Source organism: Acomys minous (assembly GCF_964271855.1).
Source record: "Acomys minous genome assembly, chromosome: 5".
NCBI classification, from domain to species: domain Eukaryota; kingdom Metazoa; phylum Chordata; class Mammalia; order Rodentia; family Muridae; genus Acomys; species Acomys minous.
Genome location: NC_140494.1, coordinates 57643773 through 57775650, shown reverse-complemented (window position 1 = coordinate 57775650; position 131878 = coordinate 57643773). Strand labels below are relative to the sequence as shown.

The 131878-nt window shown below is 44.9% G+C and overlaps 1 protein-coding gene and 1 long non-coding RNA gene across 5 annotated transcripts; one reads left to right on the top strand and one right to left on the bottom strand.

Annotated features, from left to right (window-relative positions):
• Nucleotides 1-19774: 19774 nt before the first annotated feature.
• Nucleotides 19775-33589, top strand: LOC311598559. Its single transcript, XR_014779569.1, has 2 exons — nt 19775-20059; nt 27064-33589. It is a non-coding gene; the product is annotated as an uncharacterized lncRNA (long non-coding RNA).
• NPR3 (natriuretic peptide receptor 3) lies at nt 32665-94712 on the bottom strand. Of its 4 annotated transcripts, none has more exons than XM_084783704.1 (8): nt 94534-94712; nt 84020-84142; nt 74115-74281; nt 46322-46457; nt 38544-38638; nt 36319-36454; nt 34482-34569; nt 32665-33586 (listed from the first exon to the last, which is right to left on the bottom strand). In XM_084783704.1, the coding sequence occupies exons 2-8, from the start codon at nt 84132-84134 to the stop codon at nt 33475-33477; spliced, it is 849 nt and encodes a 282-aa protein (XP_084639830.1). In that variant the 5' UTR covers nt 84135-84142; nt 94534-94712; the 3' UTR covers nt 32665-33474. The 4 variants fall into 4 exon arrangements, with proteins under 4 accessions (XP_084639830.1, XP_084639829.1, XP_084639827.1 ...); XM_084783703.1 differs by lacking the exon at nt 94534-94712 and adding an exon at nt 94082-94518; XM_084783701.1 differs by lacking the exon at nt 94534-94712 and adding an exon at nt 92339-93651.
• Nucleotides 94713-131878: the final 37166 nt, after the last annotated feature.

Below are 131878 nucleotides of genomic sequence, written 5' to 3'. Positions count from 1 at the left end.
GGCCATATTTAGCAAACAAAAATATAAGACACGCGGTTAAAAATGAGCAGTGAGTAATTTTTCTAGTATATAAGACATACTTACACTAAAGATTGCCCATTATTTACTTAAATTCTAATTTAACTGTCCTCTATTTTATCTGGCAATCTGAGGTTTACCATCTCTCAGTAATACAGTGTCTGGAATGATAGCGATGTGCTTTTGTAAGAAAACGAAAGTAATTGTGGGTTGAAGCAGGCATTAGACATAAGGACAGAGACTGTCTCATAGATAAAATCCCCACTAACCAGCAGTGTGCAGGTGGGTAAAGGCCGACTGCAGGTCTCCTCACCCAGGTTCCACAAAACTTTACCAGTATTTGTAAAATGAAACTTTCTGACCTTCAGAAAAAAGAACAATACAAAGAATCAATGAAACAAAGAATTAGTTTCTTTTTAAATTATATATATATATATATATATATATATATATATATATATATTTGACAAACCCTATCCAAACATCCTGATCAATGGAATTTAAAACCCTGGCATAAACCCACACACCTTTGGACATTTGGTGTTTTTTTTTTTTATAAAGAATCCAAAAACACACAGTGGGAAAAATAATATCTTCAAAAAATGGTTATGGTCAAACTACACGGCTTTGTGTAGAATATCCAAATAGATCCACACATATCACCCTGAGTAAAACTCAACTCCAAATGGATCAAAGACCTCAGCATAAAATTAGATAAACATTGAGCCTGACAGAAGATAAAGTGAGGGATATCCTTGAATGCACTGGCACAGGAAAAGGCTTTCTGAACAAAACACTATTAATATAGGCTCTAAGATCAACAAGTAATAAACAGGACCTCACAAAACTGAGAATCTCTGTACCGCAAAGGGCACCGTCATTCAGACAAAGCAGCAGCCTAGAAAATGGAAGGAGGGTTTTACCTTGGTATCCTCCATCCCTCTGTACTCAGACTTAGTCTCTTTGCTATTAAAGTCAACAAATGCAGACAGGCATGGATGCTCAGGATACTGAGAATAAGTGACAGTCAAGGACTCAGGAGGACCTTCATGCCACCCCCTCTAAGGCTCCAGGAACAGTGAGGAAGAGGGAATGGAAAGAATGAATGAGGCTGCAGATAGAAAAAAAAAGAGCTGTGAAATGCTATCCTTTGGCACAACGTAGCCAGTCATGGTAGCACAGCAATGCTGGCTGCTAGCAGGACCTGTATAAGACTGGTCCTGTTGACTGTCAATCATAGATCAAAAAGCAACCCAATTGCCTCTACTTCCCACCACTGAAATATAACCCACTGATGGATCCTGTGGGAGGGGCAGGTAGCCTTAGAAGTTACTGATGAACTCACCATGCTCTAACAGAGAGTAGCAAACCCATGGTCAAAAGACAGCCCTGGCTAAGCACAGCGCATCACAAAACAAAGCAAAGAGGCTTGAACATGGGAAACGTACTTGTGAGAGGATGAAGGTATTAATGATCAGTGTGTGTGTGTGTGTGTGTGTGTGTGTGTGTGTGTGTCTGTCTGTCTGTCTGTCTGTCTGTCTGTCTGTCTGTCAAAGAACATATTTAATTTTCTTTAAAAAGAAAAGAAAAGCTTACCTGAGTGTCAACTAAACCAGGTAGACAATATGATTCTCCCCTTCTGTCCTGCAAGAGGTTTTTGCCAGATTTCAGGATGAATGAAGTGACAAGTGCTGTGTAGTTGGTTGCCTATGGTACTCTCTGACTGACTTTCTTGAAGGTCAAAGGTAAACACAGAGTAGTCCTCATCCCACCTGCAGGCCCCACCTTACTTGACGTGTTTTACTGATACAAGCTCTGCTAACGACAGCCCAGCTTTCCCTGTGAGCCCCCAGGTTTACTAGCCCCCTTTGGGAGCTAACAATGGCAGACATAGTCTTTGGTCTTTGAAATTGCACATCTTTGTAAAGCAGCGTAATGGTGTAGAAAGATGTGCAGATGTTGGTTAACATGTCCATAGGAAATTCAGAAGGAAACCTGTAAAAGTTCATGTAATCATTCTCAGAAAGTGCAGGTAATAACAAAAGATTCTTTTTTTGTTGTTGGTTTTTTGTTTGTTTGGGTTTTTTTTTGGTTTTTTTTGTTTTGTTTTGTTTTGTTTTGTTTTTTGTTTTGTTTTGGTTTTTTTTTTTTTTTTTTTTTTTTTTTTTTTTTTTGGTCCTCTACATATCCTCACTCTACTAAACTCAAGTTTTTTGTTTTTTGGTTTGTTTTTTTTGTTTGTTTGTTTTGTTTTTTTTTTTGTAATCAAGAAAAAAAAGGTGCTAGTGTTGCTGTCTATAGGCTTTTGGGCTAAAAATCTTATGAAGTTGAAAGGCAGAACTGGCAGATTCAAAAGAAAACTTCAGCTCCCTGCCCTCCTCTCCCACCAATAGCTTTCCTGTCCTCTGAGGAGGCTTCACGCCCCAGCCGACTTTCACCATGTAGAAGCCAATGGCCTCACAGCACTGCAAATTCTCCTGATGCTCACGATGTCATGAATAGACACCATAGGTATCATAGATGTCATGACTAGTCCTCTACCAGAGGGCTCACATTGTTCTCCCAGACCTCTCTACACATATGGGCCAGGCTCTCTATCCAGGAAGTGGGACACTTTGGTTACCCACCAATAGCAGGATAAACAAGGTCCGTTCATCTGCCCCAGCTAATAGAGATGAAAAAAGAAAGTAGATAGTCCCAACACGATATCATATAGGAGAGGCCAACGTTGAACTTGAAGCTGCCTTCTGCCTCAGCCTTGAGGGCATTAATAAAAGACTATTTTTAATTTATGCATTTATATTTTATCTGTATGAGTATTTGTCTATTTGTGTGTACATGCATCATATGTGTGTGTCTGGTGCCCTCAGAGGCCAGAAAAAAAGGCTTTCAGATATCCTAGACCTGGAGCTACAGATAGCTGTGAGCCTCCGTATGGCACTAGGAACTGACCCTGGATCCTCAGCAAGAAGAGCAAGTGCTCTTAAGAGCTGTTTCATCTCTCCAGCCCCAAGGTCATGTGTGCCTTCTGCCCACATGGTACTGAACATCACTGGAAGCCTACAGTTTAACACTGACATTTTTACTTCAAAGACGCATGACAGCATGCTGTACAATAAAGCCCAGGGTGATGTTTCTTACACAGGCATTCCTGAACATCAGTGCACATTGGAAATATTTGAAGGCCGCGCTAAAGCACATGTAGCCGGCCTAGTAAGTTTGCACTGCCTAGTGGAGATGTGTATCTCTCACAAGTTTCTCAGATGGTGCTGATGATACAGGAACCATGATTTGAAAACCGACATCAAAGGGATGCATGGAGGCTAGTTAAATAATATAAAGAGCAACTACTAGTAACTTGAGCATCAGTTCAGCCAGAGTGCTAACTTTACTTCATGGAGGGGCCTAGTCAATTTCTACACTGTAGTCAATGATATTTCTAAGTATGAGCTACCCTAACGTCTATGATGAGATCTTAGTAATTAGGAAGGGTTTGTCATTCAGAGAGGCTTAGCCAATGGCCCACCAGGAGCTCAGTAAGGTTCAGCATCAAACGCTGTTTTCTAGGTAAAGCAGAAGCCAGAAGCAAGTGGCTCATCCTGACCTGGCCTTACTGCTCTCCCATCTCATGCAAAACAGTGAATGCGGAGGCCAAGTCAAGTGCACCAGGAGGAAGAAGCCAGCAGAGCAGGCCGGAAAGACAGCAGAAACTTTAACCTGGCTACACTTTCATCTCCCAAACAACATGTGCTTTTTCTTTGGTTCATTCAGTCCTTCTAACGGAAGTGAAATTCTTCTCTGGCGTGCAAGAAAGATTTATGACTGAAACAGAGCCAACTTTGCCAGGCAGTGGGTGCAAGCAGCACTTACTTCTCTCATACCAGACCTAGTTGCTCTTTATTTTGCAGATACTAATATTAGCCCCAGTCAATCATCACACATTCCTTTTATTAGGTGAGGAGCTACATTCCTGAAACCACTCTCGGCAAAAACAATCCTTCCTTTCCAGACCACCCTGTGCTGTAGACTTTGGGGTTTCGGCAGTGGTAACATTGCTGGGCCATGTGGCAGACATTTGGGCAGCCTGAAGGCATCAGCCTCAACCCCTTGGAAGTGGTTGGGGAGCTTCCTCTTTTCTTGTTCACTTGGCCCAAGGTCGTTTCTTCTACAAACACCAGGAAGGTGTTAGTACCACCAAAGTACCAGACTTTATTGCTTCTCTCCCTATGGGCAGAGCCACCTGGGAGGAGGGCAGAGATGCCAAAATAGGATGTATTCAATAGATTTTTTTTTTGCCATCTGAGTTTTGTACAAAATACTAAATTGTTAGATTGGGCTCAATTTCATTCATAATGTATCTCATTCTAATTGGTCTTTTATGGGCTAGTTGCTAGCAAGTTAATAACCAATTTGACATAGAAACATTGTGGTCATGTTGTGAGCCAATCCCCAGAAGCCTTCTCAACTCCTCTTGTGCAGGAAGGATAGTAACAGGACGGGCAGACCATGAAATCCCTAGTCCTCAACTTTGCTTTTGGAATAAACCCGCCTGAGGTTACAGATTAGAACTTCAGAGTGTGGGCGTTTGGGCCTCTCTTGGTTCCTTCTAACCCAGACATGGTGGTTGGCAGGGAGACTCCAGGGAAGATGGCAGAAAACTAGGCCTTTGGTGAATGTGGGAAGCAGTGTCAGGTGCCTACAAATTACACATATTACACCGTCCCTGATGGGTGACGATGGGTTGCTAGGAAGTGGGTGAGGAGACAGGAGGAAATAAAGGTGGCTTGTCTCTCAGACATAGTGATGCCAGTGGCAATAAGAAAGCCTCTGAGTTGGCCACTATACCACAAATAAAATAAAATAAAATAAAATAAAATAAAATAAAATAAAACAAAACAAAACAAAATACTTGAGAATCTTAAAATAGCAAGTAGGCATAGGGGTAGTCGGGGTTCTACCTTTTCTCTGAGCTCAGGGCCATGTACTCCCTTGGAAGTGAATTTTTGGTAATAAATTCTCTCTGCTTCTACTGTGGAGTTGGGGAGGAAGGAGAAGGGAGGAGAAACAGAGGAAGGGAGAGAGGGAGGGAGGGAGGGAGGGAGGGGAAAGGAGAGGAGGGGAGAGGGGAGGATAAGAGTCTCCCAGAAGAGTCCTAGAAACCTACAAGAAGAACACCGTGATGGGTGGATCAGGGCTCAAACTATTGCACTAACCAAGGACAATACAAGTCGTAAACATCAAACCCCTACTCTGATCCAGCCAATGGACAGGGCATTCTCCATAGTTACGTGGAGAGTGGAGACTGCCTTTGACATGAACTCTGGTGCTCCATATTTGGCCACCTCCTGTTGGTGGGGAGGCCTGGTGGCACTCAAAGAAAGAATAAGCAGGCTACCAAGATGAGACTTGATAGCCTATTACTATATATAGGGGAGGAGGTCCCCCTCCGTCATAGACCTAGGGGAGGAGAATAGGGTGAAAGCGGGAGGGAGGGAGGAATGGGAGGATACAAGTGACGGGATAATAATTGAGTTGTAAACTGAATAAATTAATTAAATTTTAAAAAAGAAAGAAAATTTCCCCATGCCAAAGCTCTGTCAGCGTCCTCAGTCACAGCATGCTCAATGTCCTGATAATCATGGTGGCTGGCACCCTCAAAAACAGCAGCTACTGGGAGCCTGCACCTTCTTCATAAACCTTTGTTTATTGAACTATAGACAAGCCAGCAGGAATTTCCCATAGCCAAACCTGACATGAGTGCTAGTCACATTTAAGATTCCCAGCCTTCTCCAACTATTCTTTTTCCTTTTTTAATAATTTTTTATTTGTTTGTTGATACTACTTTTATTTGGGGGGGTTATAATATAAGTACACTATTTCTACCTTCTCTTTTCTCCTTCCAAACCTTCTCATGTACCTCTCCGTGCCCCCTTGATCTTTCAAATTCATAGCTTTTTTGTTACATTTGAGTGTGGTGTATGTATGTATGTATGTATGTATATATGTATGTGCGTGCGTGTGTGCGTGCGTGCATGCGTGCGTGTGTGTGTGTGTGTGTGTGTGTGTGTGTGTGTGTGTATCCTGCTCAGGTTATATAATGTTACTTTTATGTGTCTGTTTTCAGGGTTGACCATTTGGTATTCTGGATAACCAATCGCTGTCTCTCTCCTGGAGACGATTAGCTCTCCTGTCCTCATCATGTCTTAGTCACATGTAGTTCTTCGTGTAGAGCTCAGGCCCCTTACACTCTTCCAGTTCATGCAAGCCTGTCTATTGGAGTGAACTTTGGTCAGCTCATGCTTAGTCAGCCATGCTGGTGAGACGCCCATGAGTGTAGCCTCTGACATCTATAAGAGACATAGTCTCACAGCACACCCCATGTTCCCCTAGCTCTTCCTAAGCTTACCGACAAGTGTGTGTGTATGTATGTGTGTGTGTGTGTGTGTGTGCACGCGCGCGTGTGTGTGTGTGTGTGTGTGTGTGTGTGTGTGTGTGTGTGTGTGTGTGTCCAAATTTAGATCCTTATGCTTGCAAGACAACTGCTTTATGCACTATGGCACCTCCCCCCCAGCCTTTACTTTTACTTGGTGCTAAATGAATGTGGAATTTCTGGGGGGAGCACCAAGGATATGTTTCAATGCTCTTGTGTCATAGTATTAAGACATCCACAAACGGCTGTGAGCCTGGCCGCTCTCAGCATCCTCAGGAATTGCTCACTGGCCCACTGCTTCCTAGAGTTTCGCTTTTGAGATGACCAGGGTGTGACCAGGATGCAGCTGGACCGGTAAGAGCACCTAAAACAGGGAGCTTCGCCGTCAGGAAAGGAAGCGGCCAGCTCTCATCTCTTTTGGAATGAGGAGCTACAACAAAGATATACAAAGGCCCTGGAAGCCACAGTCTTTCTCTTAGGCATCGAGCCAAGGCAAAGAACATTCTGTTAATCATTACTCATTGTCAGTTTGGCCAAAGAACGGTTGTGGGCTGGGGGAGGGGGTGTTTTCCGTTTTGTTTGGTTTGTATCTGGGTGGGCACAAGCTCTGGGCAAATTTCATGTCACCAGGGAGCCAGTTTACAATCCTGGGTGGTTTCTCTAGGGCGGAAATTCCCCAGCATGTCCTTACAAACGTCCATTAGAGTCTTTTTTTTTTCCACGTCTAACACAATCAGTCTGGCCTTTTTCACCAGCATCCTGATTGGTTGAAATGGAATTCTCCGTACCTGTCTCCGGAGCCCTTGAGGTGGTTTGCTCTTTCATGCACAGCGGCTTATGCCCAAACTGTAATTGTGGGTGAGCACATCCCCGCGAATTCCTCAGAGCCATCACCTCCTGCCCCTGGACTCGGGCCTCCCACTTCTCTTCCGGAAGATAAGATCTTCAAACAGTAAGCCTGTTTAACATCAACAAGCCCGCTGCCCTCAGCAAAGGGAAAAGTCCACTAGGAAATCTGCATCTGCTGTTGGGGATGGCAGATAGGCACTACCAATGACTCTACTTACAAATCCCGAGCCAAGCTTTTGTCTCCCTGTACCATCACAGTGGGGAGGGGAGTTTAGCGAAATGCATTCCCTTAGGTTAGTAACAAGTGTTAGTATTTCATTTCCTGAGATGGCTTGGAAAATACAGGCAACTTTCACTCCTCAGATACAGATATGGAAAAATGGAAATCGGTCTTCTCAATGCCCAGAAGAAACAAGATGAACCAAAGGTAAATTATTCCATTAAAAACCAAATCATCCTATCATTCTTTCCTAGAAGTTGAATTTAAGATAACACTTTTCAAGTATCTCACTAGCCCCCATCAAAAAAATGCTCACATATAAAACAAAATAAACATATATAATATACACTACACATTACACACATGACCTAAACACATACAGCTATTTACCTGAAATACAGTCTATGAAACTTAATTCACCAGTACTGCATGCCATTAGTTTTGATGTTTATTTGTTCTAGTCTAGTCTATTGAATCGGGGTGTGTGGTTCAGTGAGAGAGAGCTTGTCTGGCAAGTGCAAGGCCCTGGGTTCAATCCCTAGTGCCACCACAACAAAAACTACTAATTGTGACCCACAAAAATGATTTCCTAATCCATTGACCCAACACACAAAGAACACTCTGGAAAGGGAAAAGTGTGTACACACATCACTAATCCTACAAACCTCACACTTCTGAAACACCAAAAACTGTCATTTTTGTCAAAAATATTCTCTCATTAAAATGTTAATAAACTATATTTGTGAAATAAAAGTGCCCTTCCTCGAATACTGTGTTTCATCTGACATGTCCCATATCCCAGTGGAGAAAGGAGAAAGAGATGAAAACAGATGAGGGAGATGCAGGAAGGGATGATGAGCTCCTGACCGCTCTAAGGAGGGGGCTAGGACTTTGGGTGCCTGGAGTGCCTGGGCATCTTAGGCTTTGGTCCCCTTCTCATATGTAAACGTATTACATTCAGGGGAAGGTTTCCTCAGCCCACTCAGGGATCCCCTCGCTGTCCCTTCCATTCCTAATGTCCAGAGCAGGAATGGAAACGTCCCTGGACAATGAAAAGGGCGGAGCCAGAACCTCAGGAGCCCCACTTCCTTCCCTCAGTGACTCTGCTCCACAACTAGAACAGTCCTCGCACATTTCTTCCATGTTCCAGCAGCACTGTCGGCCAGCCCCTCTCTGGGTCCATTCAGAGCACATGCATGGATGTCCTCCAGAGAGCTGCAGGTGGGGAGGGCAGAAGCATTTGGCCATCTGTTACACCCCATATCCTTCGCATCCTCCCCTGCAGACTTCTACCATGTCAGTCATTGATTTAACCATAACGCTGATCACACGCTTATGGATGGGCTTGATGGGTTATTTGCTCAGAAATCTATTCCTTATTATTTGAAATATCTCTTCTGCTACTTGACTAATTACATTTAATTTTTACTTTAAGAACTCCTGTTGTGGTTGGTTGGTTGGTTGGTTGGCTTGACAGTGCGCTCTCTCTCTCTCTCTCTCTCTCTCTCTCTCTCTCTCTCTCTCTCTCTCTCTCTCTCTCTCTCCCCTTCCCCAAAGTTCCTATCAGAATTCTCCCATGAAGCTTTTTGGCTGTATCTGAAATAATCCCTCTCCTGCCAGAAGCAAGCATCAGAAGAGGTGAGATTCAAGCATTTGAGGCGTGTACTCTTGCCCTATGCAGACAGTCTGCAGTGACAGAGATTAAAGGCCCTGAGAGAGAAGGGCCACCCAAGGAGAGGCTAGTGAGACTGGAAATGAAGCAGAGAACCCCCAGGGCTGTTGTGTCCTTTGTCCTATCTATCCCTAAACCTAAGTGGCTTCCCTTCCCTTCCCTTCCCTCAGTCTGGGTGTCCTTACATTCTGAGAGCCAAAAAATTCCCTTTTGTCCTTTTGCCTAACCCCAGCTGGATTTTTGTAATTTGCAACCAAAAAGACTCCTGACTAATACAATCCTTAATTGTTTCTTGCTGGGTTCTGTCATGTTGTTCACCAAAACCAAGTATTCATGTTCTGTATTTACATGCTTTTTTTTTTAAACTCAAAGGCAGGGTCTTACCGCTGTGAGGTAGGTCTTGTTTAACCTGATCCCAGTTCTGGTATGTTTAGTCACAAATTTGCATACACTGTTGTCATCTGTGGTGAGAAAACATGGATTTTGTCAATTTTTGGAAACAGCTAGTTTCTTGGTAGCAAGAAAAAGAATTTCAGTGACAGGATCTCATTCGGAAAAATAGATTTTTATGTTGTAAGAAACTGACTCACATTCCTTTGAATAAATTGTCAGTCCTTTGGAGAACTAACTCTAGGACCAATTCTCCAGAATATTAACTGGCTAAAAGATGGTCTGATTGAGTGGGACCTCAGGAAGAGGACAGGAGGGCTTCATATCCAAGTGACATTGTCTGTTTAATACTGCCCCATTCTTTTGGGGCTACATCTCTGATGTCACTCCTACACGTAGTCACCTCTTCTGAACATGCACACACATCTTCTGAAAGTGGATGAACTGTCATCCACAGCTGAAGTCAGGAACCCAACTATTTACCTCAGTCACAAAAAATCACTATATGTTGTCATGAAAAAAAAAAAAGCCAGGCTTAGTAAATAATCAAAATAGTCTTACAAAATAAGCAAAAAAAAATGCCAATGACCAAATTGCTGGCATCAGACCTCCTGCAAAGTTCAATACTTAGGCCAGGGGTTTTCTCTTGTTGAGAAAAATGAACAAGGCTGAAAAGACCTGGTTCTGTAGAAGCAGGATAGAAGAGTTAGGAGGTAGACCAGATGATCAGCTCATGTTTATCCTATAGTCAGGTGATTTGGCAGAGTAGGGAGTTGGGGGTGAGCTTTTAATGCTGCTTCTGACTCAAGAAGGTCAAATTCAGAAACATAGAACTAGAAAAGAATCCTAAGGAAAGTATAATTAGCAAGTGTCTTGTTCTGATTTATCAGAGAATATGCACAGTTTGGCTAAATGTGGCCAAAGAAAAGGAAGTTGGAAGGCATGTTTGTGACCTTGTCTTGAGTGGAGAGACAGCATCCATGACTCTTAACCTAAGCCATAAGAGGCAGGATGTTCCTTACCGAAGAACAACTTCACAACATATAGGAGGAGCAGACTTCCAAGACAACCTTGTTTTCTGAAATCACAGGCTCAGGTGAGGTTCTCCAAAACTTACTTTTGCCTCCAAAAGCTATCTACATTTGTGTACCCTCCCTGGGTTATATGGGAATTCCTAGGTTTGGAGAGCAGTGAGACACGGGATGGTAAGCATGGTACCTTAAACTGGTCTCTTGATCTGCTTCCCTGTGAGTGATATAACACATTCTAAATTATGTCAGTGCAACCATTTTGAGATTCCTCCATGAGGTTTGATAGTTACTCTCAGCTACATCCAAGGAAACAAGTCCATAAGTCTAAGTATAACCTACCTGGATATTTCTGAGGCCCTAGAAATTTATCTTGAAGGAGGTCCTTAAGAACCCTAATGTCTGACTTTCCACCTCTCCACCACCAGTTTGCATTTAAGGGGTAAGCTGCCCTCCTTGGCACAGGCTTCTGAGCATCACTACTAAGTTCTCTCTTCCTCATAACTTACACTCATCCATAATTAAGAATGGTACTGATAAAAAGGTATTCATATCATCTCCTCTAAGGCTTGGGGAACATTATGGCAGAAGGAATGGAAAGAATGTAAGAGCCAGATGACAGGGAGACAGACTGTGAAACACCATCTTGTATGTGACAAAGCCTCCTCATTCATAAATCCCAAGCAGCCATAGCTGCCTACACTAGGCCTGCAGAAGACCTTCATGTCAGTAGTCAACCACTGACTTGGGAGGGGCTCACAGGGCCTTACCCCTCCCTAGGGAGCCATTGGCTATGGATGCATATTTGGGGAGGGGAATTCATCTTGCACCAAGCTCCAGGGGTTAGGTCCACACCCATGGTCATATCGACTGTGCTGGTTAAACACAATAGAACACACGCACAAAGACATGAGCATGGAAAAGGTAGTTGCAAGAAGGAAGAGAGGTTACAAGGGTGGAAGGAAGAAAAAGGAGGGATGGTTGAGAATAATCAAAATGCATATATGTAATTGTATGAAGTTTTGAAAAAATTTAACATATTTTAATTTTTTATTTTTGAAATCACAATATAATTACATCATTTTCCTATTTCCTTCCCCCCCCAAACCCCCCACCCTTGCTGTCATTGAAATGTATGGTCTTTTTTTCTTTAATTGTTATGTCTATGGTTATGTATATATGTATTCCCAAATACATATATACAACCTGCTAAGTACACATAACATTACTTGTATGTATATGTCTTCAGGGCTGACCATCTAGTATTGGATAACCAATTGGTTTGTCCTTTCCTGGGGAAAACTATTTCTCCAGCATTTCTCAGTGCCTGTAACTCTTTTTCTAGAGTTAAATGCATTAGAAACAAGTAAGCAATCTCTATCTGGCCATCACATGATTGTTATGTATAAACACATTAAGAACAGAAAGAGAGCCTTCCAGAAGTAACAAAGTAAAGTGCAAAACTCAAGACAAATAACCAAAATGCAAAACAAAGAATGGCCCTGGGGGAGGGAGATGAGGAAGCCTGGGGCTCCACTCCAGCACCACATAAGCCAGGTGTGACGGCTCCTGCCTATAATCCCAGCACAGGGGAAGTAGAGGCAGAAATACTATACATTCAACACTAGTCTTTGCTAGAAAAGAGTTCAAGGTCAGCTTGAACTAGAGGAAGGAGGCAGATGAAGGAAGAGAGAGACAGAGTATATAGACACAGAGACAGACAGACAGACAGACAGAATCAGACACAGAGACAGAGAGGAGAAATTTGAGAGCTGAAGAAATTTAGATAATCAATTCTTTTACCAACCTACCTTTTGTAAAATATTGTAAATCTATTAAGACAAAATTTTACATTTGAAATATAAAAGTCAATCACTGCTTTTATATTCTTTACTCCAATAACCCTAATTTCCTCTAAAATAAATGGATCCTTCCTTCTGGCTCAGTTGAGGTTACTTACACACAGAGAAGTTCAAATGCAAAGTCTAAAACATCAAAAATCTGATAATAGTGTGGCCTAATGGTGCCACTCAAATGACTTGCTAATACTCTGGTTACATTTATTCAAAAATCTGAAATATTTGCTTATAGAAGCTTCGTGGGATTGCATGTATAGTCACTAAGCATGAGAGGCAAGGCTCTGAAAGGTGACAGCAGAAATATACTTTCAACTTAACAGTGGTCCACAGTGAAAAGATTACATGCCCAGAACTTACTTCCATTTGAGAAGTCAGTTCTTTGTCTGGGACCCTGTGGACAGGTCCTGAAGTCACTGCCAACAAGCCTCATAGCTTATCCATGTCCTTGCATCATCTTCTCTGCTTGACTTGATGTCACCTAAATCTTGCTTCTGTAGAGTGTTGCTGTGTCTCTCCCATAATTATGTTGGTAGGTAAGACTCCATCTCACTAAGGACGTGCTATCTCTCTGGCTTTGTGGGATGAAGTGGGCATGTTATGAAATACAGACAGCAAAGAAGGGCAGGTGGCCTCTAGTCAACAGCCAGAATGAAGCTAAGGGCACTCAGTTTTACAGCCACAGGGAAATACGTTCTGCCAACAGCATGAGTAAGCCTGTACAAGAGGATCTTCACCCATCAAGCCACAAATGAAAAATAACCCAGCTGCTTCTTTGATTGTTGCACCCTGAATCCAGAGTCTCTAGTCAAGTTTTGGTCAGACTGCTAATCCCCAGAAATTCCTACACACAATCATATGTTGTTTTAAGACACCATGATTTTGACAATTTTGGCTTAGCAATGAATCCTAACTCAGGGGCATACATAGGAAAAAAACAAAGTGTCCAGACATGTCTGTTTGTTTGGACCCCTGTGAAATATTATATTGGCTCCTTTCTCAGCTGGGTCAATACTCAGCAAAGCTGAGGTCCAGGAAAGTCCCATAGAGCACTTTAATGTCCAGTGATGTCCTTCCCATCTCTGAACCTAAGTCCCCTCATTTGTAACATGAGGACTATGTAATTGGGAAATGCCAAGGAATTTGTCAGGTCAAGAAGACTTTTCTTCTATGTTTCAAAAAGAAAACAATGACTTTGAAATCTTATTGATGTGGGAATTAGCATAGAAATGATGGAAGAGAAAAGAGCAGGTATTAAAGACGCACACAGAATTCTATTCTGAGGAGACCCATTTAGTGACAGCTCCTCAGAAATCAGGGAAATGGAGCCGGGCGTGGTGGTGCACACTTTAATCCCAGCACTCTGGAGGCAGAGGCAGGCAGATCGCTGTGAGTTCGAGGACAGCCTGGTCTACAAAGGAAGTCCAGGACAGCCAAGGCTACACAGAGAAATCTTGTCTGGAAAAAAAAAGAGAAAAAAAAAAGAAAAAGAAAAAGAAGAAGAAAAAGAAAAAGAAAAAAATCAGGGAAATATCTTAGTCCAGACTAGCCATAGACCTGACATTTGCCTATCATCCAAGTAGGCAAAGGGGCTATTAGCACTTCCAAGTTTCTTTTTGTAGACAATATTCTGAAGAAATTTTCTGTTGGAGGAGGTGTAAGTCAAGTTCAGGGGTTATTTTTTTCTAGTGAATTTTTTTTAATCTACCCTCAGCCCAATTCTGAGAAAATGAGAGTGGAATAGCACTTCACACATCCACACCTTGCCTAATAACAGACACAGCTTCGTTATTAGACCTGACTTCTGGTTAGGTGGAAGAGCAGCACCAATGTTCTTAGAAGTTAGCAGGAGCAGCACACTCATGTGAAATAGTTTTGTGGGTCTCCTTTTTCTGATGCTACATAAAGAAAGGCTTTCAATGGGGCCATGGTAAGTAGTTTTTAAGATTTCAAAGTCATTGGTGGACATAACTGAAAGTATAAATTCAAAAACCATAGTACGTTGAATGTGGAAAATAGAGAAGTGTTCTTTGCAGTGTGGAAAAAAAAATCCTACTCATTAGGGCCTTCGAATGAATCTACTCTTACAAGCCTAATCCATGAATAAACTAAGAAATAGGACTTTGCTGAAAAATTCCTCATGGATTTACAAGTTGCTATAAGTCCCTGAGGAGCAGGGTTTGACCAATAAAGCTGCCCAGGGTACACAGGTCTGTACAGTGCAGAGAGAATTTGGGAACTGACATCTCTCCACAACAAAGACCCCACTGATACCAAAACCCAGACCAATCTGGCTTTCTGTCCCCTGAGTTAAATAGCACTTAGTGTGGGTTTGAGAGTAACTTGATGGTTTCTGGCTTAAGAAAAGGGAATTTTAAGAGACTGGTGGAAATGCGAAAACAGAAAGGTCAATCTTGAGTTCTTAAAACTCTGGGACTTAAAAATAATTAAATTAAATTTCTCTTGGTCTTAAATTCATAATTATAACTAGTCTAATAATATTCAAATTATTACTTACTTAGAAATATAAATTAAAAATAAAATAAATATATGTGCATATGCCTTTTTCCCCCTTGTCAAATGAAAACACAATGTCCAAGAGGCTGGTCGATAGAAGATTTTAATAGATGTGCGTTTAATGTCATCACCCATCCTCTTCTTTAGTCAAGTGACTCATAGGAAAACTGGGTCAACTCTTTGCTAGCTTTTGGGCTTGTGATTAACTCAGTTAAATGCTGAATGTGTTGTTTCAGTTGAACATACTTAAAACACAACAACAAAAAGGAGCTATACGGCAACTAATCTGATCATTTGCTTCCTTGCATGATAAATCTGTCGTTGAAGTTTGCTTTAGACAATGCAGAATTCCTTCCTCAACTGAGAAAGAAAAGTGATGAGCTTCGGGAGGGTAGGGCATAAGAATGCCTGGTCGAGACAAGAACTGTTTTGCCTTGTGTTTACCGTGATCGTTTGATGGAATGAAAGCTGAGGAGTCTGATCTTACACTATTAACAAGACATCTAGATTCTCACTCTCAGTGGGGAGACCCCTTCAGGGATGTGCTGTGCCCTGGGAGCTGCAGATAGTCCCAAAGTAGGCTTTTAACTCATCGTTGAGTTCAGTCATCTTTTCTACATCATATTTAAGAACTTTACTAAACAACTTTCTGGACATGACAGGGCTCACGGGAACTGTGGTCACCCGCACAAGACTTGCACAAGAACAGGACAGTCAGAGAAGTCAGGTACAGTTTCGCAGCCTGTGGGTTCTAAAGTGGGAGTCTATGAGCTGGCTTCATGGTGTCCAGGACTCTACGTTACCTCTCACTCTCAGGCTTGGGGACTCACCCTCTTATCTCTGCCATAAGATGCTGATGTACTGCAGCCTTGATGGCGGGGCCGTCTACCCACTCCACCTCTATCTTTCATTCTATGATAAAGACATGTGTAACTTGTTGGTAAACACTGGCAGAGTGACAATGGAGGGTGGAAACCAAGAATGAGTACCGTGGATGGTTTTTGTTACTGATCAGAGGACTTCCTTTGTCAAACCGTCATTCCAACTTGAAATTTATTTAAATATTTGTCTTTTCTTCAAGGTTGAACTCAGCTACTGCCATACTATTTTTTTAAAAACCTATCAGCCTAATTGTGAGGTCATGGGTGTGTGTTGAACAATTTTTCTTGCCTGTAAAACCTGAGAAAACAACTTAAAAGGAGGATACTTATTGAGATAGCCTCATATATTCCAGGCTAGCCTCAAACTACATAGCCTGAGATGACCTTTAGCCCTGATTCCCCTGCCTGTCTATCTCTCCTGTAAAGGTGACAGGTATGTGCTATCACACTTGGTTTATGCAGTGGTGGGAACTGAACTCAGGGCCTTATGTATACCAGGCTTTTGGCCTCATGGTTTTAGACTTTTCGTTCCATAGTCATCTGGTTCTATTGCTTCTGTGCACGATGAGGTAAGAAGACATGGGAAAGAGTGTGGCAGAGCAACGTTCTCACCTTCTGTCAGTCAGGAAGCAAAGAAATACTGTGAGAGGTTGGACAGTTTTTTCCTTCCTCTTTTGTACCATCAAGATCCCAGCCTCTCAATGGCTCCACCCAGCCAGGAGCTTTCACTTTTACCTCTGGAAATGCTCTCACAAGACATAACGAAAAGTGTGATTTCTGAACTCTAGACACTTCTGGATCCAATCAAGAATCAAGATTGACTTTCACATTGATGACAAGGAGGCATGGGATTAATGACACCTATTGTTATCTTTCCAAACTAGTCCTCCCTTCTGTCTCCAGATGCAGACACTTCACCAGCTTCTTGGCCTCTCCACTAAGAAATCAAAAAGTCATTTGCAAACAAACATGTTAGATGTACCTCATAATTTCTCCCACCAAACTTGCTCCACTTTCAATTTTCCTCCTGAACCCATCCATAAACTCATGATCCTGTCTTCCCACACTGAAACAAGAGTATCTTTAATTTCACATCTTTCCAAGTCACATTTTTGCTAAAAATCCCTTGGCAGCATTCACTGCTCATTATTGAAAGGCTAAATCCTACATGTGACTGCACTGTTTTAGATGCTCTGGGCTGAAAACAGCAGAATTCCCCTACCCACAGCTCTCAATTAAGTTCAAGCTTAAGTATGTCACTTAACAAGAAATGCCTGAAAATGGAGACTCAGATCATCAACATTTAAGAATCCACTTTCCTTCCACCTTTCCTCTCTACAGTTGAGTTCTCTCTGAAGAATTCTGGACTAGGCTCATTATAGTTTTTAGTCATAATGACAAATATTTTCCTATCAATACCTCATTGAACTGTTATCTAAAGTTTCTTTGCTTTATCCCTTAATTATAGTGGGATTTTTTGCAAGGAATTTTTTAATCTGAATATATAACATTCATGGGGTCAACTGCCTCAGTTGGGTACACAAATTTGAGAATGACTCACCTCCTTACAGAGCCAAAATGTAGCACAATCACATACTATATTTTTAGAAGACAACATTTCGTTGTACTTGACTGAAATGTTTGCTTGTTTTGGTCAAGCGTATGTGGCATACTGCGAAGCCTTTGGGCTATCTCACAATAAAACAAAATATTCATCAATCATGAGTCGTGTGTTCTACATTCACCCTGCGTTTTCTGTGTTGATCAGCAGTTACTGAGGACAGAAAAAGGGAATATTAAAAGTATGATCTCCTTGTTTTAGAGCCACACAGAGGAGGAGGCACACTGGGCTGAATGGAAACACAAGACAACCAAAGGTATGTCCCTCTCTCCTTCCTTAGGAATTTCATGATGCTGGCAGGAGCTGAAAGTTGCCAAGCTAAACATACCACATTCTGATTCGACGTCAACTGCAAATAAAATCAGATAAACAAGGAAGTCTTTAGAGATGAAAATGTTTGTGGTCCTTCCTTAAAAGACACTCAAAATGCCCTCTCTGAGCCCCAAGTGAAGCTAGTCACTTCAGCTTGAGATGAGATGAAGACTTAGGCTCAGGAGGCTATAGCTCTAGACTAACCAGAGCATATGAAAAAAAATGTGATGTAGGGCTCTGCAATAGACTTGAAGATGAAGTGGACTTCCCACTACTGGGACGCTAATGAAAGGCACGTAAGGACAGCTCGACAGCTTACGTAATGAAACCAGGTGAAATCTGGTGGTAAAGCTGATGTAGCTGAGTGGCAACGCTGGATGAAAACCAAGCATGAATGCTCTGCATGCTTTCTGCTCTTGATCAGAAAATTCTTCATTTGTCAAAATGCCTTTGCAACCTGAGTTTGGTTTGAACCTCTTGCTGCCTTTGAGAGTAGAACAGAGCTGCCCACGGGTGATTAATTGGATTACCTGCACACATCCTTAATTCTGAGGATTATATAAAGACATGTAAAAAAAGACGTTACTACCTCATACTCAGTAAGATGCCCACATTCAAAGCAATAATAGTAACAGCAAATGGCAGTGGGGATGTGGAGGAACTAGAGCTCTTGTTTGAGAGACTGGGAAACATTCAACCTTTATAGAACACAGTGGAGTTTCGTAAACATATCTAAAGAAGAATTAGTACATGGCCTGGCAGTCCCATTTTTGAGAAGATATTCCAAAAACCTTGAAGTGAGAGCATCTGAGAGCTGTGAACATACCTGTGTTCACAGCAGGAGCATCCAAAATGATCCCAATATGGAACAACTCAAATGCCAAGCAAAAGATAATCAGTAAACAAAATTTGGCATTTATATGTATATGTGTGTATGACTATTAATCAGCTTTGAAAAGAAGAGAGCTTATCAATTATCACAGCGTAGGTGAATTTTGAGGACAGCATGGTAATTTAAGTCAGGCATAAAAGAACAAGAGCTCTGTGATTCCACTTGCATGGATATCTAAAATGGCAAACATTGGCCACGATGAGGTATTCCCTCCTGGTGGAAAATAGCCCCAGATTCATCTTCCCGTTGGTAGGTGCTAATGAAGAAAATACAATGGAATTACCTCGACATTTCTCCTAGTTAAATTTTCTCTTTTGAAAAGCATAGGTTATTTAAGCAGCAGTGACAGTTACCAAAGTACCCTGGTGCCTTCCAGCTGTGGCAGCAACTCCTCAACTGATCCCGACTCACAATGTTTAAGAGGACATCGTCTGCTCTTCTTGCCCACCCCAAATGATTTTAGATTCTAGAACCTACTATTGCAAGAAAACAGCTCTCTGTCCAAGCTTAGATGTTCTCTCTAAAGCATCACTCACTGCTTCTTTTTAGAAGGAAGGAGTTTGCCTTGTATTGAAGCAAAATATTATTTCTTTCCTTCAAAACATATCAAGAGTGATAGTTTGAGTGGTGATTATGTCAAGTCTGAGACCAGCAAACCAGAAGAATTGTGAAGTCTCAGAAAATGACACCAAACAGTTGAGCCAGGGAACTACTACACACGGGTAACCAGAAAGGGTCATCCTAAGTGCAAGAACAGATTTCCTTATCGGTGCCATTCATTCTCCTCAAAGAAGGAATCCCACATGTCCCTGAGAGAGTCAATATGAGAAGGTCAGTTAGCTCAAGATGACTCACCAAAATGCACCCAGAGTAGCCGTATGCTCACTGGGAGACCCCCGTTGGCATTAGTGGTTGTAAATTATGGTCATTCCTAAGAGGTAACAAGAGAGGTTCTGTCAGCTGTGCAATTACTTTGTTTTGGCAGGACACTTTGGAGTCAAGAAAACATTGGCTGGAGTTCAAGGCCAAGATTTTGGATCAGCTGCCACCATAATTTTTCAGAAATGTGATGACTGTTCCCCCAAGAAATAGTTTCCTACGTAGGCTGCAGGAATGCCCCCCTGTGCATGCTCGAAAGGGATTTAAAGAATGAAGCCCTTAGGGACCTCCAAGCAAAAAGTGAGAGAGGTCCAGCTCATATGAGGAATACTCCTCGTCAAACTTAGTGAATGTGTAGAGAGGGGTTCAATGAGGCAGCACTGGCATACGCTCTTTGTCTTCTAAATGGCATATGAGCACAGCAGTGTAAAAACCTACCTCAGTCATCCGCATAGGTCTCCTCTCAGAAGCAAGTCTGTGCTAACTGTAACGAGGTAAGCTCCCTAGACTGCCCAGTAGATGTTTGTGTGCAAGGCTAGGAGAATCAATTACCGATGCTCCGGATAGCCAGTGAGATCTGCAGTGGATTCTTCTCACTTTCCTGATATTCCTGGTACATGACTATGCATACTTTACAGTTCAGGGTATTGTTGAGATTTGGTGAAATATGGCATGCAGATGAACACCAAAGTCATATTAGGGTTATTGAAAGAAAGATTTAGGATGTGCCTGAGTTCCTCAGGCAGAGAAGAAGATAGGGCTTGAGCAGTAAGAGGTTGGGTTTTAAACGCAGTTTCCCAAGTCAGAAATAACTTTCCTGAGGCCTGTAAAATGCCTGGTGTGCGACTGGTGAGGGGCTGAGAACAACCTCTAGAGAAGGCAATGGGGCAACTGTGGGTTAAACATAATATTACACATGTGTGAAAATGTAGGATAGCACTATTTTGTTCATTGAAAAAGTATGTAAGGACCATTAGCCCACATCTCTTTAACAATACTAACAAAAGCACCCATGTTTTGAGGACAATAGCTAGCCTATGAAATTACATTCTGAAAATACAAGGTAAAGTCATTAATTCATTATCAATTATATTCATTTTATTAATCTTATAGATTAATATACACATAATTTTAAAAAAACCTTTCTGTCCTTTAAGAAATGTTGATAGTAGCTGGTTAATGCATAAAGTTTCCAAAATGGAGGCTAATACTCAGTGTTTTGTTCCTTTAAGGAACTCATTACCCATAATATCAGGGAAGCCTGTAAAAAAAAAGTCTCAGCTCAACAATAATCGTATATTAATGATATATTATAAAAATAATATTAAAATATCCAACAGTATTATTCAAGCTGTATGGGTTGAGACTTGACTTAGAAAGCCAACTATGTCTCAATCATGTTGAACTTTTATTTTCCACCTATATTTTTATCTCATTTACAGCTATACTGTATATATATATGGGGTATTGGCTATAAGACAGGAATCATTAGATCTAGGCAGAGGTAGGAGACCTGAAGGAGTCAGCTCCAACTGTCCCTCCCTTCCCATTGCCCAGGGGCTCTACCAAGACAAAAGTGTGGAACTCCTAACTGAGGCCATAAAAGCATTCTGGTGTTTAAGGATGTCTGCTTTAGTGCCTTGGCAAATGTCTATGGCAGGTCTCTCTCTAGGGCTGTTGTAGAACGGGGGCATCCCTCCTAAATTTGGAGGTTCTTCCCCCAGGTTGGAGAAATCTCTAATTCTTCAGCTCAATGAGCACTAGAAGGGATCTGAAGCTCTGGGTTTGAGGGTGAGGTTGCTGCTCCCCAGCTGAAAGCCTGTGAAAGGACCACTCAACATCAAAGAACATGGGTGCCCTTTCTGTAAAAGAAGGATGTCACTGACCAACTGGGTCAACCTAGTAAGGAAGGGACAATGATGGACACAGTGTGCTAGTTACCCCAGTGACTCGGTGTGAGGGGAAGTGTCATGACTTTTAGCAGTGATTCCTATGGTGTAAATGCTGAGACCATGGCCAGTTTAAAGATGATGTGATCTCACCGGCACGGAGTTCAGAGGGGATGGACGTCACTTAGCTTTCCTACCGTAGTCATGGGTAGAAGGAAATCATGCCATCAATAAATGCAGTTGAAAAATAGATAATTATCAAGCAATGCATTTTAAGTTTTTGTTACTTTTGCTTTTCATAAAATTTATCTAATTATAAGAATAATTTCAATTTTAAGGAATGCTGGTTCACCTACCAGCTCACCGAATTCCTGAAATTATAATCATTTGTACTCATAAGGCAGTGTGATCCAAACCAACTCATTCTCAAATAAACTCTGAAAACAGCTTGGAAACACAGCTTCCTCAGAGGTGAGGACATAGGGCGCTGAGTGGGTAGAAATGAGGAGAAATCACAAAAAGCATCCAGTCTGATATGCAGGGCAATGTAACCAGGGACTTTTCCTTTCGGTTCTTAGGCCAGAGGAGCAGTGTCCAGAGACATATCCATCCATGCCATGCTGTGGAAAGTCTGCTAAGTAGAGATCACTGAAACGTCTTGATGCTGTCATTTATCCTGGTCTATTCTGTTATAGAATCTGCTGGAAAGATGTGGCTAAGTGATCAGTGTTTAGGGCTGGTGAGATGGCTCGACTAATGAAGTGCTTTCTTTGAAAGCATGGGGACCTGTCTTCAAATCCTTAGGACACACATAAAAAGCTTAGCACAGTGACATAGACTTGTAGTCCTAGCCCAGGGAAGACAGTGACAGAAGGATTCCCTGGGGTTCACTGAGCAACTATTATTGCCAAATTGGTGAGCTCTGAGTTCAATAAGAGACTCTGCCTCAAAAAAGAAATAAATAAATAAGGTGGTGAGGAGAGGCTGGTGATATGACTCAGAGGGTGAAGACTCCTGCTGCCAAGCCTGACAACATGAGTTCGATCCATATCCAGGTTCCAAAGAAAGAGAGAACTGATTTCTTCAAGTCATCCTCTGACCTCCACCCATGTGCCACAGCACAGGCGTGCTGATACACTCACCCAAAATAAATAAATAAATAGCGGCCTCCACACTCAGGTAACACACAGGCATGCACACCTTCACAAGTGTCCACATGAATACATAAGCCACACACACAAGCACAGAGGTTCAATGTTTTGAAAATCAACTAAGAAACTTTCCATGAAAGAGCCAGTGGCCCTGAGATGCTTTTATCCATCCATTGTTTGGTGGTGACTTGTTGATCATTTGGCCATAGTCAGAATGGAAAAGATTTCTCAAAAGAGGTCAAAGACAAACCATTAAGACGGATGAAACATAAGTTTTGCATGGCCCTTGAAATAACCAGCTCTGAGTGACTGGCACCTAAGCTCTAAAGTCCTCTCTTCACTGGCATGTCCTGGTTCTCATTTCCCAGTCACGTGACACCCAGTGACATGACACAGATGAGTTGTTCGCTTACTCTGTGTCTTGGAGGTAGCCACAGTTCCTACCTCCCAAGACACAGGTAAGGACTGTGTGATGTGTAGAGCTTAGAGCACCATAAGGTAGAAAAGCTGAACCCATCTGTGGCACCTAGTGTCCCCAGAGCAAGAATGAAAGGAGACACTGGGAAAGAGGCCTCCCTGCTCCAAGGCCATGCACTAACAAGGCTCCAGCCTCCCACTTATAATGCAGTCTTGACTGAGAGCCCAAGAACTTGAGAAACAGTAAGATTTACCTCACAAACATATGAATTGACCCATTCGTTGAGCTTTGGGAATAGTTCTTCCAAACTTCACAGCGCCTTCATAACTGTCTTGATTGTACAAAGGAAGACTGAGGCTCTGAAAGATGCTCTGCCTTGGGAGAGCACAGCCTATCAAACACAGGGATGAGAGGTAGAACTTTCTAGCCCTTCTTGAGGGACTGGCTTCAGAAAGCAGAAATGCTATCACATGAGTGTGTGTGTGTGTGTGTGTGTGTGTGTGTGTGTGTGTGTGTAGTGTGTTGCATGCATGTGAGTGTGTAAAGGACAGAAAAGATATAGAATGTTTTTCTAATTTGTTTTAAATCATTCTCCACCTTGGTGTCATTAAATTGGAAGTTGTCATTTCAGCTAAGCTGGCTTTCTAAAGAGCTCCCAGGATCCACTTGTCTCTGTGCCTCAAACACAGTTAAAGGCAAACACAGCCATGCCTGGCTTTTTTTTTTTAAATGAAAGTACTGGGTATTCCAACTCACTCATGTTTGCATAGTAAGCAGCACTACCCCCTGAGCATCTTTCCAGCTCTATGGGGTAAACATTAGCATTACAAAAACCATACTGGACTTTCTTTGAGTCGTAATTCCCTAAATGTAAGAAATGCTTTATTCTGGAGCCAGTACTTGACAAAGAAGCTGAAGGAAAAAGAAGGAATTCTATAGAGACCAGCAGCCTGGATGTGTGGTGCTCAGAGGGAAATTTAGACAAGAGAAGCCACAAAGGCCTGCATACTTGCCCAATTATCTGTGGACTCAGTTTGCAAGCCCCAAAACCCTAATATTAATAAGTGAGGGAAATGACGGAACATTAGGAGTGCAGAGGTTTTGGCAAACTGGGGAGCACTGGTTCCATCTATAGGAGTAGCTTTCTTTTCCAAGCACTGTCTTCCCCAAACCACAGGCTCTCATTAGAGATTAAGGTAGACAGGAAGGCTTATGGAAGAAACCGGATTTGAACTTCAAAGAAAGGATGAACAAGTAGAAAGTAAAGAGTTGCTAAGCAAGAACAGTGGGAAATAAAATCTGAACAGGCAGTCAGGCATAGTGGTACAGGTCTGCGATAGCAGTACTTGGGATGAGGGACCAGAAGTTCAAGGTCATCTTTGATTGTACAGCAAGTTTAAGGCCAAACAAACTGCATGAGACCATTTCAAAATTTTAAATTAAATTAAAAGTCTGACAAGAAAGTAAAAGGTTGTTTTCTGAGCAAGAAATAAATGAGTTCGTATAATCAAATTCAGCAATCTCTGACTGAACCAGAGAAATAGCAAATAAGTCAGTGCCACAAGAGTCAAAGGTATCAGAGTGACAGAATACGGAATCTGACCTGTGAAGAATGTGAGTCAAGAGGCCCATAGTATCAGATGCATCAAGTATTTTAGGAATGCTGACACAGAAGTCCTATGAGGAACTAGAAGGGAGAGAAGAATGCTTAAAAACAGGGTGAAGAAATAGGCTATTCCCTGCTTACTTGGGATTAGGAGAGGAAGATCTCACATGGAGACCGTGAAGGGGGCGGGGCTGGGATCCGCCTGGATATGAAGGGAGTGAGAAGGAAGAGAGGCCACTCACACAGCAGAAAACGGTGATTGCCTATTAGACTAAACAGACTGGTGCGGCCACCACCCAGAGCAGGGTACCTGATGGTCTCTTAATCACTTTGAGACCCAAACCAGGAGACTTCACCTTTCTGAGCCTCAGTTTACACATCTCTGAGGTGATTAGGAAAACCAAAGTGTCCCCCAACCTTGTTACAAGAGCTGAGGGAATTGAATGAGTGAATGCAGGTGTTGAGCCCATGCCTGACCTGCGGGCAGCCCCATAGACACTTAGCATCATCCAAAAGAAGATGCCATGCACTCTGCACATTTTCCGCTTTCCCTCTGGTGGTGGGGGGTGGGGGTAGGGGACGCTGAGACTAGTCTAAATCATGTCCCTTTATGTCATGAGGTGGCAAGCTCTATTTCAATATGCTCTCTCTTTGCCTGGAAGCATGAAATGCCTTTAAAACCACAGAGGACATTCCTGCTTTAGGGGATCTCCTTTGTGAACAGCTGGCTTTTTTTTTTTTCAAGCCTCCCCCAGGCTAACCTCTGCACCACCAGAGAGTCCTTGGCACTGGCCGCTGAGCTTCACGGCAGAAGGGTTGATAAGGCCTGGATTGCAGCCCTGTTCTGGGCCACTTCTGTAAGAGTGTCATCAGCACCCTGGCCTTGAGGCTGCTGGGAAGAGGAGGACTCTCTGAAGGCCAAGAATCACATGGCCTCCCCTTAGAGTGCTCTCTCCAGGCCTGCAGGCTGCCTCACATCTCTTGGTCCCTTGGAATGTAACAAGCAAAAAGAAAGAAGGGTGGTGGTGGGGGGAGGGAGGGAGAGAGGGAGGGAGGGAGAAAAATAAAAGAAACCCTTTTGTCTACTGACAAATCTACCACTTGGTAACACTCTTTTTTTTTTCTTCATTAAATTTTTAAAATATGTTTTCATTGAAATAGAATAATATCATTTCCCCCTCCCTTTCCTCCCTCTACCCCCCCCCCAGCAACCCGCCATCAAACTTCTCCTATGGTCCCTAACTCAATAGTTTATTTTTCTTTCATTATTATTGTTACATAGATATATGTATATGTATATGCATGAGTGAATGTTAATATAATCTGCTGAGCTCACTTTCATTGGTTGCGTTGTTCGCGTGTGTGCAGTTTCCAGGCTGAGGGTTCTACACAGGACACACCCAGTTAGGGGGCTCATGCCTGACCTTCTTGGTGAGGTGTGACAGTTAGATCTAGAACTCGGCAGCATTGTCATTGTTATTATCTGAGTGTGAAGGGCCACCAGCAGGATCAGGTTTGGGGTTTGATTACCAGGCAGTGGGCTTTTCGAGATCGACTGACCCCTTGGTAGAAACAGAGTGTGCTGATGCTAATGCTGTGGGGTCGGTTTGGGTGAACTAGGTGACTGGGTGTGTGCTTAGGTGGCTGTGGATCACCCTGGCTCCTTCCTGCATTCCTTAGCTCCTGTGAGTATCCTACCTATTCCTCCATATGTGCCCTCTGCCATGATGCCCTGTCTAGCACAAGTCCAGAAACATGGGTCTAAGCAACCAAGAGCTGAGCCAAAATAAATCTTTCTTCCTCCCATTTCTGTCAGATAGCTTGGTCACAACCACACAAAAGCATTACACCCAGAGAAGACCTGAGCCTGAGGGCAGCTAGTAGTAGGAAAGCAATTCCTTGTGGCATCTGAGAGACAAGGGTTCACTCCAGCAAATCATAGCTTCCCGGGAGTGAATGCTGAGGAGCATTCCAAAGGACTGCCTCAGCAATAGAGGGGCGAGGGAACTGGAGGCAGAAAAAAAGTGTGGAGTGGCCCTGCGGTTAAATATTGGCCTCGCTACTCTGATGAGAGAACTCACATTTGGATGGAAGTGTTCCAGCCCTCTGAAAGTGTCAAGCTATCATAGCCCCACCCCCACCTTTTAGTTTTTTCCCACGCCTTCTTCAAAGGTTCACCTCATCCATCAAGACACAGAGGCCGCTTGCCATCAACCAGACTGAAAAGAAAGAAAGAAAACTCATTCTGACTTCTACCAGGGCTCTCTAGGCCTTGGAAGCCCTCCATAGTACTGTAGGTTTGTCTTATTTTGTGAAAACAGAACAATGTAACAGTTCTGTTGAACGTTTTACAGTAATTCAGGCAGGAGTCTACATTTGAAGGTACGGCAATCTGGCGAGGTTGGAACTGGTATTGTTTTCATTTTTCACACAGGATCACAGAGCTCAAGGGCCAGAGCCGGGCTATAAAAGAAGATACACAAGACCCAGAAGCAAACAGCACATCTACTACAAAGCATTAGCACACAGGTCTTTGCTCACTCTCACTTCTGGTCTTTCTTTTCTCTTTTCCTTGACAACTTCTGCCCCTGGTGATTGTGAGGGTTGCACTAAACCTGCAAAAGGGATTTTTTTCTTGGCTCTACTTTGATGCTAATAGATGGTTTGAGAAGAAGCTCTTTTTTTAAAAGGTGTGCAACCTTTGGTACCTGTCACATTAATAGTTGCTTCTTAAAGCAACACTAGCCTCATCCCTAGATCCATGGTATTTATGTCTCCTTAGGACTTCTTGATAAGACATAGGCCCATTGTCCAAATAAGGCATCCTTGGCCTGCCAAACACTGCTGGCTGCATATCATGTTTAGATGGCACTGAATGGTAGGGACAGAGGGAAACGGTCCAAGAATCCATGGCCCCAACGATGGATGGGAAAGCGGCAAGAATTAATTCCTTTTCCTAGAGGACATCTCCAGGCCTGTCCTTCACCCCAACCTTTTCATGCTGCCTCATGCCAGTCAACATTCTGCTACAGCATCACCTCAAACACGCTCCCAACTTAAGTAGGGACCTCACTGACTGTGGCATCAGGACCTAGGAGACACTCTGCACCAGGCATGCCAGTCACTGTGTGTTTCCCAGGTGGAAGAGAATGGCCGACTTCCCAGAGAGTGAGATAGCCTTTTTCAACCCCGATGAAACCAGAGCTGCTGAAGGCTGGTCACTCTGCCTGGTACACAGGAACCTGAGAGCTCTTTGGACAACAGGACCAGAGGTGCCTATGATGTGGGTGACACAATAACATGAGTCAGTGACATCAGCTGAAGTACGTAATGTCTCAAGATGATCAGGCTCAAAAAGAGTGGTTATTCCATACCTCCTTCTCCCTTTACCTGCTGGGTCAGTGTATTCAGGCTTTGGCACCCATCTTGATGATTTGTTATTATCTCTGTAAATTTCCTTCTGAGTCCTTTCCTGGATGTCATTCAAACATTATAACCCAGCATCCCCACTAACTGATCTTTTACGTCAGCTGATCCAAAAGAATAGAAAATGCTCAGAAAACTTGGATATATGCAGTATTTGTTAGTTGAATTATAGACAACAAACTATTTCTGTAGAGTATATTTTTAATGAGAACATATTGTTATATTTGGGGTCTGCGGTATTCTTGCTTAATAGAAATGTTTCCAAGAACACATACACATTAATATCCAAACACCAAATCAAGTAGATTGTTCAAATGACCAGTTTTGTACCAGCAACAAAATGTATTCTACAAAGCAGGGCTATATCCACAGTCATTAATTCTCACTTTCTACACAAAACAACAATAAATTAAGTCACATTATATGCAGATAGTTCTACTTACATTAGAATAGGAAGCTGTAGGTAGCTAGGGCAGCTTTGACTTTTCTACCAGATTCATGGTAGGTTTGGATTGTTTGATGGCCCTATATTTAGATTATCCATCAACAGTATGGCTCAAAAGACACATGGTGTAGGACTGACCCTCCAAGTGCGTAGCTCGTGACCTCCTGGCTTTAGCTATGCACAGAGAACCAAGCACAGACTCTCAGAACCACAGCACTGCTGGCCTGTGTGGGGCACTTTGTTGCTGACTCATATGCTATACCACATTGAACATATTTTCAGACACAGGCATTGAATAATGAATAATGTACTCCATGTCAAAAAAAAAATCTATGTTTTCCTCTTTCATTGCAGAAAGAACTCCTTCTCTACCCAACAATAAGTATATACTATAACAACTTTGTTCTAGAAAATAAAAGTGAATCTGGTTGCCTGTTATTATTCACGCTTGGTAAATGGACCCTTTGTTCCTGTGCATATAAATGTATGTCTTTAAATGTGAATCGAAGAAATGTAACATGTTTTATTAGCTCTGAGATCTACTTGTTCAAATCTCTCCCTAAGGAATCATGCCATACCTGATATACTGAAGCGCTTTTGTGACATACTGACTTTTCCCTCTGAGACTCAGCTCTGAGTGAAACCCTGCTGACTGTGTTTGAAGTGTCGTGGCACCAGCTGATTCAGAATGCTCTGAGTTTGGTATGAATTAACATTAGTGGTCAATGCGAGATTTGAACAACCTCCAACCCAGCGCCTCTTGAGCCTTAGTTTCGTCCTGGAGGCCTGTAGGAGACACCTGAAAAATCTGTATGCTGAGAACCAAAGCCAGGCTCATTCATGTACAGGAAAAATCACAGACTTGAGCTGTCCAAGGACACGCATGGTCAAGCTACTGCCAGGCTCCTGACTAAAATGCAGCTACCTCCTCACAGCCGGTGCTGTTTCACCTCTTTCTCTGAGTAAGTGTGGAGGCCTCCTCACAAGTTCCCACCTTCATGGGAAAGGTGCTACCACATCCACAGAGACATGCTGGGTGGTAGGTGGGGCTCTGGGGGGAAAAAAGCAGTAGAGACAGAATCAGCTGTCAAGTTCTCTCTGTCACCTTGGGAGACATACACTCCTGGTTCTTGTCACTGGTCATGCCCAATGACTCTTGTTGAGACTGACTATGGAAGGAGATCTAAAGTGTCCATTATTCATCCGTTCTAAAGACCAGCTGGTCTTTAGAGCTGCCACTAGCTCACTCTCCCAGTTTCGGTGCTGCCCCGAAAGCATCCTGTGTTTCTAGACAGTTTCCGTTTTTTCCACTGAATGAGAAATTCAGCTCATTACCAGCTTCCTTCTGAAGTCCCGAACCACAGGGTGTAACTAAACAAAACCCATGACATGTAGGTAGAGGGGCCAAATTTCAATTGGCGTTTGCCTTCATAGCTGCCCCACTAGGGATATAAGTTCTTTGTGTCTCAAGAAACATAGGCACTAGTGTTTTTCAATGTATAAACACTATTCTTCCATGCTCTTTTTTCTCTCTCTCTTTGTGTGTGTGTGTGTGTGTGTGTGTGTGTGTGTGTGTGTGTGTGTGCACCTAAAAAAAAAAAAGCCTGCACGAGTAGCTCTGCTTTAAGAAAACAGTGGTGCCACTGGAAATAGCTTCTGAATCTCTTTCCTCTTTCCACTGCCTGTCTTAGACCCCTACAGTCAGTCCCAACCAAAAGAAAAGAGGTAAATTAGGGGCACAAGGGGGTACATGTGCCTTCATTAAAGGGGCAGGACGCCTGCCAGCAGGGGGAGATGACTTGGAACTCCAAAGAGGAAGAAGGGGAGGCCTCTGTGCCTATTCCACAGGCTTCTCCCTCTTCTCCATGAATTCTGACATGTAAGGAATTAGTTTAAGACCTGTGGGACTCTATCTGTGATTCAGGAAAAGATACGCCTATGGTTCCTCAGAATAGCATAATGTTGAGAGGATTCCTTGTAAAACCTCTGCTTGCTTAGAGGACAGATGCGACTAGAAAGAAAGTTTTATTTCTGAGTTCATCTTCTCTCCCAAAGCTAACAATAATGTTGGCTATAAAATGCCTGTTTACTTCCAACACCATAATTATATCCTTATTTTAGCTTGTATATGAACTTACATTTGACTAGATAAGAAAAATACTGATAAAATATTCCCTTTGAAACCTTACTCATTGGATTTAAGAGTAAAACTTTATAGACTGGCTTAGGACCTAAAGTCTCATTTAGTTGATTATATACAAATTCGCTACTGGCAGGTTATGAATGACTAATTGTCAAAGCTGTTGCTTAGCAGTTAGGATTTTAAGGCCTACACTACGCTATCAGGAGTTCTTAACAGAGGGCCACCATGGAACACATACCACACTCTCAGAAAAGGTTTCCCAACTTAATGGTGTTTTCAAAACTTAATGAAGTCAGGCAACTCATATGAAGATTTTTTTTTCCTGAGACAGGGTCTCCCTGTGTAACCACAGCTGACCTAAAACTCACTATGTAGAACATACTGGCCCTAAACTTCTGCCCTGCAAGTACTGGGATTAAGAACATGGGCCACCTTGCCTAGCCATGGGAAGATGTTCAAGGGAAAAAAAAAACTATGTAGCAGACAAGTAAATGAGCAACCAACCTTAGCAGTGGTAGAATTGCTTTAAAATTGTAATGAGCACTCAGGGGACCTCAGGCTCCATCCTGGCTCCCTTCTCCTCTCCAGTATCTAACCTGGGACTACGCTGCTACACTGGGGACAACTCCTCTAGCTGGAGGAGAAATAAAAGGTGTTTGTTGTAACAGCCCTGCCGTTAATGGGCTACTATACAAATTCAAGAAAGGCTAGAAATATTTACACCCAAAGAAGATAGCCAAGTTGAAGACTTTCCCCCTCCCACCACACTCCTGTAATTAATACACAGGTTAAAAAAAAAATAAACATTAGAGAACGAATATCTCTGAAATATAGAGGAAAACATCATTGAAAGGGGGAAAGGGAGAAAGGGAGAAATCAGCTCTCTGGTCCAGATCACTGAGGGTGCTACAACCTGCCCAACTGTTTTCACTATGTGAGTTCCCATCAGCCACTGCTTTCCCAAGTTCTACTTCCCAGACTCTCATCTTGTGTTAGGTTTTTGAGGTTTACCTTTCTTGCCTACTTTTTTCACTCTTCCTTCCCAGCCCGCCCCCCACCCCACGCTATTTTTGAAGTCAGCTCTTTTCCCTTAACATCTTACATGCAGAACCGTGATGTGGGTCCTTCAGTTGTTCAATGGCTAATTCTTTTGAGCATGTGGTTTGCATCCCATTTCCTGAACCATAAAAGAGAAGCAGCCCATTCACCTTGGCAACTGGATGCGATGCATTCCTTCCCAGGGAAGCAAGCATGGGACAGCTTCCAGAACATGCTGTCTGTGCACTGCTTCCTATACAGTCAACCTGAGTGGATATGGCCTCCAAGGAATTATGCGATTTCTCCCCCTTTAAATCATGCTTTGGATGCTCAAAATGTTGCCAAGAAAGGCACAAGGACTAGACAGCATCCTTGTTCTCTTCTAAGGTGATGAAGTGGGAACCCAAATTTAAACCTCAGTGCATAGAATTGGGTGCAAAGCAGATACCCAGCAACAGTTGGCTCAGTCTTGGCTACTCTGCACTTGTCTGTCCTAGCTCGCTGTCAAAGCTATGGGTGATTTGTGGTGCCTGCAAAACTCTGTGTGGTTAAGGGGACATAGAAGATATCAATAATCCCTTTCTTAATCGAAATCATCACCTCAAGTTTTGATAAATTACGTGCATCTTTCACATTTATTTTTACTTTTGTGCCTTACTGTCAAATTCTCACTCTATTCTTGAGGGGAAGGGGCTGCATTTCTTTAGAGACGCTGCTTGACTCAGCTGACATTCTTGGGTTCGAAGGGCATCATTTGGCTGTAAGTGGAAGGGGTCTAGCCCTCCAATAACACCCATTTAAAACAATCAAAAGTGAAAAATGGCTTAACATCAACGTATTCCTTTAGAGTTTGTAAGCTGAACATATTTCTGGACACTTGCAGTCAGAGCAGCAGTTAGAATTTAGCCACAACCAAAGGAAAGAGGTCAGCAGAGAAAAAGAACCACTGCTCCGACACCACAGATTGTCACACACCTCCTCTGTGTGACTACAACAGAAGTGAAATTTAATCTTCAAAATGAAAAAATAGACACATTTCTAATAACAAAATATAAGATTAAAATACTTAAAAATAAAATGTTAGTGTGAAGTAGGGCTTTTCTTTTTTAACATCATAAAAGAAACATTTTAGACTTGCTTTTCCTATATATATCCTCCTAGTTCAGTATTATTTACAATTTTCCAGAGTAGCGTCTATGAGACACTGAGAGAGACAGGGAGGATCCTGTCATGAGATATGAAGTCAGACCTGGATGTGGACATGGGACACAGCCCTCGTCAACCACAGACCTGTCCACCAGTTCCAGTGAGAAGAGCGCTGCATCCCAGCCTTGAGATTTCTCTCATTCCATTGTCCTCTTATCGGGTATTAAATTCTTTCCAGGAATACTCTACTTGTGAAAATTGTTTTACTCTAGCTACAAAACATTTCTTTTCAGAAAAGAAAAAAAAAACCCACATTTTTATATCCTTGTGTGAAATGTCCCCAAAGCAATCAAGATATGGAGATACCAGACTTTCAAAACATAAATCTACTCCTATGCCCTTCCAGAAGTCAGAGCACTTATGAAGGATGACGTTATATCGCTATATTTGTTTGCCATGAGATGAAAGGCCAGGAGGCAGATAGTGATTAATAATCATTCCTGAGCTTCTAATGGAAATTTAAAGTGAAATGACTACTGCTTAAAAGAATGAAGTCTCCAAGAACGCCCTTTCTGTTCCATTGATGTCTTTCCTGCCGTCTATCTCTTTAAGGAATCTCAAGCAGACAAAAAGGGGGTGCATTTCTTTTAAGCCACCGAAAAATGAGATCTGATAGAATCTTCCCGTAACTCTCGATGCTTCCCGGTGTTGCTTTCTTCCTGCTGGTTTCGCCTCTCAATGGTTATTCTGTATTTCTTCCTGGGTAAAAGCAAAACAAATGTAACAATAAAACCTCACTTGACTGTGAAATACTATGGTCCCTCTTACAAAGAATGCCCTCAAGAGACATCTGGGTTAGGTTTGATAAATGAGAAGTGACCCGATACAAAAACCCTGGTCAGAGATTAAAGTTGTGTGCCCCAAGGCACCGTGTCCTTATTCAAGGGGAAAAACTGGAATGCGTTCTGAAATGCCACAGAACAAGCCTTCTCCTTCTTCCCTGGAAGCGTGTGTTCAGCCTTATCTATTCTGCCCCAGAATCTCAGCTTAACTCCCAGGATATGCCCCCAGATAAAGATCAGATTAAGTGTGCTGTGATCGAAGGAACAGGAGCACGATTGTTCCCACAAAGAGCCACATACACCCAGACTTAAATTTCCATGCAAAACTGAGGAAATCTTACAAATAAGCCGTGATGACTTACAATAAGCCATGGACTCAACCACTGAAGATTACAGAAAGGATGGGTCACCATTGCTGAGGCCAAGGACTAAAACCTTGACCACATGGGCATTGAGCCAAGCCTCTCAAGGGAACATGGGCACTTGTTTCTGAACTGAAAAAAGCCTGAGGGGGGGGGAACATTCCTTCTTTGCCCAGATTTCCTCTTCACAAGGAATTCTCATAAACGGCCAGTGATCCAGAGATGCCAGCAACTTCCTATAGCAAGTACTATAGAAATGCATGACTCTCTGAGTGACAAATCTGAGATCACACAGTGTAAAGAAGGGCTTTGATATTTTAACCACCAGTCTTCTTAGTTAAAGGAAGGGCATGGACAAATCATGAGGAACATTATGCAAAGACAGGGGACAAAGGCAAAAAAAAAAAAAAAAACAACAGAGTAAATGTTAACTTCATAAACGGTCCCTACCTGAAAAAGTAGAAGGCCATTAGCAAACCAGCCCCTAGTAGGGCCCCCACAACGATTCCTGTCACTGCTGATTCTTCTAGGCCACCTGCTTGAAAAGAAACCGCAATAATCAGAGTTCATTTTGAGGAATAAGTAAAAATACTTTGAGTCTTGTTCATCTCCCAGTTGAAATAAATTTTCTTTTCTTTGTAAATCATATATATGTGTGTGTGCATGTATGTATGTATGTGTGTGTGTATATATATGATGAGATTATATATTATATAAATTTTTTTTAGAAGTCCTGGATTTTCTTCCTCACTTAGTACAAAGCTTAAGAAAGGGTTTCCAGAAAGCACTATGTAACTGCACTGTCTCGTGACAGTGAATAGAAGAGGGTCAGGAACAAGTTCAAAGTTGGGCCCGGGCCAAACACCAGTCATCCTAGCACGTGGGAAGGTGAGGCAGGAGGATCTCAAGTTTGAGATCAGCCTGAGCTACACAACAAGATCTATACCAGGGAAGGAGGAAGGCAATAAAGAAAGGGAGGGAGAGGGAAAGGAGGGTTAGAAGGAATAATAGACAGAGAAGGAAAGAGATTCGAGGAGGATGTGGGCCGTGGTGGTGGCGCACGCCTTTAATCCCAGCACTCAGGAGGCAGAAGCAGGTGGATCTCTGCAAGTAGAAGGCTAGCCTGATCTACAAAGCGAGTCTGGGACAGCCAGGCCTGTTACACAGAGAACCCTCGTCTCAAAAAAAAAAAAAAAAAAAAAAAAAAACTAAACTAAAAAAAGAAGATGATGAAGAAGAAAGATTTGGCAAAATCTGCAAACTGAAGATTTCAGACACACCCACACTCTTTTTGAGTTTTAAGTCACAGAAGATGCCTGGATGGACCAAGGCACTGACCCAGCATTTCTGTTGCTCACAGGTAGATGGTAACACTTCAAAGTGCTAGAAGGTTTGGGGGAAAAATTGCACTGGGTCAGTATTCTGTTTTTAGATGTTCTCTCACCAAGGCTAGAGTTCCATCTCAAACTGTCCTACATAGCTTTGTGAAAATGTAAACCATTTGAAATAAATCTTTCTCAGTGGGATCTCAGGTCTCAAAACTCAACGGCTATTTTCCTTGCAGACTTTAGAAGAAGCCAGCAGTGCACAGTCTCATCGGCTCCTCAGATCAAAGCTGCGTCAATTCCCTCTACATGTGGGAAAGGTGAGGCTTGGGGAGCTGAAGGAACTCTCCTGGGGGTCCCCAAATTGGCAAGAACCAAAGGGAGATTTGGGGTTGCTATCACTTGTTCTTATTCAAGATTACGGAAGCCCCCCTTGAAAACAATCATCTCCAAAAGTATTCCTATCACTGAGCTATTCATTTAAAGATACACTCGCTGCTCTCACTGCATCCAGAGACTGACCATAAATAATACATCCAATACATGTTTACCACTTTGCAAGTTGTCAAGTGTTTAAGGGCACTATGTGTCCCATCCTGAGGATTTGAAGGTCAATTGTGAACTTTGAAATCAATATTGAGATTTCTTGCAAGAGATGATTACGATACAATTAATAACATTTTTATTTTTCCTAAAAGCAGAAACCTCTAATAACTGAGCTTGTAGTAGGAGGTAAAAATCTAGGCAGAACATCCTACCATTTTGGAGAAAAGAACACAGGGAAGAAATGTAGAAGCTTCTGGTGAGGGAGAGGGGGGGGGGTAGCCATTTGTGAGTTGTTCCCATCATAAAAAGACATGGGAACCTTCAGGACATGAGTCCTTGAGAGAAACATGTGTCAGACTCACACAAACCTGTAACTGAGGAAAAGAAGGAATAGTAAGTTAAGTCTCTGAACTTACATGGTTTGCAGGGAGAGCTGTTGGTATGTTCCACAATTCTGGTTTCATCTATCCTCAGTTTCAAAGGGCCCCAGGGATATTTGACATTGGGTCGCATTTTGAACCGGCCTTCTTTTCCAAAGTAATCAGCGATAACCTACAGAAAGGCAAAAGTCAGGCGTGCAAAAGGAAAGGCCTAAGACACCTGTTCCCTAAGGAAGCACGAAGCTCACAGCCTTGCACGCACTCTCCAAAACATAGCCTGGCCTACACAGGCTGCCTCTGCGCATCACCATCTGCAGGAAATGACAGCAAGAACTACAGAAAAACATGAGAAATGGGAAGGGTGCTCCCACGTCGTACAGGGGACAATGACTGCCTCAGTGGTTCTGCATAGTAGGAAAGAAATCCAGGTCTTGTGGGCTTAGAAAGATATGGACACAGCCAAGTGAGTGCCACTCGAAGTCTCTCCACACTGGAGGCCACACCCTACAAATACCATCCCTAGGTATTCATCAGTTGCTACTGCATAGTGGAAGTGTAGATTTTTCCATTTCCCTATGAAATAATAATCTACAAATGTATGTCTTTTTCTCTTGCTCATCCAATCTGCCACAGAGCAGTCCACACTGTCAGCCATGCGTAAGGCCCGTTTTCCTTAGGGATATGAGGCAGAGCCGATGCCACCGTATACATACTCAAGTTGAGCATGTGACAGGTACACAGCCCCACACTCCTCAGTCAGATTGACATACAATTATAACACTAAAAAACACTATTTAGTGTGACAGCAAGGTGGCTTTAGAGGTAAAGGCCCTTGACACCAAGCCTTAAGACCTAAATTCAATCCCCAGCAACCACGTGTTCGAATGAGGTAACTGACTCCCGCAAATTGTCCTCTGACACCCCTCTCCCCCCCCCCTCCACACACATAAATAAATGTAGTTTTTTTCAGAGCATCTTTGAGGAACTCTCTGGTAGGCCCTCTTTTGGTTAGTGCTATTTCTTTAAAGGTCACAGAGGTCTCTGATGAATTCACTCCTTTATCTCTGACATTATCAGACTGAAGTTCATTTCAGCTGTCACCTTAGAACCCCCTAGAAAATCGTCACTCATTCATGATGGAATTGCAGGGTCACCCTCCGATTAAATGACTATTAGATCAGTCACGTGAGCCGATCTGGCAGTGTCTTCTCACACAGAGTCTAGCGATTCTCTTTTGTCTGGCCACAAACTTGTGGCTTCCGGGTGGCCTGCGACCTTTCTCCTCCTTCCTGACTGAGCCACAGGAGGCTCCCACAGGCTATATCTGGTCATGGTTCAAACAATTCTAGGCCCTCATGACACATGACAGTTAGTGCTGTGCGCTGAGCATATCCCATGTGCACTGCTACTCCACAATGAGACAAGATGGACCTTCTCCTGAGGGGGGGAGGGCTGGACTGCAGACGAGACCCAGAACTGGGGGGACATAAAATCATTTCAGTGAACATAGTGAGAGGGTTCCTGATCCATCACCAAAACTACAGAGAGGAAAACAGCAAGTCTCTTATGCCAGCACCCACAAAGGTAACAAGAGTGATGACCTTGCAAGGAAACAGGAAAATCACCATTCAAATGAAAATACATTTTTCAGTAGAAATACTGAATATTTATTTAATACTTATTCCTTTTCTTTAGATCCCGTGTGTGTGTGTGTGTGTGTGTGTGTGTGTGTGTGTGTGTGTGTACACATTACTTTTCTATATTGCATTTTGTATGGTTCTAATGATGTCATGAGACCAGCAAGGAAAATACTATGATTCCCATATTATAGCCGAAGAAACTGAAGCAGAGAGCCCCTGCCGCCAGTGACTGTCATGGACTGGGTCTCCCATGCAGGACAGACTTCTCTGTCCTGAAACTCCACCATCTTTTGAAATAGTACCACCTGAAAATCCATAACAACGACTAGAAAAAGAAATCTGGAAATGCGAGAGGCAAGAAGGTTGTGCTCCGTCTGTCCACAGACGCCCTTATATTACGTGGGTCTAAGGAGAGGCTCGTGGCCACCTGAAGGGTCGGACTTTGCTGCGGAGAACACGCACGGCAGCACTTGCCGCTTTCTGTCTGACCGCTCGAGCAGCCGTGAGCTCTCACTACGTGGAAAGGTTCGCTTGTATTGGAAGCGTGCTTCGGTCATCAGGACAAGTTCTCTCTCAGAGTCCCCGCTCACAAGAGTGACCAAGGCAATCTCCTTCGCTCACCTCTTGGGCGCCGGCTTCAGTGTCGGTCATGGCAACCACAGAGAAGTCCCCGTAGCGATCCCCGTTGGCGTCTATGGACACCTGTCCTGCGATACCTAGGAGAGGTAACAAACTCTGACTTAGTTACTACCCTACCTCCTCTGCCTGCCAAGAGAATGAACTGACGGGATTTTTTTTTTTTTTTTAAATAAACCCATGCCACAGGGAATTGCATCAGACTGGGAGCATTTTTGTTGGCATTTGGAAAGACATTGTAACTTCATCTGTGTCTGCATTCCTAAATTCTTAACATTTCTCCATTTTAAAAAAGAAAAAGAAATAAATGATCTTTGGGGAATACTTTTTAAAAAAAAAACAGATTAAGGTTAATGCTAAAAGCAGTGTGTTCATTCTAGAGTTTTGATTTTTTTTTCTTCTAAGAAGTAGCAGAGAAACAAAGATGTCTTCTCATACATAGGTTGGTGTGATCACCCCTAAAGAAGATCAGCCTGGCCCGGCATTCGTTGAGTGTGTTTCACACAGGCTGCACTAACACACGGGGAGCAGGAGGCCTGGATGGTGGGTCCTGGGAGCCAGTGGCTAAAGGGCAACTCCTCCCTGCTTATCCAAACACCATCTGGAAGACTCCTGGGTGCTGAGCTAGCACTGCAGCAGAGGATAAATTAGAGCAGCCTAGACTGAGGGTCCAGCCTCTCCCCACCAGAATCAGACTGTTTGGGGCCCATGGAGTAGGTGAAGGTGCTTGCCACCATGAACATAGGTTTGATCTGTGGGACCCACAAGGTGGAAGGAGCAAGCTGACTTCCAAAAGCTGTCCTCCAACTTCTGCAAGCTCACTGTGGCACACCTATAGACATATCCCCCCTCCTCTCTCTCACATACACACACACACACACACACACACACACACACACACACACACACACTCACACACACACTCATACACACACACACACACCACACACACACTCACACACACACACTCACACACTCACACACACACACACCACACACACACACATGCACACTCACACACACACACACACTCACACTCACACACTCACACACACACACTCACACACACACACACTCACATACACACACTCACACACACACACACACCATACACACACACATGCACACTCACACACACACTCACACACACACTCACACACTCACACACACACAAATAAAAAGTAAAATAAACAAAACGTAATTTGGGATTTTTTTTTCTTAAATTATCACAATGACTAGTGACCTGTGGTTTTGTCTTTCCCTGCCTCTGCAGCCTTGGTCTCAGTTAGTCCCCTGAGCATCGGCCTCTACAACAGCACAAGCAAGCAAACCATCACATTCCTACCAAGAGGCTGCAGAGATGATTGCATGAGATAAAACACAGAGGCGTCTCCAATAGATATTTAAGCAAAGCCATCTGTTTTCTTCTCCCAGCGTCACCACCACTGTTGGTCCTAAGGGTTGAGTATCCCTTGGCCAACGTTTAGGGCCAGAAGTGTTTCAGATTTCAGATGTTTTCAACTTTTTGAATATTTGCATGCACATAACGCGACATCTTGGGGCTAGGACACAAGTCTAAACACAAGATTTTTTCATTTCATATTCACTTTCACGCATAACCAGAAGATAATCTTAATACAATATTTTAATTTTTTTGGTTTCCTGAGACAGGGTTTCTCTGTGTAGCGTTGACTGTCCTGGATTGGCTTTGTAGACCAGGCTGGCCTGGAACTCACAGCAATCTGCCTGCTTCTGCCTCCCAAGTGCTGGGATTGAAGGCGTGTGCCACCACCACCCAGCTTAAATAATTTTTTTGAATGAAGAACATGTTCATTGTGGAAAAAGTTTTCATTTGACACTTGAAATGTTTCAGATTTGGTTTTTTGGGTTTTTTGTTTTTGTTTTTTTTTTTATCTTGAGATTTGGAAAGAAAGGAAGGTATTTTAAAGTTACCATCATCGTTACTATGCTTGCAATATCATAGGAAGCGCCTGACCATGCTCAACCCTCAGAGGAAGACTTGGCACATCAAGGGGGACTTCAATAAAATAACAAGAATTATAAAATCTCTGTAAAGGTTCATGGAAGGAAACCTGTGAGTTAAACCACCATCAAGAAGTATAAGTGTAAAGAAAAAAAAATAGTATAAGTAACTGGCCTGGGTTAATTTACAAAGACCCTGAGGCAAAAAAAAAAAAAAAAGCCAGAGAACTGTGACAGCTCTAATAAAGGGACTTTGTGTTTATGAACAGAGCCAATGAGATACAAAGCTGGAGTGCTGCAGCAGCCAGAACACAGAGCTGGACCAAGCACGATGGCTACTCGCAGCAGCTAACCCCCAAACGGCCACCAGAGAACGACGGCTGATATTAAATAGTCTGGTTTTTTTTTTTCATCTTCATTCACTAAGTAGCAGGCTGTGTCCACCAGCCATGTTCTCGTTAACAAGGGCTGTTTATTTTCTTTGTGGGAGAATTATGTGTTGTTCTTAATTGGCACTTCCATCTATTTGGTTCGCTCTAGAAGCAATGGCTGCTCCAGTAAAATGAGTGTCTACTGAGAAGCATCCCAGGGGAAAGTTCCATCCTCTTGTGTGGCTTGGAGAGGGCAGTATTTTGGGCTTACTGTCCTTTGGGTTGTGGTTTGAAGGTCCACCGATTTTTCCAGACATTGGGTTACTTTGCTGGAAACAGAGTGATGGAGGTACCGTTCGTTTTCGTGTTGTGTCTTCTTACTACAGGCAAGGTACAAAGAGTACACCTATCCCAACTTGTGCATCCTTGAGAGCTTCAAATTACATACATATAGTATGTACATACACATGCAGATGTTTATACATATATGCATGTATGTGTGTATATATATTCATTCTCCAAATGATATGACTATCCAGAATCACTTGTCAGCCTTTTCTGAGGTGTTTGGGAAGGTGTGTCCTGCTTACTGTTTCGCAGAGTATTTTATAAGATGAAACGGCCCTAGTAATCTAAGACCTCATTACACCTTTAGGCTACTGCGGTTCTGCTAGGAAATAGGGTGAGAACTCTCCGGGGTGGCTGCTTTGCAAAGTGAGACTTCACCTGAGAGTATCAAGCAGAAGGCGGAGTTGTTATGCTGATGGCAGAACCATGCCTGGGTATCAGCAATGATTCTCTCTACCCCCCTCCCCTTCTGTTTGGCTAGAGTGGTGCTTATGCCCTGAGCCACAGTCCTGTTTACCCTGTCCCTCTGACCTCTCACGCGGAGGAAACACGGCTTCTTCTTGGACCATTTATTGAAAGTCTTGAGAGTTGATCATAGGTTTCATGGCAATAAAATCCAATTTAGTCAAATAACATCCAGGGTATTTTTTATTTATTTTTTTATTTTTTTATTTTTTTATTTTTATTTTTATTTTTTTTTATTTTTTTTATTTTTTTGCCTAACAACTTAATGGTCACTTGGAGCAACCGCTAAAATTAAAATTGTTTTTAATGTTAGGGAGACTTGAGTTTTTCTTCACACATCTACCTTGGAGTTCTTTGAGGCGCTACCTTCAAATGGACTACTGTTTAGCAAATAAAATAGGCTTTCTAGACCATTCAACTCTAAACTTAGTGGGCATCAGTCTTGACATTTGGACACGTAAGGTTCTAATTTTAGACTCAGCTATATAATTCCTTACACTCTCGCTGCATACTGACTGGGTAGACCTGGCCCTAAAATGGAAATATCAAGATGGCATAAGAGAAATTTTAGTGCATGTCCTGGCTCTACGCAAAACTGTATCCCAACCATTGTGGGCACCTGCCCTTCTCTTAACAGCCTCCCTCAGTGGGTGCCTTTCAGCATCCCCAACCCTGGCTCTTGTCCCGCTGTCACAAGACCAAGAACAAATGACCACACCATGCAGTGAGTAATAGCTAAGAATGGGATGTGCCTGACCGAGGTTGTGTCCCCACACACCAGTTTCTCGGTGTATTGTGCACAACTTCTGGGAAATTTGACTTTGTCCTAACATGGCCCCTGAATGACATACCCTCTTTGATTCCTGCCCCTCAGCTGAAGCAGGAAGAGGCAAAGCAAGTTCATCCAGGAAGCTTACTCACCCACAACCACCCACTTGTCTAAAATGAAAGCTCTTACTCTTGTCTAGAGTAAAACATGGTGTTCATTGAAAACACCATATAGAAATGGAACTTAACAGTAGCTGCCATAGCTGCTACAAGGGCAACCCCATCTAGAGCTCCACTCCTCACTACTGCCTTTCCCTTTTAATATCTGAAGACGAGCTGAGGCCAAAGAACATAGAGGGGACCATCCTATACGCCTCTCTCAAATCTAAACTTGGCTTCGTTCTTTGTCATTGACATTTTTTCACTTCTCAATGAAAGTTTCACAAATAAGTATAGGCACACTCTGGCACACTAAAGGCCTCACAGGACGAGCTGGCACACTGCAGAACTGAAAAGATGCTTTTCAGTTAACTTGCTTCTCAGCCTCCTCACAGAGCCAGTACGGTACTAAGGGATACAGGCTCCTGCTTCCTTTTTCACTGGTCTGCACTTGGTGTTAATGGTTCCCAGAAGATGCTCATGAGAAAGCTACAAGGCTATGTGCTACTGAGCAGCCATAAAGCATGCCAACTCCCTGGGAACTAAATGGCTTTCTATTTCAGTGGGGTTTCCACTGCATCTTAAACTTTGAGTCCTATCACACTGTCCCATATATTCAGATGTCAGCCACATGGACCTCCCAGCTCCTCAGGGGACAACCTCCTACCACATTCACTCAGACCACAGTGCCCATGCTGCTCCCTGTGTAGTAGTCTCCTAAACAAAATGGCACCTGCTGTCACCTCCTCACTCAGCTGCCGTGTTCAGAGACCTTTCCTTGATCATGGAAGCCAGCAGTCCCACCCACCACCTTCTATGTCTCCTTACTCTGCTCTATTTTACAGCTCCAGGAACTGGGTGTGTGTTTATTGCCTGTACACACATACACACACACACATACACACACACACACATACACACACACACACACAGACATTTGCATATGAGATAAATGGGTTCTGGGCAACATCTTTAGTTCACTTCACTGCTCCTTGAACAGTGCCTAGTACATCATAGATGCCTGTCAAATGAACTGGGTGAACAAATAGAAAGTTGATGCCTGCTCTAGGAACCAACTCACGCCACTTTGGAGTGTTGGTGAGGTAAGAGGAAACCACCATTCATATATACTACTGACAGAAAATATAGATTAGCATAATTTTCTGTAAGATGTTTGGCAAATAGTCAACCCTAAAATCACCTTTAAAAGTAACCTTATACTGAGAGAACACGTTATATTTAGAAGTATATATGTGTACACACATGTATATAAATACATACATATATGTGCATGCAGATGTATATGCAATAACAACTGGTGGAAAAGGTGGCATGAATGTGAAAGAGAGCAGAGAGAAGCAAGTTAAGGGTTTAGAGGGAGGAAAGAAAACAGAGAAATCTAAGTATAATCTCAAAACTTTAAAAATTTTTAAAAGAAGCCATTTTGTGGTAAATGAATCAACGAAGCCTGTCAACAGAGAAGGAAGTTTGGCACTATTCAATGCACTTTACAAAACACCAACATAGTTTGAGTCCCAAATCCCTCACCTGAGGAATGTTCTCTGTGAAAAATATTCACAAACAAGGGCCTATGGCACCATATTGTAGAGTAACAAAAACCGGCACCACCCGAAGTAGCCACCAAGCAAAGATAGAGTAGAAGCTGGTGGTGGTGGAACCTGTAATCCGAGTACTGGGAGGCAAAGGCAGGAGGGGTGCCTCCTGCTTGAGGCCAGTCTGATCTACGTAAGCAAGTCCCAGGTCAGCCAGGAGTACATAGTGAGACCCCGCCTCAAAACAAGTAAGCAAAAGTAACTAAGGAAGTTATTACATAAACATAAGGCAGAATCACATTTAACTCTCATTTTAAAATGTGTTAGATCTGAATGTTCATATGCATTTTTTTGACATACAAAAATTAAAAGTGTAATATAAATAAAACTAGAATTAAATGTGGTGTTTACGATGAGATCTGCTTTGCAAATGTTTTATGTGGTATATACTGTGTGCTAGCAGAAAGTGCGGCACTCCTCCGGAGTCACCTAGGGAAACCTTGATGGCGATCACACTGAGGAAAGGAGATAGGGTGGGAAGCGGACAGTTAGCCTTTTATTTTGTACGTTTTTCTTCTGTTTAAGCTCCCGAGCCAGGCATAGTCTCATTTTTAAACATAATGGAGGCAGTTGGAATGATGGTACAATATGCTTTTTGTGTTGTTATTCTTACACTTTTCTGCTGTTTGGTTGTTCAGTTTTTATTGATGTTGTTGCTGCTGCTGCTGCTGCTGTTGTTGTTGTTAAAAAAGGAACTAATATCCAGTGTTTTGGAGGTAAAATAGAAGCAGAAGGCCTGGGCTGGCTAACCAGTTCAAACCACTAGATTGGAAATGACAGGTAACATCTTCTGCATTTCACTAAAGCCAACATGGTCTGAACGTGGGACTGTGTCCCTGGGTTAACATGCCTCTAAGCCTGGCTGCAGATCTTCCACACTGATGGATGCTTCTATAGGCTTATGTTGGGTGGGATTTTTAAGTACACGGGGGCAGGGAGATGGTTCTGTAGGAAAAGTGTTTACTGTGCAGGCATGATGACCTGAGATCTGACTCTCAGCCCCATGTAAAAAGCTGGCACAATAGTTCATATATGTAATCCTTGTGCTGTCAGAGGCAGAAACAGACACATGTCACTGACTGCCCAGTCAGTCTAGTCAAAACAGTGAGCTCCTGATTCAAGGAGAGACCCTGCCTCAAAAACTAAATTGAATAACAATAAAGCCTAACATGAACCTCTAGCTTACATGCTTACACACACACACACACACACACACACACACTATAGTATACTTGTTATTTAAATAAGCAGAAACAGGACAGTTCTTATTGCGGTAGAATTTGCTCAAACTATGTTCACATGCACTGCATTATTTGACCTTATTTTCACAAACCTGTGGAGTGAATTGGCTTATTATCTATGCTTTAAAATGGAGAAAGCTAGACAACCATAACATATATATATATATATATATATATATATATATATATATATATATATATATATATGCGCACAGGGCCAACGTCAGACCTATATAGGCCCCCTGAGTGACGACAGTTCAGTCTCTTTGGGTCTCTATGGGCCCAGATTAGTTGATTCTGTGGGTTTTCTTGTGGTACCCTTGACGCCTCTGGCTCCTACAATCTTTCCTCCCCATCTTTCACAGGATTCCCTGAGCTCAGCCCAATGTTTGGCTGTGGCTCTCTGAGTCTGTTTCCATCAGTTGCTGGATGAAGCCTCTCTGATGTAGCTTGGTCTTCTTGTGGGACTCCTAACAGTGGGAGTGGAGGCTGTCTATGAGTCTTTCACCTGCTTGTGGGATCCTTTTATTCCTACTAAGTTGCCCCATGTAGCCTTAAATACAAGGGCAGTTGCCTAATCTTATTGCAACTTAATATGCCATGTTTGGAGGATATCCCTTGGAGGTCTGCCCTTTTTTGTAGCGAAATGAAAGAGGAGTGGATTGTTGGGGAGAGAGGAGAGGGAGGAGGGGAATCTATAGTCGAGATGTAATATCTGAGAGAATAAAAAAAAAAGAGAGAGAGAGAAGGCAAGACTCTCAGGAACAGCAGCTTATGTGGCTATGGTGCTGCTACCATGGAAACAGACTCCGTACCTTCAAACGTTCTGTTCCAAGTCTGCTGGATGATTTTGCCCCCGTCCTTCTTGCTGTAGCCAGCTCTGAGGACTTCACGTAAAGCCAGAACATAGAGGAGGATGGCGTCATGGAACCCTTCAACAAACATGTTCACCTGCAAAGGAAACGGACTGGGTGAGCCTGCGACCCTGGTGAGTCACGCTCATCGATGATGACACAAGCAAGTAACTAGTGCCCAACTTGAGTCTGGAGGTGAGACATCAATGGAAGGAGTGGGCAGAGCTATCGAAAGCAACTACCAAGAGCCTTTTCATGTTTTCTTGCCACTGACTAAGTAGGAAAAACCCTCCCTGACTTTGGAATTTGCAGAGCAAACAAGACATCACAGAAGGCAAAGCAATCATCCGGTTGTCCAGGTCAATCATCCCAGGAACTTCGCCTCTTACAGATAGTTCTTTCCGTGCAATTACCCTTCTGCCCACACCTTCTGTCAGCCTCAATTCAATATGAGCCCGAATCCCCAGTGAAGCCCGCTCCAACTTCCAACAGCCTACATGATCTCTCCACATCCGAATGTAGAACACACAAATAAAACAGTAGTAACCGAGCAAGCAGAGGCAGAGAAGTCAAGAGTTTGAGGCCAGCCTGTACTACATGGCAAGACCTTGTCTCAGAACATAAAAAAAAAAAAAAGATAAAAATTTAGGCATCCACTTGTTCGTACTCAACACAACTGTTGTCAATTGCCTACATGTACCAAAGATACAAAGGATGAACCCAATGCTTTCTGCCTGCCTAGAGAGTGGGCCAGTGCTGTCCTCCGTATTGGCAATAACACTTCAGGTCCTCTTCCCACCCTCTGCCCAGCTCCAAGGGCATACATGGATGCAGTCTTGACTGTTACTGCATTCTGTTTGATCTCTGGCTCCGGAAAGAGATGGTATAGAACCCTGGCATCCCATAAACTTAGTTTCATAAATGGAAACACTGACCGTGGAAGTCAAGGAAGTGGCTTCATGATGTTGAGTTTTGTTTCATCCGTACCCATATATTTGGTGTAGCACCTTCTTCAAGGATAATTGACAAGAATCACAGCGTAATAGCCTAAAGTGATTGGTGCGTATCAAGGAATCAACAACTAGTTTTATGATCCACATAGTGTTCTCAGTACTGTACTAGAGTCTTATTCAGGATACAGTGAAAAGATATAAAATAGAGTGGTTAGTATGATAGACTGGGGAAGATGACGAAGAGAGGCTCAGGGGTGGTAACGAATATTGAACTGAGTTTTGAAAACAAACAAATGTGTGGAAGGGCAGAAGGTTGGTGAAAACACTACGTGTAAAATAATGGGGCAAAAGCATATCTTGACAGCTGTCACATTAAAATCAACAACTGCTCTGCTGGGCTGAGGCAAGAGGGACAAGGCCACATGGAGATAACCAGAAGAAACTTGGACTTCTGATCATCGAGAGTCCCCTCGGGGGACCTGGGCTGTCCTTAGTAGGCCCACGATCACTTGGCTTACGTTACTTCCTCTTTAGCAAGACCGTAAGGTTCTCCTTCGACATCTACACCATTACAACATAAATTGGAGTGAAATGAGCAAATATGTCGTGAAACGCTGGTAATTGATTGACAAGCTCTGTACAAAATGCACAAAATATCCATACCTTGCTTCAAAAGTCTGAGTTAACAACAGAAAGCCAAGGCTGCAGGAAGAACTGGATGTTCCTCAGAGAAGCCTGGGTGGTGCTTGTGTGAGAGATGGCCGGGCCTGTTCCTCTAAAGAGGAACCCACAGGAAGAGTGTCTCCATTGAGGTCCTCTATGGCCCGACTCAAGGAGATGTTCACACATGGTATCTCCCAATTCAAAGACACACTCACACATGGCATTGTCTGCCTCGAGGGCACACTCAGGACAGCTCAGCACCCAGTTCCATTTGTCCTTATCCTACCACTCCTTGAGTCCTATTTTGCATTATAGGAACAAATACTTCAGATTTGCCAAAGCCTAAAACCTGCCTTTTCTAGCCATGTTCCTACATCACTCTGGACCTCCACTTCCTCATCTAGAAAATGGAAGAAACAACAGCACCTTCCTCCTTAAGTCGGGTTTCTCTGACTTAAGAAACATAAAGGGCTTCAAACAGCTTCTGCCCCCATCACCCCAGTTAGCTTTCATTGTTGCTGTTGTCTAGAGTTGAGGAGTTATAAACTGAGGGATTCTGCTTAGCTTCTACTTCCGGATAGTAGCATCCAATAAGGGACCTGTCTTACTGATCCGTTTTATACTTGATGGAGAACAGGGCTCCTTGTTCACACTCTGAGCCCCAGATAGACAGATCTGAGAGCATCACAATCCAAATGCTGCCTAGTAGAAAGCAAAGCACTATCTGAGTGGGTGTATCCCACTGATTCTCAGGGAGAGGTCAAATATAGGACAGGCTCAAGGTCACAGAGATCTTGTAGTTAGCAACTAGCTGGATCCACAGTCTACTCCTAACCTGAACATCTCACCCAATCCCTCGGTCTCCAGATTGCTCGTTTGTGAAACACAAGACTTAACTTAGCAACACTGGATCACCTCGCAGAGATTGTTCTGGGGATTAAGTGAATCAGAGTGTGTTAAACACCTAAGGAAGCTCTTGAGAGAATGAGGGCCTTGGGCAGATGTTGGTTCTTACTCTTGGCTGTCAAACTTAAGTCTCAGAGACACTGTTTTCTTAGGCAGAGAGTGCTATAGAAATAACATCTACCAGTCAAAGATAATTTTCAGCTGCCTTGAATATGCTAATTTAATTTTCCAATGGAATACAAATGTTTCACTGAGACCATGAAGTCATCATGATTTGAGAACGCATTCATGCTGATGAATTTTAATAAGTGGAATTCAGCTCTTGGATTTACTTCTCAGGACATGACCATGGTCTATAGACCACAGGTCTATCTTCTCTTTTTTTAACTTTATGGAAACCACTTTGCCACAGGGGAAAGGCATGGGACCAGAGTTGTGGCACGTGGAGGATGCATGTGCCCTAAGAAAGCTCTAGGTTTTCCATATCTTCCTGAAGAGCTATTGGCTACCAACTGTTGCCTTCCAGAGAAGGAGTCATTTTTTTCCAGTGGCATAAACACTATCAAGTTGCCCATGCTCTAGAAAATAATGTTCTATCCACACTCATGCAAGCAACCTTTGCATGAAAAGGACCATTGCTTTGCTCAGTCTTCCTGAAATTTTTTGTGTGTCATGCTCTGTAAATTCCTATTCCTGGGACACCTAGGCATCCCTGCTTAAAATGTGACAAGAGTTCCTGGACCTCACCCTGCTTACTAATTATTTCTTCTTCTTCTTCTTCTTCTTCTTCTTCTTCTTCTTCTTCTTCTTCTTCTTCTTCCTCCTCCTCCTCCTCCTCCTCCTCCTCCTCCTCTTCCTCCTCCTCCTCCTCCTCTTTTTCCTTCTCTTCTCCCTCTTCCTCCTCTTCATCCTCCTCCTCTTATCCTCCTCTCTAAATCCCCTCCCAGTGACATCAGATGGATGTTGGCCACTCAGAGGACTGGTCATGCACCCTAGCACCATGCCCTAACTGGTCCTTCCCATCTTTTCTGTCTTAAGGTTATAAAAACAATTGTCTTCCCAAAAAAGATGAGCTCAGATGGCTTTAGACCTAACAAGTTTGATGTCAAAACAGGACAGACAGGCTCTGGCTATAAACTCTGGTCTGAATCTCCTTCTGCCTTGATTTCCAAGTGGATCTCAACAGTTACCTCCTCAAAGTGGCTGAGTGTCTCTGCCACGATTAGCAGAAGAGATGCTGACCCCACTGAAGCTGCAGCACCCTAGCCTGCTGTGGAGGAGGTTTCATCACACCTACCTCATAAGCCCGCAAGTCAGAAGCAAAACCCCAGAGACTGGCTTTTTCTCGAGGAGAACATTCTCACTCTCACACATTTTTTAGTGGGAGGGAAGCCCGATAGCACATTACAGCTGCTGCAAATTGGAAGTGTAAATTAAGGGAGGGGTGTGAGAGAGGGGAAAAAAACAGTATTAAGTTGTATTAAAAACACTTCCCTTTGGACCTCCAGACTAGAAGGAACAAGGTCACTTGTTCTGCCTCCCTGTCTCTGGACAAAACAACAGTTGACCCTCAAGGTCCTAGTTGTGAAAGATGACGCTCTTGTTTCCCATCGCAGGAAATGGGATTCCCTTACCTAAACAACTTGTTCGAGTATTCACCAAATACACCTTGAGTTACCTGAATTCTCTGCCAAAAGGAGCTAAGGAACGGAAGGACGGAAGGAGCAGTCATCGTGGAGTCAGAGGCCTAGCAGCAGCAGCTTGGCACAGCTAATAGTCCCCTTGCACTGTAGTCAGGGAGCACAGAGAAATGGATGCTTGTGTAAGCTAGCTTCTTCCTTCTGATGCAACTCGGGACCCCAGTCCAGGGAATCTGCCACCCTCCTTTAGCATGGCTTCTTCCCTCTTCAATTAAGTAATCCCTCCCAGGCATGTCCAGAGGTTTACATAATCTAAGTAATCTCTCACAGCTGTGCCCGGAAGCTTGGCTTCTCAGAGATTCCAGATCCTCAAAAGCTGACAATCAAAACCTACCACTATAACATCCTTGTAGCCAGACAACCCTCCCTTAGCATCGTTTGCTGAAGTCGTTCGTATGTTCCTAAATGCAGCCACTCTCAGACTAGATAATGAGCAAATTGGATTAAGAAAGCGTGGCCTCTTACAGTTTCCACCAGACAACATCACTGTCCCAGGCAAAGAGGCTGTACACATGGGAGTCATGATATGGCCTCTTGTCCCCCAGCACTGCTAGCCACGTTCTCCGTCATGGAGAAATCTGAGTAGAAATGATCATATTTTCCCTTTCTCAAATGAGCATAGAGTTGGCATCCGTGGCATGGCCCCTCTGTTAGGCTGCACACACAGTATTTTCCCCATTTCTCTCTGGAGAAGCAAATTCATGTTTAGTTGAATTGCTCCATGCTTGTACATAAAGCACGTTGCCTGCTTCAAATGTCTTGAATCATAAGAGAGACCTGTAAAAAAGGGGTAGGGGGGTGCCTGAATACCAAAAAAAAAAGCCTGTAAATCTCTCAGGTGGAGGCTGCTGGAAGAAAGCTCCCAAAGGGCAGTGCCAAGCGAGACTGTCCTGGGGTTTTGCTTGTGGCATCCACACGAATTCAAGCATGTCACACGGTGGTTCCATCTTTCTTACCACAAACTGTTGGTTCCCGATGCAAATGAGGAAAGCTGTGGGTGTTAATTTCTCAAGATCCTCTAAAAGAGACGTGCCTTCTAACCTCCCACTCAGTTGAAGATCCCATAAGAAAAAGTGGAATTTTGAAGAAGAGCAAGTAAGAGATGAGCCATGGACTGTCCCCTCCCTCTCCCCCGACCCCATAGCTAATAAGGGCAGCATCACCTTGTCAAACATACATTAGAGTAAGAGCTTGAAAGTGAATCTTGTCCAATTCCCATGGACCACTGAAGGCAGCAGACATGAGGAGTGGCTTGGGAATGCTACAATGGGTAGCTCAAAGGCCAAAGATAATTCTACATTTGATCAACATGTAACACTTCTATACTTTATACTTTCAAAATATATTGCCTAGGGCTGGGACGATGACTCAGTGGGCAAAGTGCTTGCTATGAAACATGAGGAACAGACTTTGGATCTGTAGAACTCACATGAATATCAGGTGTGCGTGGTGGCTCACCTGTAATTCGAGTGCCCAGAAGATGGGAACAGCTTCCCTCACCGCTCGGGCAAGCTCTGGGTTTAAGTGGGAAACCCTGCCTCAGTGGATAAGGTGGGATCTACTAAGGAAGACTCCTGCCATCAACTTCAGGCCTCAATACACACGTGTACACATATGCAAACACGTATTTCCACCTCCATTCAAACACACACCACACGAACGAACCCTGTGTATTATCAATTTTCATTCCATTTCCCTTTCAGTCATAACATTAAAAGCCTGTTACCTGGCAACAGCAGAAAGCACCATGTTCCATGTGCTACAACGCTCTTCCCACTGTCACATAAAGAGAGGTCTCACTTTTATTGCCTGATGGCCTGCTCTTCTGTTCCCATCCTGACTTCATAGAATCCACCCTTGATCACTTGCTGGCTTATTTTAGCCTTGGGGAGATCTAATCTAAACACACTGTACCATTCCTGAGTTCTAAGAAAATAAGGCAGGTAGCTTTCCAAAGGCTGGACATTTTGTCAACAGTAGAGCTAAGGTCCCCCCACCTATGTCTCTGCACCTAGCTAAAATATTGCTGTTGTGTCTGGCATGGGAGATCTCTTCCTCTCTAAACTGACTTCCCTGGCATAGGATTTTTCCCTAAGTTTCTCAAACAACTGTCTCCATCCTGAGCTTAGCCACACTCTTGTATCAATGCTATGAACTTGGAGGAACTTCAATTGTATACCCCAGAGAGTAGGTGCCTGCAGACAGAAGAAGGATTTCTTCTCCTTTATCACCTGGAGCAGAATGGTTTAGGGAAAAAAATATGTCTTTCAAAGACCATAAAGTCACGGCCCCAATCATCTCCCGTAATGACTGGAATGACAGGGTAGACTGGGGACCACAGAACCAGCACAGGGAACTCGTTGACATGAGCAAACACCAGCAAGGAAATCAACGTGGGCTCTGCTGAAGAAGAGCAATGAATGGGACTCTAGGGCTTAACACAGAGCAAAGGTCACAAAGACATTTATATGCATTTCCAGTGCTCACATTGCATCATCTGATGTGTGCCCTTTGAATGTAACACACACACACACACACACACACACACACACACACACACACACACACACACACGTATCTCTTCACCCATAGGACTGGAAGGCTTAGTTGAAAAAGAAATATCTGTAGAGAAATTTTAATGCGACAACATAGCTACTCTGGCAGGGGGTCACATCTAAATGCCTGCTATGTCTATGAGATCCATCTGGAATGCGGATGTGCCCTGGATTACAGCATGATCTGTCTGGAGTGTAGATATGCAGTTAGTATACATCTTTAATGCCAAACAATGCCACCTCATTAATGTGCGGACAAAGTGATGAGTCAGAGATAGGATGTGCCCAACTCTCAAGAGAACAGAAAGGAAAGAGAGGCTACTTAAGAGCAGTTCAGGGAGAGAGGAGAGACACAGAGAGACTGAGAGAGAAAGAGAGAGAGAGAGAGAGAGAGAGAGAGAGAGAGAGAGAGAGAGGAGTTTACTGCAGTTCAGTTGAATGTAGTTGAGTGTATGCAGTTCTGTACTGTTTCATTCAGTTCCATTTAGTTCATGCAGTCAGTGCAGTCAGTGAAGTTCAGTTTGCGGGGTTAAGAGGCAGTTTTTCCAAGCACAGCAATTCAGTGAGAAGCCAGTTTGAACATGTCACCTTGAAGAAGGGTTTTGAGCCAAAACAGCTGAATTGAACCAGCCACCCAGAGTTCAGAAGAGCTAAAAAGGGTGAGTTACTCAGCAGTAAGTCTCAGAGGCTGAAAACATTCTAGGCCTAGGTTAGCAGACAGAGGCTGGAAACTGAAGCCTTCAAGGTCCAGGTTTATAAAGATTGGATTATACAGAATCTAGAAGCTTCCAGGCTTAGGCCTAAAGATAGATAAATAGAACAGAGATAGAAATTTTCTGATCTCAGCCTCAACTTTGTATTTGTAAAGGTTAGGTGTGGCCCTTATCTTGTACCTTCATCTGAGGAAATAAAAACATTTACAAATATCCATAATGGTGTAATCATCACTAGCTTTCAGATAAGCAAGTGAGTGGCATCTGTCCTCAGCCTCGATATCTCACTTACATACAGCTAGATGTCTCTGGAAAGCTGGTGACCCAACCCCCATATGTCTGTACAGAACCCACGTGATCTGTGTCATTTTCAAGGGAAGACATTAAGATGGGCAAAGACATGAATTGAAACCTGACAGAAAGGACAAGGTCAGACAACAGGTACCATGCAAGGCAGTGACAAAGACACCAGGAAAGGAAGAGAGGAGAGACAAGGGCAGAGGGAGAGAGGAAGGTCAGCAAGAGATCAAGGTGAGGTAACAGGATCTGCTGGCTCCCATAAATACGACAGAAGGCTCTTTCCAATTGCTGTAGGCCTTACAGCTTGGTGACCTCTTCTTCCTTCTCCCCTTCAACATAGGATTATAGCAGCTTGGCATCTTTTACTGTTTTTCCGCCACCCTCCTCCTCCATACCTGCCCTTTTGTAAATAGTATCTTTATTAAGTTCTGTTATTTTTCTTGAGCTGGTCTTCCCTTTCCTCCACTCATAGACATACTTCCGTGCACTTGTTCTTACCAAAACCTCCTCTGGCCACCATAATCTTCCTTTCTTCTGCAGCTGCACTCAGTACAAATTTAGATCACTTCCCTCATCTGTCTCTTTTGCATGTCTGCATGGCTGTGTACCTAGGCATCACATGGCTACTGCTGAGTATACAGCCATATTACAGGTTCGTCTCTTTTCCTAGGTCCAAGGCCCAGCACCTAATACAGAAACTGCACTCACTTGACTTGATATTACTGCCACCTGTCACTTCCTGCTCCTCTAACATGCCGCCATCTTGGGTACTTGCTAATTCTAATGTTCTGCAAACTAGGGGAAGAAATCACAACACTTGATGTTTAAAATGAGGTTAAAGCAGGCAGAGTGCTATGTACTGATAGTCCCTGTGACTCAGGAGGCTGAGAGCCAGGATTGCTAAATCTCACGTGCTTGAGGCCAGTCTGGGCAACATCGTGAGATCTTATCTTAAGATCAGAACAGAAATGCAATAAGTGGGCTCAAAGCTAGGATTTGGGGGCCTTTCTCATGATAAAAGCAATAAATTGCACTGTGTTTTAGCTGTTCAGAGGCTTTCTTTGGGCATTGTTGGTTGAGATTGCTATAATGTGAATTCCACCCCTACTGCTTAAGGGCAAAACTTCTAGACCAACACAGGAGGCTCATAGAAAGTAGCAGTCCCAATCAGAGAATTAAGGAGCTGAACTTTTGTTTAATAGTTCTTCTCCATGAGATTTGCTACCAAACTAATAAAACTGAATTAACTATCACTGCCTTCATAGGAAGCTCAGTGTTCTACATTTTGGAAATTATATGTAGATGGAGTTAAAGAATTATTGACAATTTTGGGGCATGGTATATTATCTCTATATACCTACAGACTGAGATTTGTATAGAGATAAACAGAAAAAATAGAACAAAATAAATAATCTAAAATACAGACCTCCTTACACAGCGGGCTAAGTTTGACTAAGACCCCTGAGAAACTCAACAGAGAAAACAAAACAATGGGAAAAAAGACTGAAATTAGACTCTCAAACCACAGAAGATATAAAAACTCACTTGAGATGAATCATATGCATAAGTATACTGACTAAAACTTTTATAAACCCTGAAAGAAAATAGAATATCATTGTGATTTTAGGCACTGGCAAATTTTTGTTTAAGAGAAAATACAAAAAGCACTGAACATTGAGGGGAAAAAACCCCTCCCCTATCCCTAATTGAAAGATACACTGCTTTGTAAAACATTTAGACTAACATACTCCACTCCTAGGAGAGACCCACTTTCTTTAATTTGGCTTCATTAGCAAGTAACAGACTGCCCTCCCCTGCTATTTGCAAAGCAGGAAAGCAGGGGAAGGGAGGGCAGCTTCTCTGTAAACACTATGTTTTAGCTGCCAATATAATAGAAAATGAAATCATGAATACTAAATAGAAAAATTTGTAAATGGTCATAAATCTAGAAAAACAAGGCCTGCTCTCATTAAATTATCTGCTGATAAAGTCAAGTCTTGCTCTTGAAGAACCAGTTATGATGCACTGAGTCAAGACACAGAATATGAAAAGCATCCTAACCAGATACTGTGCTCAGGAAACAAAGATATCAGGAGTCTATTCAAATATCACAATGGTGGGATGCAGAGGCCTCCGCTCACTGCCAGAGCACAATTACGGCAGTAGGGAGGTTGGCAGCCACATTCTTCCTCTGCACCCTGGCTCTGCACTCATAGTGGGCCACTTCAGTGTCCCCATGTGCTATCTGCTCACCTTGGCTCTTTAACTGTCATCATTGCAGTGCATCCCATCAAGTCACACACAGCTACACACGCCAAACTGATGTGTGCATCAGTTCACCTGGGGAACTTGTCCTTAAAAAAATTCTGGTCGATCAAGTCTGTGGCATGGGGACTCTAGCTGTCCTCAGTCCCAGTCTGTGAAATGGCAACGCTGACACTGACTCCTGCAAGACCCTCTGATTTATCGTCATGTGGAACTCTCAAATCCTGGCATTAGTAAAGTCCCCTGCCCTCACATACTCGTCAGTCTGCAGAACAAGCTCTTTGGACTTGGACCTCCATCCTCCTCTGTATTTGGCTTCTGAACTGTGCATGGAGCCATCTCGAATGAGCACCGTAGGTAGGTGGATGTCACTCAGGGCCAGTTGCCGATGGCAAACTACAAGTAGAAGCCTGCCACTCTTGGGACAGGCTGCTGTCAGAAATTGGGTGTCATCTACAGAGAAACAGTTACCCCTGTCTATAGATGAGTGTATGTGCTACACACACACACACACACACACACACACACACACACACACACACGTTTAAGAGAAAGGGGCCAGAGGGAAAAACTTGTGAAATAGAAATATTTGTGAATCAAGTGGCAATGAGAAATCCTCAAAGAAGTTTTAACACAGAGATCTGGTTAGAAAATTCGCACACCATGGTAGTGGTGTTTGGGCAGCCAGGGCCAGCAGCAAGCTTCCAAATGAGAAAGCCATCTTTCCAAATAACTATTCTAAGGAGGACCTTCACTAGAGCTATTTCATTGTCCCCCAGCTTTCTTCTAAGCTCGTGTGACTTTTATTTGTCTCATTTATTTATTTTGTGTGTGTGTGTGTAATGGTTAAAGTTTTTTAAAATATTTTTTTATTTTTTACATGTGCATTTACATTATTACACATATATAAAATAAACTACATACAGCAAGAAGAAGCACAAAATAACCAGGAATTATATTAATGTTACATTCATAGTGTTTTCGCTATTTGTATGTGGCAACCTTGAAGAAAACATCTTTCCTATCTTGGTGAGTCTACAACTCTGAATGTAAATCAATATCTATCATATCTCATCTCTATCAACTGAAAACGTCTATTCTAGACCCAGGGGAGGGGAATAGGCAGAAGAGGGATGGAGGGTGGGAATGGGAAGATAAGAGGGAGGGGATAACAATTGGGATGTAGTATGAATAAATTATAATAGATAAAACTCCAGGCAGAGGAGGGGGTTGCTGCAGCGACTTGTTTGTCTCATTTAAAAGCTTCCTCTTTCCTTGCCTATCAGAAGCCACCTGCACAGGCACTGGCTGTCCTAGAGTACCTAGGGCAGTACACCACCTCAAGGAAGAGCTTGGGAGGGGCTTTATGATGGTCACAGAGGCTCGAGCAACAAACATCTTCAGGCTCAACCACTGATGACACATGAGTCACATGGTTGGTACAAAGGTGCACGCACTTAGAGAACACCAGATAAATAAGACAGCCCTCAATCTGGTCAATCCAAGGAATGGGCCGATGGTTGCAATAAATACAAGCTCCTGCTGAGTACAGAACAGGAGAAACGCCCCCAAAGATGAAGGTTAGTGAAGTCTATACTGCTGCAGGGACCAAGTTAATATGTTAATATGGTCCAAGGCTTCTAAATAAGGAACTCCAGTCTCTTTAAGATCTTTAAGATCTGACTCCAGTAATGAGAGAGCAGAGTGGAGTAGGCCATTGAGAAAGGTGCTCAAAATAAAGCCAAAGTCAAGGTGATGTACCAAAATAAAAGTCTCCGCCTCTAAATCACAATCCACGGAGCCAACATTTTTAGATTGTTATCAAATAAAACAAGTTTGTTCTAATGGGGGAATAGAAAACAGAGAGTAATTCATAATAATACCCTAAAGTTCAACCCACTTTAAAAAGCCATGCTGGTTAAGATGGTTGAGTCCTCAGTAGTACAGTATTCTGTTCTTCCTGTTTAACAATTTGCTGGACCCCAGGAAAAAATCATCACTTAAAACTGCTCCTCTTGCTTGCAGGGCCCAAGGATACTGATCTTCTTGCTGCTGCTGGGCTGTTTCCATGGACACCCTCGCTCAGCACTTCAAGTTACGAAATCCCTTTCTAATCATTTTTTCATAGCATCCAAGCATAATTTAATATGATTTTATCCATTTAACAGACTAAAATCTCTGGCGCACAAATGCCCTTATGCCATTGGTTGTATTAATGGCCACTGTCTTAGTTCCATTTCTGTTGCTGTGATTAAAAAATTCCCTGACAAAAGCAAAACTAAGGGAGAAAGGATCGCTTAACTCACAATTCCAGATTGTGGTCCATCCATGTCAAGGATGTCATAAGATGTTGAGAAAATTGGTCACATTATGTCCACAGTCAGAGAGCAGTAGACCGTGCACATCTGTGGTAGACACGTGCACACTTGCGCTCAGTTTGCTTTTCCAGTTACACAGTTCCGACCCAGGGAGTGGTGCCGCCCACTTCCACGCTGGCTCCTCCCACATTGTTTAGCATAATCAAAAAAATTCCTCAGAGGCAGCGCCCATTGGCCAGACCTCACTGAGTCTCAAGTAGCTCTCCATTGTGTCACAATAACAACTAAAAATGACCATCCCACCCATCAAATAACTTTCTTAAATCATTTCTTTTGCTTTTTGAGCTTATAGTATAATTACATCATTTTCCTGTTCCCTTTTCTCCCTCCAAACCCTCCCAGATGCTCCTTGTGCTTTACCAAATTCATGGCTTCTGTTCTCATTAATTGTTGTTACATACATATATGTATGTATGTGTGCATGTATGTATGCTTCTAAATACATAAGTACCACCTAGTTGCTCTGTATGTTACTTATATGGGCTGACCATTTGGTGTTGGGTAACCAGTGATGTTCTCTTCCCTAGGAAAGACCATTTCTCCCACTCTCAGCACTTCCCCCAGCCTCTTCCATGTTAACACGCCTCAAGGACCACTGTGGAAGAAAGGGCAGAAAGACTGTAAGAGCCAGACAAAAGAAGGGAGATTGTTGTGAGATTATGTCTCTTTAAAATGTCAGAGACTACACCCATGATGTCACACCAACATGACGGACTAAACGTGAGTCGACCAAGGCCACCCTACATTATTGAGCCGCCTACCTTGGGCTCCCCACCTTGTGAACCCATGAAGACAGCGGCATCAATGGTTAGTCCCCCCACCCACCCCAAAACCCGATCTCTGGCCTATAGTTACAAACCCCTGTGGGTGCCGTCAGCATCTGAATATCAGAGTCCTCTGTTAGGCCAGTGGCTGGGGAAGGGGGGAATTGGCCCATCACCCTCCTTGCTTCCAAGCTAGAGGCCTGAAACACATGGTGTTCCCCTCTGGCTCCTGCCACATGACTTGGGATGCAGGCTTGCTCTGCTGTGATGCTGAGTTAAAAGTCAAACTTTCATGTAAGAAAGGTTAAGTAGGAAAGTGCCACTGGGTGACTTCAGGAGTAGGTATCTCCCATAGAGGGAGAGTCCCTGACAACATGATCCCTCCTGTAGATTCATTTGCCTCGGGTCTTCCTTTTCTGCCGGAGAAGCTAATCTACAGCGCTAACATCTTCATATATCGGAGTCCCCACCGAGGCAAGAAGGGACACCAAGACCCCGGGGAGCACAAAGGATGAGAAGTTGAGAAAAAAGGCAAGCTGTGCTTCAGCCTCTAATAGTTCCCTCCCAAGGCCTTCGAGCACTCATTCACTCACTGCTGCAATTTTTCAGGCTGATGTGCGCTCTTCCTAGGAGTCAAACTGGTCTGGTGTCTACAGTATGTGTTTGAGGCAACCAGAATTCTCTGAAAATAACTCCATTGTATTTCAGTTGTGAGGAAGTCAGTTGCCCATGTGAGACGGAGTGCCCTTCTACTCTAATCAGTAAAAAAAAACTGCTTAGCATTTCAGCCGGGGATGGTTTTGCACAGGAGATGCAGTATCGCTTGTGCGTCTTTGAGTGTGTTGTCCCCACCACAGCAATTGTCTTTGTGGCTCAAGTTAGTTGCATCACCACACACACTGTTAGCACAAAACAGAGGTTGCCTTCCAAAGGGATGAGACAGGATGCCTGGCTTGGAGGTCCTTTTGCGTAAGCCTTCGGCTTCTTTGCTAAGTATTTTCACAGTGTGCTAAGTCAAGAGCTTTTTACAGTTAGAAAGCCACACCTACCTATGTGTAATAAACACAAGAAAATGAATGCTTATTTATAATCAAAACCACTTTAACCCAAATTATTCCAGTTTCTTCAAAGAGCTTATTAGTACGATTTCATGCTACTTAAAAGTTACTAGGATAAATAATTTAAAACAATTTCCTCTTTTAAGAAAATGAAAGTGATTTTTAAAACTCAATGTATCTTCATTGAAGTGTTTTTGAAGGCCAGCCAATATTCCTGTAGCTAGAGTGAACCCCGTCGTCCAATGCGTCCATCACCCTGACTACATTTTCCTAATGAGACTAATCCTATTAATATGTTTGCATGCAGATCCATCATTCTTATATTGTTAAAAAACCAACTGACGGCTTGATTTTATTCTCGCAAATAAAATTAGCAAGGCCCTCCAGAGTCTGAAAAGGCCTTTTCATTTGGACAAACTACTCCCGGGCTGGCTGTGAGGAAAGGGAGTGAGAGCAAGAGAAGGGGCAGCCCTTTCTCTTCTGATGCCCCCACAGAAGGGCTTGACTATCCACAGCATTGCCAGAAGTGGGGCAAATACCTTTGCATCAGCTGGGTTCCTTTCTCTTTCCTTAGTTTGGCTGAAGAACTAACTTTCCAATTCTTCAACTAAGAAAAGTTGGATCTAATTAAATGACTCGAGAAAAGAGGGGGGTTAAAATGCCTAGTCGAGATTTTATTGGCGACCTGATAAATTTTTAACTAATATCATCCTCCACACATAATTCTCCCCTGTGCATAATTAGTATCAAAACACGACCTTGATCAAACACCACACTGGCTGGGCCTTCCCCCTTCCCTTAGAGGAATCACAGCACTGTTTGTCAACCTTTTAAATGTCAGTATGTCATACCTAGCCTCTTTAAACAATTACTTATTAAGTCCATCTGTCTCCAATACTATGCCTAGACAAGCCGCCAGTCTCCACGCCCACGTTCATTTGTGAGCATCAGAGGGAGACGCGGGCACAGGAAGTATATTTCCCATACACCCGCCTCACCTCCTCCTCAGCAATGCTGCCTGCCATCAGACTCTGCCTCAATACTTGTTTAATTAGTCAAATTTTCAACTTTTAAAGAAAAGGAAAAGGCAAGCCATGGGTGGCCTGCTGACCACAAATGAGCAAATACCCCAGGTTATACAATTCCCTCCTGCTCAGAATACCTGGTTAGAAATAAAAGTGGTATTTACCAAATTCTACCCCAAGTTAAAAACAGGTCACTTTTCAAACTGTAAAACTGAATTTGAAACCTCAGAGAGTACTAAGGATCCAGAATTGTTTGTGTTATGGTTTTTTTGTTGTTGTTGTTGTTTTGTTTTTTGTTTTTTTGTTTTTTTTTAGTGGACACTACACATCCTTTTAATTTTTTTCATGTAATGTTCATTGTCTGTTGGGGGAGGAGGGCAGGGACCACACAAGCCATGCCGCATATATGGGAATCAGGACAATTTGCGAGAATCAAGAGTCAAGTCTTTGCTTCCACCAGGTGTTTCTGAGGATCAAACTTTGGTCCTCAGGAAGATGCTGTGACTTTAATTGATCTTTAAAATTAGGTTCTAATTCTACATCTGCAAGCCTTGCAGCTTCGTCCTTGCAAAAACAAAAGGGCACGGAGCATTGCAATTCCTTAGCACATGTGCCCAGCAGTCCAGCTTGGCCTTGCAGTTAAACACTATGGGCTGGCAGTCAGCTCAGAGCTAAAGAAAAGCTGCTTCCGCATACTTTACATCTACAACAATAGTTCCAAGAGGCCTCTCGGATGCGGTATTACAAACAGCATAATACTCTACTGTAACAAAATTCTCCTAGAGTGGTGTGTGCAGATGTGTACAAACCTCCAGTGGCCCGTGCGTGTGTCGACTAGGAGGTAATTTTGCAACAAAGAATAATCAAATTCTGTCCTCGCATAATGACAATGTCACTTAGCTTTTAAACTAAGTCGAGTTAGAAGTTAGAAGCTGTCAATGGCTGAGACCTAGAAACGGGAGGACCCTATGAGGTGGTCGTTGGAATCTAGAGCTGTCTAGCTGAGGAGTCACGGGACCTGACCAAGGCCTTCCTCAGCCGGAACCCACTGCTGTAGTCCAGGATTGTCCTCTGGCATTAGGACAGCTCACATCTGGAGATTAGTAAGAAGGTGGTCTCTGCAAGCTCAGGCTCTGTTGGCACCTGGAGCTCTGTACTAGGAAATTCAGGATGTGTTTGTGTTCCTGTACGACTCGATTATTTTTCCTGAAAATTTTCACTCCATAATGAGGCATCCAGAAAGGGAGTACAACTCGCCACATCACGCTGCGATAAGTACTGGAACCTTCCAGGACACAAACATCTCCAATTATTTTCAAGTAATTATGCCAGAATTAGAATTAACTAATTAGTCTTAAAAGTGAATCGGCTTAGCTTTTAGAAAATGTACTTTAAAACCTAAAGTTCGACTTCCACGGGTAACCAGACGCCTTATGAGATGCTCCTACACATGGGCCCAAAGGAGGGCTTTAAAAAGAAGGCAGCATAAAAGCTAAAATAGAAGAAGCAATCCTGTCTCAGACGTAAAGCAAAATAAAATTTAGTCTGTATATATACCAATGCGATGGACCTATAAAGAAAACATCACATGAGTAGTTATTGCTGTGTACAATTGCTTCTGACAAGTCCAAGGAGTGGGACTGGGAAGATGGTCCAACAGGTAGAGGCATTCGCCAGACAAGCCTGACAGCCTGAGTTCAGACTTCTTGAACCCATGTAGAAAGCTGGGTGTAACCTTTGACACCAGCATTCCTACAAAAGAGAGGCGGAGACCAGACTGGACAACCACCTGGAAACTGATGGAGCATCTAGCCTACAGTACACAACCAAGAGGCAAAAACAAGGGAGATACAACTCAAATGCCAACTCCCAGAAGTGTTCCTTTGACCTGTACGTTTATAATGCGCCATTTACATCCACACAAACACACACACAATGTTGCTCATTTGGTTTTTTAAAAGAAAAAAACCTTGAAAGGAATGATTTGGTGGCACACGCCTATAATCTAAGCTACTCGGGAGATCAAGGTAAGAGGATTGGAAGTTCAAAGACTGCTTGGGCTACAGAGCTAGTTTAATGCTAATTTCAATAGCTTACAAAGATCTAAGCTAAAGTAAAAGTAAGAGGGCTGGGGATATAACTCTATGGTAGAACAGTTGCCTAACATACACAAAGGCCTGGATTCAAAACTCACTACCATGCTCACACACACACACACACACACACACACACACACACACACACACACACAAATAATCACAGAAGGCAAAGTTGTGCCTTTGGGGACAAGGAAAAAATGTTAATCTAGTAAATCAAGAAAAATTCAGCATTAAAAGGACAATATAACCAAAGAGCCAAAAAGAATTCTAGACCAAAACAAATATCCTCACCTACTCCTCTCTCCCTCCCTCCCCCCCCTTCTTCTTCTTCTCTCTCTCTCTCTCTCTCTCTCTCTCTCTCTCTCTCTCTCTCTCTCTCTCTCTGCCACAACAGATGCCAATACCATAGCATACTTGTACTGAGATTCAACAATTAAGGCAAGACTTCCAGTAAACCACACACTCTCTTTAGAGTCTCCATAAAGAGACAAGTGGGTTTTTTAAGCTGTAAGCCTGCAAGTCTAACAAGTCCATGAAGGAAATTGTAGATGGAAGCAGAAAGTCCTTGAAATGGGGACAGGGAAAACATCAATAGACCTATGAATCCAAACTGAGGAGTACTCAGAAGCATAGTAAGGGGACTCCAAGAAGCACAGCCATTGGAGTCAGACGCTGTACAACTGAAGACATGGGTAACTTCTGAAGGTGGGTGCAGTGGGGGCAAAAACACTAGATGCTTAAAAATTCATACCTGGGCTAAGAAGATGGCTCAGTTAGTAGAGTACTTGCCTTGCAAGCATATGAACTTGAGTTTCATCCCCAGAATCCAGGTTTGAAAAAAAAGCCGGTCATGACCAATAAGACAGAGAACTCTGTAGGGCTTCCTGGCTAGCCAGTCTAGCCTACCTGGCCAGTTCCAGGCCAGGAAGAAACCCAGTCTCCAGAAAAACAGATGGATGGTACCTGAAGGATGATACCGTAGGTTTTCTTCTAGCTTTATATACATCTGTACACACACATGTACCCCTACACACATGAACTCTTAACACAACACACACACACACACACACACACACACACACACACACACACACGAAGTTAGATTCCTGGCTCCCCATCGAGCTTACACAGAGAAGCAATTGTCCCCTGCTCCATGCCATCTCACCACAAGACAGGTCCATTACTGAATAAAGATGGGGGGACAGAAGAGTGTGCCTGGAGCACGTGGCAACAGGGTAACATACAAAGTTGAGGATAATGTAAAAAAAAATTGTAAGTCTTGAGTCTTAGGTGGCACTCCTTCCTGGCTCTCAGGAGGTAATACAGCATAATGACTCGCCAGAGGGTTTAAGAGAGAGTTTTTTCATTGAAATTGACCCGCCCAAGATAAAATGTAACTCTTTGAAACAGAGAAGTTGATACTCAGAGAACTTCAATACAGTCCACACTTAGACAAGTTTACTATAAATTCAGATCCCTGGACAGTGCTGAAGGAGGCACTCAGAAACAGAGGCAGAACAACATCTAAGGAATGCTCCCGCTATGAAAATCAAAGAGATAAATGTTAACAAAACAGCAAAAAATAAGAGCCTCAAAGAAATAGGCAATAAAGGATAAATAAGGCCATTAAAAAGATGGGAAGACTCCTATCTCAACCAATGAGAAATACTATCAGTTATGGGGGGGAAGCCTTCATTCAATGTGCTTTTAGATAGAAGAAGATTCACCTTGCTCATTTATTAAATTAAGACAGACCATCCATTACAAAATAAAAAAATAGCATGTACTTTAGAACTTGTGGAAGGGATAATAGGAAGATGAGCCTCTGTATCCAAGAACCAAACTCAAGTGCTGGAGAGCCACTCAGACAAGAGAAAAGTGTGGAAGTTTTTCTTTGTCTTTCTCTTTTCTATTCTCTTTAATTTTTTGCTTGAAGACATTCTTGGCTGTACACATTCTTGGCTGGCCTGGAACTCATTATGTTGCCCAGGCTAACCTGGAGCTCATGGTAATCCTACTGCCTTGGTTTCTCAGAATCATAGATATCACCACCACACCTACCTAAAAAGCCTTTGAAAATTAAAAATATAACAGACATTTTCAAATACAGTAGTTTGGAAGGTAAAGTTAGAACAATCTCTCAGAAAAGGAAAGAGAAAGGCAGAATTAGAAACAACACTTGCTTTGACAGCGTATGTACAAGAAGAAAAGAGAGAAAATAACAGAACTGGATAAGGATGGCTAACACTCAACTCTAACAGTTACAGAAAGAGGGAACTAAAGGCACAACATAAAGATTTTGAAATACACAGACCAAGCCCAGCACCATGGCTCACATCTATAATCTCAGCACTCAGGAGGTTAATACCGTAAGCTTGTCAAAAGTTCCTAACCAGGCTGAGCCACATAACGAGTTCCAGCCCATCCAGGGCTACAGTGCAAGACTCTGTCTTCCAAATAACAAAATATAAAAATTAAAAAAATAACACACTCTCACCAGGACTCATTGTTATAAATTTTCATTCACCAATCAGCCCAGTTTTCTGCTTGTTTGTTTTCTAATTCTTTTTCCCTCCCTCCCCTTGCTTCCCTTTGCTCTACACCATAGAAAGATAACTCCTTCTCGGTGCATTTCACTGTCATGTGACCCCTGATTAGTTCAGTTCACCGAGGCAGGAGAATAGAACCAGAAGGAAGAAAAAGCTAGGGCATGTCTCCCTCACTCTCTCTTTGCCTTGAGTAATGTCTCTGGCAAAGACTGTATTTTTTCCATCCTTCTAGTTTTCGTAGGCAGCCCTAACTTTAGAGATCTATTAAAAGTCTCTTTTCCTTGGGCCTTCTAGCTCTAGGAATGTTGGTGACTTTTTTGCTATTTCTAATCTCTGACTTGCTTCACTATTCCTTTTGGAATCTCAGCTCTTCTGCTCATTCTATTAAACCCCTGCTGAATTACCTGACACAGATTCTATTTTCTTGTCTAGCCCTTCACTGATGCAATCATTCATACAAAGAAAATACTAAAAGCCTTGAAGGACAGACAAAAGAAAAAAGAAAAAAGAATTTAAAAAAAAAAAAGAATTAAAATGGTAACAATAAGATCCACAAAATAAAAGAGTAATATCATCAAAGTCTTAGGGAAAATAATCTTCAAAACTACTATTTTATACCCAGCTAAACCATCAATTAAATGTTGAAATTATTATAATACAAAATGTTTTCTGATGTGCAAAGTATCAAAAAATTCTCATTAATTCCTCCTTTTTTCAAAACAGACAAGAATTTTATGAATAGAAAAGGAGACATGATGTTCAAGGAAAAGATCATGTAATGAAAGAGAAAACTAAAGCACAGTTCTAAATTGGTGTTAAAAGAAGAAATTATTCCAAACTGGAGCAGAAAGATAAGGTTCAAGACATTAATGTCACTACACAAAGTCTTTTACTAGGTCACTAAAATTGAAATAGTGAGAACTATGTAAAAGCAAATAAGAAAACAGTCATTAAACTGCAGAGAAAGTGCAGGAGAAACAACAGGTTCTCATAAAATAATATATGATTATGCTCTAACTATTTACATGTGAATAATGGGGGAAGCTCTGAATATCATCTTTTAGCTTTTGTTCAAACTTTTTTCTCTGAAAATATCTTTAAGAAGAAACTGTATTATGAAATATTGGGAGGGTAGAAGGAAAAGAAAATATTAGCAGAAAAAGAGTGTGTCAAACAGTTTAATCTTTTTTCCCATCTAAAGAATTAAAATATAGTATCAAATTTTTACTATAAGAAGCAGCAATATAAATAATCTATTTTAAAAGTACATAGGCAACGTCAGGAAAAACATTAACAATAGTCATCTTTGTATAGTCAGAAGCAAAGAAAGGGAAAAAAAGAAAGAAAATTATGCTTGTCTGTAATTCTTATGGTACTATAAAGTATCTTTAATTGAGTGTACTTTTTTTATTCATTGTATCATGCCCTTTCAGCCTGGGAATCTATGATATTTTTATGTAAACAACATCAGGGAAAGAAGGTGAAGTTCACCCAAGAAAAAAGCCAAGTGTTAAAGGGCCAGCCAGTGGCTAGGTCTCAAAAGTGCCAAACACAATGAGGAGAATGGATCAAGGCCAGGGGTGGGATTTACAGGAAGGAGAACCAAGGATGCTGCCAGGGCCAAAAGAGGGTCTTCAGCTTTGGCTCACCCAGTCCTAAGAAATAGTAGGGAGAACAGCGTGTCTTGGACAGTCAGGTGACTCACTGTCCAGAATGAATGAATGAGTGAGTGAGAAGTGAGTGAGTGAGTGAGAGAGTGAGTGAGAGAGTGAGAGAGTGAGTGAGTGAGAGAGTGAGAGAGTGAGTGAGAGAGTGAGAGAGTGAGTGAGAGAGTGAGTGAGTGAGTGAGTGAGAGAGTGAGTGAGTGAGTGAGTATGTGAGTGAGTGAGAGAGTGAGAGAGTGAGGGAGTGAGGGAGTGAGTGAGAGAGTGAGTGTGTGAGTGAGTGAGTGAGAGAATGAGTGTGTGAGTGAGTGAGTGAGTGAGTGTGTGAGTGAGTGAGTGAGAGAGTGAGTGTGTGAGTGAGTGAGAGAGTGAGTGAGTGAGTGAGAGAGTGAGTGAGTGTGTGAGTGAGTGAGTGAGAGAGTGAGTGTGTGAGTGAGTGAATGAGTGAGTGAGAGAGTGAGTGAGTGTGTGAGTGAGTGAGTGAGTGAGTGTGTGAGTGAGTGAGTGAGAGAATGAGTGTGTGAGTGAGTGAGTGAGAGAATGAGTGTGTGAGTGAGTGAGTGAGTGAGTGTGTGAGTGAGTGAGTGAGTGAGTGAGTGAGTGAGAGAGTGAGTGAGTGAGTGAGTGAGTGTGTGAGTGATTGAGAGAGTGAGTGAGTGAGAGAGTGAGTGAGAGAGTGAGTGAGTGAGAGAGTGAGTGAGTGAGAGAGTGAGTGAGAGAGTGAGTGAGTGAGAGAGTGAGTGAGTGAGAGAGTGAGTGAGTGAGAGAGTGAGTGAGAGAGTGAGTGAGTGAGAGAGTGAGTGAGTGAGAGAGTGAGTGAGTGAGTGAGTGAGTGCATGAGTGAGAGAGTGAGTGAACATCTCTTTCATCTCAGAAATAAAGCTAATGACTTCTCTAATATAAGATTAGCTAAAACTTGAGCATTTTCCTCATTTTTCTTCTGGGGAAATGATTTTTTTATGTAAGCATGCACAAACATAATTCTTATTCAGGTAAATAAACATGGCTCAGGAAAATAACCCAATGATATACTGACCATGATCTAGCCCAGTGATTCTCACCTTTTTTCTATACGGGAGCCATAGATGAAATTCTGACTCCTCTCTCCAATGTATACACTTACAAAGCCTGATATGCAATTACAAAAAGTCAATACATAGTAAAGCAGGAAGTCTTCATCCCCTTAAAGCACTATGGAAACCTGGAAGCCTGAGAAAAGGCTCTGTCCCCGTGACTCTGCTGGAGATGACCTGTCCATACTACTGCAAGTGCCATCCGCGTGCCATGGTGCTAAGGTGCATGACATTTTCTGTGTCCCGACGCAGGAATGTATCTCTTATGGAACCCCAGAGCTCAAGGCTGCGGCTATTTTATTCTTACTCCTGAGTTTTTAGAGGATTGGGATTCCATCTGGGAGCACTCACTCTCCAGGATCAGGTTCACGGTGGTGCTCCCCACAGAACTCAGTCAACAGTCTCTGATGATGAACGAGATGATTGGCTACACTTCAGAACAAATAAGGGCAAAGGATGACCATAGCTGAAGAAGACACCGAATCCTTAGCCATACTTTGGTGAGTATGTGAACGAGTAGAGGGAAACTGATACCTTGAGAGTGTGTATTTTGGACTGGACAGTACAGAGGGAAAAAGGAAACACTTCAGCCTCTGGACTGCCAGGCTCACACAGAGGCCCTGATACACTCACTTAATCTTTGGGTCTTAAGTTTGCCTCCTTCTTGGGCGCATTGTTGTTAAAAGGATCAGACTGATGTAGTGGAAAAAGAAAGTCACTGGCCCAGGAGCCAGAGGATGCAACTAATCTGAGCTTGGCCACCGCACAGCGCATTCTAAAACCAAATACCAGCACTCTGGAATTGGAACCACTCCTAGGGCAGAGACCAGGGCAGCTCCATTAAAATGCCCTTTAGTGAGAGCCACTGCACATGTAGGTGACCCAACACAAACTAGTGGCGAAGGCCAGGCAGGCACTTGGCAAAACCTCTGAGCCAGGCCTCGAACCCCAGAAGCCTCTCTAATGTGACATTACTTCTCAGATTATTTTTACTAGTGACCCTAAATGTTCTTCTATGGGAGAGGGGACCCTGCTGTGGACCCTTTTTCCACCCTGACACCACCTGGTGAAGCTGAGCTCGGTGCTCCTAAGGAGGTCGATAAGCAAAGCCCAATGCTCACGAGCATTGCTGACCAAGAAGCTAACGCACTTCTCTGAGCCTTGGTTTTGGCTACTTGAAAGAGAAGATGTCGGAAGTGATGTCTTCCCAGTTCAGCAACAACAAAAACTGTAAGTGGGATACAGATTGAGTGTGCTCGAAACATTAAGTGCTGGCATAAAATAACAGATAGAAAATTCCTCACATCCTGTGGCGGCTTGCAGTCAAAATGTAGGGTCAGTCAAGGTCTTGTACAAAATTATCTTCCATCCACATGCCTAAGGTGTATAGGAAATGAGTGTGTTTTGTAATTAGACTTGGTTTCCATGTCCCAAATATATTTACTAAAATTGAAATAATTCTGACCTGGGCTTTTGAAACCTCAAATCCCATCCCCGGTGACACAGCTCCTCCAAAAAGGGTACAGCTACTCTGATAAGGCCACAGCTCTTAATCCTTCCAATCCTTTTAAATAGTGCCACTCCTCAATAACCGAGCATTCAAACCACCACGCACATAGCAGTGAGAGAAGAAACTAACATATAACCTTATAACACAGTGAAGAATTTGATTGTCACAGTAAACATACAGCCAAGTGCTGTAAACCCAGAACTTGGGAGTTTGAGGCAGGAATAGGGGGAGTTCAAAGACATTTTTAACTATATAGTGATTTAAGACTAGCTTGGGTTACATGAGATCCTGTTCTCAAAAAGTAGGGGGAAAACATATCAAAGCATTGGATGGAATTCAAACCCAAAAATCTACCCAGGTGATGAAGCATAGAGCTTTCCACACACACTGACACAGGTAAGCAAGAATGCTGAGGGTGCTAAGTGACTTATAACAGCCTCAGTAACCTGACTGCCATCTTACACATAATCTTCCTAATCTTACCAGTCTCTGTACGGCATCTTATACTCCATTTTTTCCCACTTTTTCCTTTATTTTAGCAAACATCATATATATGTACAATGAAAAGTAATCCTATCTACCTCCCATCCACCTCCAATCTTCTCAGTGCCCAAACATGCTTGCTCCCAACTTCATGTCTTTTATTTATTTTTTTTTTATAAGCCATTAAATCCAGTTACTCTCCCCCATATATACATGGGTGAGGGCCACCCACTGGGACATAGGAAACCTCCTGCCCTTGGCCACTTTCTAAGGAAAGGATGACTCTCCTTCCCTTGTTTTTCCCAGGTAAACTGTTAAATTTTTTAAAAGAGGGAGCAAGGTATGGAAATGAAGATCAATCTTAGAAAACCAAAATTGTGTTAATCAGGGTGCAGTTGGTAGAGCCCTTGCTGCAAAAGCTTTGAGGGTCTGAGTTCAGCCTCTGACAGCCACATGACAACCCAGGCATAGCAGCATGCACCTGTGACCCCAGATTAGGGAAGGCAGAGACAAGAGGACGATGCCTGGGATTCCTGACCAGCCAGTCTATCTACATCAACAAACACAATGTTCTATAAAGAAACCGTGTCAATAAAGAAATAAGATGGACAGTGAGGAAGACACCCTACACTGACCACTAACCTCAACATACATGAACACACATGCACACACACTTGAGCACACATATGCTCATGCATATACTTAAAACATATAATTGATCCGTTCAAGTTTAGTAAACAAAAACATAAAATCATTGTACTATTAAAATAGGAAAATAGTTTTACTATTTAAAAAAAAAAATCATTGTTTCTCTGTCCTAATGTTGCAGTATAGCATGTTTAAAAAAAAACTTTAATTTCATATGTTCAATTAATTTCATATATTTTATTTTTGAAAAGATCATAACTTTTCCAGGGGTGCTAGCAATGTGCTAACACAAATGTCATCTAATAAATATAAAATTGAGTCCAGGATATCATTTAGTTTTCAATGCTGAAACAAAATTCCAAAGGTTCAAGGCCTTCCTTGAGCCCTGGACCATACAAATCCTTAATGTTTGTGCCACTTTGGTCAGTCATCCTAAGAAAATGCATCAGTTAAGAGAAGCAGAAAGCCTTCGCCAAAGAAAAACAAAAGAGAACGTCCGGGTCTGAAGGGTTCTCTCTGCCTCCACAGTAGGCACCATGCTTTTCGCATCAGCCAGACAAAGTGGTGGCATCTGCAGCTGTACAGACAGGAAATCTGCCACGTGCTCTTTCATTTTAAAGTCCAGACAATTCAACGCTATGTTGGGGTCCTTGCCAGTGCCATAAAAATTATAATTCATTATATTTTATTTTCATTCGACATAATTAATTTAATAACTTTATTCAGCCAAACACAACCTTAATTTAGCACTAGACACATTCCCATAAACATTAAGAAACAGATTCATTAAAAGGAAACAAATCAGACCCTACTCAGAGATCACGTGGTTAGCTGGGGAAAGCAGAGTACAAGCGAGAATTAATGGATCTGCCAAACTTGCTGGGTGTGCGATTCAGGTGAGTGCAGAGGCCGAGCTAAGCTCTGTGAGGTGGAGCCCCGTGCAATCAGATAGGACACCCCGTATATGCAAACATGAGAAGCTGAAGGACCCAAGGAAATCTGTCTGAGCGATGCCGTCAGACTGCGCACGGACGCACCTCCAACTGCGCTGGTCTAGCTTGTGGGCTCCTCCCCCTCCCCCACCCCAGCCCAACAGCACAACACAGCCACCTGTGCAAACCAACCTTATAAGCAACTGATGCTCAAAAGCATCATGAAAAGGAAAAATGGAGGGCTGGAAGGTGGAACACATACGCGAACCTCTGGCTTTGACTCCCAGAACTGGGGGGGGGGGGGGGGAATATGTCTTCAGAATTAGAATAAATTATTATAATTACTTCAATTATACTTAAAGTTATAAATTTTATTTATTTTAGAAATGAGCATGGAGAAGCAATATTATAATCCACAAGTGCAAATACTCTTGAAAACACTAGAATTGGGTCTGGAAAATAGTATGAATTCCTGTAGTAGCAATGTCTTACTAATGAGATTTTGCTCAGACTACAGTTAAAACAAGATTTAGCATTCTGAACAAGAATAACATAATCCGGAATGTGAACAAAAAAAGTATATTGAGAAGCCAACTGTTGTCCAATGAGTCTCATTATGTCAGACAACATATGATGAAATAATTCAACTTTAACAACTCCCAGGAGGAAGCCAGGCAAAACGACACTGTCCCTCAGTTTTCAAATCATGAAGTTAATATAGACCATTAGGAAAAATAATATAGAGGCATACATAAAATACCTTTATATTTTCATTATTGGCAGGGAAGGAAGGACAGAGCAGCATACCCACCCACCCCAGCCCACTAACTGAAAGCCCTCTGCTCATGCTACCCTGAGAAAGCAGGACACTGTGGGGACAGCTCAGAAACATAACTAAATATGCCGAAGGCTGCCCAAACAACAGTACCCAAGGGTGTGACCTTTACCCCAGGCTGAGCTTCTTTAAAATGCGTTAGTAACAAGAGTGCTGCTGGAATGGAAAGATCTAGAACAGCCAGGTAGGAAACAGCTTGCACAGAAGAGAAAACTCCACTGCCTTCAAGAGACAGGAACAGACCAACCAAGAAGAAGAGGACATGGATTGTCCAAAGGAAGAGCCTCCAAAGCCTAAAATACCTCTTGCCACCAAGCCTTGGACAAATTAGCCATGCAAAGCTTGGGCACTCCTTCAACTGCCTCCTCCCACAACACCCTCCTGGCTTAGTAAACGATGAGAGTCCACAAAAGCCCTGCTCTGGAGGCAGTCTTCCACCCTGCGGCCCGGGTGCAAAGGAGAAGTGTAAGCGAGAGGCAAGGAAAGACGATGGGACGGGGGTTGGGGAGAGGAGAAGTGGCGGGAGGCGGGCAGTGGACGGCGTGGGGACACAGAAGGCGGACAGTGACATTCGGAGTTGAATGTTTGTGTGGCTCAGAATGGGGCAGTTTGTCAGCTCTGGTTTAATTGGAAGCCTGTTTTCAGGATGCGGAAGGGCGGGGCTCATGATCAAGCACTTACGTAATCCTCCTCGTTGAGGCCTTGCTTCTCAACAGAACTTTTCACCTCCATGGAAAACTTCTCAAACTCGGGTTTCACGGTCCTCAGTAGGGTGACTGTTTGCAGGGATGAGTACGCCTGCCTCGCCTCAAAATCCTGCTTGTCTCCTCTCTTCCACGAGCCATCTCCTACGGGAGAAATGAAAATATTTATAATTCCAAGCCAGCCACCATTAAAAAAAAAAAAAAGGCCATTCTGTCTTTTCAACTGCAACGTGTCCCTACGTGGTACCTTTGGCCGCTGAGGAGAGAGGTATTGTCATAGTTTTGCACTTAGGTATAATGTGACAATGTCAAAATCATTACAGGAGAAGCAATCTCTTTGAACACATGTGCCTTTGAAATGTGAGAGAGACAGACAAGCTCTGTTGATGTAACTGCCTTATAATAACCACGGGACTGTGACTGTCAGCCCCCCGGAACTGCAGTACTGTGGAAGCAAAGGGGAGTCTTTGCTTCTGCCCAGTCATACTTACTTTCAGTACCCACAATCCATTATGGCAGTGAGCCAAGTCACTGGAGTGGCCAGATGAGCATAACGGTGTTTGGACCTGGGAATGGCAGGTTGCAGTAAGGCATGAGGGCAGGTCACACACAAACTAAATGTGTGCTGGTAAGACTTGGAGGTTACTGACACTTCTTCATCTGCTCCAGGATGAGGAGGGTGGACTTGAGGGCTTATATCCGTTTAGTATTGGCAACGTCATCAAAATTGCTCACTGAGCAATGCCAAACCAGTGTGTGAAGTATAATGAATATTTTCAGTATGTATATAGCACTAGTAAAAGATAAATGATTGATAGATAAATGATAGATAGATGATAGATAGATAGATAGATAGATAGATAGATAGATATACAGACAGACAGACAGACTAACTGACTGACTGACTGAGACACTGAGCAGCCTGTTGCTTCACAGCTCCTGCCTCAAAAAGTGACTGCTAATCATCTGAGGAAGTATTATTCTCTTCTTCTGATTTCATTTCGGTGGCATAAAAAGGGCCTCAAAAAACAAGGTGGCCCCTAACATGATAGTAAGCTACTTTTTAGATGAATCATTATCATAAATCCTGGAGCTCTCTGAAAACAAGATTACAGCCTGATAGAGTACCACCACAAGTCAGCTGTGCACCCCAAAGCCCAGTCTGCAACGATGGCTCAAACCTAACAGCTCAGTAGCAAGGGGACATCCGGGACTTCATGGGACCCCCTGAGAACATGGACAGGTCTGGGGTACTCATTCTACGGCTCCAGAAGTTCAGTGATGAACAAATGAGTCTGGGATCTCTTACCACAGCTTGAGCCAGATGCATCTGACCTGCGTGCATGGTGCTTGTACAACTCTACAACAGCCATAGAGATCATCGTAGGTGTCTTCAACTGTCTCCATCAAATTTGGGAAAGAAACTTAACCCATGTGTACAACCAAACAGCCTGCTATAGACCAAACAAAATGGAAAGAAGAGGCAACAAATCCAAGCAGGAACCATCTCATGTGAAGATAAAGAATGAGTCTGGTCTTAAATGCGTAAAAAAAAAAATTTTAATAGGTGGATAAGAAGACCATGTCCCCTGGAGGGGGAGACCTGGTGGCACTCAGAGGAAGAATAGCGGCTACCAAGAAGAGACTTGATACCCTATGAGCATATACAGGGGGAGGAGGTCCCCCTCAGGAACAGTCATAGGGAAGGGGAGTAAGGGGAAAATGGGAGGGAGGGAAGAATGGGAGGATACAAGGGATGGGATAACCATTGAAATGTAACAAGAAGGTGGAAAGGCCTCCCTGGCAGAACCCACACCAGCGGGCAAAGGTGCAAGTGTGTATAGCATCCAGCAGGCAGCAGATGGAAGATGGATCTCAGTCTGGGAGATGGGGAAAAGGCAGAAGTGGAGCGTGTGCTTGTGGAAGCATCTGTTTCCTCACCATTCTAATAATAGTAACCGTTTATTAATTGCTTGCTAGGCCCAGATAAGTACGGTAAGATAAACAGGACAGAGATGAGAGCATAGCTCATTAAAGATGTTGTCTGTTCTCAAGGACCACAAAATTAAATGTCAAGTCACCAAACAAAATTTGACAAGAGTCTTCCTCCTCTGTCTTCCACTCCTGTGACTCCTCCCAAGTCCTTAGCAGACCACAGCCTAAGAGAAGCCATGCCTGGCTCTGGAGCCAGTGAGATGTACCTTCTGTCAAATGCAAGGGAGCCAAGAAGGGTGCTTAGTCCCAAAGATCCAGACAACGCAGCAGTCACAAGCCATTGAACACCCCAAAGTCTAAAAGTTCCCACGGAGGAAACCTACTTCCTATAGACAAACAGTATGCATTTGCTGAATAATCTTCCCATTTTCAATTGTATTTATTTTTAACTACGTGTATGTGTGCATGCGTGTTGGCATACGCACTACATGCCCACACATGCCTGCAGAGACCAGAAGAGTTACAGGGGATTGTGAGCTGCCACATGTGGATGCTGAGACCTTAACTCGGGTTCCCTTTAAGAGCAGCACACACTGTCTTAACTGCTGAGCCATCTCTCCAGGCCCCACTGACTCAAGTTGCCAAGATGCGCTGGAGCTGGGATATAAAGCCTGCTTCTTCCCCAGCATACGTGAGTGCCTGAATTTGATTCCCCAGGTAAGAGGGCCTAAGTGGGAGAGCTGAAAAGTTCTGATGTTTCTAAATGAAGAAAATTAGTATTACATCAATGGAAAAGAGTTAGGTTTTTCTCAGGGAATTCAGAAATCCTTAAACTTGTGAGGTCTTATGCTATGTCAGAAAACATATGCAGAACCAGAACAGCCGTTATCTCAGTAAACAAAAGAAAGAACATACGTCTTTTTCAAAAATAAGTGAAACCTAACTCTTATAATGCCAGCAAGCATGGCCTGAAATATAATTTTAGAGCTTTATTTTCTAGAAAAAAAATAGAAACGATAATGCTTAGTAAGTTCAAGCCAGCCTAAGCAGGTTCATAGGCATAACTTCTTCCTCAGTCATCTCTTCTCCCACACCGGGGCTGTTGAACACGAGGAAGGCAAAGACTGAGCTGGCGCTGTGTCCCGTCGGTAGAACACACTTAATGCAGCAGACACCTAGGTGCCTCTGGAGATTTATGAGCGGAACAGAAGAGTGACAGGCGAGGACCATGCCTTAGGGAATAGCAGCGGATTAGAGAGGGGAGCCGCTGAGCGTTCGCAGCCACAGTAGTCCAGGCAAGAGGGTAAGAGAGGTCACCAGCGGGAAGTCACCAGCCAAGAACAGAAACTGAGCCCTCTAGGAGGTCAGACTCGCTAAGAACTTTCCTTTTCTTTCTTCTTTTTCTTTTTCTTTTCTTTTTCTTTCTTCTCTCTCTCTCTCTCTCTCTCTCTCTCTCTTTTTGGGGGTTTTTTTGGTTGTTGTTTTTTTTTGGCACTTTGATATGATAGTAAACTTTTCAAAAATAAATATATATATATATATATTTTAATTTTATAATCATAAAAAGAGATAGCACCCATGAGAATAAAAACAAGACAACTCTACAAAAGGAACCGCAAACTCTACAATGGTTAGGGAGGGATGGTAAACAGGGAGGGAGAGGCATCACAAATGACGTCAAGGAGAAGAAGGAAAACAGAGATCCTTGCAGAGAAGAGCAGAGTGAAGTTAGTGTCGTTGCAGATCCAAAGTGTCTGCAGAATGCCCAAAGGACAGCGCCAGGCCAAGGCTGGAAACAGGTCTGAAGCCAGAGCAAATACAGGTTAGAAAACTAGACACTGAATAACATTCCTGCACAGATCAGGGTTGGAGCCCAGCAGCTGCCCTAAAGAAGAAAGCGCAGGTGAAAAAGTAGAGGGCTGAGCACACACTGTTGTTAGTGAGCACAAACAGAGAAGATACAGAGGCACTAACAGAACCAGAAAACTGCAACAGCCTCAAAGCCAGGAGCACAGGATTTCCAAAAAGGGGTCATTAGAAACTACCTGGGCTTCCTCAGAGCTACGTCACACCACGTAGCAGCCACCAGCTGCAGGTGCTACCATTTAAATTCAAATAAACCCAAAGTTCAATTCCTTCATCAGAATTGCCACAATACAAGTATTCAACAGTCAGCCATGTGGGGCATGAGACCAGCGGCTCTCCCAGCAACACAAAATAGAATGTAGCCAGCCCGGTGTCATAGTGTATACCTGTAATGCTGGGGCTCAGAGGGCTGGGCTGGAGGATGACAAATTTGAGGCCAATCTGGGCAATTAAGCAAGCCCAAGTACAAAAAAAAAAAAAACCCCACAGAGAACTGCAATAAGACAAGGGGGAAAAGTCAGAAAGAGAAGAAGAAAAGAACAGCAGGGAGAAGAGGGAAGGGAAGGAAGGAGAAAGGAAAGCAGGTAGGAAGGAGGGGGTACTATCACAAGAAGTGTCATCAAATATCACTGTTTGGAGTCGTGGCCCTCACCAAGGCTAAGAAATTTGTTAATAAAACTACTCATGACCTTGAGGGAATGACCTTCAGGAGAATAATTGCTATTAACATCATTTTTTTAAACCATGGGGGGGGGGTGGCTGGAGAGATGGCTCAGAGGTTAAAAACACCATCTGCTCTTCCAAAGGTCCTGAGTTCAATTCCCAGCAACCACATGGTGGCTCACAACCATCTATAATGAGATCTGGTGCCTTCTTCTGGCGTGCAGGTGTATACATAATAAATAAATCGTTTTTAAAAATAAATAAATAAATGCCATGTGTGTATTATCAATGGTTAGTTAATTACCAACTTAGCATATTCTATAATCATCTGGGAATGAAGTCTCAATCAGAGATTAGGTTCTCCATGTCTGAGGGAAGTTATCATGATTAGAAAGAGTCAGTCATTACAGGTGGCGTGGTTTCCTAGACAGGGGGTCTGGGTTGTGTAAGAGCAAGAGCAGACCATTAGCACGCGTGCATCAGTCTGTTGTTTTTGGATGCTCTTGACTGTGAATGTTGTGTGACTAGCTACTTTAAATTCCTGTCTCTTCAACTTCTCAATAATGTCAGCAAGAAGAAACAAAATTATGTGTCTGTCTATCTATCTGTCTGTCTGTCTGTGTGATTACAGGTGCGCATGTGTGCATAGGTTCGCATGTCTATGCACACCTGTGTATGCATGAATGCCAGGAGAGAACCTCCAAACCCTGAAAACTGGGATTCCAGGCACATGAGGGGTGCCCAGTTTGTTTTGTGGGCACTGAGATCTAAGGTCTGAGTCTCATGATTGGGCAACGGGAGCTTTGGGGCACGGTACTATCACTTAGCCTCCAGTGTGGTATTTTCACAACTGTCCAGATGAAGGAAATACAAAGAAAACGGGCTCTGCTCCTGAGAAGCGGGATAGAAAAGAAGATGGTTGGTCACCATGACGTCAGGGTAAGGGACAGTGTATACTTTACTCTGCTTTGTTTGAGTTTAGTGAATGCGAGCTTTCCATGAGTGAAAAAAAAATCCAGAACATGTATAAAAGGGAAGGCAAGGGCTGGAGAGATGGCTCAGTGGTTTAGAGCACCGCCTGCTCTTCCAGAGGTCCTGAGTTCAAATCCCAGCAATCACATGGTGGCTCACAACCATCTGTAATGTGATCTGATGCCCTCTTCTGCATATAAAGTGCTCGTATACAATAAATAATAAATAAATAAATATTTTTTAAAAAAGGAGAGGGGAGGCAGTCTGTGCTTAGCAAGTCTGTAGCCAGGACGCTGGCTCCAGTGACTGCTGCCTATGCTCCAATAACTGTGACATCCTGCAACTCCCAGCACCTACTAAGGACTGAGCACACAGTAGGCCTTCAATGTATGTAACCTGAAACAAAGAACTATCTGGGCATCACAGACTCTGCCCAAGGACTCAATGTCTGTCATTCACCTAGGCTGCCAGCCAACCACTGTGGCTCTTGAGCCCTGGTGGCTGTAAGTGAAAGAAAAACGCTGACCTTGCCTCATCTTGTCCACTCTACACAGTCCCAGTACCACATAGTGCCAGGGACCAGGCTCCCGGACACAAACACCCGTTAGGATTGCATACAGCTCTGTATAGCTGCTTTGCCTGGAGTGAAAGCTTACAAGTGGGAAAACCAAGGATCTAGGAGATTAAACATAGGAACAGGAACAAATGAAAAAGGAGGGCAAGATGCCTGAGCCCTGTCCAACCTGTGATCAGCTCCTCACAGCTGAGGCACTGCAAGAGTTAAGACTGCATTTGAAGTCCTAACGTGTTGCCAGGCAACCATAGGAGCATCCGAGAAACCCTTCTGTCCATCTCTTTGTTCTAAATTGGCCTTAATGTGCCTATGTCTCATTTACTGCAAAGTATGGTTAATCCAATCTCTCCTCTGGTGTCTGTGTTCAACTTTCCTTCAAACCTCACCTGAATCCCTGCTGTCTGAGTTCTCGAGAAGGCAAGTTGAGGGCAGCAACAGTCCTAGCAGCTGCAGTTGGCATTGTGCAAGTAAGTTCCCACTACATTCCTTTGAAGAAGGTAATAAGGAAGCCAATACGACTAGAGAAATGCCAGCAGATGCCATGAAAACATCTGTAAGGTAATACAGTCGTCTGCTCTTTTGATTTTTTTTTTTAAGGTACAGCCTCAAAATGACCTCAAGGGCTTTAATTCCTCCATATTGTACCATGCACAGAACTCTTGTCAACATAAAATTTGGGCAAGGCTGGAGATAATTCTGAGGGCTCACCAAGATTGAGACACTTAGTAATCAGAGAAAATAGACACACTGTCATCCCTGTTTTCTGAAAGTACCAGTGAAAACAAATGGCTTCCTCTAGAATAGCAACTCCCAAACTGTGGGTCATGGCCCCTTTGGCGGTCACATATCAGATATCCTGCATATCAAATATTTACATTGCAATTCATAACAGTAGCAAAAATGCAGTTATGAAATAGCAACATAATAACTTTACGCTTGGAGGTCTCCACCACATACGGAACTGTATTAAAGGGTGGAGGCCTTGGGAAGGCTGAGAGCCGCTGATCTAGAGCAGATACACAGTTTGTGTGAGGCGCCATCGGGGAGAGTGATTGGTGAGGAACCTTTGGAGAAGACCAATATAGTGATCCTCCCGAATGAAGGTCCAGGTGACTCTCCCCGCTGCATGGTTCTGTTGGTCACTTCAGGGACGTAGAAGGCTCAGAAAGTCACCGCACTATACTCAACCGCCTCCCCGCCCCTCCTTATGCATGAATCCCACACTAGTTTTGATACCAGGAGTCCAACTGAGAGTACAGTTTCTGACCTGGATTTTATCGAGGGGTAGCCCACCTCACACAACCGGAAGTCGAGCAGCTAGCTCTTCCATGGCAGCTGACGGGAAGGAAGGATCTCCTCTCCTCCGCTATGACCTAGCTTGACTACCTGAAAGAGCTCTGGAGGTGGGAAGGCCAGGGTCGGGATCTGATTCCATAAGTGTTACCTACTTCTTAGGTTTCCTGTCTCCATCTTGAATACCAAAGATTGCAGCCAATTCCTGTCGATGCTTGCATATAAACACTGAGCCAGCATTGTGCCTCCAGAAATGTATGTTGTGTGATATATAATAATTATGTGATATAGCTGTATATACACATAAGACTAGTCAATATATACTGTACTGAATAACTAAAGGCTGGGAGCAGTGTTAAGAAATAGAGATTGATTAAAGATCTTCTGTGTATTGTATCATAATATGATCATTTTATTTAAAAATATTCTTGTGTTGAAGATCAGATAGTTCAGTTTTACAATTAAAACTGATTAAGCTTAAGTTGTTTAGAGGCCAAGATGTTTTTAGGTCTTAATGGATGTTTTAAGTTGATAACGATGAGATATGTTAGATATTGATTTACACTCAGAATTTTAGATGTACCAGATATTGATTTACACTCAGAATTTTAGATACACCAAGATAGGAAAGATGTTTTCTTCAAGGCTGCTGAATATAAATAGCCAAAACACTAAGAATGTAACATTTATGTAATTCCTGATTGTGTCGTGGTTCTTCTTGCCATAGGTAGTTTATTGTATATATGTGTAATAATATAAATGTATATGTAAAAAATGTTTAATTATAAAAATATTCTTGTGAAATATGCATAACATATAATAGATGAGATATGTATTTCTAAGTAATTACAATGTAACTTTTTATCTGCACTTTATCTGTGCTGCAGAATTTTAACTTACTTTCTTCTAGTTGTCTAGTTGTCTAGATTTTTCCAAATGTTCTGCAATGTCCGTGTATTAATAACAGGGGAATGCCACACAAGTGTTATCTTTAGGTTAAAGGAATCCTAATCGTTACGCTTGCATTAGGTACTGCATGTATGATGCATGTAAATGTGTTTGTCTGTGTATAGCATGCATTTGTATGCATCACCTTAAGTTCTGTATTTGACTTTGTGAGGCAGAATCGATCTTTTTCCTTTAACCTGTTTTGACCCATGTGCTAAAGAACTCAGTGCTGCAGCCACTAGTGTTATGACATTCTGGTGTTAAGTCAATAAGTGAGAGCAGCACTCCGCTTACAGAGAGGACGCAGAGGGGAAGCCCATCATGCTAGTGGGTAGGATGCTATCTACTACAGGAAGCAGTGGTTACTTTTGTTTCATCATCTTTTCTTTATTCCCAGAAGAAGCGTGTTATATTATCTGTATATACACAGCGATCACTTCGTAAGTAAGCCAGGAAATCAGGCCAGGAAACCACAGGGAATGTTTAAAAGGCTTGGGGCCTATGTAAATAACTATACATCATTAGCAAGCGCTCGGAAGTGGAGCGCACCATAAACACACCATCTGTGTTCTGCACGTTTGCTGCTCTAGAGCAACCAGTGTGTTTGTGTGAGAAAATGTCCTATAGCCCTGAAATATCTACTTCCTAAAGAGCCCTAACTACAGAGGGAGGAAAAGGCTTTGTACTTGTGATCACAATGAGCCTCTTAAGCATTCTTCCACTACCTGGGGCCTGGAGAGATGGCTCAGCTGCTAAGAGACCTGGCTGCTCTCCTAGAGGATCCAGATTCAAGTCCCAGCATCCACATGTAAGCTTACAACAGTTTGTGACAGTAGTTCCCAGGTGCCCCATGCCCTCTTCTGGCTTTCCTAGACACTACACATTTATGATGTACAGACGCAAATGCCGGCAAACACCCAAACAAGTACAAATAAATACTTATTTTAATTTTAAAAATTAATCCTTTATTGCACAGACCCTGGGAGTTTCCCTAAAGCCATTCATTATAAGGAATCAAAGGTGTCTTCGCCCTACATGTCAGTGGCTCATGAAATTCTGCTTAAGAGAAGATTATGGTGTAGTAAGCTACAAGGAAGGGGAGTTATGAACAAAGGCGTTCAAGTGCTTTTATCTCAACTTGTAGTGATTTTACTCCATATTACAGCCTATAAGAAACATATGTATAATATGAAAAATATTATATATATATACACATACTATTATATTACTAAAAGTTTTATGAAGCAATACATATGTTAACTATGGCACACCTTGGCATATTCTATAACATTATTTTTAAATCTGTTCTTGCTACCTACTTAAATTATTCTGTCTGTCTACCATGAGGAAGACATTTGATGCCTGCATGTATGCTCCTGTGGAGTCGGGAACGGCCTATATTGACCCCCATGGAAGTTCCATGACACCTTTTGCTCCCACTAGGCTCTCAGAAAAGATGAAAAGTTTGAGAAGCTATGAGCCATTGTGGAAGTGCTCAGAAAGAGGAACGTCCAAAATCAAATACGGCTCCCTAGGGAATGGAAGTTCCATTGTGGACCTCAGTAAAGCTTTGGATTCTTTCTCGCTCCTCTTTCTGACACTTTGACAGGGATGAAGTTGGAAGCACTCACCGTAGGAAGAACTGTTGAAGAGCTCAATGTTGAAAAAGGCATAGTCTCCACTGGTCATGCCATGTCTGTGCACCGCCAACATGATGCTCCGAATGGTGTCACCACTGGCACACATGATCACCACTGCAGAGAGAAACAAAGTATGAGTCACTCAAACACAGCAGGCTGAAAGCAGGTCAAACAGATGCAGAATGGGCAATTTATATAGTCTTGAACATCTCCTCATAAACTACCCAACCCATGGCCACCCACTTAACCACAGGAGGTACACTCCCAGATCCCATAAGATTCCCAAAAGTTAGGTACAAAAACATACTATGCTTTTTCCTAAACATACATACCTATGATAAAACTTAAGTTCTAAGTTAGACACTGTGACATATTAACAATAGTAACTAATAATAAATTAAAACAACTATAACTATACTACAACAAAAGTAACTTGAAACATAAATTGTTTGCTTGCAGAAATTTTCTTTAGAATTTTCAAACCACAGTTGGCTATAGGTAGCTAAATCCTAAGATGAAATCATAGATGAGAGGAACAAAGGTAAATGTACAATAATTTTATGTATTAGAGAAACAGCAAGTAGCACCATAACCAAGTGAGAGGAGCCAACAATACAGACACTACAGCCTCCTGACAGAACACAGAGAAGACCAGAAATTATACAAATAGGCAAAGTGTATCTGGTCAGGAGGAAGCAGCTACAAAGCCAGGCTCATAAAACATACTAAACTGCAAGAAACTTAAGAGAAAACTAAAAGTAATATGTGCTATTGATTTTCCAGGTTCTATCAGTTTGTAATCACACTATCAAATATAAGAGGCTTTAAGTGGCTTTAGGAGATTGTTGCCCATGACCTAAGGCTGACACCTGCTAGAGTGAGATGGGGGGACTTGTCTACTGTCCAGCCAATCTGATGGTTCTTATCTCAGAGGTCCCATGACCAGGAGAACTGTATTTCCCCCTTACACAAAGCATGAGGAGAGCCACAAAAGCCTGCGTGCTGTAAATGGCCTTATCACGATGCACCCCAGCCCTCTGGGTGCTCTCTACAAAAGTATGGCTGCTGAAAGACACAACACAAATTGCAGACTGTGCCTGAACATCCTTGGCATCCTGCATGAAGAGCCGGGCTCCTGTTGATATGTCATTTACTACCCACGTTACCTCAGGGTCAGGCTATGACTGACATTTTAACCAGGGAAAGGCTTCCCGCACAGGCTAACAGGATTAGAATACATGGCTTTGATACAATACAAAACTCCTGAAGCCCACAATTGTGAGCGTAAATGTTATTTCTTTTGTAAATATAATCACACATTTGGGATATGTTAAAAATCCCAAGATGTCTCAATAAAGAAGCTCACAAAAGAAATCCCTAATTACTGACTTGCACCCTCACTTTAGATCAAACCCCTTAGATGGAAAAACCATAGGGAAGGTATCTCATAAAATAGCTAATAAGAGTTAAGGCTGGGCACGTTCAAAGAGCATGGGTTCCAAGAGTGGACCTCTCTAGAGGGATCCATGGAGCTCTGACTAGCTGTCTACTAAGCAACCCTTACCAACGTCCATCAGCTGTTTAGAGTTTAGTGTCTCTCAGTAGCCACATGTAGAAACTGGTTTTGCTGGCACATTGGGCACATAGCCTACATGGCATTTATAAATAGACTGTTAGACCTGCTGATTGCTCAAGTTCCATGGGGCCCCAGAATGATCATGAATTGTGTCAGTGTGGCCTGTATCTAGGCAAGCTAAGATGGGAGCGAAATTACAAGCAGTAGGCGGCTACAGAGGAGGAAACGTGGGTCAGAGAAGCTGGTGGGACAATTCAAGTGTCCAAAAGCACCAGTGTTGACCCTAAGCATCTTTTTGAGAGCTATACCCACCCTGGGATAAAACAGACTGTGCCCTGAGGTCAGAGACCTAGCATCTCTGACCTGGGCAGACTCTGGTTCTCATGAGGCTTCTACTTTTCTGTTCCTTCTTTGCCTCTTTACTACTCTGCCTATTTCTACCGTGGCTTCTGATGAACTTTTCTTGGAGTTACTACCCATTTGTGACTGAGAAATCAGGCCAGACAATAGCATTGTCATTCTTTTTCAGTCTGGCCCATTTTGGATCAACTATACAATTTGCTCCCAAATGTTTCTCTCAAATAATCCAAATCCATAACACACACCACCATCTATTTTCAGTTCAAGCAGAAGCAAGAATCTAATCTCTCTAGCAAAGCACTTAGAAGGAAGCACCCTTGCTTTGTATGGTGTTCCTCAACCCGCTCGCGTTGTCTCATTCGTACCTAATTGAACTGTGGGTGCTTTCAGCAAACTTCCTATTATACAATTACCAAAAGGACTGAATTGTTCTCATTCTGAGATAGTTTTCTGTCATTACTCATAGTTCATCATTTTATACAGTAGGTAAATTACATAGTTAATAAGCACAAGTGGTAGAAGATTAAGTACCACTTAAGAAGTGCATGAAAATGTGTAGAGGTGTGTGTCACACTCAGGCCTCCTGACAATAGGTGGTATTTACAGAGACACAGGGTTTGCCCGTCTGACTGCACCAGTGGGGGTCGATGCAGACAGCTTTTGTTGTATCGATTTGTATTTCAATGCATAAATATCAGCTTTTTTGAGACAGCATCTCTCTGTGTAAGCCTGTTCTATCCTAGCATTTGCTATACGGAACAGGCTGAAAGAGTCTGTAAATCACAGAAACCTAACAGCCTCTGCCTTCCAAGGGCTGGGGTTAAAGGCATGTGCCACCAAGCCTGGCTTTAATACATAGCTCTTTCTTTGAGATCAAAATACTGAACTTCAAGTGGAAAGGACAATGGCATGGTTGCTACGTGCTTCTTAGTGGCCCTTTGTTCAACCTGTCCCACTTTAACTTGTGATATTAGGTGTCGTCCTTCCCCAGCTGGGTGCCACACTGTCCCCCATAAGTGGCTTCTCATTATTGCAGCATGTTCTTGTCATCAAAGGGGGCAAGTGCACAGAAATGCTAATTAGGAGAGATAATCTTACTCTAAGTGGTGCCCACACACATATATTAGGGGGTTTCCATTCAAACAATGGGTTAGCAGGCCTCTTCTCTCAAGGAGCTTTCATTTGTCCTCCCTCTAGTCCCAGGAAGAAGGAAAGGAAGGAGTTGGCTCAGTGGTTAAGAGCATTTCTTGTTATTGCAAAGGACCTGGGTTCGACTCCCAGCACCCACATGGAGGCTCATCACCTCCTCCGGCACCAGGGCATCAGGCACACATGTGATAGAAAGACATACATCCAGGCAAAACACCATGCACATAAAATAACAAAAATAAATCTAAAAAATCAATGTGTTAGTAATTCTGGAGAGCAGGCAGAAGAAATCCCTAAAGGGCATTTTTCTTAGAGGGCAAAAAGTAGGGGACAAGAAATGTAGAGAATTAGTCAGATGCTCTAAAAATCAAGTTTAAAAATATACAGTAAGAATGGAGGGAATAAAATCATCAAAGACATAATTTAAGAAATGTTCCTAGAGTTAAAAAGATATTAATTTCTGAGAAAAGGGGACCTACACACGGCACACAGCAAAATACTGACAGCAACGAGCACTGTGGTGAAGTGCTGGCGTATCAAGAGCAAAAAGAAGATTCTAAAATTGAGGGGGTGGATAATAAGCACTAATTTCAGAATAAATCAACTCAAACTAACAGCAACTTCAGAGCCTAGAAGCCAATGGAGTAATGCTATCAAATTCTGAGGCGGAAAATTACATATAGCAGGGAATTCTGTGTAGACTTGTACAGTTATGTATAATTGTAAGCTGAATAGATTCTCAGTGGAAATGTTAAAAATGTGTCTCTCACGCAGGCTGGCCTTTGTGAGAAAGCTCCTGAAGGATGTGGGTCACCAAGACAAAATCATCGGTCAAGAAGGAAGGCACACGGGGACCAGGCTCAAAATGGCAGGTGATGGAAGTCTCGGGAAAACTAAATAAGGGGCTCAGGATATAATGGTAGAAAATGACTGTGCTCAAACAGCTCAGGAGCTTGAAATAGAGAATTTACAGATGATTTTATCAGTCACTGTATAGGAGACTAAACAAACGAAAGGGAGAAAATACACACACACACACACACACACACACACACACACACACACACACACACATGCACACGCACCCGTGCGCACACTGGGTCAACTGTGAACAGCATTTAGAAGGTGACATGAATATAGATACTGATCTAAGCAAAAAATGTTGACTGATCATATTAGAGGATGAATGGGAGGAACCACCCACATGTGCAGTTAGCACACGGTAGAGGAGAACTCCACCATCTTCCCACTAGCATTCCAAGAGATAACCCCTAAAACTGAAAAAATATTCAAAAATAGAATAGCATTTGCCATTCTAAAGGCAAATTGCTATGGAGAGTCCACGGGAGTCAGAGACGATGCCTCTGGTACGTCTGAAACAAGCAGTAGGGGACCAGAGACATTTGTTCTAGATAAGATATGTCCTTTCCTGACCTAACTTAGATAAAAATGAAAACCTAATTTCCTTCAAAAGCAGGTTTCTCTGTTTCCACACTGCATAGTAATGGATATCATTTACAAAATACACATCAATGCCTTTATTTCTGCTGTTTGAGAGACTTGATCCACTCCAAAGACCCTTGTAATTTTTACACTGTGGACTGTGGCACTTTTCTTTCCTGGTATTGTATGCTAGGTAGATTATGAAAGCTCTTTGCTTAAAAATTCTGCTGAGAAATGCTTTGGCCATTTACACCAGACTACTAAAAATAAGTTGTTCTTGTATTCACTAAGTGTTTCTATCTCTTCGGTCATTATCCAAACCCAAATACATAGCAAAGAAATAACTAAATGAATCAAACTAGTTCCCATACAAAACCGTTTATGTGTAGATTACTTCTGGTTCTGCATCTTAGAAGGAATATAAAGGAAACACCTGAGACCTTTCACTGCTTAACAATGTCTGTCTGTCCTTTTTTTATACTAAGTATCGTTTCATGTGATGTAGCAAGGCCAGTAGCCAGCTATATAAATGAATCCAGTACTCAATACAAAGCATCTGTTGTCTATTTGTTTGTACTTGGAGACAGGACCTTAGTACCTGAAGAAATAGACTAGCTAGCCGACTTAGCCACCAGCCTAAGGAGTCATCTTGTCCAATTTTCATTGGAATTTCTGGGGGGAAATGATAATAATAATGTCTCCATTACTACTCAGGGTTTTATCTGGAATTAAGCACAGAAACTTTATGAAAAGACTTGAATGTTCAAAATGCACTAACCAGTGTTCTCTTACACACACACACACACGTGCATGTGTGCCTTGTGATAAACATGATGTATGGCCAAACAGCCCCTTGTGAAATCTGCCTACTGCAACTGGCTCTTGAGAAATGCTCTATTGCCCTCATGCCTGGAGTTGACATTGACCCTGTGCCATCACCTTTGCCACTAAAAAGCATACTATTAAACCACTTACTGTAATAAATCACACATGCTTAAGCATATGTATTTTAATTATATAGACTTTTTAAAGTTTTCCAATTATTGACTTAGATGGCAACTCATCTAAGATAAGAATACTTTGAGGTTTTGTGGGATATCTGTTTGTTCAGTTTTCCTTTCTAAGAGGCATCGTGTAGCCAAAAGCAATTTTAGTCACATTATTATTATTATTATTATTATTATTATTATTATTATTATTATTATTGAGATGGCCACAGGTCACTTTCTACCAGTGAAGATATCCAGATCTCCATAATTTAATCCTAAAGTTGAAAATGTTCTTTCCAAAAGAGAGTGTGGAAAGGGCCTCTCTAAAGCACGCTCTGGCTCAGAAGGACAGAAGACACTCTGGGCCAGAAATACTGTCAGCTACATTTTTACACTTGGATGAATACAACCCCAGATCAGAATGCTCATCAAGGTCCTTGTTTCACAGAAGCAACGGGTCCCAGGCTCAGTGCCTTGCAAGGCAGAGGTTGTATCCCAAGCTGTGTCTTTCACAAACTCAAGTTCTCCTCAGGACATGGCTTCTCCTTATAGGTGAAGGAGACTGTCATCAAATATAAAGCAACGCCCACTACATGGGCCTGACACTGTTCCAGGGGATTCTGGTGGCTTTAGTCCATCAAACCCTTTCAGCATCCCCCGAGATGCGGCTGTTGCAGAACAGGCTCAGGATCCTGACGGCTACCGCGTGGTAGAGCCACACACTCCACTGAAACCACACACTAAACTCCAACTGCTGAACATCCTGACTGCCTCGCGAAGTGGAGATTCGGGTCTACAGGAAGTAGAACCTGAGAGCTCACAACTTTCTCTACAAAGAGTAAGACACTGAGAGGGGGCAGCCTGGAAAAGAAACTATTCTCATTTATAGTTCAGAAAATCTGCCTTATCACTACTATTGGACTCAGGTTTTAGAGAAAGAATCGTGAGATCATAACATTTTCACCTGTAAAATACACACACTGGTCTAGCAAGCTTTTGCCGCTAAATTGAACGGGTCTGAGTACATCTACAAAGTTTGGTGTATTTAAAAATAACAACGCGGGCAGAACACAGGCTGGAGTCCTTTTAAACCAGACCAGCGCCTGAGCCCACTGTCACTGCGGCCTGGCCTATGTAGACTAAGAGCACAGGGCGGCTCAGAAGCCCCACAGCAAGACACTTCATCCTAGGCCACTGTGCCAAGGTCACTGCCTCACTGCGTTCAACAAGGCAAAGACAGATTTGCAAACCTTGGACCTAGTCAGGAGAGGGGACACACCCCCATTCCCAGCCTGTCTTGGGAAGTCTCCAGCTTTTTAGTTCAGGCTCTGGGAGCCTAGAGCTGAAGAAATGCCAGTACCCAGCAAAAGGCTGCAGTAGCCTAACGACTGAGAATAGGAAAAGGTAGACCCGAGTTTCTCTCCCAGCAGGGACAAATCTGCCACCACCACCACAGGGCAGAACTTTGCTTTTACTTAACCAACGCCCCTGCCTGCGCTCCGAACAGTGATTCTGCACAGGCAGCCTGGAGTTCTTATGGTTGAAACGTGTCCTGTCCGCACTGTCTTCAACACTCCCTCGCTCTACAGGGCGCGCTCACTACAGTTCAGAGTGGTCAAATTGGAGGGGGGGAGGGGAGCAGCTGTGGCGCCGCCCTTGAAGCTGTCTCTGTCCACCTCACCTGTTCTGAGACTGCAAGCTTCTTGCTATGCTGTTCCGCAACAGCCAGACCTGGCATTCAAACTGCGGACAAGCGAGACTTGGCTTGGCTTCCCCTAGGTCTCACCCGGATAGCACCCCCCCGGGCATCCGCAGCTTTGCAAGGACAGGGAGGTGGGGGGGTGGGGGGAGGGAGAGAGACAATACCCCGGACATTCTGGGCGCCTGCGCACCAAGAGGAAGCAGAGGCGGGATTTCTCGAATGTTGTGAACCCCAACCGGGACCTCCGGACGCGCTGCCCTATTCGGGGATTCCTGCTCCTTCATCTACACTAAGGAAATCTGGACAGCAGCGGGGATTCGCACGTTCCCTGTAACCCTGGTCACAGTTCCCAATATTGAGCTGTCTAGTTTTGCTATTGTTTCAAACCCTCAGCGATTTGGGGAGAAAGGGCTGGGAAGGGGACCGGTGGGGAGGAGGTTCCACGCCCGCTCCTCCAGCGCGCGCGCTCTGGCTAAGCCCAGCTCTGCGCGCTTTCTGGGGCTGCGAAACTCAATGCGCCCGGAGGGGAAGTGAGTGTCGCCTGAGTTCAGACGCACTTTGGTGGAAACTACAGACGCTTGTTTAAAAGAGACTAGAGGGAGCACGGAAGGAATTAGAAGAGTAACACATGGGCTTTTAAGAGACCTAGGGTCTGTGAAACAGCAGCCAGGGAAGCCAGGAGAGACCCCCAGTTAGTCAAACTGAGCGCGGGTCCACAGACGCTGTGGCCATACCAGAGGGCGCGCTACAGCATTGGACAGGGTAACAAATTCCTGGAACCCTGGAGCTGTCGAAGAGGAAAACCCCTTGGTGTTTGTTAACACCTGTCATACCTGAGACCACGTTATCGGTCGACTTAAACGTCCCCTCGACTGACCAGGTCCACCTCCCCGGGATTCTCTAGGCACACCCCTTCCACCTCCGTGGAGTATCCTCAACCCGCCCCTGGGTCAGGCAGCTCACACCTGAACAAGTCCCGTGCGCACCCTCCATGGGTCCTCGGGTTGCGGGAGAGGGTGAGGTCCTTAGAAGGCTGAATTGGTGGGGTCTTGGGGGGAGTCACCAAGGGCCCCGGTCTCGCTCCTGCTCACCTCGCTCACTGCCCTGGATATAGCGCACTATGTCGTCCAGGTCCAAGTCTTTGGTCTCGTCGAAATTGTAGGCAGACGTATGCAAACCCTCCTCCTGGAAAACTTCGTGGACCCCCTCCAGGGTAAAATAGCAGTTCCTCTCGAGTTTGTCGTCGCTGTAGACTAATGCGGCTCGGCTCCAGTGGTGGTGGCGAAACAGGGCGAGCATCATCTCGCCCATCTTGGCGTAGGCAGGCGCCACGCGCGTGAGGTGCGAGTACTCCGTGTCCTTGTGCTGGAAGCCAGCGGCCAGCGCTCCTGCAGACAGCATCGGCAGATTCCAGTGCGACGCCAGCCGGGCCACCGGCGCCGCCGCGTACTCGCACACGGGCCCCAGGATGAGGTCCGGTTTGGCGCCGCGCGCCGCCGCCACGCGGTCCACCAGACTGAAGAGCGCACGGTTGCCGCAGTCCGAGTCTTCGTAGGCCACCTGGAAGCGGGTGCCAGGCGGCAGCAGCTTCCTCTCAGTGCCGTTGCCCTCCACGGTACGCAGCGCGTACTCAATGGCCGGCTTTACCCGGGCCAGCGAAAACAAGTACGAATCGTCCCGGGGCAATAGCACAAGCACCTCGATCTTTTGAGCCGCCAGCGCCTCTCTCTCCCGGCGCCGGCTGCCTGGCCCCGTGTCCCCGCCGCCACTACTTGCGCCGCCTGCCAGCAGCTCCCGGGCCAGCAGTACGCACGCCGAGAAAGTGAGCAGCAACAAGGACTGCATCGTGTTGCCAGCTAGCCCTCGCCCTGGCCACCGGCTTGCCCCTCTACCCCCCACCCACCCTGCCTCTTTCCTCCCCACTCTTCTTTCCTCTGTCCCTGCGCCCCCTTGGGCGCTCCAAGAAAACAGAATATCCCCTTCAGTAATGAGCCAAAAGATAGAGAGGAAGACTCCTCTGCAATGTCCCCAGGTTAAAGAAAGAAAGAAAGAAAGAAAGAAAGAAAGAAAAAGAAAGAAAAGTTCACCGAATGTAAACCTGTGCGTCTGCAATATACATATATACTTATTATAAATATATATATTCTCCCTTCCTTTGCACATAGGCTATTTGGCTTAGAGGTGGCTTCTTATTTGGGCGTTGCTAAGGTTGCGTTTGAAGGCGTTATTTGTAAAAGAAAAAAAAAAGTTAGACTTGTCCAAGTGCTTGTAATTGACGGTGCACCTCCTTCGCGTTTGATCCCATTGATTCGCGCGGGTTTCTGGATCCATAGCCGGTGTTTAAATAGCGTGGCAGCGGCGGAGCGCGTTACCACACATGGCGCGCCGAGGCCGGGCTTGTCTCTGCAGCGGGTGGGGTGGGTGGGGGTGGGGAGGGGTGGGGGCTGGGCTGGGGGAGCCTCTCATTAGCATTCTTACATCAGGGCTCCTCCCCGCACCCCTGGCCTACTCGCCGTTGCCTGGTCCCTAAGCCCCACTCCTTGCTGGTGCTTAGCTTTGGCCCAAAGCCTCAGCCGCCCACGTCTACACCCGAGGGAGCCCTCGCGGCGCAGCGCGACTCTAAGGTCCCCGCCTCTCCCTGGCTCCACTCTCTCCAGCCTCCAGCTTTAAAAAAAAAAAAAAAAAAAAAAAAGTATATATGTTTGAAAGGGGAAAAATGCGCGCGCACATGCACAAATACACACACACATACACACACGCTGCAAAAAGGGAGGGGGTGGTTCTCCAAATTTGTGGCTTTGGTGCAAAACTCCATATGTCTCACTCTTTCTCACCTCTTTTCTTGTTCCGGCCACATTCCGTCTGGGTGCACCCAGTCCTGTCCCGCACCTGACCTTTCTGGTCCCTGAGCAAGGTCAGGGAACGAGGAACAAGGTCCCAGTGCAGGAAGATTCATTTGCAGACCTGGTATGCCCATCTGGCCTGGGCGGTATCCGCACCCGACCTTCCGCCAGCCGGCGTGGGTCCCCTCCCTCCGGGTTATTAGGACACCCTAGAGTCACTGCGGCCTCAGAGTCACCGTGTTCCTGGGCGCAGACCCTCCGTGGGATCAGCAGAAAAGCGAAAGTTGTTGCTTCCAATAGCTGGTAAATGATTCCGCTCCGAAAAATGTCACAGAGCTTGAAAAGCAGCCTCCAAAGGCTCGGCTTGCTAAACTTGATATCTAAAAGGCACTGCCCCACCCCCACCCGGAAAAAAAAATCTTCCCGGGAGAATCCCTAAGTACCAAAGAGTAGTCTGCCAACCCCAGCGCTTCTGTTCCAGGATGCCCGATATTCTGGGATGCCCAGAAAGGTCCTGCCTGGGATCTCCAATCTTCCCACTGGTCACAGCTACCACGGTGATGCAGACGCAGAAACGCTTGTGGGGATGTCCCAGAGTAGAGGCGGGCGCAGGACCGCGCAGCTGCGCAGGTCCAAGTGGACATGCACCCTCTTTTTATGGTCGCTCAGCCAAGACATTTGCGGTGGCAACAAGCTGTATTGCACAAGGTACCTCTGACACTAAAGTCGCACAAACTGAAGTTAATTTAAAATGTTTTTAAACGTTCTTTCATTTGGCTGGGCGTCGATGTGTGCACGAATTCTATCAGTCTTTAACTTACGCCCTCTTTCGGCAGAAACTTGCACGCGAATCTTCATCCGTTGCCCTGGGCTTTTTTCCCCCCTTTAATAACTAGGACTCATCAGTGACTGTGAAATGGCAAGCTGAGGTGTCCGAGGACATGGTTAACAGGACTCTTTCTCTCTCTCCATCGCCTTTTCTAGCAGTGAAAATACAATTACGGATAACTTTTCATGGCGATATCAGCCCTTTAGATTTCAGTTCTGCACTGTGGTCCCAAAACCTTCGCTATAAGTAGGAGCTTCTAAATCCTGGGTGAGCTTTTGTTTATTTAGTTAGAGCTGCTAACCCGTGCCACAAGAGGCATCTATATAAATTTTAATTCTGAAGAGTATCCACGCACATTGGAAGCTCATAGTCAGCGCTTCACGGCAATTAAATCCTTCCTGAGCTATTGAGAGAGCAAACATTTGTTTATAGGCTCATAGTTATTTAAGAAAAAAAAAGACAACAGCTAAATCCTGGATACCAAGGGTCTTAGTGGATTTCAGCTGGTTGCCAGGAGACTTGAAGGACAGCGGTTTCTTATTACTGCCCGGTATGCCCTGTGTCTGGGGAACACCAGCCAACAGCGATATGATTCTGCAGCGTATGTGTGGGCTCACTAGAAGAGTCTGGGATTTCAGTGGCACCGGGTGTGGAGTGCTTCTCTGGCGCTGCCCAGCCTCGCCCTTGGGTCAACAGCAGGGCAGTGCGATTACGTTATGGCTAGTACCATAGCCCCCCTGCGGGTAGGGAGGCCTTTGGGTAGGAGCGCTCAGCTTCTAGCCTGTTGCTAAAGAGCACAGACAAGGGGAAACTGGGGGGGGACACAGAGTTACTGCCTGCCTGCAAATGAACAGAAGCTGGGATTTAAATTTTCCTGCGCAAACAAGCACGCGATTATTAACAGTAATACAAGCCTATGGGTTTGAGTGTTGGGAAGGTTTTGTTTCCTTTCCATTACTTTGGGCAATCAGCTGAGACGGTCACGTGGGACTATCATGTAGTTCTGCTGTCTAAGTCAGAAAAGATATCTCTTCTGTAGTTGAAGGACTGTGGCCCAAAGAGTGTACATAATACATTTAAATAGCTCTTTGTCCCCTGAGGATATTTTTTTAATGGGAAAGGTCACCTAGAAAACAAGGTAAAACAGGGTTGGTAACCAAGCTGATTCCTGTTGTAGTATCCTTTGTATCGCACTTAGAGCTGGGCCTGATGGCACAATCCTGAAAGCCCGGCTACTTGGGGGAATATGAAAGGCCACGTGGGCTGCAGAGTGGTCCAAGACTAGCCTGGGTGATGTAATTCTGTAAGGTCCTGTCACCAATAGAAGGTAAAAGAGAGAGCTGGGCATGCAGCTCAATGAAGTACTTGCCTAAGATAAATTCAATGTAGTGTAACACACACACACACAAACACACACACTGACATTTTTCCACACACAGTCACACACACCGACACACGTACACTCACACACACACACACTACACACATCCTCACACTCACATACACTCACACGTACGAACACACATGCCATCTTATATAGAGTTATTTAATACCACTAGATAAGTACAACTTTTGCAACATTTTAATGATAAATGTTAGCAAAACATGAAAGAAAATGGATAAATATATTTAGCCTTGTATTCAGTCTTTCAACTCCTGTTTTCACATTCAGAGTTCAGGTTATCAGTCTCAATTGTCAAAAAAAGACAAAGGAATAAAATTAGCTGGTTGGAAACCTAAACCTGTTAATGCTGGTAATATTACAGAAACACATAGATTTTTTTTAACAGCACTTAGAAATGTTTTCATCAATACTGGAGAGCTATTTTGTTTCTAGTTGTGTGGAGTGAAGTTTGTGTCCAAGAAAGACAACCATAAGGAGAAGCTACCAAGATTCTTTGAAACATAGTTTTTAAAAAAAAATGGCTGGGGCATTTTCTCCACAACTCCTGCCCCCCAGAACCCTGGCCTGAAGCCTGTAATCTGGGGGGATCCTTGCAGGTTTTCAAAGGTCTTGTCCAGCCAGTCCTGAGGTCAGACTAAAGGACACCACAGTGAAGCATTAAGGCACAAGAAAATACCTTGTGGAGACAGAATTGTTGAAAACACACTTCCCCCTAGAGGCAGAAAAGATGAAAGGCCAGGAACACATAATTCAAAAACCTTTCTGTAGTTCAGTGAGTACTGAGATTTTCACTTCTGAACACACAGCTGCTGTTTTAGAGGAGGCTCTTCAAGAAGTGAGAAAAGAACCAGTGGACGCCAAAAAATTAAGTCAAATTTTTGCCTCTAGGTTTCAGCTCTCCTTGGGAGGATTCTATTAATTGGCCCCATTTCTTCTATTATACAATTCTGTGATTTTTTTTTTAGCCAGTATTACAAATAATAGTAAGTATGCATTTTTATTTAAATTTATGGCTCAATTAACTTAAAAGCTATAGTTAAATGTGGCCTTCAAGGGCTTTTCTTGCAAGCTCAGAGCTTGCCATCTTTTACAATATTGTTTCATTTTTCTGAGGATGTTCTGAGGCATGGTGACAGTAGCAAGATTTCTGAAACCCATATCTTCCATCTAAGACTTGGCCTGAGTACTGACATAAGAAATGCAAACACCATAGTGTTGTTAATTTATAGACAACATGGCTAATGTAGTAAAATAAATAAATAAATAAATAAATAAATAAATAAATAAATAAATACAACAACAAACCAAGTCTATAGGCCAAGGAGATGGCTCAGCTTGTAAAGGTGCCTACCACAAAGCCTGTTGACCTGAGTTAAATCCCTTCAGATGGACACGGGGGAAGGAGAGGATGGAATTTCATAAGCCTCCCCCATGATCTCCACACATGTCACAAACACACAAACACACACACACACACACTTAAAAGTGAAAAAGAAATGAAAAGCATATGTGCTTTAAATCTATACATGGCAATACTGACTATGGTTGGCTGAGTTTTTTCTTTTCCTTTTTTTTTTTTTCCCCTTGAAAAAAATCTGAGAAAGTGGAATTTTAGGCACGTGCGTAGCTGCCCCTCTTGGGTTTTGCTAGGTGAGGATCTCCTCCTTATTTAGACTTGGCCCTAATCCTCGGAGATGTCCTCGCTTCCATCTGAGTCCCACAGCACTGCTCGCCTCTGTGATCACTCTAAGTTGTGTTGCTATTTACTTACTTATTTTGATGTAGGTTTAGATTCAGTCTCCAGGGTGTGGAAGAATGTCTTAAGTGGATGTAACAACTGTCAACGAAGCGCTGTTTAGCCAATCAGCTGGGCAGAACGTCAGGAAGTGGAGGTGGAACTTCCTGGAGAGGGGGAGGAGCCAGGAGTAGATAGTTGAGGGCGAGATGACAGGGAGAAGGAGGAAAGAAGCAGCCGGAAAAGTACCAGATGGGTGCGTGCTTGGGATGTATGTAGGTAGTGAGGATTAGAGTGGTTTGTTTTAGTTATTTGTTAGATTAGTAGCAGTTTAGAGTCTGCCCAGCATAGTGCTTGCAGTTTTGAATTACGTTTCAGTCTCTCTGTGTCAGATACTGACTTCCTATGTCAAACAGATACATTGACTTGTAACACCAGGGTAGTTAGTGTGCTGTGGGAAGAATGTGCACAGAGAAACCTCACAAACACGCCTGAAAGCTTCCATCCAACAGGTTAAACCTTCAGTTTTCTCACTTATTTTTTGTTTGTTGTTTGATGGTTCGTTCGTTTCTTGAGACAGGATCTCATGTAGCCCAGGCTGGCCCTCAGTTTCCTTAATTAGCCAAAGATGACCTTGAATTCTTGATTTTCCTGCTTCTGCATACCAAGATCTGGGATCATATAATGGATACACAGCAATTTTCTCACTTTTAAATGCAGATATTATTCTGATGTTGTATAAATAAGATTGGGAGAAAGTGGGGGTTAAAGTCTTGATAATACATTTGGAAATTATTTAACGGTTATTCTTATCATGAATTTGTTTTAATGCCTGGTTTTAAAAATACAACACACCATAGGTTTTGAATTAGTGATTGTGCAAGGAATGAAAAATATCAGTTCAAATTCTAAAATATCTAGCCTATGTGTAATTCATTTAAAATAACCTACTGCTACAAATGGCTTAATTTATACAGATGGAAATGTTTGGCAATATGACTTTGGTATTGGCCCTGGATTCCCAACCAGATATTTCCTGGTAACCTTGAAAGACCTTTGCTCAATATTCGTTTTATAGGAGCTTATTTGCCCCTTCACCATGCAGCTGCCTGTAAGTGACACAACGCTCCTCAGAAACTAAGGCAGAGAACAGGAGTTGATTTGAGACACAATAAACTTCTTGGGGGAAAAAAGTACAAGACCTTGAATTTTGAGGGTGGGAAAGAGTGCAGGAAGCAGATTGCATGAGCTGCAAACAAGATTGTATTGGTATTGACTGATGTCATACACCATGGACATTGCCATAAACAATGAAAGATGGCTCAGTTGAGAAAGACATTTGCTACTAAGCCTGATAACCTGATTTCAACCCCCACTACACATATAATGGAGGAAGAGAAACAACTCCCACAAGTTGCCCACTAACCTACGCATATGACATGACATTCCCTTGCATACACACAAATGTAATTTTAAATTTTTGAATGATAATAATGAGAGAAGATTAGAATGTATTGCAATGTACTGTATGTCCAAGCCATAACATTTTTGGACACTAAGCCTGAAGTTCTTGTTCAATAAAACAGACACTTTTTAAACATCTGAAATATGTTTTTTTTTAATGCCAATGGTCACGGACTGGCATGGCATGGTCTCTGTCACATAAACTCATCCCTAGATGAAGACCTATATATAATTAGTGACTTCTGAAAGAAAAAGACCCAATCTTTTCCAGGGCTAAGACCCCTGATAGGTAACTTAATCCCAAATGCTTATCCCTAAACAGATATACATACAAGCAACAATAAATAAACCTGCTGAGTGAAAAGTGTGTGTGTGAGAGAGAGAGAGAGAGAGAGAGAGAGAGAGAGAGAGAGAGAGAATAATGATTAAAGATAAAGTCATTAATTTGAGGAGTGGGAGTGGACATGGGGGAGTTGGACATAGGTGAAAATGATGTAAATACAATACTCAAAAAATTAGATTAAAAAACATGCCTATGAACTACAAAAACTACAGGCATAGTATAATAATACCAAAGGTGCATTAGTGGCACTCACATCTTGGCAGTAACCAAGAGCTTCCTAGTTGGACTGAAGGCCCATTCAATAAGATGGAAGTTATGTCTGATACTGAAACCGTAGCCAACTACCAGGGCCAGAGAACTCATGGGTCCTGAAAGAGAACCTACAACCACCACTTTACTAACTCAGCACATCCTTATCTACATTTTAAATATTTATCCTTATACACACAGATAATTGTAATCGTCATCTCTCATCAAAGAAACTTCTATGTGCAACAGATGGAGACCATCCCCACGCCGACCCTGCCCCCGCAGAAAAAGGCACAGCCCAACAAAGTGCAAAGAACCCTAGACTAAGATCTCCAGGTAACAAAAGGATGCTGAGAGTGGGAGGAACAGTCCTCCAGGGAAGAGTCCTATTCCAACTAATGAGCCCTGGAATCATATTACAGACTGAGCAAGATATATATATTTTATACGTGTGTGTGTGTGTGTGTGTGTGTGTGTGTGTGTGTGTGAATGACTGATGAAAAAGAGACCATGAATTTGAGAGACAGCAAGAGGGATAGATGGCAGAAGTTCAAAGAAGGAAAGGGAAGGGTAGAAATTATTTAATTATTATAATTTCAAAAAAATTAAAAATTATTGTTAAAAATAAGGAATGTCAGAGATTTAGTGTTCTTTAGCTTCACTCCATTATTTCGGTTTTTTTTTTCTTTTGTTTGGCAATATTGTCTGACCCAAGTTATATTTAATCTGGGTGAAAGACAGTCATGTTACAACAGTCAAGTACCCTAAGGTCCAGATGAACAGTATAAGGACAAAAATTTAGCAAATTTCAAAGGTACCTTATAAAAACCATTTTCTGATATTACTGCATCATAATTAAATATTTTATACTCAAAAAACTAACCAGAAATAAGGAAATAAAATATAAACTTCATAGGGTTGAGAATTTTTTTTTTCTTCCAATCTGCACCTTGCCTCACTCAAGAACAATTTGGAGGCACTTTAATTTTTATCTTAACAATAATAAATCTGAAGAGTGCAGAGCCAACTATACAACAGATTCTGATGAAGCAACTAAAGAAGATAATTTGGAGACAATTTAGCTTGTATAACACAATTCATCAAATTCTAAAAACCATAGTTTTCAAAACATTCAGACAATATCCTTTTGGGTTTCAGATTGTGCACATAAGAGGTCAAAGACCCTAAGAACCAGCTTGAAGTGGACTTAGTGTCTTGCTCTACCAACTCCTCACTATTCAGAGTTAGTTCTTAATCTCTCTTTGCTAATGAGAAAAAGTTAGTAAGCACATTTTTTTAATCTATGCACTGTCTTTTTTATCATGATCTGACCAGGACTTAAAGGTGCTTTGGAAAATATCTGTTACTATAATGTGTAATGTTGTTAGGTGTTGGTTTTTTTTTTTTTCTTTCCAGCAAGTACATTCCACTTGGCATTAAAACACGGATAGCTGATACATGCGACTAAAATAGAATAGAATGCCATGAGGAAAACATCAGGAAAATTCTTGACATTTGCCCTCTCATATTTTCAGTAATCATGTTGTGACATCGAATTTCACCCCTGAATGGGTGGAGAGAATTGCCTCACCCAACTGTCATGCTTTCTACTCAGTTTAACGTGAACCCGTGAGTGGCTTGGCACTCCCTGATTATCGTGAAGTCTGACACATAAATGCCCCGATCAGGTAATCTCTCAAGTAAATTGTCTCAAGTTGCAAATAGCTCCCAAGCCATCCATGTTCAGGAGAACTCTTTGGGGGCTCTTCTTCAATTTCAGGCGCAAACTTTTTAATGAACCATGCCCCTTCAATCACCAGCATACACGATTACCATGGTTCAAGGTTCTCACCTTATTTTGACTTCTTCTCTTCGTTGCTCTTCATATCCACACACACACACACACCCTTAAGTATGTTCATTACATGCCACAGATAAATCAATGTTCTTGAGATGGTGCGCTTCTTGTGCATGAGTCATACCGATATGGCAATTACATTGTGATATTTCTTATTTTCACAGGAAACATGCATACATCTTCATGTTAATGTTAATGTAAAATCTACGTCTCCGTGTGCAAAAGACATAACATGCTACCGTGAGGTATTTGCCCGTTCTCCAGCAGTTGACACTTGTATTAATGATACTTACCACCGGAAGCCGCCCTGATGAAGACTTTCCTGGTCTCCTTTATGGAATTATGGGAACATTTCTCAGGAACAAAGTTGTTCCACCACCCGGAGCCAATTACCCTCTCTTGTCCCCTCTGACCCCTGCACATTCCCTTTCTTTTTCCAACTCGTCCACTTCTGTTTTCGTGTCTTTTTTAAAATGACCCTGTGAGTTTTACTAGAGTCACTTACAGAAGCACAGCAGAGGTTATTTCCAGAGCACGGGCACCCAACCAGTGGCTACAGAGCTAACGAAGAAAGGTCTCTTCCTCCGCTGTCTATCATTAGCTGCTTATAAGTCCTCAGGGAAGCATGGAGTCTCCAAGCCTCTCCCAACTCTATGATGGGATGTTGAGGGGCATAATCTTGTATGGGTCTTGCCTAGATCATCCCGGCCATCATGAAGTCAAGAATGTACAGGCCATGTCGCGCCCAGAAGGCGGTGCTCTACAACTTCCCACCCCATCCTCTGCTTCTTTACGTTAGTTCCACCTTCTCTTCTATAATGTCCCCTGGGCACTGAAGACAATGATTTGGATGCCTCATTTATGGTTGAATACTCAACAATCACTTGTTCTTAATACTTTGACCAGTTACGGGTCTCTGTAATTACTGCTGCCCACTGGGAAAGGAAACACTCTGTAGATGGCTGCCATCTACAGGGACTAAAATAATTGTTTAGAAATCAGTTTGATGGGCACATCATGTCTATTTAAGAAAGCAACAGCTATAGCTTCCTCACTCGGGTCCATGACCTCATTAACTTTAAACCAGGTTTGTGGTACTGGGTGTGAACTCCCTCCAGTGGAGGCTTTAATTCCAATCAGAAAGTGGCTGCTTACATCAGGGACTTCTGTTGTTCTTTTGTTGAGCAAATACAGATTACTCTGCCTACAAGCTCATCGGTTTGCACTGATGTTCTACACTATGATTTCCTGTGGGCTTTCTGGTTTCCATAGTGTCTCCAATATCAAAGAAAAGGAAGGTGCCATGCTCCTGGGATCCTTCCTAATGTCGTCAGAGTCTGTATTCTGATGAGGAAATTTTATGTAAGCACTACCATGTACTAACTGACTGTACCTCTGATGCTCCAATAAAAGGAGAATTTGAACCTGAGGCCTGGGCCTGACCTTTAACCATTCTAAATTAGGTCTTTCTGTTCAACCGCCAAAGGAATTCCATATAGTAATTAAATAATTTATTGCTCTAAGTAAAATCATAGAGCTGTTACAAAGAAAAAAATGAAAAAATGAATGAGTGACCAAAAACAAATGCTATATGTTGTGTACAATGGTCCCTTTGTACCCACATTTATGGGTTCTGGTACTTCTCAAAATCCATAAAAAGTGGTTTATGGGGAGTCATCTAACCTACATGTATACACTTTAAATCATCTCCTGATTACTTGTAATATACAAAAATGTAAATGTTATGTAAACTGTTTTTCAATGTGCTGTTTAGGAGACAATGACAAGGAAAAAGTATGTACACATTCAACCCAGATGCGGTAGTTTCCTGCATATATTTATCTGTAGCTGGTTGAATTCACAGGTGCAGAAGCAGCAGCAGCAGAATGCCAGCTGTCTGTGTTTCAAGCCACAGCTGTACTCCGGCACAGAGCTAGCCCACAAATTAAGCCAAACCACAGCTTCTCTGAACAATAGCCAAGATGTCTCCATTTTCTATTTATGCATAACAAACCACCTCAACATTTAGTGTCTTAAAATAGCAACAGTGTATTCCATCTACTCACGGGTCTTCACCAGAGAGGTTAAGCTGTCCATTTTCCTCTGATGCCTCCTCTAAGACTGCAAAGATGGCTAAAGCCAAAGTCAAAGAGAGCCTCGTTTAACTGCCTGGAAGCTAGCTAGGGCTCCTAACGGAACTGGTTTAACTTCAGCCATGCAGCTTCTCCACCTGGCTGCTCTGGGTTTCTTACAGTGTGGCAGCACCATTCTAGGAAGGCAACCTACAGTGCACGAGTGCTTCTGCAGACTCAGCATGACACTTGCTGATGCCTCATTGCCCGCAATGAGGAGAGGTGTTAGGAGCATGGAGAGCATATCAATATGCCATGCTAGAGGACAGTTCCACTGCTCCGTATACTGAATGGGAAGTCCCACTGTGGTAGCAAATCTTGATTATTAACTTGGTAGGATCTAGAGTTGCCATGGAAATGGGCCTCTGGGTATGTCTATAAAGGGTTAATCAGTGTAGGAAGATGATCACTGAATGTAGGTGGCACCATTCCATGGCCTGGGGTCCCAACTGCATGTAAAAGAGAGAGCTAGCTTCCTAAGTGCCAGCGCCCTTCACTCTCTTCTTCCTGACTGTGGACCTTGTGTGACCAGCCACTCCCTCCTCCTGCCACCATATTTTTCCTGCTATGGTTGACTGTACCCCGATGGAACTGTAAGTCAAAATAAGCCCTTCCTCACCTGAGTTGTTTTTGTCATAATCAACCCACAAGAAGTCACCAGTAATGTCGTGTGAGTGTTAAGCCAACAGCTAAAGACAGCTATGACAATGCCAGGGAGAAAAACATTTGCCTTTCCTGTTTTAGACAATGCTCAGCAAAAAGGAGTCATGAAGATAGTGGCTGCTAAGGTGATGTAGCCGTATAGCTACTGTCAAAAAACTAAAACACAAAAATATAATGGGTGTTTTAGTTTGGACCAGAATTTTAGAGCTGGAGAGATTACTGAGCAGGGCTTCTGTAGAAATGGTCTGTGGTAGCAGAAATGGCTGGCTGCAAACCCAGTCAACATCCATTCCCCCCTTTATACCTCTGAAACAGAACCCTGCTTTTTCTTTTTCTAATTAATTAAAATTAATTACATCATTTCCCCCTTTCCTTTCCTTGTTCCCTCTCACGCTTGTTGAGAAGAAGCAAAAGAAACACATTCTAAGTGCCACCATTTTGTTTTCACACTCCATGCCATCATAGGAAGAACCTATGCTCAGGGTCCCAGGCCCTAGGGGAGCTGGGTGAGGACTTTCCAATAGCTGAACAGCTTCTGTTGTGAGGAAACAGTTGTCTGAGTCCAGACATCTCAAGGACCACTTCTCCATCTTGCTGACAGGGTCAAAATATGTTCTCAGGCCTAAGAACCTACTGCTGTACTGATTGATGGAAGTTCCCTCAGGCAACCCCTTATGCCAAAATATGATTGCTCCCCTCACTTTATGGTTCCATCCATTATATATTTTGTATAATGTCCCTTCAGGGTCACAGTTCAACTCCTGGGTCTGTTTTATGGCCCTGACCGATCAGTAGCAGCTTAATTACAATAAATTTTTGTCATCTCCATTGACCTGGTGTTCAAATTATATTGGATTTAAGTAGACCTCACAATAGTACTCTCCTTCTGACACTCCTCATGCCCCCCTTACTCCCTCTCAACTTGAGTTTCTTTTCCTTTAATTACTATTGTTATATGAACAAATAAGTAAATAAATACAGTCTGCTGAGTCTGTTTAATAGTGCCGGTATCCATATGATTTCAGAGCTCACCACTTGATATTAAATAGCCAGTTAGGGTGCTCATCCTCGGCAAAGACCAATTTTCCGTCTCTCGGCAATCATTAACTGCTTCGTCTACGGGTAGGGCGCGGTGAGATTTCCACCTTCAGTTAGCATGTCTGTTGGCAACGTCATTGCTCAAGTCCAGTTTAGGCAGCCATACTGGTGTTATATCTCACGTACAGCCCCCTTGGCATTTCTAGGAGACAGTCCCACATTTTCAGGGCAGCAATACTCTGCTTCCAACAGTCCCAGCATGGCCCCTTGAACCTAAGTATGGGTGATCAAATGAAGTGGATGCCATTGAGGAAAAGTCTACAGTCACTAAGGCCCTTTGGTCTTTTTCTCTTCTTCATTCCTGGAATGTTGTGTGTGTTAGTTGGAAGTCTACGAGAAGCCATGTTATAACCTGGAATGACCTTGAGGATTTTGCTTTGTGATGGCTAAGGTTATTTTTTTAAGTTTAAATTACTATGCTCAAGAGATCTATAAAACAAAAATGCCTCTAACCTATAAGCCCCACTTTCCCAAGGACAGATAACTTCCTGGAATTCCGGGGGCTGTTGTTGATGTGAGATAACAAGTCACGTGTTTTCAATTCTGTAAACAAGCTCAGTTGCCCAGACTTCGCAGGATGTGCTTCGTCACACATAGGCAGGAAGTACGGCAGGATGTATGCTTGCCTTTGATTGGGCAAAGGCAGGAAGTACACAGCCTTGGGAGTTTTGCCTTTATACATCCCTGCCTGGTGTAATTCAGCCCCATACTCCAAGAGTCATGGGTACGGACCTGACCAATATCCATAGACCTAGACAATATTTAATAAACTTTGTTTCAAGTTAAGCTCAAAAATTGTGGTACTGGTCTTATTCTCACCCAGCGAAGTTAGCAGCCCTCTGCTAGCAGTCGCACAGAAGAAAAACCAGTGTTTGGACTCCCCGTTGATTGAACTATAGTCTTCTTTTACAAGGATGAATAAATTCATAGATTTATATACTATTCTTTGAATTGGAAACCAACACATCTGAACCTAATCCTGACTAATGCACGAAGATAGGATGTTACTTGTATTATGTAAATTGGGTTGTTGTGGCTTCTCGAAACTTGGTATTTATTTTCTTTTGTACTTTCTTGTTACATAGAAAAGCCTTTTGAAAATTCTGCAATTGTCTCGTTGTACCCAGGGAGTGCAAGGGGAGAGGACTTTGCCTATACAAAGAGTGTAGCTTGTCCAGGGGTCAGTGTAGTGGTGGGGACAGTGGTGGTAATAACAAGATGAGAAGACACATGAGGGAGCATAATTAAAACCACGAAGGGGACTCTTCTTTTCATTGAAACGCATTGTGGGACAAACATTGGACATCTGAATTACTAGCAGTAAATGCTCTTTACGGACCCTAGGGAGTCATCAGATAAGCCTTGAACCATCCTTCAAGAGATGGACAAAGCCTGAAATGAGAAAGCACAGAAACTGGGGAACAAAACCCAGTCCGAGTATGGTTTTCAACATAACATTGCGCTTTGTATCAGTGTGGTACGTTAGGTGGACACTGAGGACTGGAACTCATTAGGAGAAAAGTTCCTGTTGGAAACTCATGAGAAGTTGGTTTTTATAGAACAGAAAGAAAACAGAGGAAGTGTTCGGTGACTTCCATAGCTTGGGTCTCTCTGGAATCACAGGGCAGAGGCTGAAAAGTCTCTGAGCAAAAAGATAGTGATGAAACTAGTGATTTTTAAATGTCAGCCTGGTGTTAGTGAGTGTGTAGCTGAAGGAGGCTCACTCTAAGGAAAGTCTTGTTGTTTATAATTTTCAAAATATGAAATAATATTTTCCTAGATGGATTAAGGTAATGGCAGTGGCTATGATGAACAAGAGACAACACAAAAGAAAGAGGTCATCAGGGCGGGACAGCTAAGGTAAGGAGAGCGGGCATCAGGGGCTCCAAACTACGAAGCACTTTTGACTCTGATGTGACTTCTTACACATTTATTTATTTTTAAAGCTAATAAACTAAAAAGATACTATGGAAATTGCTACTAAATCTGAGTTTTACATCATGACCCACAACACATATCTGAAAGTTACTCTAAATAAAAAAAGATTTAATCCAAAAAAAATTCCCTGTGTTGCCTGTGTCTGATACTGTGTTTTATTGGTGTAGAAGCTGTTCTACACAGCTGTTCTATGGTTTGGTTTTAGATTTTTGTTTTTTGTTGTTGTTTTTTTGGTTTTTGGTTTTTTTTTTTTCCAGTTTTGAGACAAGACCGCACTATGAAGCCCTATCTGTCCTGAACTCAGTGTGTGAACAGGCTGGCCTTGAACTCATCACCCACAGGCTTAAATAGTCAAAAAATTTTAAGATTATAGGCTTTGCAGTCAATCAGATCCTCAGATAAGTAAGCCTATTGTTTTCCCTAAGCCTTACATTCCTTAAACACAACGGAAAGGAGAGATGTGTAGCACAGGCCTCCTGTAGGTATAATGGCCAGTACTGCGTGTGCTCAGGGATGTTCAGTGACTTTTGGCTTTTTCTTGGAGTGTTAGTGAGGTTCTTATTTGAGAGCTCCTAAGTAATTCACAAGTCCTGATCAAAAATGACTCAAGGGTGTTAACTTGAATATATCTAGGGGATACAATTAATTTGAAATGTGATTCATATACATCAACTGTTTAAATGAGCATTTTGGTTTTTATTTTTTGGTTGTTCGGTTTTTGTTTTTGTTTTTTCCTTCATTTTTTCGAGACAAGGTTTCCTCTGTGTAAAAGTCATGGCTGTCCTGGAACTCGCTTTGTAGACCAGGTTGGCCTCAGACTCACAGGGGTCCCCCTACCTCTGCCTCCTAAGTGCTGGAGTTAAAGGCATGTGCCACCACCGCCCTCTGAGCAAATTTATTTTTAATAAACTATTTTAGTATCTTCAATGTTTACAGAGAAGCAATAAGAATATTACAGCGTGTTCTCATAGTGCCCCTGCCATTTCTCCTACTGTAACGCCTTTCATCAGTTTGGCACATAATACAAGAAGTGAATGCTTATGTATATATCATTAATCACTGAAGAACGCGTCCGTATCTATAGACCATTACTAATCAAGTCCATACCTTATTTAGATTTCCTTTCTTTCTACCTTATGGGTTTTTTTCCCCCAGTTCCAAGAACCCATTCAGGTTGCCATAGTGCATTTGTATCCCCGTCTGCTTAGACTTCCCTTAGCTGTCACCAATTCTCAGTTCCTTATTTCCATGGCCGTGACAGTTTAGAGACATGCTGACGGGGTATTTTGTAGAATATTCCTCCATTTCAAGTTTTCTGATGTCCTCATGACTATTCAGGAGTTATGGGTTTATGTGAGGAAAGCCACACAGGTGCTTTCAGGGGTGCACTCGAACAACACGGCAAACCTTGAGGACCTAGCTAAGGCTGTCTGCCAGGCTTCCCTCCAGTAAACTTAACTCTTTCTCTGCATCATAGGAATTGAGTTCATTCAATTACAGTCCATAATTAGTTGATTGAAGTTCATTAAAAAAAAAAGTAGTCATCCTGACTGAGTCTAACCAAGAAAAAGTAGTACTTTGTGTATAATTCACAAAAATCTCAGCCTGCACTGTCAGAGAGCAAATATCTGCTTTAGTCAGGGTTATACTGGGCAATCTTTAAATTACCTTATGTCCTGGTTAATGCTGTGTTGTGTTGTGGGTTTTTTTTGACAACTTGACACAAACTAGACTTATTTGGAAAGAGAAACCACAATTGGGAAAGTGCTGCGTATGATTGCCTGTATAAGAATCTGTGGGCATTGTCTTGATTAATGACTGATGAGTGAGGGGCCAGAACACTGCAGATGGTGCCACTCCTGGCCAGGTGGTCCTGTGCTATATAAGAAAGCAGACTGAGACCCAAGCGCCTGCCCTGGCCCTGCAGTGGGTGTCACTACAATAAGCAAATATGTGACAGAAAGGTGGAGTACACAGCGGAGCGATGTGATAGAAAGCAAAGCCGAGTAGCTCATCGCTGTACAGAGAGCTGGAACTGGAGATGAGATGCAGGTGGGAACAGGAAGATATGAGCAGCCTGTGAAACCACCTGAGTTCATGGTGATACCCAGGGAATGGCTGCTGCCAAGGGCCATGACTGGATCCATGGCCTCCTGCAGCCAAGGTCTGTACTAATGTTTGTGGCCTGTGTTGCCACCAAAGGCTATTAGCTTCCCTTGGTCTGTACTGCAGCCTGAGGCCATATTGATATCTAAGCACTATGCTGAGCTGGGCCCACCTCTTGAAAGCCACCTCACTCAGGAGAACTGTCCCCACCCCTCACCCAGACAGCATAGGAGAGCTGGCCCCATGGCATGAGTACGGGAGAGCTAGTCATGCCTCTCAACAACTGCAGCACTCAAGAGAGCTGTCCCTGCCCCGCTCCTGGGCAACCCTGGAGAGCTGCCTTTGCCCCCCCTCCTGAGCAACTCTGGAGAGCTGGCCCTGCCCCCTCCTGGGCAACACTGGAGAGCTAGCCCTGCCCTCATCCTGGGCAACCCTGGAAAACTGGCCCTGACCTCCTCTAAGGCAACCCTGGAGAGCTGGCCCCAGTGGTGTTAGTACAAGAGAGCTGGCCCAAGCCCTCCCCTGGGCATCATGGGAGAACTAGCCCTGGTGACAAGGGTGTGGAAGAGCCAGCCCTCATGGCCTGGGCATGGGATAGATGGCCCCTCACCTGGATAGTACATGAGAGCTGTCTCTGTTGGTGATAACACAGGAGATCTGGCAAGCTGACCAACTCAGCTACCAGCCAGGGCCAGATCCTGGGCTGTGAGCTGGCCCACCCCAACATCTACCTTACCAGTGAGATGCTGGAGTGTGTACATGAGCTGCCCACCCCAACATCTACCTTACCTATGAGATGCTGGAGTGTGTACATGAGCTGCCCACCCCAACATCTACCTTACCTATGAGATGCTGCAGTGTGTACATGAGCTGCCCCACCCCAACATCTACCTTACCTATGAGATGCTGCAGTGTGTACATGAGCTGCCCCACCCCAACATCTACCTTACCTGTGAGATGCTGGAGTGTGTACATGAGCTGCCCCACCCCAACATCTACCTTACCTATGAGATCCTGGAGTGTGTACATGAGCTGCCCCACCCCAACATCTACCTTACCTGTGAGATGCTGGAGTGTGTACATGAGCTGCCCACCCCAACATCTACCTTACCTATGAGATCCTGGAGTGTGTACATGAGCTGCCCCACCCCAACATCTACCTTACCCATGAGATGCTGGAGTGTGTACATGAGCTGGCCCACCCCAACATCTACCTTACCAATGAGATGCTGGAGTGTGTACATGAGCTGCCCCACCACAACACCTACCTTACCTGTGAGATGCTGGAGTGTGTACATGAGCTGCCCACCCCAACATCTACCTTACCTATGAGATGCTGGAGTGTGTACATGAGCTGCCCACCCCAACATCTACCTTACCTATGAGATGCTGGAGTGTGTACATGAGCTGCCCCACCACAACACCTACCTTACCTGTGAGATGCTGGAGTGTGTACATGAGCTGCCCACCCCAACATCTACCTTACCTATGAGATGCTGCAGTGTGTACATGAGCTGCCCCACCCCAACATCTACCTTACCTATGAGATGCTGGAGTGTGTACATGAGCTGCCCCACCCCAACATCTACCTTACCTGTGAGATGCTGGAGTGTGTACATGAGCTGCCCCACCCCAACATCTACCTTACCTATGAGATGCTGCAGTGTGTACATGAGCTGCCCACCCCAACATCTACCTTACCTATGAGATGCTGGAGTGTGTACATGAGCTGCCCCACCCCAACATCTACCTTACCTGTGAGATGCTGGAGTGTGTACATGAGCTGCCCCACCCCAACATCTACCTTACCTATGAGATGCTGCAGTGTGTACATGAGCTGCCCCACCCCAACATCTACCTTACCTATGAGATGCTGGAGTGTGTACATGAGCTGCCCCACCCCAACATCTACCTTTCCTATGAGATGCTGGAGTGTGTACATGAGCTGCCCCACCACAACATCTACCTTACCTGTGAGATGCTGGAATGTGTACATGAGCTGCCCCACCCCAACATTTACCTTACCCATCAGATGCTGGAGTGTGTACATGAGCTGCCCCACCCCAACATCTACCTTACCTATGAGATGCTGGAGTGTGTACATGAGCTGCCCACCCTAACATCTACCTTACCTATGAGATGCTGGAGTGTGTACATGAGCTGCCCCACCCCAACATCTACCTTACCTATGAGATGCTGGAGTGTGTACATGAGCTGCCCCACCCCAACATCTACCTTACCTATGAGATGCTGGAGTGTGTACATGAGCTGCCCACCCCAACATCTACCTTACCTATGAGATGCTGGAGTGTGTACATGAGCTGCCCCACCCCAACATCTACCTTACCTGTGAGATGCTGGAGTGTGTACATGAGCTGCCCACCCCAACATCTAGCTTACCTATGAGATGCTGGAGTGTGTACATGAGCTGCCCCACCCCAACATCTACCTTACCTATGAGATGCTGGAGTGTGTACATGAGCTGCCCCACCCCAACATCTACCTTACCTATGAGATGCTGGAGTGTGTACAGTGGGCCAGTTCTGTAGTTCCAGAGCCTCAGGATCTCAGTGATGCAGAGAAACAACAGAACATTCTAGAAAAGTCCCAGTGAGGAGCCAGTATAGATGGTGTTGCAGAAGGCAGAGGCCTCGAAGCCGACCAATGACTCCATTGCAATGAACATTTCAAGTAAGCCATTTGTGACAAACTATGACACACAGGAGCTTCCACAATTTTCCTCCATGCTAGTCATGCTTTGCTACAGAAAGTGGAAACACCACAGGTATTTCAAACAGAATGGACTTTTACGGGGAGATTTATATGCTTTTAAAACTATTGTAAATTATGTTGTGTTTAATCATTAAGTTTCATCTATGCCCTTCCCAGCATTTATTCACTTCTTAAAGACACAGTACATTCTTTCTTTCTGCCTATATTCTGTTCTGTGGTGCTCACATACTGAGCCTTTGCTTCACATCAGGCATTGGGCCAGAAACTTTCCACACCATAAATTTAGAGTGAGTGAAGAGAGAAGCTAGAATTCTAGACTGATGCTGTCCCAGCCCTTGCAAAACAGATTGGATTTTTAGTTGTGTTTTCCAGTCTGCACTACATTTATCTGATTAGAATTGGTGTACACAACCACTTTGGAAATCAATCTGGTGCTTTCTCATAAAATTAGGTGTTGTAGTTATTTTTTATAAAACAGTGTTTGTATCTCAGGTTATTTCTCAACCCAGCTATCATACAAATAATTGAGACTCTTTTATATTCAAGGCTTCCCACACAATCTGAGGAGTTTAAGTCTGTTCTTCGCCTCAGCTCCAGCTCCTTCCTCCTGACCTTCCTTGGACCTACACTCATGGCTGAACACACACACCCCCTTCCTCTTCTAACTCCTCTTCCCATGGCTGGCAGGAAGTCCAGCCCTATTCTCTCCCCTGCTCATTAACTGGCTGTAAGCTGCTTTATTGACATAAAAAGGAAACAATTGGAAGAGTTTACACAACATTTAGACAGGAAATCAGACAATAACCTTGTACCTACTTTGGGAATATTTCAACCTCAAGAGCCAGCTTTACCACTCTTGGGCATATACCCAAAAGATGCTCCACCATACAAGGTTGCTCAGCTACATTCATAGCAGCTTTATTCCTAATAGCCAGAATCTGGAAACAACCTAAATGCCCCTCAACCGAAGAATGGATAAAGAAACTGTGGTATATTTATACAGTGGAATACTACTCAGATATTAAAAACAAGGAAATCTTGAAATTCGCAAACAAATAGATGGAACTAGAAACGATCGTCCTGATTGAGGTCACCCAGACCCAGAAAGACACACATGGTATGTACTCACTCATAAGTGGATATTAGCCACATAATAGAGGATATCCACACTAGAATACACAGACCTAAAGAAACTAAATAACAAGGAGGACCCTGGGGAGGATGCCTAATTCTCACTCAGAAGGGCAAATAGAATAGACATCGGAAGTAGTTGAAGAGAATGAACAGGATGAGAGCCTACCATAGAGGTCCTCTGAAAGACTCCACACAGTGGGGGATCAAGGCAGATGCTGAGAGCCACAGCCATACTTTGGGGTGGAATTCAGGGAGTCTTATGGATGAGTTGGGGTAAAAAAAAAAAAGGAGGGGACCTGGAGAGGACAGGAGCTCCACAAGGAGACCAATAGAGCCAACAAATCTGGGCTGGGGGAGGGGAGGGTGCTACAGAGACTGATGCACCAACCAAGGGCCACGCATGGTGAGGACCTAGACCCTCTGCTCAGATGTAGTTGATTGGCAGCACAGTCTCCTTGTGCATCCCATAATATGGGGAGTAGGGGCTACCTCTGACATGGATTCTGGTGCCCTTTGTTGATTACTTCCCCCTGGGCAGACTTGCCAGACCACAGAGGAAGAGGACCACAGGCAGTCCGCATGAGATGTGATAGGCTGAGGTCAGATGATAAGAGAGGGGTGCTCCTGGAGGATGGGGTGGGGGGGAGGAACTAGATAAAAAGGGGGCTTGAGGGATCAGCATCAAGGGGAATAACTGACTTAGCTGGGCTTTTTGCTAAAACTGGATATTACAAGAGAGACAAGAGAGTGCACAGATGGGCAGCTAAGGAAGGCAGTGGAAGCCTAACTAAAGTCCTTCCAAGCCATCATGAAAAGGATAATGAAGCCATCTGGCTGGTTTCTGCTGGCGCCAACCAGGAGATTCTCACATCCTTTATCCTGTGCTTAATGAGGTATCTGGGAATCATGGCTTCAAGGGAATAAAAATACTGTGTTCTTTCTCAATATGATACTGGATTTTTGTTGTTTTGGGGGGTTAGTTTGTTTTGGTTTTTTGTTTTGTTTTGTTCTTTTGTTGTTGTTTGGGGGATTGCTTTTGGGGGGTGGTTTTATTAGGTTTTTTTTTCCTTGATTTTTCAAGACAGGGTTTCTCTGTGTAGCCCTGGCTGTCCTGGACGCACTTTGTAGACCAGGCTGGCCTCAAACTCACAGAGATATGCCTGCCTCTGCCTCCCGAGTGATGGGATTAAAGGCGTGCCACCACACCTATGTGATACCGGTTTCTTCCTTTCTTTTTTGTAAGATGGCACTTCTTAAGTCAATTTATCTGCCTTTGTCAATCCCACCATGATCTAGTTTCTCCATTTGCGTTTCTTGAGTTTCCCTGATCCTGCAAAATTATCAGAACACAGAGCTGAGATCCAAGAAATGGATTTATATTGTCGAATTACTTGCTACTTCTTGGTACTTGGTATTTGGCACTAGGCAAGCACTGTACAACTGAACTATACTTCCAGCCCCTACTACTTCTTAGGGATTCCTATACTAAGTAGAAGGCTCTAGGAGATTTTTTTCATCCATTATCATTCATTGATATGGTTGCTTTCTGATATAAGCATTATTATCACCTCCAATTCAGAAATGCCATAAGCGAACATTCTAAAACCTGAATAACTTATTTGTAGCTACCCAGGTAGTGTGTGGCTCCTGAGTCTTTATTGGTAAAATTGAACATCTGGGATTTTGTTTAAAAACAAAAGTTTGTCTATGTTTTGTAAAATCATTGTCAAGGAGGTTTTTTTCATCCTATTACAAAATATAAATACCTGGTTCCGTGTGTGTGTGTGTGTGTGTGTGTGTGTGTGTGTGTGTGTAAACTGTCAGATACTATTAGTTAAGAATAGTCTCTGGGGATGTTGTTCGGTGACTGAGTGCAGGGCTTGAGAGCCTGGCACACCAAAACAAACAAGAGCCGTTTCAATCAGTGGGATCTTCTATTTGAAAACCAAAAGGGAGCCACTTGAAAGGGTTATATGAGGAATCCCACATATACTGTTAACAATTTAGAACTGGGAGAGTTAAGCCAGTCCAATCTATTCATACATTTTTTTTAAAATGTCTGGATAGATGAGTGAATGCTCGCCACTGCCACCAAACATAGACAAGCCAAGAACCAAGGCTTCATGGGCCTATCCCCTTCAACATACGCAGCTCACTGAGTTATCTCACTTAGGGGACTTTTGTTCTGTGTCTGAAGTGTATAGATGTTATGACAGCTAAACAGCAAACTAAGTGAATCTTCTCAGTTCAGCATTTTCTCAAACAAATCAGCCTTGAAAAATCTACTAAAAAAATAGTTTCCAGGAAAATAGTTTATCAACGCTTAGTCCCTTGGACTCTGTTGTTTGAGGTACCATCTGCTAGTAAACCATGCACTGTCGGAGAAGCCTTGCTCTGAGCAGGCACACTTTTTCTGTTTCTTCTATTTCTGAGCTGTCAGAGTGGAGAGATCAAAGAGCCACTAGTTGACACGTCTTTTACGCATCCAGTTACTGGGCTGTGCGGAATGATCCACATTGTGTAAAATGTACATCTGGATGGCTGCAGACATATTTTCATCGTCTGAAATCCAGAGGGCCTCTACTTCAGGCAGTCGTTCAAAGATGATGAAGCAGAATGATACATTGTTTTCTTCTTTTGAACAAGCAAATATCATGCAGACCCAGTTAAAAAGCCAAGAAAAACAAAAGTAAATTGCAATGCTCAGAGGATGTTCTATACTATGGAAGAAAACATTGTCCACACGGTGTACAGAACCACAGACTGGGGCCATCGAAGACCTCAGATGCATACCTCCCCAGTACTGCTGCATGCTGGGAGGCCAGGCAAAGGGCTAGCAGAGGGCTGGGAGGATCCCAGAAGTCTAGTGTTTATTAAGGAGAAAAGCACAATGCTCTGAAATGCCCCCTGAGGTTTGCTCTTATCCTACATGGTAAGGAAACAGACTCTAAGATGAACATGTCAGAAAGAATTCTTTACCTACATTTCCCAAGAACGGGGGACACACCACACCACGCAGGCCCACACTATAAAACATCAAGCCAGCCAGAAATTGAAGGAACAGTGACGAAAGCTAGCCCAGAGCTTAGGCAGGCAGGCAGGCAGACAGACAGACAGATGTAAATATGTATCAAAATGTGTTTATTGGGATGGTTTCCTACTCTTCTTGATCCCATCCAAGATCCCCCTGGTGCCTTTAGCCTCAGGTAAGGAATGCAGTGGGCTGGAGTGTTCACTTGGTACTGTGATTCTTCCCTTTGACTCCTTAGCTGCACCAGCCCTGAGATGATTGGAAGGATTGGAAGGATTCCTCCAAAGATACCTGGAGAGAGACCTTCTGCATCCTGTGTGCATTGCTAATTCTGTACTCTCGGCTTCAGGTTTCCCTTGTACCATTTAGGGTCATAAAAAGTGTGATTAAGAATACACAGCATATATGAGAGGAATTGTCTGTGGGAAGCCTGGTACTATACACTTTCTTTACAAAACATTGCTATTGCTGTAGCAACTAAATCCCGGTGCCACGTGATCTCCCTGTGTCCTGCCGATCCTTTTCCTCACCTTTCCATCACTTACAGAGATGATTTGCATAATCATGAGGCCACTACATGCCTAATGAGAGGTGGGTCCTGGTGAGAAGTGTCCAAGTCACTGGGGCCACATCTGTAAAGGGGAGTCTCTTCTTGGCTCCCCATTCAGGAGGTTAACCATATGACACCCCACACACTGCAGCATTGACGTGCTTCTCTTCATGGATCCGAAACCAACGGGCTGATTGACGAGGAACAGAAGTTCCAAAACTGTGTGTCAAAACAAATATCTTCTCTTTCTAAGTCAGTTGCTTCAGGTGTTTATTATACTAACATAAAGCAGGATGATACACTTCTACAACACTTCCTGGATATTTTAAATCATGTCTATATCACTCATAATACCTAATGCAAAATAATTTTACATGAATAGTTATCATTTAAGAAATGATGACAAGAAAAAATTTTACACGTGCTGAGTACCACCGTCATTCTTTCTCCAAATATTTCCAATTTGAAGTTGCCTGAATCCAAGAACATAGAACCTGGAAAAAAAATGGCCACCTGGACTCTTATTATACCCACTATTATGAGGAAATCAGCAACAGCTGAGGCTTCAGGAATTGACACATTAAGTTCAAATATTAAGTTGATGTCAAAACCAGCTAGGTTCAATTCTTAAGCGGTAGGTCCCAAGGCTTCCTTTCATAGCATTTGCAGAGAAGAGTGAGAGCAGAAGCCTCTCGGAGGCCTACATATTTTCTTAGGTTCCTGGGACTTTGTTTCCATATTATTTTGTTGACTCAGAGCTCCTCAGTATCATCACCAACCCTTTCTGCAAGATGTCTTCTCCTCATGACTTGGTCAACAGAGGTGTATAATATCCATCAACTCCAGCTAAAATAGCAGGAAATAAGAAAGTTGCTAGACGATGAAAAATGACTCAGAACTAAAGCAACAGTTGGTCAGCAAGCCTTGAAAGGGACAGAATCAGGCAAAACCAGAAAACAAGACAGCAAGAGCTGACAGCCAGGGCTCTGAGCCTCCGCCACTGGGATGCATCAGCTTGAACTATTTTCAGTTCTTATGTCTCTCTCCTTGAAGCTCCACACTGCAATGAGAGTCTGACTGGCCCCATTTGGATGCCTATCCAGCCCTTACCCTGGGACAGGGCCTGGGGTGCCACAGAGGTGGGGGGGCGGGGGCTATGATTGACAGGTCACCAAGACTGCGGTCCGGAAAGGAAAACAGAGGGATAAAACCAAGAGGTGTTGTGAGTGCTGGGCAGGTAAACTGAGATGTCTGATGTAGTAGCTTTAATGAAGCCATGAAGCCAGATTTATACTATCAAAGCATCCAAAGACTGCACTGTAGAGGAAGTTCCTAATGAAAAGGCCATGCGCGGAGCCCTGTTTCACAAATGCTCACTTTTTAACGGGAAAATAAACAAATACGTTTAAAGGAAACGTCCTCACAGACATCTGGTATTGCCTTAAATTACTCTTCACTGCTCTAGCATTTTGGTGTGTATAAACACGCAATCAGGCAGGAAGCAAATCTCGGATTTATAATACATACAACATAAAGCCATGATAGGCTTTAAGATGCAGTTCAAACCAAGGGACAAAAAACAGTGTCACTCAGATTGACACGTAACGTGACAGGTGATGCTGAAATTGAGGGCCTGCCAATCGATGTGCGTGTAGAACGCCTGCCGCGGGTGTTGCGAAGCTGGGCTCCACTGTGCTGTTGTGCCCAGCGCTGACTCACGTTTCCCCGCCAGCTCACCCCACCAATCCACTCGGAGCCTTCCTCGCCGCAGGGCCATGCCATGATTTGGTTCAAAAAATATATATTTTCTGCCCACCAATCTCTCTACTCTTTTCTTATATTTAGCCCATGATAATTAGAGTAGCATTACTTGATGTGGGACTGAAAACACAGAAGCAAATGAAGGCCTTAAAAAAAATGCTGGGCAGGAGTCGGTTGTGGAACGGCCGCCCAGATGGCTTATGACACACTGATAATTACATTTCTGAGATAAGCTGAGAGCCATAGGTGCAAATCAGAAACATTGGCAAGGAGGAGGGCGCATCAATGTGGGGCCTCTTATGGGTAATGGGATCACCTAGAGCTATAGGTTCCTAGACATGTAGCTGCTCTACAAATTCCATATCCCTCTTAAATGCTCCTGGGCCCTGCCATTCTACACACGGTCATCTGCGGAGGAAACACACCCTCTCGCCTCTTGACAGTCTGTATTTTAAGTGCATGAAACCTCGTGATTCTATGGGTATATCCATTTGTGGTTTATTTCCATCAACATATTTGCATATAAAATGACTTGATATCATTGCCAAATGGTATGAAAAACCACATAAATTGACTTCACGGTACATATTGGGATTCAGACAACCCCTCAGGTTCTAAGTATGTAATGTATAAGGAAGGATAAACATGTTAGTAACAATCAATAGCTAACCGCTCTCTATCAGTGCTTCTGAGTAAATGCACATATGTGGAACTGTTCTTTTTTTTTTAATATAATTTTATTAGTTTATTCAGATTACAGTTCAACTGTTATCCCATCACTTGTATCCTCCTATTCCTCCCTCCCTCCCGCTTTGACCCTATTCCCCTCCCCTAGGTCTATGATCAAGGGGGACCTCCTCCCCCACTATATGGTCATAGGCTATCAAGTCTCATCCTGGCAGCCTGCTTATTTTTTCTCTGAGTGCCACCAGGCCTCCCCAACAAGGGGAAGTGGTGAAATATGGAGCACCAGAGTTCATGTCAAAGTCAGTCCCCGCTCTCCACATAACTGTGGAGAATGTCCTGTCCACTGGGTAGATCAGAGTAGGGGTCCAATGTTTACTATTGTATTGTCCTTGGTTAGTGCAGTAGTTTGAGTAGACACCCCCTGGGCTCTGATCCACCCATCATGATGTGTGGAACTGTTCTTAATTCAAAATTTAGGAGACGTTTTGTTTGTCTAAAAAGATAAACTCAACTAAACCAGACATCTCATTCATTGGCTTTCCAAATTAATTCTAAATATTATTGTAAACTATAAGGCTTGGTTATATAAAGAATCATAGCATCTAGGAAACAGGGACAGAAAATTTATAGTTAAAAAGAAATATTTTCCAGAACACAGCAAGAAAATTTGCTCAACCATGTTCATAGCAGCCTTATTCATAATAGCCAGAACATGGAAACAGCCTAAGTGTCCCTCAATAGAAGAATGGATAAAGAAACTGTGGTACATATACACTATGGAATACTATTCAGCTATTAAAAACAAGGAATTCCCGAAATTTGTGGATAAATGGATTGAGCTAGAAATGATCATAATGAGTGAGTTAACCCAGAAGCAGAAAGACTCAAATGGTATATCCTCACTTATATCTGCATATTAGCCCAAGGGGCATGTCCCACGAAAGCCTTCACTTACCAGGAAACTGAGACAGAGGGGAGGACACTCTAGTGGGACTCTAGATGAGAGAATCATGGGAGAATGGCAAAGTAGAAGGATCCAGAGGGTCCTAGAAGCCTACAAGTAGAACATTATGATAGGCAGATTTGGGCACAGGGGTCCCGCTCAAACTAAGGCACCAGCCAAGGACAATACAGGCGGTAAACCTTAAACTTCTACCCAGATCTAGCCAATGGACAGAACACTCTCCACAGTAGAGTGGAGAGTGGGATATGACTTTCTCACATACTCTGGTGCCTCACCTTTGATCATGTCCCCTGGAGGGGGAGACCTGGTGGCACTCAGAGGAAGGACAGCAGGTTACCAAGAAAAGACTTGATACCCTATGAGCATATACAGGGGGAGGTAATCCCCCTCAGGAACAGTCATAGGGGAGGGGAATAAGGGGAAAATGGGAGGGAGGGAAGAATGGGAGGATACAAGGGATGGGATAACCATTGAGATGTAACAAGAATAAATTAATAAAGGAGAAAAAAAAGAAATATTTTCTTTAAAAAATAAATACTTGCTTCTATGATATAAAAGTAGGAATTCGGTAAGAATGTTCAAATTTTCATTTTGTTTCTAAAAGAATCTCCACAGGATTTTTCACCAACATGTTACAGACTAAATGGCTGCCTGTTCATAATATATTTACTTTAAAAATAATTACTTCTAATTTTTTCTGTGAATATACATTTTTATTAAAAGTGTCTTTCAAACAGTATATTCTGATCATGGTCCCCCACATATCTCCTCCCAGATCCTCCCCACCATCCAGCACATCCCACTCTCTGGTTTCTTTCTCTCTTTAGAAAACAAACAGGCCAGTAAAAAAACAAAAAGAAAAGCAAAACAGAATTCAGGGTAACAGATTCAGACAAGGGGAATTCCACACACATTTCACTTTGGTGGACCCATACACCCACTCCCTCACTCCCTCGCTCCCTCATTCCCTCCCTCCCTCGCTCCCTCACTCCCTCACTCCCTAACTCCTTCACTCCCTCACTCCCTCACTCCCCCACTCCCTCACTCCCTAGCTCTCTCACTCCCTCACTCCCTCACTCCCTCATTCCCCCACTCCCTCACTCCCTAGCTCTCTCACTCCCTCACTCCCTCCCTCCCTCGCTCCCTCACTCCCTCACTCCCCCACTCCCTCACTCCCCCACTCCCCCACTCCCTAGCTCTCTCACTCCCTCACTCCCCCACTCCCTCACTCCCTAGCTCTCTCACTCCCTCACTCCCCCACTCCCCCACTCCCTAGCTCTCTCACTCCCTCATTCCCCCACTCCCTCACTCCCTCCCTCCCTCGCTCCCTCACTCCCTCACTCCCTCACTCCCCCACTCCCCCACTCCCTAGCTCTCTCACTCCCTCACTCCCTCACTCCCTCACTCCCTAGCTCTCTCACTCCCTCACTCCCTCACTCCCTCACTCCCTCACTCCCCCACTCCCTCACTCCCTCACTCCCTCACTCCCTCACTCCCTCACTCCCCCACTCCCTCACTCCCTCATTCCTAGCTCTCTCACTCCCTCACTCCCCCACTCCCTCACTCCCTCACTCCCTCACTCCCTCACTCCCTCATTCCCCCACTCCCTCACTCCCTAGCTCTCTCACTCCCTCACTCCCCCACTCCCTCACTCCCTCACTCCCTCACTCCCTCACTCCCTCACTCCCCCACTCCCTCACTCCCTCACTCCCCCACTCCCTCACTCCCTCACTCCCTCACTCCCCCACTCCCTCACCCCCACACTCCCTCACTCCCCCACTCCCTCACTCCCTCACTCCCCCACTCCCTCACTCCCTCACTCCCTCACTCCCTCACTCCCCCACTCCCTCACTCCCACACTCCCCCACTCCCCACTCGCTCACTCCCCCACTCCCTCACTCCCTCACTCCCCCACTCCCTCACTCCCTCACTCCCTCACTCCCCCACTCCCTCACTCCCACACTCCCACACTCCCTCACTCCCACACTCCCCCACTCCCTCACCTCCCCACTCCCCACTCCCCCACTCCTCACTCCCCCACTCCCCCACTCCCTCACTCCCCCACTCCCCACACTCCCACACTCCCACACTCCCTCACTCCCACACTCCCCCACTCCCTCACTCCCTCACTCCCCCACTCCCCCACTCCCTCACTCCCCCACTCCCTCACTCCCTCACTCCCCCACTCCCCCACTCCCTCACTCCCCCACTCCCTCACTCCCTCACTCCCCCACTCCCCCACTCCCTCACTCCCCCACTCCCTCACTCCCACACTCCCACACTCCCTCACTCCCACACTCCCCCCACTCCCTCACTCCCCCACTCCCTCACTCCCACACTCCCCCACTCCCCCATTCCCTCACTCCCCCACTCCCTCACTCCCTCACTCCCCCACTCCCTCACTCCCACACTCCCCCACTCCCCCACTCCCTCACTCCCCCACTCCCTCACTCCCTCACTCCCCCACTCCCTCACTCCCTCACTCCCCCACTCCCCCACTCCCTTACTCCCCCACTCCCGCACTCCCACACTCCCTCACTCCCACACTCCCCCACTCCCTCACTCCCCCACTCCCTCACTCCCACACTCCCCCACTCCCCAACTCCCTCACTCCCCCACTCCCTCACTCCCTCACTCCCCCACTCCCTCACTCCCTCACTCCCCCACTCCCCCACTCCCCCACTCCCCCACTCCCTCACTCCCCCACTCCCTCACTCCCACACTCCCTCACTCCCTCACTCCCTCACTCCCCCACTCCCTCACTCCCACACTCATTCACTCCCACACTCCCCCACTCCCTCACTCGCCCACTCTCTCACTCCCCCACTCCCTCACTCCCTCACTCCCTCACTCCCTCACTCCCCCACTCTCTCACTCCCCCACTCCCTCACTCCCTCACTCCCTCACTCCCTCACTCCCCCACTCCCCCACTCCCCCACTCCCCCACTCCCCCACTCCCTCACTCCCTCACTCCCCCACTCCCTCAGTCCCACACTCCCTCACTCCCCCACTCCCTCACTCCCACACTCATTCACTCCCACACTCCCCCACTCCCTCACTCCCCCACTCTCTCACTCCCCCACTCCCTCACTGCCTCACTCCCTCACTCCCTCACTCGCCCACTCTCTCACTCCCCCACTCCCTCCCTCCCTCACTCCCTCACTCCCTCACACCCTCACTCCCTCACTCCCCCACTCCCTCACTCCCTCACTCCCTCACTCCCTCACTCCCTCACTCCCTCGCTCCCTCACTCCCTCATTCCCTCACTCCCTCCCTCCCTCGCTCCCTCACTCACTCACTCCCTCACTCCCTCGCTCCCTCACTCCCTCATTCCCTCACTCCCTCCCTCCCTCGCTCCCTCACTCACTCACTCCCTAACTCCCTCGCTCCCTCACTCCCTCATTCCCTCACTCCCTCCCTCCCTCGCTCCCTCACTCACTCACTCCCTAACTCCCTCACACCCTCGCTCCCTCACTCCCTCACTCACTCACTCCCTAACTCCCTCACTCCCTCGCTCCCTCACTCACTCACTCCCTAACTCCCTCACTCCCTCGCTCCCTCACTCACTCACTCCCTAACTCCTTCACTCCCCCACTCCCTCACTCCTTCACTCCCTCACTCCCTCACTCCCTCACTCCCTCCCTCCCTCGCTCCCTCACTCACTCACTCCCTCATTCCCTCACTCCCTCCCTCCCTCGCTCCCTCACTCACTCACTCCCTAACTCCCTCACTCCCTCGCTCCCTCACTCCCTCCCTCCCTCGCTCCCTCACTCACTCACTCCCTAACTCCTTCACTCCCCCACTCCCTCACTCCTTCACTCCCTCACTCCCTCACTCCCTCACTCCCTCATTCCCCACTCCTTCACTCCCTAGCTCCCTCACTCCCTCACTCCCTCACTCCCTCACTCCCTCACTCCCCACTCCCTCACTCCCACACTCTCTCACTCCCACACTCCCCCACTCCCCCACTCCCTCACTCCCACACTCCCTCACTCCCCCACTCCCTCACTCCCCCACTCCCTCACTCCCACACTCCCCCACTCCCCCACTCCCCCACTCCCCCACTCACTCACTCCCACACTCCTCACTCCCTCACTCCCCCACTCCCTCACTCCCACACTCCCTCACTCCCCCACTCCCTCACTCCCCCACTCCCTCACTCCCCCACTCCCCCACTCCCCCACTCCCCCACTCACTCACTCCCCCACTCCCTCACTCCCTCACTCCCTCACTCCCTCACTCCCCCACTCCCTCACTCCCACACTCCCTCACTCCCCCACTCCCTGACTCCCACACTCCCTCACTCCCACACTCCCCCACTCCCTCACTCCCCCACTCTCTCACTCCCCCACTCCCTCACTGCCTCACTCCCTCACACCCTCACTCGCCCACTCTCTCACTCCCCCACTCCCTCACTCCCTCACTCCCTCACTCCCCCACTCCCTCACTCCCTCACTCCCTCACCCCCTCACTCGCCTACTCCCTCACTCCCCCACTCCCTCACTCCCTCACTCCCTCACTCCCTCACTCCCTCACTCCCCCACTCTCTCACTCCCCCACTCCCTCACTCCCTCACTCCCTCACTCCCCCACTCCCTCACTCCCCCACTCCCACACTCCCTCACTCCCTCACTCTCTCACTCCCCCACTCCCTCACCCCCTCACTCGCCTACTCCCTCACTCCCCCACTCCCTCACTCCCTCACTCCCTTACTCCCTCACTCCCTCACTCCCCACTCTCTCACTCCCCCACTCCCTCACTCCCTCACTCCCTCACTCCCCCACTCCCTCACTCCCCCACTCCCCTCACTCCCTCACTCCCTCACTCCCTCACTCCCCCACTCACTCACTCCCCCACTCCCTCACTCCCTCACTCCCTCACTCCCTCACTCCCCCACTCCCCCACTCCCCCACTCCCCCACTCCCTCACTCCCACACTCCCTCACTCCCTCACTCCCTCACTCCCTCACTCCCTCACTCCCTCACTCCCCACTCCCTCACTCCCTCACTCCCTCACTCCCTCACTCCCTCACTCCTCACTCCCCCACTCCCCCACTCCCCCACTCCCCCACTCCCTCACTCCCACACTCCCTCACTCCCTCACTCCCTCACTCCCCCACTCCCTCACTCCCACACTCCCTCACTCCCACACTCATTCACTCCCACACTCCCCCACTCCCTCACTCCCCCACTCTCTCACTCCCCACTCCCTCACTGCCTCACTCCCTCACTCCCTCACTCGCCCACTCTCTCACTCCCCCACCTCCCTCACTCCCTCACTCCCTCACTCCCTCACTCCCCCACTCTCTCACTCCCCCACTCCCTCACTCCCTCACTCCCTCACTCCCTCACTCCCCCACTCCCTCACTCCCCCACTCCCTCACTCCCTCACTCCCTCACTCCCTCACTCCCTCACTCCCTCACTCCATCACTCGCCCACTCTCTCACTCCCCCACTCCCTCACTCCCTCACTCCCTCACTCCCTCACTCCCCCACTCTCTCACTCCCCCACTCCCTCACTCTCTCACTCCCTCACTCCCTCACTCCCCCACTCCCTCATTCCCCCACTCCCTCACTCCCTAGCTCCCTCACTCACTCACTCCCTCACTCCCTCACTCCCTCACTCCCCCACTCCCTCACTCCCACACTCTCTCACTCCCACACTCCCCCACTCCCCCACTCCCTCACTCCCACACTCCCTCACTCCCCCACTCCCTCACTCCCCCACTCCCTCACTCCCACACTCCCCCACTCCCCCACTCCCCCACTCCCCCACTCACTCACTCCCACACTCCCTCACTCCCTCACTCCCCCACTCCCTCACTCCCACACTCCCTCACTCCCCCACTCCCTCACTCCCCCACTCCCTCACTCCCCCACTCCCCCACTCCCCCACTCCCCCACTCACTCACTCCCACACTCCCTCACTCCCTCACTCCCTCACTCCCCCACTCCCTCACTCCCTCACTCCCTCACTCCCTCACTCCCCCACTCCCTGACTCCCACACTCCCTCACTCCCACACTCCCCCACTCCCTCACTCCCCCACTCTCTCACTCCCCCACTCCCTCACTGCCTCACTCCCTCACACCCTCACTCGCCCACTCTCTCACTCCCCACTCCCTCACTCCCTCACTCCCTCACTCCCCCACTCCCTCACTCCCTCACTCCCTCACCCCCTCACTCGCCTACTCCCTCACTCCCCCACTCCCTCACTCCCTCACTCCCTCACTCCCTCACTCCCTCACTCCCCCACTCTCTCACTCCCCCACTCCCTCACTCCCTCACTCCCTCACTCCCCCACTCCCTCACTCCCCCACTCCCACACTCCCTCACTCCCTCACTCTCTCACTCCCCCACTCCCTCACCCCCTCACTCGCCTACTCCCTCACTCCCCCACTCCCTCACTCCCTCACTCCCTTACTCCCTCACTCCCTCACTCCCCCATTCTCTCACTCCCCCACTCCCTCACTCCCTCACTCCCTCACTCCCCCACTCCCTCACTCCCCCACTCCCTCACTCCCTCACTCCCTCACTCCCTCACTCCCCCACTCCCTCACTCCCCCACTCCCTCACTCCCTCACTCCCTCACTCCCTCACTCCCCCACTCCCTCACTCCCCCACTCCCTCACTCCCTCACCCCCTCACTCCCTCACTCCCTCACTCCCCCACTCCCTCACTCCCTCACTCCCTCACTCCCCACTCCCTCGCTCCCTCACTCCCTCACTCCCTCACCCCCTCACTCCCTCACTCCCTCACTCCCCTACTCCCTCACTCCCTCACTCCCTCACTCCCCCACTCCCTCACTCCCTCATCCCTCACTCCCCCACTCCCTCACTCCCCCACTCCCTCACTCCCTCACCCCCCCACTCCCTCACTCCCTCACTCCCCACTCCCTCGCTCCCTCACTCCCTCACTCCCTCATTCCCTCACTCCCTCACTCCCTCACTCCCCCACTCCCTCACTCCCTCACTCCCTCACTCCCCCACTCCCTCACTCTCTCACTCCCTCACTCCCTCACTCCCTCACTCCCTAACTCCCTCACTCCCTCACTCCCCCACGCCCCCACTCCCTCGCTCCCTCACTCCCTCGCTCCCTCACTCACTCACTCCCTAACTCCCTCACTCCCTAACTCCTTCACTCCCTCACTCCCCCACTCCCCCACTCCCTCACTCCCACACCCCCCACTCCCCCACTCCCTCACTTTTTCACTCCCTCACTCCCTCACTCCCACACACCCTCACTCCCTCACTCCCTCACTCCCTCGCTCCCTCGCTCCCTCATTCCCTCACTCCCTCACTCCCTCACTCCCCCACTCCCTCACTCCCTCACTCCCTCACTCCCCCACTCCCTCACTCTCTCACTCCCTCACTCCCTCACTCCCTCACTCCCTCACTCCCCCACTCCCCCACTCCCTCACTCCCACACTCCCTCACTCCCTCACTCCCTCACTCCCCCACTCCCCCACTCCCCCACTCCCTCACTCCCACACTCCCTCACTCCCTCACTCCCTCACTCCCCCACTCCCTCACTCCCTCACTCCCTCACTCCCCCACTCCCTCACTCCCTCACTCCCTCACTCCCCCACTCCCTCACTCCCTCACTCCCTCACTCCCTCACTCCCTCACTCCCTCACTCCCCCCACTCCCTCACTCCCTCACTTCCACACACCCTCACTCCCTCACTCCCTCACTCCCTCACTCCCTCACTCCCTCACTCCCACACACCCTCACTCCCTCACTCCCTCACTCCCTCGCTCCCTAACTCCCTCATTCCCTCACTCCCTCCCTCCCTCGCTCCCTCACTCACTCACTCCCTAACTCCCTCACTCCCTCACTCCCCTCACTCCCCCACTCCCTCACTCCCCACTCCCTCGCTCCCTCACTCACTCACTCCCTAACTCCCTCACTCCCTCACTCCCTCACTCCCCCACTCCCTCACTCCCTCACTCCCTCACTCCCTCACTCCCTCACTCCCTCACTCCCTCACTCCCTCACTCCCTCACTCCCTCACTCCCTCACTCCCTCACTCCCTCACTCCCTCCCTCCCTCGCTCCCCTCACTCACTCACTCCCTCATTCCCTCACTCCCTCCCTCCCTCGCTCCCTCACTCACTCACTCCCTCACTCCCTCACTCCCTCGCTCCCTCACTCCCTCCCTCCCTCGCTCCCTCTCACTCCTACTCCCTAACTCCTTCACTCCCCCACTCCCTCACTCCTTCACTCCCTCACTCCCTCACTCCCTCACTCCCTCATTCCCCCACTCCCTCACTCCCTAGCTCCCTCACTCCCTCACTCCCTCACTCCCTCACTCCCTCACTCCCCCACTCCCTCACTCCGACACTCTCTCACTCTCACACTCCCCCACTCTCCCACTCCCTCACTCCCACACTCCCTCACTCCCCCACTCCCTCACTCCCCCACTCCCTCACTCCCACACTCCCCCACTCCCCCACTCCCCCACTCCCCCACTTACTCACTCCCACACTCCCTCACTCCCTCACTCCCCCACTCCCTCACTCCCACACTCCCTCACTCCCCCACTCCCTCACTCCCCCACTCCCTCACTCCCCCACTCCCGGACTCCCCCACTCCCCCACTCACTCACTCCCACACTCCCTCACTCCCTCACTCCCTCACTCCACCACTCCCTCACTCCCACACTCCCTCACTCCCCCACTCCCTGACTCCCACACTCCCTCACTCCCACACTCCCCCACTCCCTCAATCCCCCACTCTCTCACTCCCCCACTCCCTCACTGCCTCACTCCCTCACTCCCTCACTCGCCCACTCTCTCACTCCCCCACTCCCTCACTCCCCACTCCCTCACTCCCCCACTCCCTCACTCCCTCACTCCCTCACCCCCTCACTCGCCTACTCCTCACTCCCCACTCCCTCACTCCCTCACTCCCTCACTCCTTCACTCCCTCACTCCCCCACTCTCTCACTCCCCCACTCCCTCACTCCCTCACTCCCTCACTCCCCACTCCCTCACTCCCCCACTCCCACACTCCCTCACTCCCTCACTCCCTCATTCCCCCACTCCCTCACTCCCTAGCTCCCTCACTCCCTCACTCCCTCACTCCCTCACTCCCTCACTCCCCCACTCCCTCACTCCGACACTCTCTCACTCTCACACTCCCCCACTCTCCCACTCCCTCACTCCCACACTCCCTCACTCCCCCACTCCTCACTCCCCCACTCCCTCACTCCCACACTCCCCCACTCCCCCACTCCCCCACTCCCCCACTTACTCACTCCCACACTCCCTCACTCCCTCACTCCCCCACTCCCTCACTCCCACACTCCCTCACTCCCCACTCCCTCACTCCCCCACTCCCTCACTCCCCCACTCCCGGACTCCCCCACTCCCCCACTCACTCACTCCCACACTCCCTCACTCCCTCACTCCCTCACTCCACCACTCCCTCACTCCCACACTCCCTCACTCCCCACTCCCTGACTCCCACACTCCCTCACTCCCACACTCCCCCACTCCCTCAATCCCCCACTCTCTCACTCCCCCACTCCCTCACTGCCTCACTCCCTCACTCCCTCACTCGCCCACTCTCTCACTCCCCCACTCCCTCACTCCCTCACTCCCTCACTCCCCCACTCCCTCACTCCCTCACTCCCTCACCCCCTCACTCGCCTACTCCCTCACTCCCCCACTCCCTCACTCCCTCACTCCCTCACTCCTTCACTCCCTCACTCCCCCACTCTCTCACTCCCCCACTCCCTCACTCCCTCACTCCTCACTCCCCCACTCCCTCACTCCCCCACTCCCACACTCCCTCACTCCCTCACTCTCTCACTCCCCCACTCCCTCACCCCCCTCACTCGCCTACTCCCTCACTCCCCCACTCCCTCACTCCCCTCACTCCCTTACTCCCTCACTCCCTCACTCCCCCACTCTCTCACTCCCCCACTCCCTCACTCCCTCACTCCCTCACTCCCCTCCCTCACTCCCCCACTCCCTCACTCCCTCACTCCCTCACCCCTCACTCCCCCACTCCCTCACTCCCCCACTCCCTCACTCCCTCACTCCCTCACTCCCTCACTCCCCCACTCCCTCACTCCCCCACTCCCTCACTCCCTCACCCCCTCACTCCCTCACTCCCTCACTCCCCCACTCCCTCGCTCCCTCACTCCCTCACTCCTCCCACTCCCTTACTCCCCCACTCCCTCACTCCCTCACTCCCTCACTCCCCCACTCCCTCACTCCCTCACTCCCTCACTCCCCCACTCCCTCACTCCCCCACTCCCTCACTCCCTCCAACCCCTCACTCCCCTCACTCCCTCACTCCCCCACTCCCTCACTCCCTCACTCCCTCACTCCCCCACTCCCTCACTCCCACACTCCCTCACTCCCCCACTCCCTCGCTCCCTCACTCCCTCACTCCCTCGCTCCCTCACTCCCTCACTCCCTCACTCCCTCACTCCCTCACTCCCTCACTCCCTCACTCCCTCACTCCTCACTCCCTCACTCCCTCGCTCCCTCCCTCCCTCGCTCCCTCACTCACTCACTCCCTAACTCCCTCACTCCCTAACTCCTTCACTCCCTCACTCCCCCACTCCCCCACTCCCTCACTCCCACACCCCCCACTCCCCCACTCCCTCACTCCTTCACTCCCTCACTCCCTCACTCCCACACACCCTCACTCCCTCACTCCCTCACTCCCTCGCTCCCTAGCTCCCTCATTCCCTCACTCCCTCACTCCCTCTTTCCCCCACTCCCTCACTCCCTCACACCCTCACTCCCCCACTCCCTCACTCCCTCACTCCCTCACTCCCTCACTCCCTCACTCCCTCACTCCCCCACTCCCCCACTCCCCCACTCCCCCACTCCCTCACGCCCACACTCCCTCACTCCCTCACTCCCTCACTCCCCCACTCCCTCACTCCCTCACTCCCTCACTCCCCCACTCCCTCACTCCTCACTCCCTCACTCCGTCACTCCCTCACTCCCTCACTCCCCCACTCCCCCACTCCCCCACTCCCCCACTCCCTCACTCCCACACTCCCTCACTCCCTCACTCCCTCACTCCCTCACTCCCTCACTCCCTCACTCCCCCACTCCCTCACTCCCTCACTCCCTCACTCCCTCACTCC

Bases quoted from the DNA above. Each gene is read 5' to 3' on its own strand.
- NPR3 (XM_084783701.1), bottom strand. From the start codon at position 93,410: ATGTGCAAAGGAAGGGAGAATATATATATTTATAATAAGTATATATGT. The intron at 84,143-92,338 runs GTGAGCAGGAGC...TTCTCTCTGCAG, and splicing joins TATCCAGGGCAGTGAGCGAG to TGGTGATCATGTGTGCCAGT. The intron at 38,639-46,321 runs GTACGGAGTCTG...TACCTCTCCTAG, and splicing joins TTGGAACAGAACGTTTGAAG to GTATCGCAGGACAGGTGTCC.